The sequence below is a fragment of the Rousettus aegyptiacus genome, unplaced genomic scaffold (assembly GCF_014176215.1).
Source record: "Rousettus aegyptiacus isolate mRouAeg1 unplaced genomic scaffold, mRouAeg1.p scaffold_m13_p_16, whole genome shotgun sequence".
In the NCBI taxonomy this organism is placed as follows: domain Eukaryota; kingdom Metazoa; phylum Chordata; class Mammalia; order Chiroptera; family Pteropodidae; genus Rousettus; species Rousettus aegyptiacus.
Genome location: NW_023416291.1, coordinates 52,334,881 through 52,469,275, shown reverse-complemented (window position 1 = coordinate 52,469,275; position 134,395 = coordinate 52,334,881). Strand labels below are relative to the sequence as shown.

Below are 134,395 nucleotides of genomic sequence, written 5' to 3'. Positions count from 1 at the left end.
AGCCCCCTGGCGCCCCACGCCGCAGAGCAGAACCTGGCATGCCGGCGGCATTTTATGGTGTTTGGCTAAATGGACCAGCTCGCGGTGTCGTCATGCGCATGCAGTGAGGTCGCACCTGCGACCCGTCCGCCCCAGTGCCTGCTGCCCAGCAGGTGCTCAACAGATTTCACTTAGCCTTGTCCAGGCAGAGGGAAGCAAAGTCTGTCCTGAGCAGGGAGGGGTCGTGCCACTCTTTGAAAGGGACTTCCTTGAGAAAGGGCCGAGAGGTGGACCAGGACAGAGCATCGGCAGGAAGGAGAGCCAGGCCTGGGGGGCTCAGGCCGACCCAAGGCAGCTTCCTGGAGGCGGCATCCTGTGCTTGTGGCCACAGAGCCAGGCAGTGCCCGAGAGAGGATCCGCGTGCGGCGTGGGCCGTCGCGGGTGGGGTGCAGACGAGCAGGGCAGTGACCGCCACGCCCTCCCCGGGCCGTTGCCCCCTCGCCTGCTGGCAGCTCTGGGTGCTGAGCTGGGAGAAGGGAGGGTTTGGGCACTGTGCCTGATGATCCCCAGATCATCTCCTTGGAGCTGTCGCTGTGCGTGCCAAACAGTTGGGGAACAAAAGGGGGTGGTCCCTCGACCTCGCTCCTCTGTCCAGCTCCTCGTAAAGGTGGCAGCAGGGCTGGGTGTGCCCCTCCCGCCCTGCAGAGCTGCCACGGAGCAGCAAAGTGGAGAAAAATGACTGTGAACCCCAAGTCGAGTCTTGTCCCCGCTGTGCCCACACACAGCCAGCCCTCCAGGGCTCCCACCCCCCTTGAGGGAAAGGTGCAAGTCCTCCCAGATGCCACGACCTGCCCGGCCACCCCCCCGGCCTCCGCTCCTCCCTCTGCCCCAGCTGCACGGGCCTCCTTCCTGCTCCTCCACCAGGCCGGGCTCGGCCCTGCCCCAGGGCCTTGGCACAGGCCGCGCCTCCCACCTGGAGTGCTTTTCAGCCTTCGCTCATAGGCCACCTCCTCCGAGAGGCCTTCCTGGACCCCCTCTCCTATTTAAAAACATACACCCTTCCTTCTACCCTCGCACGCTCCCCATCATGTTTCCCTTTAATTTTTCTCATCATTTTACTAACGCTACAAAAAGTAATCTTTTCTCTTCTTCATCACCTGTCTCCCACTGTGCCCCATCAGGTCACCAAGGGCAGGATTTTTATATGATTTGCTCGCTGCCCTGTCCCCAAGGCAAGTTGCCTGGCATGCAGCAGGTGCTCTGGATTTGTTGAATGCACAAACGAACAGATGCATGCCAACCAGCAGCTGGGGGCGAGGAGCAGATCGGATGAGGCACAGCTGCCCCGCAACTTCCATACCCATTTCACAGAGGAGAGAGCGGGGTTGGAGAGGGGAGGTCTCCCGCCCATGCGCACCTACTTCCAGGCAAGGCTGGGGCGCAACCCCAGGGCGACAGGGGCTCAGGGAGGTTCCTGAGCAGGGGCAGGGAGGCGAGTCTGGCCAGCGGGAAGTGGCCGGGGCTCCCAGAGCCGCCCCTGGCTGGGTTCCAGGGAAGCCAGGGGCCACCCTGACCTCACCGCATCGGATTGGTTTCCCAACACCCCGCCTGGCCACTGGGGAGTGAGGGCCAGCCAAGAATGTGGTCAGAGGGTGAGAGGGCCCCCACGAGGCCGGGCCCGCGGCCCTTGCCCTGCTTCTGCATCTCCCATCCTGACCAGCGGAGGAGCCACAGCAAGATCAGCTCCTGCGGGTCCAGGGAGGTGGGCATAGAAGGGCTGACCCATCTGACTTCTCCATCCTCATGTTCCTGCTCCTTGCAGGTTCCAAGAAATTCATTTATACTAAAGTGTGAACCTCTACTCCGGGAAGTGTGAAGGGGCAATGCTTAACTGAGGTGGTCTGTGTACTAATGGTGGAAGTACAGACAGTATGGCAAGCTGGTTGGGGCCACCACTCCTTCTGAATCCCAAAGCCCGGCTTGTGCCGTGCAGCCAACACACCTGAGGGCCCCAGCACCCTGCAGCTGAGCCTCACCCTGGACAGAACAGGGGCCGCGGGCCTTTGAACAACGTGAAGCACCTTTATTCCGGAGTGCAGACCCCAAACGGCAAAGCAAGTGGGTCCAGCGGGCCCAGCTGGTGCAGCCTGGAGACTCTGGGGACCCCTTAGTCCAGGATGTACAAGTTGGGGGAGCAGGGGGTGCTTGTTTTCCAAAGCCCCAAATGGAAGGCACTGGGCAGAATGTGTGTTTCTCTGAGTTTTGATCAGCTTCTTGGGGTGAGGGAGCAGGAGCCCACAGACAGGTGCACCCAGCTCCGACTAGTCGAACCTGAGTTAGGTTCGTGTCCCCCTACGTTCAAGGGAAATGTTGGGGGAGGATCTGATATCAGTGAGGCTGGTCTAGATCTGCGTTCGGCCCGCAACACCCAGCTCCGTGCCTGGGCCAAGGTCAAGGCACCCGTTGTGAGGGCTTCCGCGTGGCCACTAGGGGGCAGCCGCACCTGGGGCGGCGCTGAGCCCGCGTGCGGTCAGAAGTCCAGCTCCGGCATCAGGGTGTGCTTCGGCGGGCTGGGGGGCTCAGGCTCGGGCTCCTCGGGAATGTCCTCTGGGAGGCCCGAACCGTCCCGGTGCTGCGCCTCCCAGGCTCTCTGCTGGGCCGGCCAGTCTAGGTGCGCCCAGCGGGCATCGGGGCCCCCCACCACCTCGTCCACCAGGGTCTCCAGGTCGGCCGGGGGCTCGGACCGCTCTACAAGGATGGGCGAGAAGGGCCCCACGAGCCAGGGCAGCGGCACCGCCTGCACCACCAGCTCCAGCAGCTCGTCCACGCAGGCGTGCGCCCGGGCCACGTTGCCCCGGCCCTCAGCCAGCGCCGCCGCCGGCACGTCCCCGAAGCAGCGCGCGTCGGCGAAGGCGGCCTGCAGGGCGTGCACGCTGCGCCGCACCTCCGCCACCTTCTCCTGGGCGCGGGGCGGCAGCCCCCGCACGCTGCTCTCCAGCGCGTCCACCGCGCTCTGTAGCTCCCCCATCAGGCTGCGGGACAGCACCAGCATCTCCAGCTCCGCCTGCGGGGGGCGGAGCGGCGAGGCCTCAGTACCCCGGATGGACACGTGCCTGGCTTGCCGCCTTGCCTCAGTTTCCCCATGGGCACAACGGGACTGTCTCTCTGCCTTGGTTTCCTCCATGGACGCAGCGAGACCAAGCCCTGCCTCCATTTCCCCCGTGGACACTCCAACCAGCTGACCTCAGCGATTGGTTAGAGACAGCTCAGACCTGGCCCCTGGCAACCCCGGGCAGACAGAGAACCACCTCTCCACCTCCCGCCCTCCCCCCAGCGCCCTACCTGGCTGCGGCGACGGCCGTTCTCCATGGGCCGCAGAGTCCAGTCCTCCCACAGCTCACGTACCTTCCCGGGGCGGGCTGGGGTGGTAGGGGTCACCCCACACTGCACGAGGTTGATCTGTGGGGATGAGGCCGGCGACAGGCATAGCTGGAGCATGCGGGGGAGCGGAGGAGCCAGGACCAAACCTAGCCTGGATCCGGCCCCAGGAGGCATTTAGGGAACGGGGCATCGTGCAGCCTCCCACACCTGCTGAGCTGGCCTGTCCCATTGTCTGCCCTCAGCCAGACCCTGCGACCTCAGACTCACAGCAAGGCTTTCGCTGGAGCTGGTCCCTCTGCCAGATACACGCCTCCCTCCACCCCAGCCCCCTGCCCGAGTCATTCCAGTTCAAGTATTAATATAGATGTCACCCCCTCCAGGAAGCCTTCTATCCTCCCCACCTGGCTGAGTGGCTCCCTCTTCTGGGTCCCACAGCACCTGCTGTGTTCCCTGCCATGACCCTGATCCCCCTACTGGACTGTGAGCATCCTGAAGGGGCCACTGTGACTTCATACTCAGGATAGGACAGGTATTAGAAGATGCATACAAATAAATTGTGAATATCATTTAACCCTAAAGATGAAGGGTATTCTGACACAACATGGATGAACCTTGAGGACGGCTCACTTAGGGAAATAAACCGATGTGAGTGCTCACGCGCGACCTCTGGTGGCTGCTGTGGGGAGGACAGGCTGGGGAATGGGCCAGGTGGCCAGGAGCGGGGGAGACGTGGGCGGATGCAGGATAGACCCCGGCAGAGCCAACCTTTGGCTGCCGCAGCCGATGTGGGAGGGCGGGAAAAGACGGGAAGGGGGGGGCGGGGGCGGGGTGAGCAGGTTGGGGGCGTCCGAACCTATCAGGCCCAGTCGGCAGGACCTGTCTTGTTCCCTTGGAGCAGGGACAATGAACAGTGGGGGAAGAAGCTGGGTGTGAGCTGAAACCTGAAGTTCTGGGACGGACGACAGGGGCGTGAGGGAAGGCGCCTTCTCCGTCTCTCGACCCACCTGAACTGCCTGTAAATCCTGGCTCCTACGTCCCCCCTCCACAAACCCCAGGCCGAGCCTTGGCCCCCCTGAGCTCCCCCAGCCCCAGGCCCCCCTTTGCCCCAGCCCTGAACACACATGGCCGGAGGCAGCTGAGCCCAGTTCTGCTTCCCTCTTCAGACTAGCAGGGGACCAGGGACTCAGCTGGTCCTCGGTCCATGCTTCCTGGCCTGCTTCCCGGGGCAGGGGTGGACGGAGGGCTCTCACCAGCTCCAGTGTCTCCTGCAGCTGGGCCAGCGTGTCCTGGGCGTGGTGTTTCTTCTGCCTCAGTTTCCCCAGAGAGTGCTCATATGCCCGGTGGCGGAGCCGTGCTGACAGGGAGCCCAGGCGTACAAAGTACCCCTGACGTCTCCTCTGCTCTTCCACGGAGCCCACCTCTGGGCCCTCAGCCTCGGCAGCCAGCGCCGCTGGAGGGCGGGTGGGGAGAGGGGGTCAGCGTGGACGCCCTCTCCACGGCTGCCCACCTCCCTTCTGGGCGGACGAGCCCGTGGGCTCCCAAATGTACAGTTGCCCTTTACCAATGCCAGCTCGCTCAATCTCCCCTAAACCCTATGATGCAGGTACTATTAGCCCCACTTCACAGAGGGGGAAAACTAAGGCGGAGAGAAGTGAATTCCCACAGTGTGCAAAAGGCAGGCCCAGGATTCGAACCCAGGCACTCTGGCTGTAGACCAGGGGTCCCCAACTTCCCCGGGCCGTGGACGGGTACTGGGCTGCACGGCGGGAGGTGGGTGATGGGCGAGCGGGTGAAGCCTTGGCGGCCGCTCCCCAGCCCCGGCACCGCCGCCTCAGCCCCACCTCAGGCCATCGAGCATCAGGTTCTCGTGGGAGCACCGGTCCCTGGGCCCACGAAGGTTGGTGACTGCTGCCCTAGACTATTCTGAACCACTCTGCTAAACTGCCCGTTACGTCGTGAGTGCCAGGCCCACGGCAGGCGCCCCACGGCCTGTCTGCTGAGAAGCGAGTGTCGAGCGGCCCCGGGGACGGAGCCAGGGCGTCTTCGGGGCCAGCGGACGAGATTAGAACGGGGCAGAAAGGTGCGGCGTGAGGGAACTGTGCGAAAGGGCAGTCGCCGTTCAACGCAGTGTCTCGTCCTCAAGGCAAGCCAGAAATCGGGATTTGCAGGGCAAGATCGGCTTATTAAAAGCATGTGATGAATCTAAACATTTAAAACGCATCATGCGGGCCAGATCATACCATTTGGAAGGCTACCAGTTTAAGACCAAGTCTATCGGCGGCTTATACTCTTGGGGTCCGGGTGGTGTGGTTTCTAGCAGGGCGCAAGCTGGGGGGCCCACGAAAGTGGAGCGGGCGGTCGGGGAGGGGCCCCGGCTCCTTGTTTCCTGCTGATCTGCCATGTGGCCTTGAGCGAATCCCAAAGCCCTCTGACCCGTGGCCTCTGGGGATGGGCCCTGGGCAGGAGGGGGGCCAGGGGCCGGGGGGGGGGGGGCGGCCACGGGCCTCACCGAGCTCCTCCTCCGTCATGGGCAGGAAGTGGTCCACCAGCTCCTCCGACTTGCCCAGCACGACGTCCACGGCGTGGCTCATGGAGCGCTTCAGCTCCACGCTCCAGCGCCGGCTCTGCCGAGCCAGGCCCACCACGCCTGTCACGCCACTGGCCACCGCATCCTTGGCCGAGGTCACCACCTGGTGGCGGGGCGGGGGGCCCATCCAGGCTCCGTCGGTGTCCGCCTCCCCTCCCTGACCCCTCCGTTCCCTTGAGTGGGCGGGGGGTCAGGATCCCTGGCTCCTTCCTGGCTCTGGGCCTCAATTTCCCCTCTATAAACTGGGGGAAACAAGACCTCCTCGAAGGGCGTGCCGGCGTCTGCTGGCATGCATTAAGTGCTCCGTAAATGCGGGTGCCGGCTATTTTAATCTAGTGGGTGTTTTTTGAGTTGACCAAAGCCTGATTTGGCCCCAGAGTCTGGCTGGCCAGGGGTATTGTGGGTCTGGGAAGGGGCTGGGTAGGGGCAGCCCCGCCCCCCCCACCTGCCCCCCCACCGCAGAGACACAGCCTGGTGGTGCAGGTACCATCTCCGAAGGTTTCTGCAGAAAGGGCAGCTTCTCCTCCAGCTTGTCCAGGCCCCTGCAGGCGAGGTCATTCACGGTGGCCACTGGAGGGTGAGAGAGTGTGGGGGGGTGAGAACTGGGGAAGTGACAGGGACATGGGGACAGACAGAGAGGGAGGGAGGGAGTGCTGGAGGGAGGGGCAGAGAAAGAGAGAGGAGAGAGACAGAGGTAGAGGTAGAGAGAGACCAAGGAAGTTCTCTACGGCCAGGGGCAGGGCCCGGCTGGCCCCCTGGGAGGGACCGGGGACCCTAAGGTTGTGGGTGGGCCACAAGGCTGGGCCCCGTGACCACGGCCCTCTCCGCCCCTGCCTTGCCATTGGGTTCTACCAGCACCAAGGTGACTCCACATCCATGCCCGGATCAGATGCCCCACTGAGTAGGCTCAAGGTCAACACAAGCTGGCCGAGAAGGCGGCGGAGAGGCCCTGAGCTGGGACCCTCAGGTGTCCCCCTTCCTTGGCCAGATGGGAGGCCAGAATCTTTCTGCCTCCCTTTCCCCATCAGGCTAAACTCCTGAGCTGATCTGGGAAGAGGTGGGGCTCAGGACAGGTGGCGGTAGAACCACGGATGGGGAGTTGGGCGGGCGAAGGAGACCCGAGGCACAACAGGCCAGCCGGTCGGGAGGGAGGCGTTGAGACAGACGGGATGGGGACAGAAGGAGGGGGCCAGCGGTGGCCAGCCAAGGGCGGACGGCCAGGCAGCCAGACATCGTAAGCCGCAGGACCCGCGGGCCGGGGGACTCACGCTGGGGCTGCAGGTGGCTGAGCAGTGGCTGGGCGTGGTCCAGGGCACTGGTGGTAAGGCCGCACACGCAGTGCTCGGCCAGGCGGCACGCGGAGCCCAGCAGCGGGTGCTTGTCCTTGGCCGCGCTGTAAGCATCGGAGACGGCGGTGCACGTGGCCCTGACCAGCGGCAGGGCCGCCACACGCTGCACCACGTTCTGCGGGAAGGGGCGGCGTCAGAGGGGCCCCCGGGGGAGCTGGGAGGCTCAGCATATCTCGGCCCACTTCCTCTCTAGGGCCCAGAGTGTGAGGGTGGGCGAGAGGCTTGGAGGCAACTGCACTGAGCACCTGGCGGGGGAACCCAGGTGCAGGTGCTCACAGGCTCCGTTCTCAAAAGCACACACAGCGCAAAAGGTTCTGAAAGAATCTGGCGGCCGGCCGAGGGCGCAGCCTCCGGCGACGCCAACAAAGCTGCGTGGGCTTGGGCGAGTGAGTGAGCGGCTTGGTGCCTCCGTTTCCCCGTCCGTCCAGTGGGTTTCCAGGGGATTCTAGTTGCCCATGTGTGGGAAGCCGTCGGAACGGCGACCGATGGGGAGGAGATGCTGTGATTGCGGCCGCCGTTGTCATTGTTAAGAGGCCACGATGGGTGACACAGAGGCAGAGAGGGCAGAGGCCAGGTGAGCCGGCCAGGTGTGCTGGGAGAGCCGCTCCCCTGCCCGGGCCTCACGCGCCCCGCTGGAAAATGGGTCAGAGGTGCAGAGATGTCTGCCCCCTCCGCGGTCCAGAATGCGCTCAGTGCGAGAGGCGGGAGGCGGGTCCCCGCCCGGGAAGGACCGGCCCCCCCCCTTCCATGCTCCGTGCCAGGCCTGGCCCCTCACCTGCTGGTCTTGCTCCCACGAGCTGGGTCTGGGGGCCTGAGCCGCCTCGTCTTCTGACATGCCTGCTGCAAACGGGGTCCCCCTGGGAAGCAGGACAGAGTGAGGGGGCCCTCTGCACGTCAGCCCTCCCAGCCCCCACCCAGGCCTTGGGTTCTGTCTGGCTGGGCTCTGTGACTCTGGCAAGTCGTGTTCCTTCCTGGGGCCTCAGTTTCCTCATCCTAAAAATGGGGCGATGATAATACCAACTTCGAAGCGCCGTGGGGGGCACAGGGCTCTGCGCACAGTGCGTGCGCACTGGGGAAGCTCTGGCGAGGTGGAGGTGCTGCAGTGATTCAGCGCGTGGCTTGGGGGAAGAGACCCGGGTTCGAATCCTGCTATGACTTGCTGTGTGACTTCGGGCCAGTGCCCTTACCTCTCTGGGCTATGTCCTCTTCTGCAAAGTACGGGATGCCCTTGCTCCGGACACGATGCACAAGCAGCCCCCTGCAGGAATGCAGGCGGTAAGTGCGGAATCCCAATAAACCTGCAGTCCATTTGACTGTCCGGGAAACTGAGGCATACAGCAGGTCCATGCGGGCCCCACGGTCACTCAGCTTAAGCGAACTCACAGTAGGGAGCTCGGGTTCAGACTGTCCACCTGCAGTTCACCCTCTGTCTCCACGCTCCACCCCCACCTCCGCTTTCAGAGCCGTGGCCCCAGACCAACTGGGTCCTGACCTTCAGCCAACTGGGCCAAGGGTCTCAGCCACCTGCTCGGGCCTGTCAACCCCCTCCCCTCCCCACGCCGTTGGACCCTCGCTCATCCTGACCCGATCTGGAGGGCCCTGGGCCTGCGGGCGCTCCTGGACACCACCCCGCGTGGCGCTCCCGGGTGCGTGCAGCCTCAGCTCCCTCGCGCGGTCGCGGACCCCAGATTCGGGCTCCGGTCTCCGCCTACTGCCGGCCCCGCCTGCCTTATAGCGGCTCGGGGGGCGGAGCCTCCGAGACCTACCAATGGGGAGAGGCGGTGCGGGGGCGTGCCCCGGGAGCGGGGCTCCAGGCTCCTCTCACAGGGTTTTGGGGCTCCCGAAGCGCTCCGTGGTTGCCACAGCAACGTAAGGACCGCGGATACTCAAAGATCGAGCTACTTCTGTTGGCCAGGTTTGGCTACTACCACCCTAGCTGCAGTTGCTGCGGAGACAGCGGATAGCGATCACAGCCCCCGCCCCCGCGCCGAATGACCTTGGGCCAGTCCTCAAGGTCTTTCTATTTTTTTTTTAAGTCTGTGACTTAACCAAACCAGGAGCCAGGCCAGCTCATTCGCTCTGATTCCATTTTACAGATGAGAAAATTGAGGCTCAGAATGCTTTAAACCACTTGCCCTGGGTCCCACAGCGACTGAAGGACTTGATTCAAACCCCACTCTGCCAGGCTCCAGAAGCGGGCTTTCATCATCAGGCCCGGAGTGACCACCAACCTGGGCATGGCACTCCTAAGCGGGGCCTGAAAAGCCTGAGCATGGCCCCAACACCCCGGGGTCCGCCCAGTCAGATCCTGGACCCTGCCGTGCTCTGCATTGTTCCTGCAGGTGGCCCCGGGTTCTGAGTTGTGAGAACACAGCCCTCTGGGCCTCTGCCCATCTGTTTAGCTTCATCCAGCCTGCCCACGCCTGACCCGGGTGGCTGTCCCCTGGGTTATCATGGGCCAGCGTGACAAATTGTTTGGAGACCTGAAGCAATCTGGTTTAATTTAAACCTTCCCTGGGACACAAGCTCTGGCAGGAACCCACCAGTAAAATGACACCCCGGGCAATGGTCAGGGTATTATTTTCAGTCAAGCCTCCGCATGGGGGAGTTGGAGGAGCAGCCAGGGGCTGTCAGATCCCAACTGCCATCCATTTGGGATTTCACGTCCCGCACCCGGGACCCCCGGTCATGCCTCTTCTTTCCTCCTCCTTCTTCCCGGAGACCCAGGAAGTCGACTTAGGAGATGCAGGAATGCAGCGAATGCCAATTTGTCCGATTCTGTTCGACATTTATTAAACCCCTGAGGTCTGACCCCTAACTAAGTGATGAGTAAGAGGCGGCTCGGCCCCAGGCTCTGTGCTCAGAGAGACCCCCAAACCGGAGGAGACAGAGCCAGACAGGGACAGCCCTGGTGTGACCAGGACTAGGCCAGACGGAGGACAGGGGAGCTGAGGGGGCTGGGAGGGCAAGCCATCTGGTCACTGGGGAGCCGTTCCTAGAAGGGGGTGCACTGGAGTGAAGGCAGGGTGGCCAGGGCGCCTACGGGGGCTTCGAAAAGCGTGGACAGAACAGGTCTGGCAACGAGGAAAGCCAGCCTCACCCTCCAAAAGGGGGGTTAGTTGCCTAGTGGGGTGCGGTGTTCTGCTAGGCCGCCACCCCCGCCTCCGCCCCGGCCTCAGGCTTCGCACGGGACATGGCCACAGCCAGGAGCGTGTGGCCCTTCACGGCCGCAGGCTCGGCACAGCGAGTGGCGTTGGAGAAGAACATCTTGTCTTTGTTGGCCACGAGCCACTGGTAGAGGTCGTCCAGGTTTTGGTCGCAGACCCAGGGGTTACCGGAGATGTCGAAGCCGTCCGTCATGTCCCGGGCTGCCCCGGGCTGCCCCACGGATGCCCAGAGCCCCTTGGGCACGCTGGTCAGTGAGTTGTTGGAGAGGTCCAACATGTCTAGCTGCTTCACACCCTGGAAGGCGCCTGCTGCCACCGCGGCCAGCTGGTTGTCACTTAGGAAGAGGCGGCGCAGGTTTGGCTGAGGCGCCAGCAGCCCCTTCTCAAGCGCCCTCAGTCTGTTCCCCTCCAGGTGCAGCCGCTCCAGCTTCAGGGGTCCCTTCAGAAGGTCAGGGGGCAAGGTCTCCAGCTGGTTATAGCCAAGGTCGAGGACGCGCAGGTTGGTGAAGTTGGACAGCAGCCCCGGGGGCAGCGTCCGGAGGCGGTTCCCAGACAGGTCCAGGTGTCCGAGGGCTTTCAGGCCACGCAGCCAGGAGGCCTCCAGGCCTTGCAGCTGGTTTTCCTTCAGCACCAGGGTGTGGAGGGCGGCCGAGACCTGGAAGAGGCCGGCGGGCAGCCGGCTCAGAGCGTTGCGGGTCAGATCGAGCACCTTCAGCTGAGGCACGGGTAGCAGGAACTTGTCCGCGAGGCTCTCCAGCCCGTTGCTGGAGAGGTGCAGTTCCTGGAGGTTGGACACGCCCTGGAGGAAGTGGGGTGGCAGCTGCGTGAGGTTGAAGGACTCCACGGACAGGAAGATGGTGTCGGCTGGGAGCCGCAGGGGGACTTTGGCCGGCGGGTGGCAGTTGACAGAGCTGCCGTTGTCTGACTGGAACACCTGGCAGGCTTCGGGGTTTGGGACGACCCCCTGGGCGGAGGGGGCCACAATCAGTAGCAGCAGGAAGAGGATTCTGGAAAGATGGGGATCCAGGCCTCCTGGGCTGCAGGCAATGACAGAGGTGCTTAATGAGCCAGGATGAAACATGCCCAGCTCCGTGGACGTGTGCCCGGCGTCTGCCCACCTCTTCCTCTTCCCGCCTCCGCCACCTTGGGCTGTGCCACCTCGCTGCTCCCCTCGACTAGTGCACTCACCTCCTCTCCACGCTTTGAAGCCAGAGCCAGGGAACTCCTACCATCCTGCGAAACCCCAGCTCCAATGCCCCTTTTCCCATGGAGCTCTCTCTGACCTTCCCAAGCAGAACTCTCAGTTTCCCTCTCTGAGCTCTTCCTCCTTCTGTCCAGCCCTGACCTGACCAGGTCAGGATGTCTGCATCCAGGTCTATCTCGCTGCAGGTGCTCAGATGCACCCCAGGGTTCCAGGTGGAAACGGGGCTCTGGACACGAGAAGTGCCCAAAGCGGGTGTGGGGGCGGTCCTTTGACCTTGGGATCCAGGGGGTTACAGTTGGCACCATCACCCTTGGAGGGCTGGGGCTTCGGCTCCTCCCAGCCCCCCAGCAGGCCTCTGATGTGGGGGTGGGCTCCCACTCCCCGCCTGGGGCATGCGTCGGCAGGTGGGTGTGTGGGAAGCAGCCTGTCCTGGTTCGAGCCTGAGAGCCGGTCTGCTCCAGCCTGCAGGCCCACGTCTGGCCCTGTAACTTCACCGGGCAGACGGAACGGCGGCTCGCTACCTGTTCAGGCCTGCCCGGGAATGGCGGGCTGGGGACCTACCTCTGGTTTTGCTCTGGGATGCAAGAGGACATGGTGGTCTCTCTCTTTCCTTTCCAGGTTCCCTGGGTCTGGTGGCCTTATACTTGCCTGGGCAGGGGGTGGGGTGGGGTGGAGGGGGTGAGCAGGGGCACTGACCATAGGGAAGTCCCCACCCACATCCTGTTCCCGTTAGGGCCTGAACCTGAGCCACGCAGGGGAAAAGGAGGGGTCAGGATTGCAAAATTATTTCCTGGCAGCGTCAGGACAGCAGAGAGGCTGCCCATGCCTTCTTGGCTGGGCTCTGCCCAGCTTTCCTTCCCCTGATTTGTGCTTTTCAGGAGTGGCTACCCAAGAGTCTCTGGGGCTGAATCCCCGCTCCTCGCTTGCAAGGCGCCAGTCCCGGGGGATGGGGACAGCTCTTTGAGCAAGATGTAGTATTTACGATACACTTGAGCAACCAGGAAGTGCGAGGCAAAGAACAAAAAATACTTGTCTTGGATTCATGACGTATTTGTTATTGAATATATCTTTATTGAAATAATTTTTAAAAAATAGAGTTCAGAAGCGAGTGATACCAGAAGCTTCTGCAGCCGTTGAGCGGTGGCCTGGGTGGGGGCGGCCTGGCTAGGACTGCTTTGCTCTGTGGCTGTGAACAAGTGGCTTCACTTTTCTTGGCCTCCGTTTCCCCACCTGGGAAGTAGAACTCAGTCTCCGAGGGCCCTGTCTGCTCTTTCTTTCTCGGTCCGAAGCCGACGCAGTGTTCGTTTTGGATCATTCTTGTTTTCTAATAAATGCATTCGTAGGCTACGCATTTCCATTTGAGAACAGCTTTGGCTGCATATCATGGGTTCGGCTACTCAGCGCTTCCATTCTTCTCGAGTGCGAAGCATTCAGGTGTGCTGTTGTATTTACCTGCAGCCGGGGCCTCTGCCGTGCCTCTTCTCCCCAGCCCCATGTCTGAAGGGTTTTGTCTTTATTCATCTGTGAGGATGAGTGAGTTTTGTCTTAGTGGACACACAGGCTCAGAGAAAAATGCAAAGTCTGACCCCAACAGGCACAGCTAAAGAATGACTCCACACACATAGATGCTGAGACGGAGGCAGGTGACAATACATAGACGGAACCTCACAGAGACATGGAGCAGGACGCACAGGACCGGATGGCAGACCTGCAGACACACACACGCGAAACGCACGCGCACACGAATGAGCAAAGAGACTTTTCCAAAGAAGACATACAAATGGCCAAAACGTGCATGAAAAGATGCTCAACATCACCGATCATCAGGGAAATGCAAGTCAAAACCACAACGAGATATCACTTTAATCCTGTTAGAGTGGCTTTATCAACAACACAAGAAATAACAAGTGTTGGTGAAGATGTGGAGAAAAGGGCACCCTCTGTCGGTGGGAATGTAAATTGGTGCCGCTGCCATGAAAAACGGTGTGGAGGTGCCTTAGAAAAGTAAAAATAGAGCTGTTACACAATCCAGTAATTCCACTCCTGGGTATTTATCCAAAGTAAATAAAATCACTATCTCGCGGTATCTGCATTTCCATGTTTATTGCAGCATTATTCGCACACACGTGCTCACATGCGCACCCACAGGACTATCACTCGGTCATAAAAAAGAAGCAAATCCTGCCATTTACAACAACGTGGATGATCTTTGAGGGCATTATGCTCAGTGAAGTAAGTCAGACACAGAAAAATGCTATATGATCTCACTTATATGTGGAATCTGAAAAAGCCAAACTCATAGAAACTGAGAGTCAAACGGTTTTTGCCAGGGGCTAGGGGACAAGGTGAATGGGGAGATCGTGGTCAAAGGGTACCAACTTGCATTTATAAGATGAGTAAATTCTGGGACTGTAACGTAGAGATCTGATGGTGACTATAGTTAATGATACTGTATTGTATACTTGAAAGGCGCTAAGAAAGTAGATCGTAAATGTTCTCACCACACATACAAAAAGTTAACTCTGCGAGGTAATGGGTGTATTAACCTGATTGTTGAGATTATTTTGCAATATGTACGTATATCGAGTCATCAAGTCGTGTGCCTGAAACTTACACAAGGTTCTATATGTCAGGTATATGTCACACTGGAAACACACACACAGAGGTTAAGGAGGAGCTGTTAGATGCCGTCACGGTGTTTTGTGTTTCTTTGTTTATGATCAGTTTCCCCCGTGACAAGGGGTACCAGATGTCTCTTGTTCACTGCTCCATCCCCAGAGCCCAGCACATAGTAGGTGCTCAATAAACAAGGGCTGGAGGGATTGTGAGCTGTAACAATATGCTAAAGCGATCTCTTAAAATGAAATCAGGTCATGTCCCTGGCTTAAACTCCTCCGATGGCTTCCTGTCCCACTTAAAATTCGTAAGGCTGGGGGAGTGGGGGTAGGAAGGGGAGTTGGTGTTTAATGGAAGTAGTTTGAGTTTGGGAATATGCAAGAGTTTTGGAGACAGATGGAGGGGTTGGCTGTACAACAAGGGGAATGGACTTCAGGCCACTGCACTGAACACATAAAAATGGTTCAAACGGTACATTTGAACTTATGTGTATTTATGCGTATTTTACCACAATTAAAGAAATTGTACTCCTCAACCGTGAGGCTCTGCCTGCTTGGGAACCTGCCCTCCCCTTCCTCCCATCTCGACCTGTTCCCCCCGGCCCCTCTGCTCCAGCCACACTGGCCTCCTTGCCCCTCCTCCAAGAGTTCCTCCCTTGGGCCCTTTGGATTGGCTGTTTCTTGCACCTGGATGCTCTCTCTGCACATCTCCCCAGGATCGCCCCCTTCTCACCCGTCCTGTCCTGACTCAGCTCAAAGGTCACCTCCTCCAGGCGGCCCTCCTAGACCACCACCACCCACAGTCATTCCTTCCTAGTACATTATCTTGGTTTTTCTTCATTACACATATCACTACCTCAAATCGAGTTCCTTGCTTGTATGTGATCAGTATCTGTACGAGGCCATAAGGACAGGGGTCTTTGTCCTCCCACATTGCCTGGCACCTGGTAGGTGCACGATAAATATTTGCCGGAGAACCAATCAGAAATTTCCCCCCATCCAGATGGAGACGGGGACCTCGCCTCACCTTTCCACATTTCCACACTCAGTGCCCCAGCATTCTGTCTGCTGCTGTGAGCCAGCTGTGAATCTCCAGGGTGCTCCCACCTACCTGTATGGGGACAAGCCTGGGCCCCGGCCCCGCCCCTCGGAGACAGAACAGACCCTGGCCCCGCCCCTCGGGGGGGTGTGTAGAGCAGACTTAGGCCCCGCCCCTCGGGGGCAGAGCAGGCCCAGGCCCCGCCCCTCGCAGACAGAGCAGACCCAGAGCCCTGGGGCCGGTGGTTGTAAACAGTTTTATTGATGGGGAAGGGGTTGGGGAGGCAAATTCCAGAGAGGGTCCAGGTCACAGCTGGCCACTCAGCTGGCATGCATGGTCAGCTGGAGGTCGAGGGGGAGGTCACAAGGGGACGGGTAGCGTGGGACCCTCTGACCACCCTGGGGCCATATTTACAGGAGGGCCCGCCCGCCTTCACTGCCCCCCAGCCCTTTAGACAGCTGCTGCCGGTATGACTTCTGGGCAGGCCCTCCTGGCCCCCGTGCCTGAAAACCCCTCTCCGTCTCCCCTCAAACTCCTAACCGGCACCTTGGAGGCCCCGGGCCTTCTGGAAGCCCCTGCGTCGGCTCAGCCAACGCGCAGGCCGCTGGGGCCGCCGCGCTTGACACACCACACACACGCACCCTGCACGCGTGGCCCGTCCCCACGCACACACACACACACCTCCCTCCCCTTCCCGGCCCCTCGCAAACGAACACGGCATGCACACACACACATACACTCACACACGCCAGGAGCCTGGGTCGAGGGGGACCTTGGGGGTGGGGGCTTGGGTCTGCAGCTGTGGCCCCCACCCCGTCCCGCCGCCTCCAAGCCCCCAGCCGCCACCCCGAGAACGGAGTTGTGCAATTGGGTAGAAAACTGCAAAAAAAACGCAAATTGGAAACAAACCCAAACCCACTCGCAGATCAACCTCAAATCCATAGCGCATCCTCCCGCCCCACCCCAAACCACCTCGTGTCCCGCGGCCCCGGTCGGGGCGGGGGGCCGAGCCCGTTGTGCTTCCGTGTGGCGGAGGGGGCGCCCCCGCGCTGGGGTGGGGGTCTTGAGCACCCACTCGGAGCTGGGCCGGGTCTCTCGCTCCTGGTTCCCATGGCTCGCACCGCAGAGGCGTCAGGGGCCCCGGCCTAGGGCACGGGGGGTGCAGTCCTGTCCGGGCCCCCGTAGGAGAGCAGGTGGGCCAAGTCCGTGCCGGGCCGCGCGTGGCGGCCGCGGTGGCGGTCACCGGGCCGGCCCTCGCCGCTGTTGAACGTGTGCGTGCGGCGCAGGGGGGCGGCCGCTGGGGCGTGCGGGCCTGGCCTCCGCAGGCTGCCCGTGGGCGGCGGGCTCCAAGGCCGAGGGAGGCTGTCGGAGGCTGAGGTTGGGTCCAAGGGGCCCGTGGGCGCCGACACCACCCGCCGGCGGTCCGGGCTGGCGTGGGGCGTGAGCGGGAAGTCGCTGTGCGAGGCGCGACCGGACGCGGGGGGCTGCTCGGGGGCCCGGGCAGGGGCCAGCAGCAGCAGGGAGGAGGAGGCGGAGGCCGTGAGCAGGGGGTGGCCGTGCTCCCAGGTTCGGGGGCCCAAGGCGTGGGGGTGCGGGGTGGGCAGGCGCTTCTGGGGCAGCGGCGTCTGCTCGGGGGTGGGCAGTAGCCCCGAGTCCAGGTCGTGGGGGCCACCCTGCAGCAGTGTGGCCTTGGCCCACCCGTTCTGCATGAGGGGAGCCAGCAGGGCCTCGGGGGGTCCCCCGGCTCCACTGCCGCCCCCGCCCCGGCCCCCAGGGCCTCCGGCGCGGCGCTCTCCCAGCCGGCTCACGCTCAGCACCGCCTCCCCGCCCCCGTGGGCCAGGATGGCTTCCTTGTCCTTGCGCCGGGCCAGCTCTCGGCGCTCCCGGAGGCCCACGTACCAGCCCACGCTGAAGCCGGACACCACGGCACCCACCACGAAGGCCGCCACTGACGACGTCACCAGCAGGTTCACCGACACCAGCCCGGCTCGCTCCTCCGAGAGGCTGGCCCGAAGGAGTCCTAGCGCGGAGGGCCACATGGAAAGGGCTGGCTAAGGCACAGTCCCGACCACACCTCCCGCCCTGGCGGTCTTGTCTGCCCGACCATCTGTCCACTCCAAGTCTGTCTGTCTGCCCACGATGTCGCTCTGTTCCTCCCGAGGCCTGACTGTCTGTCTCTCAGGCTCTCTGCTCCCCTGGGGTCCATCTGTCAAAGTCTGTCCAGCTGTCTCTTGGCATCTGTGCCACCATGCCTTTGTCCCTTTCGAGGCCTGTCCACACGTCCGTCTGTCCCCCGGCATGTGTTCGTCCCGCGGTTCGTCCATTAGTCTGTCCTTGGCTCTCACTCTGTCCTTCGTCTCCCCGGAACTGGCATCCTCGCCGCCCTCCCAAAGCCCTGACGGGCGCCGCCGGTCTCCCCGCCTCTCCAGACACTGGCAGCAGAGGGCACGAGAACCCCAGGGACCAGGACCGAGGGTCCCCCAGCCTTCTCCCCTGCTCCCACTTACCTGTGCAGTCCCCTAGGCCTGAGGTGCTGGCCCCGGACACATCCTGCTCAAAGGAGGCCCTAGCGGAGGGGAAGACAGACGCCATCAGCAAAAACCCCTCTCACAGAGCCCCGGTGTGGGGCGAGAGGGAGCCCCGCTCAGCAGGCAGGTCAGGCACCCCCCCCCAGCCTCTCCCCCCCCCCGCCCCGTACCTGGTGCCTGGGCTGAGGAAGATACAGGAGCCGTCGGGCGCCCACCCGCAGTAGGGGTCTTGACTGCCAATGCAGTGCCTAGAGCATACAAGGGACCCGCAGGCCCGTCAGCCACAGCCCCCCGCGCGGTGTCTCCCACCTGGCCGCGGACGGCCGTGGCGGAGGCTGGTCATTCTCCCTTTTACGGGTGGGAAAACTGAGGCTCAGGAAAGTTCACTTTCGCGCAAACAGCGGAGCTGGGGTTGGAGCCCAGCAGGCCTGGCCCCACCTGCGCCTCGGCCCCGTGCAGTGTTGTCACAACTGCCATCTTGGTGGGCCCGGGGCCGGCGTCCACCGTGGCAGGGAGGGGCTCCCATGGAGTCCAGGGGGTGCCAGTACTTTGCATCTAACCTTTCCACCCATCTTAGACGAAGGGGAACAGCCACCTCCCTGGCCCCCAGATCCTGCTGCTCTTAGGAATGTCACTCAGATCCTGCCCCTCCTGCACCCACAGCCCTTCAGGAACCCATCTCCCTCGGGGTAGAAGCCCAAGTCCTCCTGGGGCCCACAAATCCCTGCACAGCCGGCCCCGCCCCCTCCCTGACCACGCCTCCTCCCCGACTCCTCCGCAGCCCCGCGAGCCCCGCGGGCCTCCTCCCCCTACTCACTCCTCCTCCGCAGCCCCGCGGGCCTCCTCCCCGACTCACTCCTCTGCAGCCCCTGGCCTCCTCACTGTTCCGAGGCCTTTGCACACGCTGTGCTCTCTGCCCGGCTCATCTTTCCACAGGTCAGGATGCTGTTGGGCCCTCGACCGCTTTTGTCCCTTCCCATGCTCATCTCCCCGCAATGCCCCTCACCCTCTCCGCAGGGGGCCCAGGGGACACTCACTTCATGCACCCTGAGTGCTGCTGGCAGCGGGCCACGGGCACGCGGACCACGCAGCGGGGGAAGGCCACCAGCAGGCCGCCTGAGGCCGTGTCCAACTCCAGGCTCAGCAGCCGCTGCCCCGTCTCACCGCCACCTGACTGTCCACACCTGGGGGCGAGCAGATCAGTAAGAGTCCAGGGTTGTGCCCCGTCTTCTTGCCCACTGGCCCTGCCTCCGGGCCTCTGCCTGGACTTACCTGTCTGGCCGGTAGGTCTCGAACTCCTCCAGGAAGACACTGGGTCCGGTGGTGCCCGAGGTGCTGGCGTTGGGCCAGATGAGGAACTTGAGGACAGTGCCCGCCTCCGAGCCCAGGAAGACAACGGTCTGGTTGCCCCAGGGGCCGGCGCCCACGTCCACGGCCACTCGTGTCAGCTGGTGCCTGGGGCCAGGGCAGGGGGCGTCATGCCGGCCCGGCAGCTCCTGCGATCCCCCCACATCAGCCATGCTGGGCACGGCGGGCACGGGTGTGGTTACACACGTGGACATCACACGCCCCCAAACAGACCCCCAATCCGGGCTCCCACCTGGGCCTCTCTCCCCCTGAATTTCTCTGTGTGTCTCTGTCTCTGTGTCTCTGGGCAGTGCCCAGAGCCATATACTGTCTCAGAGAGACTCCTCCCTCCCCACCCTCTGCCCCGCCAGGTCCCCGGCCACGCGTGGGGACCGACCGTGTCAGCGTCCGCACTATCCAGGGCGCGTGGCCCAGCGAGGGCACCGCCTCCTCCATCAGCGGGTGGGTCTTCACGAAGTTGAGGATCTCGTCGGGGAAGGCGCTGGAGGTGTTGTACTGCATGCCGGGAGCGGCACAGCACCCGGGCCTGGGCAGGGGAGGTGGGGTGGTCAGGGCAGACGTGGGGGACCCCCTACAGGGGCTCCAGTTCTCCAGGGGACCCACTGCCCTGCCCCGAGGGCCACGGCACTCCCCGTCTGTGCAGCGGGTACAGTCGAACTCTGCAACGGCTAGATAACAGCCTGGGAGTCCTGGCCCTTGGCCGTGGGGACAGGACCCCACCCAGACACCAATCTCAGGATGGGGGGGGCTCTCACCTGGGCCTCGGCACTTGATCCTCTGGCACGGGTGTCCAGATGGACTCAGGGGACTTTTGCTCGCGGAAGCGGCCTTCAAACACCGCAGCCACCTGGGTCATGTCGAAGGCGCAGACGGCCGAGCCGGGGATGCTGGGGAGGTTAGACAGGGTGAGACGAGCCTGGTGGGAGGCCCCGCCCCGGCACGTGTGTGGAGGCCCCTTGTCCTCCGGAGCTGTCGGACGCTTGGCCCCCTGGGCCGGAGACACTGCCCGCCTGCCCCGCCTAGCCGCTCCGTCCCCTGGAGTGCTCAGACTGGACCACATGTCAGCTTCTCCGTGGCCACCCATGTCCGGCCCTACGTGGTTGCTCTCCTGGATGCCCAGTATCCCAGATGCTGTTCCCCAAGGGGCTTTCGAAAAATGCCCACAGTGTCTCCGGCCCAGGGCACCAAGAGGCCGTGCAATGAAGCCAGACACAGCCCTCCAAGGCCCTGTGGTCACAACTGGGGAGGGCCCGGGGCATGCGGCGCCTCCCCGGTTTGCTCCCGTGAGCACCCACTGACCTGTTGCTGGGGGTGGAGAAGACGGCAAGGACCACGGGCCGGCCCCCCAGGCTGACCACGCCCGTCACGGCCTGCAGCACGTTGAAGTAAAAGTGGGAGTCCCCGGGCACAGAGCAGTTCAGCCGTGCTTTCAGGAAGGACGTCCATTGCTTCTCCAGCACACGAGGGGAGCCCCCCACATCGTTCTTGCACACCCGGGCCACGCGGGACACCACCGCCTGGCGTGACAGTGGACAGACGGGCCCTGAGCCCTGTGTCCCCGAAGGCCTGCCCGCAGGCCGCACCGCCCACTACCCAGGCCAGGACGGCGGAGCCTGGCTGGTCGCTGTACCCCTCTGGGCACCAGAGTCCCCAGTGGCAACGGGGGGGGGGGGGTGACATTAGGATCACAGCGGCTGTGACAATCGTAACCACAACCACTTCCACTCACAGGTGGTTCGTTGTGGACCCAGCACCTGATTCTCCTCATCTCTTATTTTTTCCCAAAGCGCTACAAAGGAGGGCCTACTGATAACCCCACTGTACGAACGGGGGAGAGGGGACCGCGGCACAGAGGAAAGGAAGTGACTGGCCCAAGGTCACACTAGTGGGAAATCGTGGTCTGTGGACCTCACCGCTGGTTGCTGGAATGGGAGGGTAGGTAGGGGGATGGAGAAATGAATGGGCGGACAGATTAGGCGATGGATGGATGAATAAATTAACGAATTTGAAGGGGGAAATGATGGATAATGACGGAGATAATGGAGGAGATGATGCGCGTGTGGGAGAACGGTGCCTCTCAGCTCCACCGCCCACGGCCCGGGCCTCTCCGGGCGCGGAAACAGGGCCTTACCTTCTCCAGGTAGTTAAACTCCATCGCGATCTCCCGGAAGAAGAAGTAGATGTGGCTGCCCCACTCCACCGCGTGCACGAAGTAGGGCTCTGGAGGAGAGGAGGGGGCGGGGCGCTGCTTTTACGGCGTGGGCGGGACATGGGCTGAGGACCCAAGAAACCGGACTCAAGGTTCTGGGGCTTCGTGGGGGCGGGGGCGAGTGTCAGACCCTGAAATCACTGTGTCTACCGCCCACAAACAGCAACGTCTACGACTGTCGTCACTCTCCGCTCCCCTGGGTTAAAGAGCTGCGTTCCTGCGGCCCCCCTCTCGGAGCTGCGTCTCAGGCTTCTAAGCTACGCACTTCCGGCAAGTTCTACTTCCGCCCCAGCCTCAGTCTTTCTTCTAGCTTTGAGACCATGGGGTTCTGAAGATGAGATGGGAGTCCCCTGCCCGGCTCCTCTGGGACTCTTATTCTGGTGGAGGGTCGCGGATGGTCCTTCCCACCTTTGAACCACTTGGAGTCGTGCTTCACGGTGCGCAGGGTGGGCCGGTCCCCGAGGCTGCGGTAGATGACAGCGTCGATGGCTAGGAAGTCCGTGACGGTGGCGGTGAACAGCATCCCTTCTGGATGGGGGGGGGCGGCGGAGAAGAAGGTGAGGGGCTGCATCACAGAGGCGGGGGCTGCACAGGCCAATACTTGGTCTTCCAGGACTGAGCCCCGAGCCCCAGCGAGCCACCGTCTCTAGGCTGCTCCACGGCCGCGTCGAAGCCCTGAGCCCAGGCAGAGCCCCCACTTCCACTGAACCCCGACCCCAGCTGAGTCCAGACGCTGGGCTGAGATTCTGCCCGTTTCACAGCTGGACAGATGGCCTCCCACCCACCTCCAACTCCAAGAGTGGGAAAGGCCATGCCTTGCTTGGGGATGGGGCCCCAATAACTGCTCAGAGCTGGGGGACACTCACCAGAGAAAACCGCGACATTGGCGTGTTTGGGATCATACGGGCAGCGGGCCATGCCGCTGATGTTGTCCCCGAGGGGCTGTAGTGTGTCCATCTGCAGGGGGACAGGGCCTGAGTGACAGAGCTTCTGGCCCCGCCTGGCAGCCACCACCTCCCCCATGTCCCTGCTCCAAGGGGAACCAGGCTCTGCCGCGGATGCCACGTGACCTGAGTCACTTAACCTCTCTGGGCTCAGTTCGCTGATCCGTCGATGAGTCTAAGTCGGCCCTGGTTAGTCCTATGACTGGGTCACAGGTGGCAGTACGGCCTCCCTGACCCCACACGGGCCCCTTGGGAGCCTCCATTTGCGCTCTGGCTGGGGAGGCGGGGAGGGCATGTGCAGTGAGGCTTCTTGCAGAAGGCGATGTCGCCAGGGAAAGGGCACAGCCAGAGGCGGGCAGGGGACAGAGGGCCCAGGAGGGTGGACGTGGGGCAGCCAGGCCTCGAGCGGCGGAGACTCACGCTGTAGTTGGCGCAGACAGGGTTGAAGGCATTGGAACCGCACACGAAAAGCGTGGAATCGTCCCGAAGTAGCAGCACCTTTACAAAGTTTCGGCACTCGCCCTGGGGTGGGGAGGGAATAGAGAAGCCAAGGTGAGCGTGGGCTGAGTGGGCGTGGCCAGGACTGAAGGCCCAAGGATGTGGGCGTGTTCACAGCCAAAATAGGACTGCGATGGGGGCGTGGCCATGCTGAGGGCGGGGCCAAGACAGGGAAATTCGTCTGTTGTATCCACAGCCTTCGAAGGGGTGGAGCTTTAGCAAGACCAAGTCTATGGGCGTGGCAATGACTGAGGACCCTTTGGGGGCGGGTCCAGGCTCTGGCCGTAGCCATGGCAACACCAGGATCCCGGGCTGGGATGAAGGTCTGAAGAGGATTTGCCCTGGGCGAGGCCAGGCCGAATTGGGGTGTGTTTGGAGACGTGGTTGTGGCTGATTTGGGGCGTGACCAGGGTCCACTCACCTCCTGCTTGCCCTTCATCCGACACACGTTGATGTCGCTGGGTTTGGAGCGCCAGGTCAGCTTCTGGGGGCACAGGGAGCTGGTGAGGGGAGCGGGTAACCCTAGGAACACCCGCTGAGGGGCCCGAATCCACCTCGCTCCCCAGCACAGTGTCAGCAGCCCCAGGTGAGAGCCCCAAGCGCTGCCCTCGCCTCCCGCCTACACCCTCCCCTCACCCCCTCCTCACCCGCTGGTACCGAAGCTCCATGGAGGTGGGGGGCTCCAGCTCTACCCGGTACAGGTTGTCCCTGCGGAAGGGGTGTAGTGAGTGAGACTGGGGGCCTCCACCCCTCACATTCCATCCTCCTGGTGGCAGACATGTCCCACAGGTGACACGCAGCGACATGCCAACACCTCTGCCATGAGCCGCTCCAACACAGGCCCTCACATGCTTGTATATGCCCTGACGCGCCCCCTTGTGCCCAAAAAGGACCCACAGGCTCCAGCACACCCACGTACCTTAACGTGCCACCTCAGGCTTACACGGGGGCCCTGGGGGCTGCGCCCGACGTGAACTACCCAGTGCCTTTACCTCGGGCGCCCCATTCACACCGCTCAGTGTCCCCCAGGCTCTCCCCCTCCCCCACGGAAATCGCCCAGGTCAAAGTCACTGATCGCCTTGGTGTTAATTAAGTACAGCAGTCACTCTCGGCCCCCCTCCTCCCGTCTACACGGGATGGGTCCCTCCTCCTCCTGGGAACTCAGTCTTTACGAGGGCTTTTACCCCCAAACTTGCCTGGCTTCCCTTCTACCTCTCAGACTCGAGCCGGACTCTTCCCTACCCCACCGACACTCCTCCTGGGCCTCCTCGTCCACTCTAAGTCCTGTCTCCAGCCGGGGCCTCCCCTGAGCTCCCGACTCGGGGTCCAGCTGCCTCTGAACATCTCCCGTCGTTTGTTCCTCCTCCGTCCCCGGTCTCTGACCTTCCTCTGTCCAGCTCTGTCCTTCCAGGGGTGCAGGCCACTACTTGGAAATCACCCTCAGCTCCCCTCATCTGCCCACCTCCCACTTCCGACACATCCCCCAACACTGTCGGCTCTGCCTTTTGAGAATTCGCCTACTCCTCACCCCCTCCATGGCCACCATCCTATTGCAGGCGCCACCATCTCCCACCTGGACCAGCTACAAGTCTGTTCTCCCCAAAGAAGACACCAGGGGGAGCCCGCGAGCACCTGAATAAGGTTCCCTCCCTCCTCTACCCACAACCCTCCAGGGCTCCAACTTTTCTGGGGTAAAGGCAAAAGCCCTCCCCTCCGCCTTTGTGCCCTCCCTCCCCCTCACTCCGCCTGCTCCAGTCGCTCAGGCCTCGCTGTTCCTCTAATGCGCCAGGCCCGGTCCTGCCCCAGGACCCTTGCACAGGCTGCGCCCTCTGTCTGGATTTTGCCCTCTCCCCCAGATTTCCTCATGGTTGACTCTTCCTTTAGGTTTCGGTTCAAATGTTACCTCGTCAGAGAAGTCCTGGGCCCCACTTCTGCAACCCATGTAGGCGCCCAGTAAATTTTGACCAAACGGTTGTTCGCGCCTGCTCACACACCACAGCAGGCTCTAGACTCCAGGCTCCAACCACGCACAGTCTTTTAAAAGTCACACCCAGGGACACACATTCACGTCCACACTCCAGCCAAATGACAGGCCCCATCGTGCAAAACCCCCAGAAGGCTACCACCACCTGCTTCCCACACTCTGCCTGACAGTCCCCATACCTGTCCCCAATGAACAGCGTCCTGTTGACCCGGAGGACCCGCTGGATGTGGAGGTCCTCCGCGCCCTCTGCCGGGGTCAGGCGTCCTGGCCCGCTGCCCACGAACACGGGGTAGTGGTTCAGGTCTGGGGAAGGGGGTGGAGAGGGGTGTGATCCAGGGCCGGGTGAGCCTGGCCTGGTGAGGGAGGCAACAGGCTCAGCTAGGGAGCAAGACCCTCTGTCGGTCCGCCCCCTCCCCCAGGACCCCCACTCACAGTCCCTGGGGGCCACGCTGAGCGGCGGCGGCTCCTCGGGGAAGAGTCCGTGGGCGCCTCTCAGTAGCAGCAACAGGAGCAGTAGGGCCGGGCGGGTAGGGGGCACTCGCGAGGTCCGCATGGCGAGGTCGGGGTGACGGGAGGTGACGCCTGCGGGTGGGAGAGGGATGGGACGGTGAGCGGCGTGGCCTGCAGTTCCGGAATCCGCCACCAGATGGAGCACACGGGCCGCCGCGGCCTGGACCTTCAATCCCCAGAGAAATTCCCCGTTGGGATCATTTAAAATAACAGCCATCATGGCACTAACAATAATAATACCGGCACTCACTTAATCACCAGGACGACTTTCCCACCACGTTTCACTGAAAGCTCAGGAAACGGTTTCTAACAAGAAATTAACAACGGAATATTTAAATTTAAAATTAAATGGCTTTAAATAATTAAAAGCTAATAATGACAATAGGTACAATATGCCAAATCGTACTTTTAAAAATTCAATCTCAAAAGATAGATTAAGAATTCTTAGAATTAAAAAGTGAAAATCTTAAAATTAAAGGCTCAAAAGAATTTTTCAAAGGCTCTTGGAATTTTATAAACCACGCTCTGGGAACTGCAGTACTTTACAATCGCAGAACATTCCGGCTGGCTGGGGACCTCAGAGGCCCAAGTAAGTCTGACTTCCTTCCCGAGCCCAGCCTTTCTGTCCTCTGCTCCAATCCCCCGTGGCAGGAGCCTCACTGCCGCCCCAGGGGGCCCGTTTCCCACTCCCATTCAAGGGAATTTAAAGAAAGTTCCAGGCACCTGGAGCAGAGGACCCCTCCCCCCCATCCTCAAAGTGATGATCTGGGTGGTGGGAGTGTGTGTCCGACTCACCCTCTGGAACCCAGGCCTCCACGCCCCCTCCAGAAGGGGTGCAGTCCGGAGGCCCAGAGCAGAAAACCCACAGCCTTGTCCTTCTGAGACGTCCCGGGCCAGCCCCATGCCTCAGTTTCCCCGTCTCGGCAGCGGGGGCGCCCCCAAGCCCTGCCCTGGCCCCACGGCTCGGGAACTCCGAGCCCTTGGAGGTGGAGGTGACTGGGGAACTTTGGCCCTGGTGTGCCTGCCTCCCCGTCTTCAGGGCCAAAAACAGGAAGGTCCTGCGCAGACCAGCAGGGCTTCCTCTCCACGACCCTGGACTTCCAGGATTTGTGACTCAGAGGACGCCCGGGTCCCATGTGTGCACAGATACGGCGCTGCTTCCTCAAGGGTTTCCTTCCCCAGCTCCTCCCCTGCTCCGAAGCCTCCCGTGGCTCCCAGTGACCCTGGATCCAGGCCCAGCTGCTGCCTGCCATGCGAGGCCCCCAATCTGACTGCCGGCCCCGCCCTTCAAGCCTCCTCCCCCGAACGCCAGCCCAGAGCCCTGGCTTCCGAGTGCGCCACTCAGCGACAAGAAGTCCATTGGCAATGTTATGCCACCGTCCCCACCATCCGTCTCCAGAACTTTCTCTCACCTATCCAAACTGGAGCTCTGTCCCCATGAAGCACTAACTCCTCCCCTCCCCCAGCCCCTGGCTCCCACCATTCGCTTGCTGTCTCTGTGACTCTGACTCCCCTAGGGACCTCGCGTGAGTGGAATCGCACAGTGTTTGTCCTTTTGTGTCTGGCTCCTTTCTCGGAGCATCGTGTCCTCAGGGTCCATCCACGTTGTAGCGTGTGTCAGCATCTCCTTGTTAACGCTGTGGATGGACCGCATTTTGTTTATCCATCATCTGGAAAGGGACACTTGGGTCATTTCCACCTCTTGGCTACGGTGAATAGAGCTGCTGTGAGCAGGGGCTGCAAACATCTCTTTGGGATTCTGCTTCCAGTCCTTTCGGGCCTGTACCCAGAGCTGGAGTCGCTGGGTCATATCGGTAATTCTATGCTTAATTTTTCTAGGAAACACATACAGTTTTCCACAGTGGTGGCCCATTTTCCATTCCCGCCAGCAGTGCACAGGATTCCAATTCCTCCACACCCTCTCTGTTTTTTGAAAGTAGCCATCCTAATGAGCATGAAGTGGCGGCCGGCGCCTTCTAATGCCAGTTACTTTGGTGATCACACAGAACTGAAACCGAACCCTACATGCTATTTTTGGGGAGTCTGAGCCACTTTGAGGCCAACCCACTGCGCCTGGCCTCAGTTTACCCCCCTCCCGACCGGGAGTTACCGGCGGCCTCAGCACCTCCCCCATCCCCACAAGACCATCTGCTTCTCTCCGTGAAATGTGAGGCGCCTCAGCTCGCAGCCGTCCGGCGCCCGCCTGCCCGGAAGCGGCCCCACCACCTGGCCCAGCACCTGGCCACCAGGAGCTGCCTCCAAGCGGGGAAGCCTCGTGGCCGGCGTGTGTGCCCCATGGCGTGGAGGGCACCCACGCTCCCACGTGTCTGGGTGTCTGTGGAGGGGGTGTGCTTCCTGCTTGCAGCCCTGGGACATGTGTTCATGCCCATGGGGTTGGGAAGGACAGTCATAAAGCGATAAAGTGACAGCCACCACCCAGGAGGGCTCAAGCTGTGGCTGGGCCTCTCAGGTTGACCCCTCAACCGTCACTCCAACTCTCGGCGGGTGATCTCATTGTACAGGTGGGGAAACTGAGGCAGAGATGAACATCTCTCAGGGCCACCCTACTTCATCTTCTCCCATCATCCCAAGGCCCCCTGGCCAGCTTCCCAGGTGCCACACCGCTGTGGTTACCGTGAGCTTGTCACAGGCTGGGATTCCCTTCTGGAATATTCCTCCCACCCAGCACTGCTTCAGGCCAGGGTGTCCGGGCTAATCCTGGAACCTGGGGCTTGCACATCAATGTCGGGGCCTGCTAGTAACTTCCAGAACAAACGATGGGTAAACCGTAAACCTTGTGGGCTCTCACGGGAAGGCGCTGGACACACAGGGCAGGTGGGGTTGCTGGCGGGCCCTGGTGTTCCCCCGCCACGGCCACAGCAGCCTCGGTCCTGCCCGTTTCAGCCGAGGGCCCAGGCCACATCTGGGAATCACCCCCCCAACTCCCTCCAATACCCCCCGATCGCCCGAGCCTCATTCTCTCAGCCTCGTGTCCAACGCCAAAAAGTCCTCAGGCTCTGCCTTCGATTTTACCCAGAATTCTCACGCCCTCCCAGTCCGGTCCCTGGTCAGTCTCATCATCTCCCACATACCCTTCACCTGGTGGCCTGGCTCCTGCCCTTGCTACCCCTAGCCTGTCCTCCCTGGAGCAGCCACTAGAGGGCACCCGTGAGCACCTGTGTCAGCGCGCTATCCCGGCTCTGCCCACAGCCCTCCAAGGCTTCTGCCTCCTGCAGGATAGAAGCCCAAGTCCTCCCACGGCCCACAAGGCCCTGCACAACCTGCCCGACCCCTCCCCCGCCCTCCCCTCCTCCCTCTCTCTTCCTTGCTCACTCTGTTCCAGCCACATGGGCCTACACCCTGTTCCTCCGACACGCCAGGCACGGTCCTGCCCCAGGGCCTTTGCACACGCTGCTCCCCCGAAGCGTGACAGTCTCTTCTCTCAGATACCCACAGGGCTCCCTCCTTATTTTCTGTCTCCGCTGAAATGCTGCCTCCTCAGAGAGACCCCCATTCCTATCACCCTGGACCCCCGCACCCTCATGTATCCTCTGCCCGACCTGGTGTCACACTCTCGAAGGGTCCTTTAGACCAGAGATCCCCAACCTTCGTGGCACCAGGGACCGGCGCTCCTGGGAGAATCTAACGCCTGAGGACCTGAGGCGGAGCTGAGGCGGCGATGCCGGCGCTGGGAGCGGCTGCGGATGCAGATGGAGCTTCTTCACTCGCCCACTGCTCACCTCCTGCTGTGCAGCCCGGTTCCCCAGCCATCGGCCGGTACCGGTCCACGGCCCAGGGGTTGGGGACCCCAGCTTTAGACCCTTTGCTTCTCCAAATGTGGTCCCGGACCAGCAGCCTCAGCCTCGCTTGGGAGCTATTAGAATGCAGAGTCCTGTGCGACACCCCAGAACCCCCAATCGGAGCCTGCATTTTAGCAAGATCCCCAGGGACCTGTGTGCACACAATTCAGGGAAGCTTGGCTTACTCACGGATCCCCCAAATTAAAAAAGCACCCATAGCACGGCCCGCGGACTGTGAGCCCCGTGAGGTCACGCCTGGTTGTGTCCTGGCCAGTGACATGTCCCCAGAGTGTCTGGCACGTCACCAGTGCTCCGTGATGGCTTGTTGCGTGTTGATGAGCTCAGCGTCAGCACCCGGAGCTGAACCCAGATCGGACCTCCTTCCTGGTTCAGCTCTGCTCAACACCCCGACAGCGCGCATGCGCGTCCGCGGGCGGGTGGCCTCCCGCCCCCACGTCCACGGCACATCGTGGCATCCGTGTGCTCACGCGTGTTCGCACGTATCCACAGATGCAACTGCGTGCACACGTGCCCCAGCAGTGCCGGGGAGTACACAGTGTGTGCACGCTCCCGTGTGTCCCAGCGTACGCGCACACACCCCCAGGAAGCAGCCGCCTGCGGCCCTGTCCATGGCTCTCTGGCCATCAGTTAAGGGCCCAGGCCAGCAGCCCGTCTCCGGGATGTGTGGTCTAGGTTCAAATCCCGGCTCTGCCTCTTATCGGCCGCGCGACCTCTGTCGGTCACTTCCCCTGTCTGGGCCTCAGTTTCCCCGTCTATAAACTTGGCGACTACATTCAACCCTAAAATGTTGCTCCGAGGGTGAGGGGACGTCACCTAGACCAGCACAGTCCAACAGGAAGCCGCGCGTGCGCACGAGCAGTTTTGAATTTCCTGCGGCCCCTGTGGGAAAGGCTTCGACTGCGACCCGCAGCTGGTGGCCGCCGCTTTGGACAGCCCAGCTCTAGATGAAGGGCTGGGGGTAGGGGCTGGCGCAGAGCGGCCAGAACCACTGAAGGAACGGAGAGAGGGGTCCCGGTGGGTGGGGGCCGGGGCGGGGTTCTCCCCCCTCCCAGACGAGACGCGGAGCCTCAGTTTCCCCGTCTGTGAAACGAGGCACTAACACAGGGCCTTCCACGTGCTCACAGTGCCCTTGCTGGGTGACCTTGGGCCAGAAGCTCGCCCTCTCTGCGCCATGGCGGGGACTCTATGACCGCGGGCGAGGCTCCGAGGCCCCGTGTCGCAGTCCCCCACGGCAGAGATGGGGCGGGGTGCCTGCCTCCGGTTCCGCAGGAGGAGCGCCCGCCAGCCCGCCAGCCCGGCCGCCCCAGGATTCCAGCTCTGGGGCCCAGCGTCACGGGGGGGAGATCGAGTAACCTGGCTGCGCGGCCGGGCCCCTGCCCGGGGCCAGGTCTGATTACCGGCTCCGCTGACAGCTGCCGCCCCTGGCTGCCCGTGACACTCCTCACAGCCCAGCCAGGCCGCGGAGCTGTCTAGGAACTTGGCCGAGCAGCCAGAGGGTGTCCCTGGGGAGAGGCCCCCTGGTCCCCCAGTGTTCTCTCGATGTCAGTTAACTCATCCCTCCCCAGTCTGGGGGGGAGCCACTTGCATCCCTGTTACCCCAGTAAGCGCACCCAGCATGGTAACCACCACCTTTGGGTTACGACGAGGCGAAACTCAGCTACGCCTAGTAGGTGCTTCATAAACTACCTGGGCTGCTGTGCGACCCAGGGTTACGTCCTCCCCCTCTCCGGGCTGCTTCTTGCTCTGTGAATCGGGGATAAAAATGTCAGACTCACTAGGGCAGGGGTCCTGGCACATGGCACGCGCTCGACAAGTCCTGGCTGAACGAATGTCCCACGAATGTCCCTCCCTGCGAAGGGGCTGCAAGGCTGTTTATGCCAGACTCCCCAGCACCAGCCGTGCCCACGAGGCTGGGGTTTGGCCACCCGCAGGACACAGCCGGGCACACAGTCGGTGCTCAATGAATGCTGAGCGTCTGTTTGGAAGCAGATGGCGCTCAGAGTGCCCGAGCCACATCCATCCCACAGTCTCCCAGCGGAGCGGAGATTTGGGCTAAGACTTTATGAAGCTCCTACTGTGTCCGCATGTACGAACTCGCTTCCTGCCCACACCAGCCCGATGAGGCCGAGCCCACACCGGCACCACCACAGATAAAAAATCTCCATCTCAGAGAGGCTAAGCCACTCGGCCACGGTCGCCCCGCACGGGGGAGCATGGCCCGCGTTCGAGCCCAGCACGGGGTCAGACTGCCCCTCGCCTACGCTGATGCCTGCTGAGCGGCCCTGCTGCGCTGTCTGGCCGCGAGGCCACCTGGTCCGAAGGAACACTTGAGGAGGAGCGAGTGGCGACCCAGAGAGAGGCGGTCCTGTCCTCGGGCCACTCGGAACCAGGGAGGAGACCAGGTGGCAGAGGCAGGACCTTGAGTGGGGGACACGGGCAGGTCGCCGGGGCTCCCGGCCCAGATGGAAAGGGGGTGCTCCTGGGTAATTAATTTTAATCACTGTTTGGAAATTGGGCTGCCAGGAGGCAAATCGGAAGCAGTGACTCCTAATTAGGAATGGGGAGGGGTGACCATTGGGAGGAAATTAAAGTGTCATTTATACCCGGGGGGTAATTAGGGGGCCCAGAAATGGGCCACCCGAGGGGGCTGGGGGCTCCTAGGGAATGTGGGCTGGGACCGGGCACAGACAGATTCCCAAGTAGGGGGCCCTGGGCAGGCCTGGGGCAGACAGGCCCTCAGCCCCCTCAGCCCCAATTCAGGGCAAATGCAGAGTCAGGACTCAGTTTTGGGGGACAGAGAAATAAGGCTCAGCTCTCGGGGGCTCCACTTTAGGGAGGACCAAGAAGTCTGGTCTGAGAGCAGAAGATGGGAAGCCTGGCCTCTCACCTGGGATTCTGGGAGTCTTGCTGTCCCCCAGGCCGAGAAGCCCTCCGGTCACTGGCCCCCTCCAGAGGCCCTGCCCGGGAAGACACGGAGATCCCCACGTGGGACAGGCCAGAAAGACAGGTCTGCAGGGGGCAGCACCGAGGGACGCTGGGCGGAGGGCGGGCAGGGCCCTGCCAAGTGCTGCTGGGAACGGAACGGCTGGTGAGTGAACTTGAAGAAGACAAAGGCGGGAAACAGGCCCCCAGGGAAGGCCCTGGGGTCAGAGTGGACCACAAGTCCAAGTGAGTCAGGGCTCAGGAATGGCAGGGACGCTGGCAGAGTGACGTGGGCTCTGGGGGATGGGGCGTGAGAAATGTACATTGATGGAGAAACACAGCAAGGGGCAGGGCCCCTGGTCCGCTGGGGACCTCGGGGATTCGCCACCTCGATCCTCACTACTCTGCCCTGCAGCCTGGAGATCAGGCCTTCGGAGGGAAGTAGTGGCAAACACCTGTGCAGCATGGACTGGGGTTCCCCGCCCCGTGGTTTACAGGAAGTGGCGGGGGGTGGGCGGGACGGGCTCCTCGCAGCGAGGCCCAGGGAGGGTGCGTGGCGCGCCCCAGGACGCACGGCTGGGGTCTGAGGCCAGGCCGTTTGGTCCAGACATCACACTCTTAACCGAGGAACTACCTGTCCCTCCCCCCGTCCATCCATGGGCCAGTCCTGGCCGTCTCCCATCATCACTCACCGGGACCAGTGCAGGTGTTGCTGCCCCTCCCCACCCCCACGCCCAGCTCTGGCCCCTGCTGCCCACAGTCCGTCCTGCCCGCAGCAGTCAGAAGGCACCTGTGGTCACCTGAGTCAAGTCCCACCTCCTCTGCCCACAGCCCTCCGGGTCTCCCACCTCCCTCAGGGTGACAACCAAGTTCACCCCGCCCACGCCCACGGGGGCCCCGTGCAACCTGCCCAGCCCCTCCCCGCCCTCCCCTCCTCACCCCCACTCACTGCCTCTGCTCCAGCCACAGGGGCCTTCTCACCCGTCCTCCAGCATGCCGGGCCCGGGCCCGCCCCAGGGCCTTGGCACGGGCTGTGCCCTCTGCCTGCAGGGCTCTTCCTCCAGACACCTGAATGACTAGCTTCTGTTCATTTTTCAGGTCTCAGCTCCAACGCCACCTCCTCAGAGACAGCCTCCCCGGCGCCATCAGCTCCGCCCTTTTCGGTTATATCATCCATTATTATTGGAAGACAAATATCATTAAATATTTGTCAACTTATCAAACGAGAGCAAAGACTCCACAGCTCTCATTGAGATAGGGACCAGAGGCCACAAATTTCTCCTTTTCAAAGTTATTCCCTCTCCCGGAGTAAAGAAAACGACAGGACTCTGCCTGCCTCCTCCTTTTTAAATGTTCAGCCCTAAGGAAAACCGAACAGCACCTACGTTTCACTGCCGGAGAAACCGAGGCTCGGAGAAGGGGGCATGAGTGAGCACGTGAGTGAAGGCATGGATTCCAGCCTGGGTCGGTCTGACCCAGCAGTGCCTGCGATCTCTCGGGCAGTGAGTGACTCAGAGCGCTTGTCTCCACAGCCTGAGGGGCTCCGACCCCAGGGAAGGGAGAAGGTTCTTCCGGAACCATCAGAACACACGGGGTCCCCCCTCCCAGTGAACCCCTGCACATTCATCGTGGTCCCAGCTGCACTGCCTCGCTCAGAACATCGTCTCTGCTCCGCGGGCTGGAGCCCAGCTCTCCCCAGCCCTGTTTGCTCGCTCTGTGCAGGCCCTGGCCCCATGCGGCAGAGGGGGCCGGTGCCCACCTGTTTCCCCTCCCCGTTGAGGGCCTACCAGAGCGAAAGCCTTTCTCTCTGGGACCCCAGTGTCACGCAGCACAGGACATGGCACATGGGGGCCACTGGGAGCGTTTGATGAGAGATGGCTGTCCCCAGCTGCCCTGGACCTAGACCAGTTTCCCCCAGGGCCCCCCTGAGAACCCACAATGTGCACTGGGCTCCTGTAGTTGTTGGGAAGTTCTCTCCTAGGTCTGCCCTTGGAAGGCTGGCTCAGCCTGGGCCAAGATGCATCCTGGGAAGTGTAGTTCTCACTAGCCTGGCCTCCCTCCCAGCACACCCTGGGGCAGCCACCTTTGGACCCTGGGGCCAGACAGTGAAGCCTCCGCAAGCATGGCTGGGGGCAGGGTTCCCCGTATCCCTGTCTAAAGGAATGAAAGCGGGTCTCGTCCTCCCAGGCCACCTCTTTAGTGCTGTGCCAGTTTTCCTGGACATCCCTGAAGGACAGTGATAATAAAATGACCGTGATAATGAAAGCTAATTCTGTGGCCCAGGCCCAGACCTCTTAGGCTACACATTGGACCCTGGCCCTGGCAAGACAAGCCTGCACCGTTCATCACAGAAGGGGCGTCTAGGCCGGGGGTCTGCCCCCTGAGCTCCCCGACCCTCAGCCAACTCCTGGATAATTTGACAACAGGATGTGGGACAGGTGGCTGGTGCCCGCATCCTTAGGGGGGCTGCTCTGAGCCTCAGTTTCCCTACTTCTGCTAAACAAGGCTCCACCCACAGCCACTGCTGGGCGTTGAAGGAACCGGTCTGAGAATCCGCAGCTCCTTAATGACTAAGGATTTCAGAATCACGGAATCTGAACAGTCCAGTTCAGAAAACCCAGTGCACCTGGAAATTCAGAAGCAATATGAGGCTCGCCTGGGCCTGACCCACAGCAGAATTAACTTTCCAGGATTCTGGAAGGACGGATGTCCAACCCCACTTGCCTGCCTCCCAGGACGGGTGGCTCATCCAAGCGGCCAACCCGGTTTCCAGCAAACTGTCCTGGTAGCTACCCTTCCTCACCGCTGCTCAGGGTCTGACGGGTTGCCCATGCATTCCCCTACTCTAGAACCTTCCATGGCTCCCTACTGCGCCTGGGGTAAAGCCCTCTCCTTGGCTTGGCATTCACAGCCCCCGCCGTCTCTCAGACAGCATTGCTCATGGTCTCCCACCCTGAAAATAGCCCGGACACTGAGGACCGCATGACACCCGCCAGCGGCCCCCCTCTCGGCTCCTTCCGCCTGGAGTCCCGGCCCGTCTCCCTTCCTGGCTCACAACATCCTCCTGGTCCTTTGGGCCCAGTGCCAGCATCCCCTCCAGGCAGCCTTTCCTGCTTCCACGTGTCCTGACCCTGGCTGAGACTTCTCTGGGCCCCCAGCTTCACCCGGCAAAGGGCCACCCACACGAGATAGTGCCACACCCCGGGGTCGGCTAGGGACACCCTCCTTCCCAGGAGATGGGCACCGATCAGCGCGTCCTTCAGCCCCTGGGGACCCACCCAGCTCACCTGTCCTGCAGGCTGACGTCAGGGTCACCTTTGCAAGGACGGTTTGATTTTTATCTTCCACGTCCAGTCCCAGGGAGTGCCAGCAACTGCTGTCACAAGCGCTGGGAGGCCACCGCAGATGCCATGCCCTCCTACAGCACGGATCTCCAGCACCTTCTTCGTCCAGTGGACAGAGGGGAAACCGAAGCCTGGAGGAGGGACGCCCCCCCACCCCCACCCCGGGTGACTCGATTCCTCCGCTGGGAGACACCGTCTCACCTCAGAAGGAGAAGCGATGCCCAGGTGCTCAGCGCGGGCAGCGGGGAAGTGCAGAGCGGAGGGCTCGAAGCACAGTGCCCTCCTGTGACCTCTCTGCTCATCTCCCTCCGCGCAGCTCCCACACCCAAAGGATGCCTCCTGGGGAGGCTGCGGCCCAGAGAGGGCTGGAGACCTGTCCCAGGCGACACAGCCCCCTGCCTCTTCTCTACTTGGAGAGGGGTGGGGCGTTGGCGGCTCCAGGTCTGACTTCCACAGCCCAGGGGAGACAGGGGAGTGGGTTCCGGGTAACCTTTTGGAGGGCACTTGGGTGTCATGTGGGGGCGCCTATCCTCCGACTCCATCTAGCAGCTCCAGGAGTGGAGAGGTCTGGCTTCTGTCTTCGCTTACTCTGCCTGCCTTCCGGGTCCTCAGTTTCCCTACTCGCTCTTGGAAATGCGCTGGTACAGGGTGGACATGCCACAGTTTAATGAGGCTTCTGGCAGGCTGCTACCTACCCAATATCCAAGAGGGCCACGGCAGCCCCCCCCCCCCCCCCCGCCACCTTCCTGGAGAGCTCGGGACCCCTTCCCAGGCGAGTCCTGACCCCACCTACGACCCCCATCCATCTCCCCACATCCTGTACTCTCTTGAAATAGAGTCCCAGCAACTGCCCAGATACATCTGAAATGTTCATCCTTGAAAGAAAGTGTGTCTCCTAGGAGGTGGGAAACGGGGTGGGGGTGGGGAGCCTGCGGGCGAAGGGGTACCCCAGAGGTACCGAACTTTAATTTTAGAGAGGGAATTTGGGCCCCTTAAGAAGCTGAGGGAACCCAGAGGAGTACGAAGAAATGCAAATGGGGTTGTGTGGGGTCCCTTCCTCCTTCCTCCTTAAAGGGAGACTCTCAAAGCTTGAGGGCCCCCTCTCCTAACCCCAAGCCCCAGTTCCCCTGCGGTCTGGGGGTGGAAGATGACAGCCTCAGGGTGAGGATGCCCAAGACCTCAGGCGGAGAGGGCTTAACGGGGCCAGGCCGAGGGTGTGTGAATTGCCCCCGTCCTAGGACTCTTGCAAATACTTCCAGCTCCAGTGTGTCTACGCCTGGGCAGGGGCGGGGGTTCCCTAAGGCAGCGCCCCCTCTGAGATATGCCCCAAAACCGGAGGGCACCCAGAGGCGAAGAGCAGGATGGGGGGCACGTGACCCCCGCCCCGGGGACCAATCAGCGGCAGCAGGAGGGGGTCCACAGCCGTCGCCCCCCACCTTGCCCGGCGCGCTAGGAGAGGAACGCTTTCTTTGTCCCTTTGTCAGCTCTTGGGGGCCCCCGAAACCCCGGAGTCCCCACTGCAGCGGCGGGGGGTGGGGGGATCCGGACCGGGCAGCTCTCTCCCCTCACCGCGGCCCCTCCCCCGCGGCCGGGGCCCTGGACTCGAGCTGGGCCAGGCAGGAGGCTGGAGAGGGCTCAGGGGCGCCCAAGGTGCGTTGCCTGGACCGTGGAGTGGGGCGGAGGGGCCTCGCTGCGCTGGGACCACCACCCCTGCCCTGGGTGGCCCTCGGCTTAGCCCTCAGGGCCCCGCCCCCCAACACCAGCCTCCATCGCGGGCAGCAGGCCCCCAGCCTGCCGTGAGCCTCCCACCTGGGCCCAAATCCAGCTCCCCAGCGGCGCAGCCGCGAGCCCCCATTATTGTTTTTACGGCCCCCCCGGACAAAATCTCCACCCGCCGCGGTGCCGACAGAACCCCCATTATAGCTCCACATACAGGCCCCCAGTCAACGATCCAGCCCTCCCCCCAGCTGCGGTGCCGTTGGACACCCTCATTCCCGAGCCTCATTCAGCGCCCCAGGCCCAAATCCAGCCTCTTCAAAGCATTGCTACTGGACCCCATTAAAACGCTCCATACGGCGACCCCCCTCTAAGCTCCAGCCCCCTCCCCAGGTGCGTTGCTGACAGATCCTCCCGTTATCGCGCCCCACAAAACCTCTCCCAGCCCCGAATCCACCCCCCTCCCAGCGGCGGGGTCCTCGGCCCCCCCTCCCATCATAGCTCCTGACCCGGTCGCACCAGCCAACGATTCGGCCCTCGGATGCGTGCCGACAGACACCCCCCGGGCAGCGCCTCCCCAGCCCCCTCCCGCAGACGCCCTGGGGCGCTTACCTCGGAACCGCGGCCGCGGCGAGTGCGCGGGAGGGCGCGCGAGGGCGGGAGGGCGCGGGCGGGGGTGGGGGGGTCGGTGCGCGCACCTGTCCCGGCCGGGCCGGCTCAGCCGGGCATCCCGGGTGGGGAGGGGGGCTGGGTGCGCTCGCTCTCCCGCCCCCGGGCCGCGGCGCTGCGCTGCGGGAGGGGGCTCAGCCCCGGCCCCCCGCGCGCTGGCGTCCGCTCCGGGGGGCGCGCTGCTCGGCGGCCGGACCCGGGGCGCGCCGCGGCCGCATCTCCTCCGCCAGCCGCGGCCGCCGCTGCGACTCGCGGCTCCGCCACCTCCGCCCCCCCTCGGCCAACTCTCCCCCCACCGCGAGCCGGGCGGGAGCCACGCAAAACGTGGCCCAGAGTAACGGCTGCGCGGAACGGAGGCCAGAGCCGAGTGGGCGGCCGGGCGCGCTGGGGTTGGGGGTGGGGGTGGGGGACCCAAGAGGAGGCACCCTGCTTTTGTTCAGGTGGGGATCCCAACTGCTGGCCTTCCTACTTCCTGCCCCTGTCTACTCTGGCCAGACTCGCATCCCCAGGATCCGTCCCCCGTCAGACCCGCGGGCATGACGGGGCGGCGTCAGGAACCCCCTCCTCCTCCGTGGTCTACATGGCCCCCTTCATGTGAGGTCGTTTATTCAATCCACAAGCATTACGTTCACCATTCAGCAGACACGTAAGGAAACTGAGGCACCGGGAGGCATCTTGTCCAAGGTCACCCAGTAAGAAAGTGGCAGAACCTGTATTTGACCCTGAGCCAGCTGGCTGCAGAGCTCCTGGAACACACTGTCCTCCGCCCCAGCGCCCTGTGGGGCCTGCAGCTCCCCCTGGGCCCTGGGAAGCACTCCCGCCCCCCCATCCCTGCCTCTTTGTGGTTTTAGAGACCTCCCTGTAACCCCCCTGACCCTCTGTGACCTGAGGACAAGGGGAGCCCACGTGGGCATGAGCATGTATGTGTCTCCCACTGGTCCGCCTGCTGTCCCTGTCTCTCCAGCATTTCTAGTATACAGTAGACACTCAATAAACGTTTTATTATTATGTATCTAGAGACATGTCTTGCACACCTACTGTGTGCCGGGGCCACTTCTGAGTGTTTGGTGCATAAGTCACCTAATTCACTCCTCGGGGCAGGCCCATGGAGCTCCTGTAGATGGGAAACTGAGGCACAGAGGCCACAGAGCTTGTGCAAGGTCCCAGGCGGATGGAAGAGAGCATCAGTCCTCTTGCCACGGGTTATAAAACACCTTCCACGCGTGCCTTACACGCCGTATCCCATTTACGGCTTCCAGTATTCAGAAGCTCAGACAAGCCGTCTGGCTGCCCAGCGGCCACCCGCGAAGTGGACACGTGGGCTTCAGAACGTGAACGCTGCTCCTCAGGACACACTGGGTCCTGGGCAACGCGGTCCTTCCAGGGCCCGGGGCCACTGCCCAGGGGCCATATTGGAGACCGCGAACCTCCAACAGCCGCCAGGCCTTCCTGCCAGGGGTTCTGCGCTGACCTGCTTTCCGGCCGAGGCGGAGACCCAGGCAAATCAGCTGGCACCTGCCTTTTTCCGGCCCCACTCCCGTGCCCTGCTCACCTGGGGAGATGAGGCCTGCCAACCAGAGGGGCTAAGACAGGTGCCTCAGGGCGGCCGCTGGGCTCTGCCCCCTCCCCCGCCTCCGAACCATCGCCAGGAGTGTGTCCACAGCTCAGCACGCCCTCTCTCGCCTCCGATCTATTCCTTCGACAAACATTTGTCGAGAACCTACTGTGTGCTGAGTCCTGGGCTGGACAAACCAGCTCCGCCTCTTCAGTCTGGCAGAGAAGACAGAGGAACCAAGGCTGAGGCGGATGAGGGCACTGTGACCGGGCGGGGGACCAGGAGGACCATGAGGAGGCGACCTGGGGGCCATAGAAGGCCCGCAGAGGGATTCACATGCCAGTGCACAGGGCGAGGGCTGCGAAGGGTATACGGGACAGAGGGACCTGCAAGAACAAAGGCCGGAGGGAGGCCCCACCCCCGCGGCCAGCTCAGCTGCCACCCAGGCCTCGGCGGCCATGAATGGGTCTTTCATGGCCTGGACCAGGGCAAGGTCAGGCCCAGCTGCTCCCTCCTCCGCCCTGGGCTCCTGACTGTCTGAGCCCTGACCTGGAAGAGGGTGGCAGGAAGTTCACTGCGTGCCCTCCGGGTGAGCCAGGGAGGCCCGGGGAGGGGCAGGGCCTCGCTGGAGGTCACCGGAGCCAGAATCACCCTCCTACTTGTGTGAATCTGAGCAAAGCCCGGCCTCTCTGGGCCTCAGTTTCCCTGCCTGGAGGGCCGGGGTGGGCAGCACTGCACTCCCGTCCTGCTCCTGCCCGGGAGGAATCCAGTGCGGGTTTTGCGGGCGCCCGCGGCCACTGACACCTTCTGCCCAGCGCGGCGGGGCTGCGGCCCGGGGTCGGAGCCCGGGGAGACCCAGAAGGGGCCAAGCGGCCTTAGGGGACCAGGGGATGGACAGAGGCTGAGCCCGGTCCTGGCGCCTGCGGGCAAAGGAAACCCCGCCCCACTGCCTGCGAGACCCCCTCCCCCGTCTGTGCTCTGCGCCTCGCTGTCCCGCTGTGTGACTCCCGCCGCTCCCTGGCCCTCTCTGGGCAGTGCTGGCGACAGGCCCGAGGGCAACCGCTCGTCTGGGTGGGGCCTCCTCCCTGGCGGGGCCCAGCCTCGGTTTCCCCGGAAAGGCGCGCGCCCTCCTTTAAACCCAGGCTGGGGGTCGTCGCTGCCGTGTTGCGCCCTTGGTCCCGGCTTTGGCCCGGGAATCCCTTTGGGGCTCGGAAAGGGCAGCTCCGATTGGCTGATGCCGCATGTGACGTCAGGGCCTCCCCGCTGCCCCCTCCCCCAGAGGCACGTGGGGGCCGCCGCCGCAGGGGAGGGGCCCGGGGTCCAGGCGGATTCGGGGTGTCCCCCCGCCCTGAGCCGGCAGCTGGGCGGCGCAGACGCAATTCTCCTCGGACAGATTTTTCCCTCGTCCCAAATCCCCCTCCAGCCCCCCCAGAACGGCAGCTGCTCGGGTGGCAGATGCGCTGGCTAAATCCGCCCAGCTGGTCCCTCCGCAGAGCTAACCGCCTGGAACCCATGGTGTGTGTGTGGGGGGGGAATGCCAGGGAGGAGGCGCGTGTGAGCGCGTGCGCGCGCACGCGCGCGCGCCTCGGTCCTGTCCCTGCCCTGCCCCTGCCCTGCCCCTGCCCTTCGACCCTTCCCTTCGACCCTTGCCTTTTGGCACGGGGGCGGGGGGTGGGTTCTCTTGTGGACCCTTCCCCAACTTCAAATACCCTCCTGGAGCTCCTGGAGGATTTGGGGATAACCCGTGCCCAGAGAGGGTGAGAACCTTTGCAGAGACTACACAGCATACCTGAAAATACCTCCTATTGTGCACGTGTTAATCATTGCAATGATGAGCTAGCATTTATTGAGCACCCACGGTATGCGGTTCCACTATTCCAGAATAAAGATACTGTTCTCCCATGTCGGGTGTGGAAATGAAAACTGAGGCCCCAAGAGAAGTGGCGTGGCCACTCGCTTAGCCAGGAAATGGGGCTGGAACCGGAACCCCACACTTTTAATCATTGCCAGGGCCTCAGGGTCCCCCTAGCTTGGAAGGCTTTTAAGACAAGTGACTTGGGACCTGGGCTGAGTGAATAGGATCTCAGCCACCTCCTTCTTGCCCACCCCCCCCCCACCCCGCCTGGGGTCCTCCGAGCCTGGCACAGACCTCCCCTTCCTGCTTCTTCAGCCTCATCATGGGTCTGGAAGCACTAAGGATCTAGGGAGGCTTCCTGGAGGAGGAGGCGCCACACAGAAGTGTGGGAGGTACAGCCATTCCGGGCTTGACGGCGGCTCTGAATGTGTAATATCCACCAAGCCTGTCTGCCCCAGGGCCTTTGCCCTTGCTGTTCTCCCCGCCTGGAATACTCTCCCCACAGGTTCCCTATGGCCCCTCCCCTCCGCCAAGTCGCAGCTCAGATGTCACCTCTGCAGGGAGGCCACCCTGACCTGGCACCATCGGCAGCACCCTAGCCTTTTCTAGCGCCTTCTCCTGCTTTGGTTTTCTTCATTTTTTTTTTTTTTCACAACCGAACATTGTATGTTGTCTCTCACACAACACCGTTTTGTTCCCTGCTGATCCCTGTTGTCTAGAACGGCGCCTGGCACACAGTAGGTACTCGATAAGTGTCTGCCATCCGGAAATCTCAGGGACGTGAGCATGAACGAGCCACACGGAAGGTCCCGTGGTACTCCTGCCTTTGCGTGTGCATCTAGGAGCCGCGACCACGACCTCTGCCCCCTCATCCAGAAGCCCCCCCACCCCGGGGCCCACCTCTCGTGCCCCACCCCCCCGGCTCTGCTCCGCCACAGCGACGTCCGCCTCTTCGCTGTCCCTCTGAGCCAGACGCAGTCCAGCCTGAGGCCTCTGTGCTGGCCACTCCCGCTGCCTGGGGATCCCCTCGTCGTGTTCGGCCGATGTCTCTTTCTCCGAGGGGCCTCTCCTGACCACCCGAGTGCAGAGGAGGGCAGCTCTTTGTTGCCCTGGTTTTTTTCCCTCTAAGGTCATCTTATTAATTCGTCTTTGAATCAGTGATGACGAGGCTCACAGGCTGGTGTCCAAACGCCAGCTTTGCCACCTCCCAGCTGTGAGCAAGTTGTCCGACACGAGTAGGTCTCGGAAGGTGTCAGGGCCTGGCACGTAGTAGGTGTTTAATGAAGACGAGCTTCCTTCTCACTCCTTCCAGGGTTCTGAAATGCCACATCTCTTCCTCCGAACACCTTCCCCCCATGCTCATCTTCCCTTCAAAGTGGTGAGAAGGGCTTCGATGCCCTCCACGTCGTTCAGGGTGTCGTCGGCAGGGAAATCAGAACAGACGCCAGCACGGACACTTGTATGTCAGGAGGGGGTCTTTGCACGCCCGTGTTCACAGCAGCGTCGTCCACAACGGCCGACGGCAGGAACGACCCGAGCGCCCATGACGGATGCTGGATGAACACCATGTGGTCCGTCCAGACAAGGGAGTATTACTCAGCCTTAAAAAGGAAGGACATTCTGACACTTGCTATGACACTCAGTGACATGAGCCAGTCACAGAAGGACAGATACTGTGTGATCCCACTCACGTGGGGTCCCCAGAGGAGTCAGGTCCACAGAGACAGGAAGTAGATGGTGGTGCCCGGGGCTGGGGGAGGGGAGCGGAGTGAGTGTTTCAGGGGATGGAGCGTCAGTTTGAGCAGAGGAAAAAGCTGGGGAGACGGACGGTGGGGGCCGCGGCACCGCGATGTGCGTGTGCTGGATGCGGCTAAGCTGCGTGTTACAAATGGCCGAAACGATAAAGAGCATCATGTGTAGTTTTACCACGATTAAAAAATCAAATCAAATCAGTACTGTTATGGAGAAAAAAACAGACAGTGACAGTGGAGGGTGTGCGCGAATGACCTCAGCTGGTGGCAATGCCGTCATTGGCGCCAGGGTTAGCGACTCGGGTGGCGCTGACATCAGTGTGTGGAGGTGCCGTTGATGGGTGCTGAGCTCACGGTCCACACGCCTGCTCCTCGCACCTTCTCGCCCCACCCGGCTCAGCTCCGGCTGCCAAACCTCCAGCATCCTCAGGAGGCAGGGCTGGGTCAGTCGGTCTCGACGCCCAATGACCTATTTATTCAGTGAACTTTACTGAGCACCTAGTGTGCACCAGGCTCTGGGAGGTGCTGGGGACACAGCGGTGACCAAGGCAGAGCTGGGTCCCAGCCTGGCAGAGCTCAGAGCTCAAGGCAGGAGAGGATTAAGTTCTTTAATAAATATTTATTGAGCACCTACTGGATGCCTGGCTTGTTCTAGTCACTGGGGACACGGCAGTGAACGAATAAATAAAAGCCTCTGGCCTGTTGTGGAGCTGATGTTCCAGCCAGGGACCCAGACAGGAAGCAGCGCGAGTGAGCGAAATCTGTTCTGAGCAGGTGATGGTGAGGGAAAAACTTAAGAAAGAAGGAAGATAGGGAATGCCGGAAGAGATGACATCAGAGTGGAGACCTGAAGGTCACGAGGGAGACGATCTTGCAGGTGTGCGGGAGAAGAGGGCTGCAGGTGAGTGGGCGCGGCCCGTGCAAAGGCCCTGAGGCAGGACAGCGCTCGCTTGGCCGTTGGAGCAACAGCGGGAGGTCCATGTGGTTAGTGCAGAGTGACCGCAGGGGCGGGTGGGGGCGGGGGAAAGTGTGGATTTTATTTCGAGGGCACTAGGGAGCTGTGGGGGGGTTTATAGCGACCAAGTGAGATGATGCGCTTTAAGAAGGTCCCTCTGGCTGCCTCGCAGAGAACCATGCACACCAGACGGGATTGGCCGGGGGCACCAAGGGAGAGGTGACCACACTAGACTCGGGGAGCAACACAGGGTGGACCAGGGCAGGGGCTGCAGGCAGGGAGAGCAGTAGGCAGGTTTGAGAAGCACTTTGGATGCAAAGACGTGGGACTTGGGGAGTGAGGAAGAGGGAGGAACCCAGAAAAACTCTTAATTCCTTCCTGTGCCCTTCCCCTCCCCAACCTGGCTCCCCACCCCCATCTCTCCCATCCTCCTTTGGGCTCAGCTCATATCACCTCCTCCAGGAAGGCCTCCTGACTGCCTTGGGCAAGTCTGAACCGCCTGCCTTGGCCCTGCCAGCTTCCTGGAGCCCAGCACAGTGCAGAAGCCCTGCGTGTTCCCTAAGCGAAGGCAGGAGGGTTCCTGGGATTGGGGATCTGAAGATTTTGAAAAAACGGTAATCTTCACTTCTGGGCTGAAAACCTCATCCGCATCTCCCAGCGACAGGCCCAGCGATGCCCCTCTTTTTGTAGACAACTGGCAGAGACAGGGAAGAGCAGAAGTGGAGCTCGTGGCGGAGACTGAGGCTTCTTCCACTGCTCTCCAGTAGAGGCCCCTGGGGCTGGGGGCTTTGGCCCAGCACCTACCTGGGTGGGAGCCCAGCTGGGAGGGGTTCGGAGCGGGAGAGAAGCAAGGCTGGGAGGGGTTAGAAAAGTGTCTACTTTTCCTCCTGCAGCTGTATTTATAGATTCCCTTTGATGCCCCAGCGGTTGGCTGACCTGGTTCTCTGCCACTGGGAGGAAGACGGGTTCTCGGAGCTGCTTCTCAGAGCAGGGCAGGGAGGGGGGGGTGGTGCCTGCATGTGCGGGAACAGGGCTCCTGGGTGAGGGAGGGGAAGGCCGGCAGCTGGCCTCAGTTTCCCCATTTGCAAAATGGGATCATCATGGTGGAGTTCTCAGAAAATTGAAAACGGGACACCTCCCTGCAGAGTAAATACCTATCGATGATTAATTAACTCATTATTCAGGGAACCGGTTAGTGGCCAAGTGGTTCTAAGCATTCACGGAACTGGGAATTCATCAGGACTCTTCTGTTTTATTTCAGAACATTAGAGTCAAATTAGTCTAGATACAGACTTACGACATGTCCTCAACACAACAGACAGACAGGGCTTCTCCTCTGAGCCAGACAGAAATCCGCGGGGTTCCCGTGACTTCCAGGGTCCGGGCTGCAGCAGAGTCCAGCGGGAGTGTGTTCCCACGCAGAAGCCCGATCCTGCAGAACGTCCCGGGATGACGCGTGTGTCCCGAACCTGCGCTTCTCTGATACAGCGGCCACCAGCCAGGCGGCCCTGTGGCACTCACACTGCGGTTAGTGAGAGTGAGGAATTGGATTTTTAATTTCATGTCATTTTAATCGGTTTAAATTTAAATCAACACGGTCGCGGGGGGGCTGTCCCGTATTGAGCGGAGCCCTGACGATGAAATCGGCTGCGATGGCCACGTGAGGCGCCGGCCCCGTGGGGCCGCGGTCTCTCCTTCATTTCCAAGTTTCAGATCTGCTCTCGTAACAAGTAGAATAATAACCACACAGCAGCAGCGATGATAATAATTACGGCCCTGTGTGTGGTCCCCCGGCGGGTCCCGGTTATGCCACTCTGTGACGTGGGGTGGGCCGCGTAGCCTCTCTGGGCCTCAGTTTCCACGTCTATCAAAAGGGACCCCTACTACCGGTTCCCACGACCTCCACTGGTTCTGGGGAGAATCAATTGGCCTAATCCATACAAGGGCACAGTGAGCCCCAAATACCTGTCATTTCGGTCACTACCAATTGGGCTGTTTTACCCTGTGGGTCGTAGAACCTCGCTCGGTGCCTCGGTTTCCACTTCGCGTGACATGGGGTCTGCCGTAATGGAGAACTCGGAGTCCTCCTGTACGATGGGGTTCATTCATAAAAAGGCCCCGGGCACACATGACGCGGAGGGTGTGGAGGCCATCGCCGTTCCTGGCTGTGCCGGTGACCAGAGAGGTGGACTAACGTTCCCTGGGCCGCACAGCCAGGCAACGCCAGACCTAGGAGCTGAAGGGGGGTCTTTCCAGCTAAGGCTGGGGGCAGTGCCAGGGCTCTCCACCAGGTTGAGAGGGGCAGCAGGGGCCCCTGAGGACCCGGCGCCCAGGCTCCAGGGTTAAGCCCACGTGGCAGCTGAACTTCCGAGCGTCTGCTCCTCTGAAATCCGCAGGAGGCAGCGCATCAGGTGTCCGGAACAGGCGCCTGCCCTTGACAGGCCCGTGCACACATGGAGCGACAGCTGGCTGGGGCCTGCCGGGCCGGGGGGCAGGGGCTCGGGGCAAGGAGGCACCGGCCGGCAAAGAGTCCCGAGCTGCCCCCACCCGCCACCCCAGACCGGCCCGGGAGCCTTCTGTTTCATGACGATCCTCGAGAACCTCAGTCCTTTCGTAGCCCCATTCGGGGATATTTATGGAGCGCCTGCTGGGGACCAAGCGCCCCGCTCAGGCCTCGACCTGTGTGTCCAGGTCACACGGCAAATAAAGGGCACAGCTGGGGCCGAGGCCGGGGGCTCCTGCCTCAGGGCCTTGGCGCCTCAGGGCCTTGGCGCTCACCGCTCTCTCTGCTGGGAACACCCTCCCTTGGCCCCTAAAGCCTTTAGCCCTCGGTGTAGGCGACGCTTCCTGCAGGAAGCCTTCCCGGACCCACCGGCTCCCTGACTCCTATAGCCGCCTGTGAGCCCCCACCACAGACCTCTGACCCCTTGGCCCCACTGGCCTGTGAGCCCCTTCGCGGGCGCTGTGCCCGGGCCTCCGGAGCGGGCTCCCGGGCAGTAGGTGCCCATGAGATGCTTGTCGAACAACGCGAGTGAATGGGCGCGCGAGCGACGGCAGCATGTCTACCCATCCCCCACTGCAAAACGGGCTCCTGGATGGGAAGCCAGCGGGAGAGGCCAGTGCTGGGACACGCGCTGCAGGGAGCCCGAGGAGGGGAGCCCGAGGAGGGCCGCCCTCAAAAGTCACAGAGGACGAAGGTGCCGCCGCAGACAGGAGGCGCCAGGGAGGCCCACGCTCCCGTCCCGGCGGCTCGTTACGACCTGAACTGTCCTGGAAGGGGCTGTCCCAGGCCCCCTTCGCCGAAGGGGCTGAAAAACCAGAGGGCTGCTCAGAGAGGGGAGGGGACTCAGGGGGCGGGGCTGCGATGGAGGCGGGGCTCAGGGCGGGGAGGGGGCTCGGGGGAGGAAGGGGCGGGGCTAGGCAAGGTTGAGGACGCCTCGGGGCCGCCTGGGTCCCGCCCTCCCCTGGGGCCCAGGACGCCGGGTCCGGGGTGCATCACGTCACCGGCTTTCGAGTCCAGCCAGAAACCTGAGCGCATCCCCGGGTCTCAGGGTCGCCACCCCCCGCCCCTCCCCTCATCTCGGGTCCTCCAGGTTGTCGCCGACCCCCGCTCCCACCCCCGCCCCCAGCCAGCTGTGCCCGTATTTATAGCGGTGCCGCCGAAGCCACTTCACTTCCGAAAGGCATCGTCCCCCTATCCTGGCTTCGGAACCCCCCGCACCTGTTCCGGCGCGCGCCCGGGGCCAGGAGAGGGGGCGGCGTCTCTTTCTGGAGCCGCCGTGCGGGAGGAGGCTAAGGTGCCTCTCTTCGTCAACTTCCTCCCTCCTTTGGCCGCCTCTTTCCCCTCTCCGAGGCCCCGCCCCTCGCGGAGCCCCCTCTCTCTCCCCTCCCCCCAGCACCACCCCCTCTTCGAGCCTCCGTCTGACCTCTGGACCCCTGCTCCTGCACACCAACCCAAGCCGCCTCGTTCCCAGGCCCCCAAGGTCCCAGCGCCGCCTGCCCCCCCTCCTTGCCTGACCTGCTCATTGTCCTGGATCGCGGGTCCCAGGGGGCTGGGTGGGCAGGGGTCTGCCTACCGGGGGCGGAAGCCCGCCAGCTGCCCACCCGTCTCTGGGCAACGCTGGCAAACCGCGAGCCTGGACACAGAGGCAGAGCTGTTCCCTGGGAGCTTCTGGGGGCCTTGGGGGAACCTCTAAGGGGGGGGGGCTCAGGCAAGGGCACGACCAACTGCCCCAGGTTGAAGAGGGGTTAGTGGGCGGTGGCCCTGGGTGGGTGGGTGTCCCTGACTGAGGTAGGTGTGTCTGGGACTGGTCCCCCACTCCCCAACCCCATGCTCCGTCCCCTACCCCTGGGCTGTGTAGACCACCCACAGGCCCTGAAGTTGGAAGACCTCCCAACTCTGACCCTGTCTGGATAGTCTCTGGAAAGTGGGGAGCAAAGACCCCCGCTGTGCCCCGCTGTGACTGGAGGGCGGTGCCGGGGGGCTGCAGGCTGGCTCCCGAGCTGTCTCCCAACAGAGGCGGTGGCGGCCTTCCCCAGTGCCGAGAAGGGGCCCGACCGCCCCCTCCGTCTTCCCCAGAGGTCACCAGGATGGTGCTCCTGCCAGTGGTATGCTCAGAGCATGTCCTCGTGGGGAGGGGGGTGGCAAGAGAGCCACACTGGAGCAGATTCTGGAGGGGACTCAAGAGCAGTAAGTGGGGACAGTGAGTCTGGACAGAGGACTCTCAGACACACTGGGTGGTCGCTGGAGAGGAACCTGTGGTATCCGCAAAAGGATTTTAAAAACTGCCTTGAGTAGTGTAAATGCTCACGAAGCAGATGCTGCTAAATACGCTTTTATTAGATTACAATTAAAATTATTATCCTAATGACAGTGATTAACAGTTCCCCGTGCTTTGGGCAAATTTCAAAGGCTCCAAAGGTTGTCATCCCTCTGGCTCCCAGAGAAAGGGCTCAGAGCAACACCAGGCAGTGAGGCGCTCGCCCCCCAAGGTCTAGGACCGAGCTCGGCCACGTGGAGGCCTCTGTTCTGATTTTAATGCTTTGGTTTCCAAGGCCAGGAGGCTGCAGCTTCCGGCCTTTCTGGCTGTCAGGGAGCAGGAACGAGGCCTCTCCAGGGAGCAAGAAAAGCTGGAATCAGCTTCCAGAATCTTGGTGGCCAAGATGGGGACAGCCTTGATAGAGGCCGGGCAGGGGGAGGCGTCCAGCCCGGCCTCCCCCAGCCGCCAGATTGCAGGCTGCCCCGAGCCGGGCCTGAATGCTGGCGTTTTCAGCAAATACGGACTTACCACCGAGCGAATATACGAATTTATTTATTTTCCAGGCTCTGGGAACCCGGCGGCACCTGTGACAGATGCTAATGAAAGAAGCTCCCTGAGAGTTTCAAGGAATCGGAGACCGCAAGGAAATGAGTGAGCAGGAGGGCTGCCCGGGGGAAGTGACGCCTGGTCTGAGAAGAGAAGGATGAGGAGAGGGAAGGGAGCCCGGTGACGCAGCAGCAGCAGCAGCAGCAAAGGCCCTGGGGCCGCTCGCGGCAGAGCGCGCAGAAGCTGCGAGGCGGCGACGCTGTGTGGCGCCGACGCTGCGTGGCGCCGACGCTGCGTGGTGCCGACGCTGGGAGACGGTGTCAGCCCGCTTTCTTCTCCCTCAGCGCCCCATCGACCCCGCCTGTGAAGTGCGGATGATTCCCGCGCCTCGTAGAACCTCCCTCTCCAGGGGGTGTGTGCGTCTGTCTGGTACTAGGCTCACCCTGTGCCTCCCCATTCCGATGTCAGCTCCCCAGACAGGTCTCCGTGTGCACCCCGTTTACTGCTGTCACCGCTGGGGCTGGCATGCAGTAGCTGCTCAAGCAATACTTGCCAGATGCATAAATTACAAGCATTAGAGAGCACTGAGTACGCCCCAGGCCCCGTGTTTAGCGCTTTCTAACTATTAACTTATTTAACTCTCCCAGCAGCCCCATGGGCGCGGGGATGGGGGGGTTGGAGGGGTGGGGGGTGGGTACTGTTACACTCCCGTGTTGACGGGAGAAGGAGGCGGAGAGCCGTTATGTGCCTCCGAGTCCCACCCATCCTACTCCCCTCCCCCTCCGCCTGTGGGCTGTGGGTACGCCCGGGTGTTCACCTGCCTGCAGGTGGGGTGGGGCGTGGCCCGGGCCGAGGGGCGGGCAGGCGGGCAGCAGGGCGCCTTCGCCCAGGGGGAGTTGGGCCTCGGGCCTTGTTTCCCTCTCCCGTGGCAGCCCCTCCCGCCCGTGTGGCCTGGCTCAGGCCCAGCTGCCGACCTCGGAACTTGAGTCCCCCTTGGGGACGCGGACAATCAATTAGGACTGGCAGGACCCGCCTAAGTGAAAGGCCTGCTCTCCCGAGGAGCCGGAAAAAGCTGCTGCAGGCGGCAAGGGCCGGGCCGGGCTAGGGCCAGGGAACCCCAGGCCACCAGTGCCCACCAGCTGCCTCGCCGGTGAGTCCCTGTGTCTGCTGTTATTATGTTTATTATCGTGAGGCCGGAGTTATTTACAGGTCTGAGCGGCGTAGCCTTCAGTCCCCCGGGTCACAAGCATATATTGGGGGTTGAATGCGAGGACAGGCATGGACAAGACACACCTCCCGGGGCCTTGCAGTCAAATGGGGTGACAGACACGTCACCAGGTGACCCACACAGGGTGCTAAGGGTTGTGATGGGGACACACAGACAGTGGCGGAGACCAGAGGGGGCATCAGGGCAGACTTTCTGGAGGAGGTGACATACGCGCTGTGGTCGGAAAGGTACTAGAAGCCGAAGCTGGGAAGGACGGAAGGGAGGAGGGCCGGCGTGGCATGGCGACGAACTTTCCCACCTGTTCCAGGTGGCTAAAGGTTGCTAGTCAGTTGACGCTGAGATAAATTGGTTACCTTCGGTATCCAGGTGAGCCCGCCTGGTCACGGGGGGCCTGGAAGAAAGGCGCAGATTGGTCTCAGCGTGGGAGCGACGGGCCGCTGCGCTGGCTGCACGGACGCAGGAGGCGGAGGATCAGCCCTGCCCTCACCTGGCCAGGTGGGACCTATGCCGTGCTCTTGACTTCCAGAACTTTCAAATAATAAACTTGTGTTGTTTTACGCCAGATTGAGGGCGAGGGAGAAGGAGAGGGAGAAAGGCGTGAGTGTGAGAGGCTCCCAGCCACACCCCGCCTGTCCTCACAGGGCACCCGGGCCCTGTGGCTCTGGCCCGACCCCCTCCTCGGTCCCCTGGCTCGTACTGGAGACCCCTCCCTGAGGGGCCCTAAGGTCCCTGAGGTCCTGGGCTCTGGGGACCGGGATCCTGACCAGAGCCGGTCTCAGAGAGGGGGGCCCATTCCTCCTGAGATGCGGGTGCCCACACCACCCGGGCCTGAAGTGAGGGGGGGGGGCCGCGTTCGCGATGTCCCCGCTGCGTGTGGCACCCAGGGCAGTTCCCCTGCCTCCTCTCGCACGCCTCACCCCATCACGCTTCTGCGTCTGGAGTGGGGGGTTTCACCTCACTTTACGGGGGAGGGAACCGAGGCCCAAAGATGGGGAGGGGTCATCAAGGGGCATAGTTTCCTCCCCAGAAAACGAGGAGTGAGCACCCACTTGTTCCAGGCCCCACACTGCGGGTCCTGGGTTCGCCACAGTGGCCAAGGCTGGTCAGGGCCCCATCTTCCTGGGGCTCACAATCCCGTGGGAGTGACAGATTCGAAACCAGCCAGTTACAACTTAGCGTGATGGGGGGGGGTCATGATGAGGGACATCCAGGCGTTTTGTGGGTACAGACAAGGCACCTTCTCAGAGAAGGGGAACTGACGGCAAAGCCTGGAGGCTGAGCAGGAGCGGAGAGGGGGCAGAGTGTGGGCCAGGCAGGTGGCTCTGTAAGGCCCCGCCGGGCCGAGAGCCAGTGAAGAGAATCTTTATAAAGGCTGAGGAAGGCGGACGTTGCTGGTCGGGGCCGACCCGTCCCACACGGGTCGGGTTTGTTATTTAAGGGGTCATAGTCGTCTGGTAAACCTTTTATATTCTTCGACTTTTTAAGCTTATCCACATCATTTTTAACCTTTTATTATGAAAAATTCAAACATGTATAAAAGTAGAGAAAATAATAAAATGAACTCCCATGTACCCGTCATCCCTGTCAACACTTATCAATTTATGACTGATCTCATTTCATCCTTTTTGCCATTATTTTGAAGAAAATTCCAGAACCATATAATTTATTCATGTATAGATTATTTGTGTCTCTAAAGAATAAAGACTCATAATAAAAAACTTAATAATGCTTTCATAATATTATCAAATATCCCATCAAGACTTTACATTTTCTTCTTTTGTATTTTGTCTTTTTAAAAAAAAATATAGCTGGCATATGATATTGCATTAGTTATATTAGCTTCAGATGTACGATACAGTGATTTGACGTTTGCATACCTCGCAATGTGATCACCCTGCTAATTCTAGTAATCACCTGTCACGGTGCACCTTGTCGCAACCTTATTGACTATATTCTTGGTCACCTTCATCACCCATTCTCCCATCCCCCCCCCCACTGGCAAGCCTCCTTTTGGTCTGTTTCCATGAGTTAGTTTGTTTCTGTGTTGTTTGTTTGTTTGTTTTTCAGATTCTACAAATAAGTGAAATCACACAGCACTCGTCTTTCTCTGCCTTGTTTCACTTAGCATAATACCCTCCAGGTCCATCCGTGTCGTCGCAAATGGCAAGGTGCCATTCTTTTTCATTGCCGCGTAATATTCCGTCGTGTGTCTACACCGCGTCGTTTTGAGCCAGTCCCCTGTCGGTGTGCGCTCAGGTTGGCCGCATGTCTTATAAATGGTGTCAATGTTATTTGTTAATACAACTATTGTAAATAGTGCCGCAGCGAGCACAGAGGACCATATATATATATCTTTTTAAATTAGTGTATTCGTTTTCTTCGGATAAATATGGCGGAAGCGGAATTGCCGGATCGCTCAGCTGCTCTATATTCAGTTTTTTTTGCGGAACCTCCAGACCGACTTCCGTAGCGGCTGCAGCCATTTGCCGTCCCACGAGCAGTGGACGAGGGCTCCCTTTCCTCTACGTCCTCGACGGCGCTTGTTTGTTGATTTATTGGTGACGGTCATTCCGACGGTGTGAGGTGACACCTCGTTGTGGTTTTGATTTGCATTTTCCTGGTGATGTTGCGCATCTTTTCATATGTCTATGTCTTCTGTGGGAAAATGTCTATTTATGTCCTCTGCCATGTTTCGATCAGGTTGTTTATTTTTTTGTTATTGAGTTGTATGAGTTTCTTATATATTTAGGTTATCAACCCCCTGTCAGATATATCATTTGTGAATATCTTCTCCCATTCGGGGGGTTGTCTTCTTGTTCCGTGGATGGTTTCCTTCACTGTGCAGAAGCTCTTCAGGTCGATACAGTCTCTCTTGTTTATTTTTGCTTTTGTTGCCCTTGATCTAGGGGACATGTGCAAAAGATTATTCACACTAATGTCAAATAGTTTACTTCCTATGTCTTCTTCTGGGAGTTTTATGGTTCCAGATCTAATGTTTGACTCTGTCATCCATTTTGCATTTATTTGGAAAACAGTTTAGTTCCATTCCCCTCCCCCCCTCCACCACACACACACATCTGTCCAGTTTTTCCAGCACCACTTATAAAAGAGACTGTCCGGACCCCATTGCACATCCTTGCCTCCTTTCCTGTAGCTCAGCTGACCACATAGCGAGGGGCTTACGTCTGCGCTCTCTATCCCATTGCCCTCTGTGTCCGTTTCTATGCCAGTACCACGCTGTGACGAGTATTATGGCCTTGCAGTGTAGTTTGAAATCAGAGAGTGTGATACCTCCCACTTCGTTCTCTTTCTCAAGACTGCTTTGGCCATTCGTGGTCTTTTGTGGCTCCATAGTTCTGAGAAGGATGTCATTGGTATTTAGATAGGGATTGCATCGAATCTGTAGATCGCTTTGGGTAGTATGGTCATTTTAATGATATTAATTAAGTCTTCCAATCCACGAGCATGGTGTATGCTTCCATTTGTTTTTGTCCTTCAGTTTCTTTCTTCATATTACAGTTTTCTGAACAGGTCTTTCCCTTCTTGGTTAAATTTCTTTCCAGGTGTTTTATTCTTTTTGATGCAATTGTGAATGGAATTGTTTTCTGAATCTCTCCTTCTGATTATTTGTTATTATTGTATAGAAATGCAACAGATTTATGTATATTAATTTCGTATGCTGCTACTTTACTGAAATCTTTTATTAATTCTATTCATTTTTTTGGTGGATTCTTTGGGGTTTTCTGTATATAGTTTTATGTCATCTGTGAATAGCGACAGTTTTACTTCTCCCTTTCCAATTTAGATGTCTTTTATTTCTTTTTCCTGTCTCATTGCCGTGACTACTACTTCCAATACTCTATTAAATGATAGTGGTGAGAGCGGGCATGCTTGTCTTCCTGATCTTAGAGGGAAGGTTTTCAGCTTTTCATCGGGTATGATGTTAGCTATGGGCCTGTCATAGGTGGCCTTTATTACTTTGAGATAAGTTCCTTCTGGACCCACTTTGTTGAGAGTTTTTACCATAAATGGATGTTGAATTTTGTCAAATGCTTTTTCTTTATCTATCTGGATAATCATGATTTTTATCCTTGGTTTTGTTGGTGTGATGAATCACGTTAGTTCGTTTTGTGGATGTCCAGCAACCCCTGCATCCCTTCCACAGTTTAAAGCAGGATCCAAATTAGATCCACGCACGTAACTGGTCGATGTGTCTTTAAGCCTCGTTTAGTCTACAGGTTCCCATCCATCTCTCTTCCCCTTGCGGCTTATTTGTCGAGGAGGCAGTGGACCGTTTTAGGTGTGTTCCTCAGAAGAATGTAGAGGTGGGTTTGGTTTGCCGTCATTGTTCCTACGCGTCCAGTCTGAGTGTTCGTGTCTTTCGGGTGATGCGTTTAATCCGTTTATATGTATCGCATTCACGGACGTATCTGGACGTATGTCTCTCACCTTCTTTTATTGTATTTTCTGTTCGGTGTAATTTTGTCCTCATCACTTCTTTTTCGTGTCCTTTTTAACTTTCTGCTGGATTTGTCAGGTTTTCTTTTTTTTCCTTTTCATTCTCTCCAGTGATTTGGAAACTATTCCTTCTATTTCTGTCCTCCGAGTGGCCGCATTTGTACTTTTTAACATGCACACTTCGCTTATCATGGCAGAAAGTTAAGCAGTGTCTCTTCGCACCTCTTAACTAGACGAGATAATAGGATCTTCACTTCCCGGACCCCCGCCACAGTGCCTGTCACTCTCCTCTGGCATTTCGAGTCCTGCCTTGGCACACCCAAGGGTGGAGATGGGGGGCGGGTACCCAGGCAGGTCATCATCCCTCTGCAGGAATGACCGAAGAGGTGGAGATGGATTTCAGAGGCCCTCACTCTCTCTGCGGCTTCAGGCAGGCCTTGCTTTGGGCCTCAGTTTCCCCATCTGTGGGAAAGCCATAGAGAGCCCGTCCCATGCTAACATCCGAGGATTTTGAGCCCCTCACTTTCTCCTTTGTCCCCACTACTCGGACAAAAGATGTTGCCAGCGCCTGGAGTGTGGGGGCGGCGGGGGGGGGGGGGCTCCAGGAGCTGAAGGAGATCGCTAATGTCATTATTTACTCCACTGAACTAAATAATCTCCGAAATTGCTCATCGGGGACTGATAATTCGATTAGGTTTCACGCACAATTAGGCCTTCAGAGCTGAGGCATTCGCCAGGCTCCCCGTGGAGAGCCTCAAGGTGAGGGAGCAGTGAGGGGGTCCCCAGGCCCAGGGAGGGGTCAAATGTGCCTGTCAGAGGCAGGCCCGGGTGTCCCGAAGTCAGTGGGCCCAGCTGGGGCTGGAGTTGGAGGCCCATCGATCAGTTTCATCTTGTCATTGTTCAGTTATTAGTTGACTTATATTTGGAGAGTATTTTAAGGACATAAAATCTTGAGAATAATATCACATAAGCACTATCGTCAGTTAATAGATACAGTTCATGTTTTGTCACTTTTGCCTGAGATTTTTATTTTTCTTCTTATGTAAAAAAATGCAGAACGCTCTATTTAAAATCTAAGTCAGATCCATCCCTTTTCGGCCCACCTCCTCCCTCTGGGTGAAAGGCCCAGTCCTCCCCAGGCCCACAGGGCCAGACTCCACCTTTCCTGTCCCCTCCCTGCCCGCCCCTCCTCCTTCCGGTCTCCTGCTACTCCTCTCCTCCTCTTCCTCCTCCTCTTCCTCCGACATGCCAGGTGCAGTCTGGCCTCAGGACCTTGGCACAGGCGCTGCCCTCTGCCAGGAATGCCCCTCCCCCTGGAGTCACTCCTTCCCAGTGACTGGTCACCTAGTCATCCTTTAATGCCTCTGCTTCCCTCTTCTGTGCAGCATTAATTCTCCCCTCCACCCAGACCGCAGCACCCCCCTCCTCGTTCCTCTCTGGACAGTCCCCCCACCGGCTCCAGCCCCGTTCCACCCCAGCCTGACCGCGAGGGAGAGGGGTGTGGGCAACGGGGCACCTTCTGGGCTTCAGCACCCGCCAGGACTTGCCTGGGGGCCTCAAGACAACCGCTGAAGGAACGCAAGCCAGCGCGTCAGACACGGCGCAGCTCGCCTGTCACTCAGCATCTCTGGGACGGAGCGGGTCTCTCTCCTTCCTCTCCTGGTGGTCTCTCTGTCTCCTCATCCGGGCACACCCCCCTGTCCCTGTGAGTCTCCGGTCTGCACCTCTCCCTCTGAGTCCCCGTTCCCCCAGTGGGGCACCTGCTTCACTTCCTCCCCCCCCCACTTCCCCCTCCTCATCCACTCCCTCCTCCCCCCAGTTTTTTTCCCACTGCGCCTCCTTTAGGCCCCTTCCCCTCCTCTCTTCTCTCCCCTCCCCCAGCACATTTGGGACTCATGTGCCCCTCTGTGACTGGCCACAGGGCTGGGGGGATGGTCCGGCCCCCCTTTGCCACTCCCCCCTCCACCCCTCGCCACCAGCTCCCCCTCCCCGCCCCCCTCCCGCGTCAGCTCCCCATCCGCACCCCCGCCCTCTCCTCTCTCCTCTGGCTTTCTATTTCTATCTTTGTTCGCCGGGATCGCAGACGTGCTGGCTGCCTTCCCCCAGCCCTGCCCTTCTCTGAGTTCCACATCCCCCTTCTCTACTGGGGTGGGGCCCCCCTCTATTTCTGGACCCTCCATCTGCTACCTGCTTCCCCAGGTACTCTGCTTAGAGCTGGGAGGCGGGACTGAAATGCATCCTATGGCCTCACCGTCTCCCTCCCTGGCTGGGAGTGTGGGTGGAGGGGGACCAGAGAGGGCATGGTGCCTCCCTAAGGTCACACAGCACCTGGCCCGGGACCCCCTGGAACCTCAGGTGCGAGTGCCATCAGGCCCCAGCTGGTCTGGTCATGTGACCTGGGCAGTCCAGCTTCATCTGTATCGGGACAATGACAGTGCCACTTCACTGGGTGACAGTTAAGCAAATTAGCACAGGGAGGGTACTTAGAACATGGGAAAGGCAGGATCTTGGGGAGCGCTGTAGACGCGGCTGCTCCCAGGAGGCGGAGGAGGATGGGGGAGGGGCCGGCTTGCTCCCAGACTCTCATCCAGAGGCCAGGTGGGTTCAGGAAGGGTGACCAGGGAGGTACATGGTGGAGGAGGTGGGAACGGTTTATCTATTCTACCCAGGAAAGGACTGTGAATCGGGGCTGGAGGGAGTCAAGAGCGTTTGGTTGCCTAGCAACAGAGATGAAGCTGACAGACAGGATGGAGACCGCTGACTTCTCAGGGTCTGGGGTGAGCACAACTTTTAAGAAAAGGGGGCTGACGTTCAGGATTTCGCTGGGGCAGACAGACAGACACGAATCAAAGGGGCCGTGCACACGCGCGTGTGCGTGTCTGCGTGCGTGTGCGCGCGCGTGTAAATTCATTTGCTCAGTCCATCTCTAGGAGCAGGTATCAGGCGTTAGGCAATGGAAACGCAGCGGTGAGAAGTCCTGCACCGTGGAGCCGACGTCCGGGTGAGGGAGACAGAGGGTGAACGAGAGGAACGTGTGGGGTCCAGTGTTGAGCTGCGCGGGGCGGGGGCGGGGGCGGGGGCGGGGCTCCTTCGGACAGAGAGTGGTCAGGGAGGGCCTCCCGGAGGAGGCGATATTTGAACACAGACCTGAAGGAGGTGAGGGAAGGAGCCATGCAGAGATCTGTAGAAAGGGCATAAGGGCATCCCAGGAGGTGGGCACAGCACACGCGATTCCCTGAGGCAGGGCCCGCACTGGATTACGAGGGATGCTTGCACACACACACACACACACACATATATGCACACATTTTTTTCCAACAGAAACGATAATATTAAAAAGTCAAACTCCCCTATCACTTTTAATGACTATGTAGTATTCCAGGCAGGTACGCAAAGTGATATCCTTAGTGGAGCCCTGCTCCCACACCCCGTGTGACCCCCTCCCATCGGTGGGGGGGGCGTGTCCGTGTCCAACCAATGCAATACAGCAATTGATGCCCTGTCACTTCGGAGAGTAGTCAGGGTTCGAGAGACTGTGACTTCCGTTTTGCCGGCGCGCGTGCGCTCTCGCGCTCTCTCTCTCTCTACCTGCTTGCCCGGATAAAGAAGGCCGACTGGCATCCTGGCGTGGAGCAAAGGGCAGCCTGACGTTCAGAGTCATTCCTTACGCAGCCTGGGGTGACTAAGATGACATGTGTGACTTCTTCCTTTGGCTTAGTTTCTGGAAAGGGCAGGGGAGGGGCAGAGGGAACAATAAGGCGAAGGCTTACGGGAGACACAGGCCGACAGCGCTTTTCTCTGGTTGGGAACCCGGTCAGCGGAGAGTGAGCTTTGCTCGCAGGGCAGTGCGGACCCAAGGGAGGTCAGGGCGGGGTGGGGCGGGGGATGGCACCGACCTCTGCAGCTCTGGTCCTGGCTGTTTGGAGACAGAGTTGTGGGGGGCAGGACTGGAAGAGGTTGGGGCTTGGGTCTGCGACCCCAGAAGCCCCCTGGCCCTGCGGCCCCAGCTCCGTGGCTGCCCGGTGAATTGTCCACCTTCCTCCCCCAAACCGCCCCCCAACCCGGTCTCTCCTGCCCCGCCCCCTCCGCGGCCCGAGACACAGAACGGAATTATATTTTTATAACTTTTTGTTTTTCCCGAACTGAGTTCCATGTGCACTGGGCTAAATTTAAAATCAGACGGATGCAGGGTGATCGCGTTCGCTCTCACTCCCCTTGGAAGAAAGAAAAAACCGCTCTCAGGTGCCGTCTCCCTGCGGGGGGCGGGGGCGGGGGCGGGGGCGCGTTTTCGCTGAGGAGCGAGAGGGCAGAATGGGAAACTTCCTGCTTGGATCCCAGTTGCCTCCTCTTCAAAACCTGCGCTAACACCCCGCATCTGAGCCGCCTCTGGGGTCCCCTGCCGCGGCCCTGGGCCCCCTGTGCTGGGCTGCCCATCACCTCCTCAGGGCCTTCACTCTTGCTGTTCCCTCCACCTGGCACACCTTTCTAGTGCCTCAGCTCAAAGGTCACCTCCTCCACGGAGCCCTCCCTGACCTCCCCAGCTCAAAATGCTGCCTCGTGGCTTTCCATGTCATGGTCTTCTTGCATTTTCTTGATAGCACCTTCACAACCCCTGGAATTCTTGGGCTAATGATGGCGATTCGTTAAGTACGATTAAGGGACCGGTCTTGGCTGTCCAGCCGCCCCCGAGTCTAAACTGCCGGCTGGCAGAGGCCTGTCCATGTCCCTCGCCTTCTCTATGTCTTCCTGAATAAATCGCTTACAACTCAGCAAACACGATTTTAGTGGCTACCGCATAGACCTGTGTCCCCAGCCCTGCGTGCATGCGTATCAGAATCACCTGCGGAACTCCAGACTGCCGCGACCCCTCTCGCCCCACCCCCGACTCCGCCCCCGCCGAGATCCTGGGTGACCCGTCCCGAGCCGGCACTGGCGCAGGGTTCGCACACGCCACCGGGATGCAGAATGACTTCTCCGCTTTTCCTCATTTCCGAAAAAGACCATGCTCAGCGCCGCCTCCAGGCCCTGGTCACCCCCACCCCCGCCCCCACCTACCAAATCCTCCACGGCCTTCGCTCTCCGTTATAATCATTTGTTTTTAATTTCGAGAAAAAGAAAAAGGAAAGAAAAGCACAAGACTAATATAGAAAACACCTGTTGTTTCTACCCAGGCCGGACAGCTCACAGCTAACACTTGTCAGATTTTCATTTTTAAAGAAACAAACAAAACATTAGAAGTAAAGATGAAGTCTCCTTTGACTCCCCTCCCGGTTCACACATTTTTACACATTTACGGACGTCCGTACTCCCCCACACACACATCCGCGAACGGGCGTGGGATTATTAATGTGCGCGTAGAAACACACATTAATGTACTCATATGGTACATGTAATTCTGCAACTTGTTTCTTTCACTCAATATTTAATTTTCGCTGCCTGGGTTCACATTCAAGCTCTGCCACGTACAAGTCTTGTGGTTTTGGGGAAGTTACTTAACCTCTCTGTGCCTCGGTTGCCTCATCTAGCATAACAGTTACTGTTGCTGAATAACAACATACTCTGAAACGTCATCATTTCAAACCGATATTTATTATGTCACAACGTTTCTCAGGGCCAGAACTCTGAGAGGGCCCGTCTGGATGGTTCTGGCTTGGCGCCCCCATGAGGCTACCGTGGACATTGGCAGAGGCTCAGCTGGGGCTGGAGGAGCAGCTTGCAAGGTGGTCCACGCACAGCACTCTTGGCGAGAGGCCTCGGCTCCCGTCCACGTGGACTTCGCCGCAGTGAGGCTTGGGCACCCTCCCAATATGGCGACGGCCCCCCCCCACTCCCCACGGAGCGACCAAGGACGGAGCCAGAGTCCTTTACGCCCTCGTCTTAGGAGGCACACATCACCACTGCCTTCTGTGCATGGAAAGCAAGTCACTAAGTCCAGCCCACCCTCAGCGAGAGGACGATTAGGCCCCACCTCTTGAAGAAATTGTGAAGGAATTCATGGACATATTTTAAAGCTGCCGCATTTGAAAACTACAGGTTCTCTCTACTTTTTAGGGTGGGCTTCCAAGGGATGCTATGTATTATCACATAAAGTGATTAATGCAATGCCTGGCACATAGTAGGTGCTCAGTAAATGTCAGAAACTATGACCGTGTTCATCTAATTAACTCCCACATTATTCCTCCATGTAACGCGCCTTCATCTGTTCTCCTGTTGATGAATCTGGCTTTTAATGTTACGAACACTGCTGCCGCGAAAGGCCTTCGCACATCTCTTTATGCACTTGGCAAAGTATTTCTCTAAGGATTATGGCTAAAACGGACTCCCTGGGGGCACTGGAGATGTGCTCTCGGTAAGCATCTACCCTCCTCCGCCCACCCCCAATGCAACAGCTCACCAGAGTTAAGGCCTCAGGGCCTTTGCTCATGCTGTTCCCTCTGCCTGGAATGCCCTTCCTGCAGATATCCACATGGCTCCCGCCTCGGCTCCTTCAGGCCTCTGCTCAAATGTCACCTTCTCAGAGACGCCGTTATGAACATCCCTTCCCTTGGGAACCTGCTTCGGTTTTTTGGGGGGGGAATTTACAGCTGCCATTCTGTCTTTTATTCGATTGTTTACTGTGCGTCTTGCCTGCTGGAATGTCGGCTCCATGAAGACGAGGATTTCTGTCTACTTTCCCCACTGCTGCACCCCCAGAGCCCAGAACCGTGCCTGGCACACAGTAGGCATTCAGTAAGTATTAGTTGAGTGGCCGGGCAGCCTGCGTGGAGCTCTCCAGGGTCCTGACGCCTCCACACGCCCCCTCAGGTTCCATCCTGAGCTCCCCTGAGCCGAAACCAAAGTGTCAGCAGGACTCCTTTCCTCCTGCAGGCTCTGCGGGGCGGGGTGAGGGAATAACGAACGCATTTCCTTGCCTTTTCCAGCTTCTAGAGGCTTCCTGCATCCCTTGGCCCACAGTCTCTTTCTCCATTTCAAAGCCGGCGACGCTGGTCAAGTCTTTCTCAAATGACATCGCACCGGTTCTTTGCTTCTGTCGCCTGAGCCTTCTCCGACTCCAGTGCTCCTGCCCCTACCCCCTTGTGATGACTCACGTGATGACATCGAGAGCATCCAGACAATCCAGGACGCCCTCCCCACCTCAAGATCCCTAACTTAATCAGGTGTGCAAAGTTGCTTTTGCTTCACACAGGTTCTGGGGATTAGGGCGTGATGTCTTTTAGGGGATCATTGTTCTGCCAACCGCAAGGAGAATCGGACAAGGATATATTCATTCCATAAACACTTATTGAGCACCTATTGTATGCTGAGCCGTTCTAGGTGCTGGAGACAGCAGGGGGCAGGGTACACAATGGCTTTCATGGGGTATAGTGAGAGAGAGAGACAGGAAACACGATTGATGAGGCAGACACGAGGTCTGATGTGGGCTGTCAGGAAAGGTCTGTCTGGGGGCTGAAGTCTCAGCTCCGGGTCCTCGGACTGTGGCCATCGCCCACAGCGCTGCGTGCTTCCAGTTCATAAGTAACGTGACTTCTGGGGGCACTCAGCGTGGTAGGACAGGACCTCGAACTCCAGCTGCAAAGAGACTCCTCTGAGACGTCATGTCCATCTTTCTCAAGTCTCAGTTGGGTCCCGGGGCATCGGTGACACTTTTTCTGTCCACTAATCCGGCCACACGCCACAGGATCAGAGCTTCTACCGGCAGCAGATTAAATTGTATTTTCAGTTACCTAGTATCTATGTAAGAGATGCTGATTTTTTTTCACGTTTATGATTTAAAAAAAAGAGGCTTTAAAAAACTAATATAGTTATTGATGTTCCAATAAACCTGTGAGCAGGTTTAAAGGAAAACGTTAAACGATTACGGATATGGTGAAAATGGAAAATGTAAGAAACCATTGGCACAGATTTGGGAAATGTCACCTGTCCACTTTACAGATGGTGAAGAGAGGCGCAGGTAAGGGGAGGGACTTCCGGGTGACGGCAACCGGCTGAAGGTCTTTCTCCAAGAGGAGAGGGGGGAAGGGAGCTGAAGACATCTCATCATCTCCGCTCCCTCACCTGTCTGTGAGCAGGAGTCTCCTCCACCCTCCTCACCGCCTGCCCCCGCCCATGTGAGGGAGACGCTCTGTGAAGGTCTTCGAGACACAGCCTCCCAGGCAGCGGGAACAGTTCGTGCAAAGGCTCTGGGGCAGGGCCGTGCCAGGCGTGTTGGAGGAACAGCAAGAGTGCACGGGTGTCTGGAGGAGAGTGAGTGAAGAGGAGGTGAGGGCGGGGAGGTGGCCCGTGGGGGCCGCAGGGAGGACTTGGGCTTTCACCCCAGCGAGGCTGGATTGCTGTGGGCAGAGGCGGGGCCCGACCTGACTCAGGCGCTCGCGGTCGCCCTCTAGCGGCTACAGGGAGAATGCATTTAAAAAAGAGTGCCGTGGTGGAGAGAGACTAGTCCCAGCTGTCTCTCCCTCGCTGTGTGTCCCCAGGCAAGTGAATTCCCTCTCTGGGTTAAGCTTCTTTACCTGCTGAAGGGGGCTTGGAACAATGCCCCCTTGAGGTGCCAAGGCAGGGACTCTGAGAATGTGCAGAAGGTGCTTCGCGCCCCAGATTTTGGCCAGGAGTGGGGCTGCTGAGTTATTACTTTATCGGGGTCAGGTTTCTGCTCACACATCTTCCTCAAGGTGGGAGGATGAGGTCAGTGGCACTCCCAGCTCAGGCCCAGATGAAGTCACCAAGACGGATGGGCGGGCGTGAGGACAGCAGAGGAAATAGATTTCCCACTTAAGTCCTGCGCCTCCTGGAGAGGTGAGGGTGAGCAAACCAGCGAAAGCTTCACAGGCTGTCGGGTGCAATCTTCAGCACACCTTGTTGCCCGGGAGCCCCTCCTTCAGGAAGCCCTCCTGGAATGCCTTGACCCTCTGGGGGCTTGCAGGAAACTGTCTGGGGGGAAGATCTTAGGGAAACGGGGACCCCAGAGAGGTTGGCCAGACCGAGCTGACCAGGCAGAGAAGATGGCAGAATGGCTCCGAGGGTGAAGGAAAGCACCGAGCTGGACAGGAAGAGGGCAGACGTGGGTTTAATCCCAAATCAGAACGTGGATTGCTCCTGTTTTCCCACTAATGCCCCTTTTTTTCTGTTCTGGGGTCCGACCTGGGGTACCACCTTGCTCTGAGTGTCCGTTGCCTTTTAGACTTGAATGATTTTAAGTTTTAAATAATTTGCATCATTCTTGTTTCATGCTTCACTAGAAGATCAGCCCCACGAAGGTGGCGAATTTTGTCTGTTTTGCTCCCCAGTGGGTCTGCAGTGCTCGGAACAGTGCCTGGTACCAAGGAAGAGCTCACTAGATATCTGTGGGATGCATAAATGCGTGGGAGGTGCCCGCAGCAGGAGGGGGGGGGGGGACAGGCCAGGGCCCTGACATCCTCGCCTGGGTTCCCATGGATACCTGACGACTTTCAACAGGTGATAGTAAAAGCCTTTGTGGTTTGACTCCCCTAGTCCCAAGATATCCTGCAATTCAGCATGGTGGGGACAATTAGCCCCGGCTGAGAGAGAATACACTGAGGTCGGCTGAGAGAGAATACACTGAGGTCAACAGACAGGAAGTCACTCGGTCCCCGAGCTGGAAACTGTGTGATTCAGAAGCTGACTTGCTCCCTCACGGAGCAAGGAGAGTTCAGAGGGCTGAAGGAACGGCTGAGCCAGCGGGTGGCCCTGCGTCCTCCACAGTCAGGCGTGAGGGAGGCAGGGGCAGCCAGTGGGCTGAGGGTGAGGGTACGTCTGGATGGGTCTGGCAGAGCCTGTTAGAGCCACTACAGGTTTTAGAGCAGGTGTCAATCTGAGCAAAGTGTGGAGACCTTGGGAGTTTCTCAGCCTCTCCCTGAGCAGGGCCGGTCTGGGCCCTGGGGGAAGGCAGCTCCTTTGGGGAGGGGCGGTGACCCCCACAGTCCTAGAGAGAAGCAGATGGTCCGAGGAGAACCCGGAGAGGCAGGTCCGCCTGGAGAGACTGGAGGCCATGGGCTCCTGGAGCCTGGGCGAGGAAGGCGGTGGGAGGTCACTGCCCAGACAGCGGCTCAGCACCGCCTGTCCCAGCCTCTGACTTTCGCCTTCTCTTTGCGTGTCCCTTGCCCTCAACTCAGGTCACCTCCCCAGACAGCTGGATTTCACACCTTGCCAGTGGCCCCCACGATTGTCCCCACTCCAACTGCCTCCCCCAGGGAACGGCAGCCAGGCCCCCCACACTCCACTCCGGCTCTGCCTGCACCTGCCGTACTTGGGACCTCCTACGGGTTCTCCTCCACCCCCTGGGGTGCAATCGGGGTAGGGCATGGCAGGGCACCCCCTCTCCTTCCCACACCCGCCTTCTCCCTGACCTCTCGGCCCCAGTCCTGCCCACTGCCGCCCACCCCACACTGCCCCTTAGAGGGTTTCCCAACACCCCGATCTCCTCCTGGCTCTAACACACTCCACGGCTCCCCACTGCCTTCAGGATGACGCCTGGAATTTCATATCCAGGCTCTGATGTCCTGAGGGTCCCTGGGCTCTGACCAGGACACACGCTGTTCCCTGTCAGCCCCTGGAGCTTCCTAACCATGGGACCTCTGCTCCTGCCCAGAGCACCTTTCATGTCCTTAGGCCTCCTTCCCATGGCTTAGGAGCTCCTGGGGGGAGGGAACATCGACAACATAATAATAATAATAATAATAATAATAATAATAATAATAATAATACGTGGTCCTCACGCCGGGAGCTCTGGGTTAAGCACTCTCCTGCATCCGCTCAGCCAGTCCTTGCAACCGCCCCTTAAGGTGGGTATCATCCGTCTGATTTAAAGATGAGGAAACGGAAGCTCAGAGTGGGCCTATGATTTGTCCAGGGTCAGCAAGCCGAGAAGGAAAAGGGCCTTCCTTCCTCTTTCTTCCCAAGGTCAACTCTGGCTCTTCCCTGAAGTCTTAGTTCAGTGGCCACCTCCCCCTGGAAGCCTCCCGGGACCCTCAGGCTGGGTCAAGTGCCTCGCCTGGGCTCCCACACTGCCGTGCGACCCCGTCGCAGCCCTGACTCCGTGTGCGCCAGGCCTCCGCCGAGCCCCCTGCGTCCTCGGAGTTTGACACCTCTGAATCTGGTGCTGTGACTGCACCCATCTTCCTGTTGAAGCAACCAAGGCTCCAAAAAGTGAAGTTTGCTTGTGCCAGAAGGCCGGGGGCTCACTGCTCTCGGGGCAGCCCGCCCCCCACCCACCCACATGCACCACAGGCTCACGCCCAGGGTTTATCTCCGCAGACACCCGCCCCCAGGCAGGCGGCAGCGGTGTCTGCAGGGCCGATGCCTGTAAACACTTCCTCCAGCTCTGCCCTTTCACTCAGCGGGGAGGGAGGTGTGGGGGGGGGCGGTGAGGACATCGAGGCAGAGGACTGAAGTTGTTTTGGGGCCTGACTACCCCACCTTCCTACTGCCTACCTGTTAGCCAAGGTGGGGGAGTCACCCACCTGGGCCCGAGACCCTGGCCTCAGGTGGAGCGCATGACCTGAGAGATGATGACAGCCCCCACCCTCAGTGCCTGCGGTGGGGGCTCCAGCAAGGTTTGTCCCCCTCATCCTGTTCCCCTCTGGGTCCACCCACGCACTCTCTTTCTTAAAGTGGCCTTGGGAGAGGCCTGGCCTGCTTGACAAGATGGGCTACGGAGGTCCCATTACACAGGCACGAGGCAGAAGCCTAGAGAAGGGGGTCGCCTTCTCCCAGTCACACAGCCAGGCAGGGTGCAAGGCGCAGGTGACGCTGCCTGGGTCTGGGTGACTTGGACCTGGGACCCTGCACCGCACGCGGATCCCGCCCTTCCGGAGACCCGTCCGAGAAAAGAGAAGGCGCCTCCAGGCCGGCTGTGGGCCGAGCACGCCCCCTGCTGGGATCGGCTGGGATCGGCGCAGCCGCGACCCCGGGGGCTCCCGCATGGAGCCGTGATTCCTGCTGAGCCCCGCGCTCCGCACTGAGCCCGAATTCCAGGCTGACTCCAGCTAGAGGCCCTGGTCTGTTCTTCCCTAGGCTCAGGAGCCCCTCAGCCCCCTGGCCAGCTGCGGCGACCTAGAAGATGTCCCTGCTGCAACGAGTGTCCCAGGTTCTAATCCCACCTCCGTCACGACCTGGCTGAATGGCCGGGAACAGGTTCGCTTACTTCGTCTGAGCCTCCGTATCATGATCCGTGAAATGGAACACTTGTAGGCCCTGGCAGGATTGCTGTGAGGATCCGGCGAGTGAATTTATGTAAAGTGCTAGCAGCGACCCGAACGTAAAAGATGCCCAGTAAGTATTAGCTAAACTATTGTAGCTATCGTTACCAGGTGTGCTGCTGGGCTCTTAAACAAACAAACAAACAAACAAACAAAAACAACAAAAAACCCCAGCTTGATTGAACATAACTCATATACGATGCAATTCGCCCATTTAAATTATACAATTCAGTGTTTCAGTATTGTGGTAAATATATAATACAAAGTTGACCACTTTAACCGTTTCGAAGTGCACAGCTCAGTGGCATGAAGCACATTTATGTTGTTGTGCAACTGTCATCCATCCATCCCTAAAACTTCCTCATCTTCCCAAACTGACACTCTGTCCCCACTAAACACTCACTGCCCTCCCCTCCCCCAGCCCCTGGCTCCTCCATCTACTTCCTGTCTCTGTGAATCTGACTCCTCTGGGGACCTCCTGTGAGTGGGATCACACAGTATTTGGGACTGGCTTCTTTCGCTGAGAACTGTGTCCTCAAGGTTCACTCATGTTGTAGCAGGGGGCAGAATTTCCTTCCTTTTCAAGACTGAATAATATTCCATTGTCTGGACGGACCACACGGTGTTTTCCATCATCTGCTGATGGGCACGTGGGTTGCTTCTGCGTTTCGGCCGTTGTTGGTAACGCTGCTGTGAACACTGTGCCATACCTGTGTGAGGCCCTGATTTCAGCTCTGTCGGGGAGAGAGCTGGGAGTGGAATTGCTGGCTCCTGCGATAATCCCATGATTAATTTTTTGAGGAACCGCCGAACTTTTCCACGGTGGCTGCACCTTTTTACATTCCCACCATCAATGTTCAAAGGTCCTAATTTCTTCGCATCCTTGTGGGTACTTTTTATCTGCAGTCTTATTTGTGGATCTGTAGGGTTTATTATTCCCATGTCACAGAGGTGGAAAACCGAGGCTCGAAGAGATGAATAAATGCAGGCAGGAAGTGACCAAGCCGGGGTCGAACCCAGCTCGGTCACACTCCACGCCTGCCCCCGGCCACCCAGCACTCACTGAAACAATCTGCTCCGGTTTGATGAGGTGCCTCTGTGACCCCTTTAGCTACCCTGATCCAAAGAAGGGATCGCCATAATTTGGGGCTCTGGGGCATGAAGACATCGATCTACAACAGTAAATTTCAACCAGGGGTGATTCTGAACCCCAGGGAACACTTGGCAATGACTGGAAACGGTTTTGGTTGTCAATGACTTGAGGGGGGCTACTCCGGGATTGAGTGAGTGGAGGCCGGAAATGCTGCTGGACACCCCACAGTACTCAGGACTGCCCCCAGCCCCACAAGCAGGAATGACAGGCCCCAAATGTCGACAGTGCCGAGGATGAGAAAGCCTGGACTAGAGAAAGAATAGAACCTAGCTGTGTGTGAAAGGTGGGAGGAGCAGTCCTAGTTAGAATCCCAGCCCTGCCACTCGTGCCTGCAAGTCCTCAAGCAGTTCACTTGTCCTCTCTGGGCCTCAGTTTCTCCCTCCAAAATGGGACATTTATTTTTGCCGCATGATGTCTGTGCCAGGGTGTGTTTCTCCCACGTGCAGGACAGGGCTAGACACGCACCAAACATTCGTTGTCTAGCCTGCTGTGGCCTTCCCTGGCTCTAGCTATAACTAGGACCCCCAGTTGGGGCCGAGGGGCGGAAACGGAGCAGCAGGAGAGCTGGGAGCCGCTCCAGGGCCCGGTTCCCAGGACTCACAGCTGCATCCTCTGGGAGGGGGGCCCAGCTGGCCCCGCAGCCCCACCCGCTGTCGGCCAGGAGGCTCATTCCCACGGAAATTGAGGCTGAATCTGCGAGTCCCATGGTAGGGGTCTCCGGGACCTGTTCACCCAGCGACAGCGACTGCTTCAAACCTCACCCTCAGAACTTATCAGCAACCCAGAAAGAGTTGATCTTCAACTCTGGGTCAGATTCAACCGTCTGGAGGTACCAGAATCTGTATTTGTTAAAGGGCTCCCAGGTGATTCTCATGCAAAGGGTTCTCCATACTTTAAGAAACTAGTTCCTGCCTGAATTCCTATGACCCAGGAGGGTAAACTGAGTCGGAGAGGGAGGAAGGGGCCTGTCTAGAACCGCACAGGTCGGTTTATTTTTCTCTTTGGCTCTCTGTCTTCCTCTCTTTCTCCGGGACTCTGTTTTTCACTCTGCCTCCTTCCTCCCCTTTCTTCGGCCGGGCCCTCCGCCCACGGGCGCCCCCAGCATCCGGCCCCTTTCGCGATTCCGGAGGAATCCCCCGAGCCGCCAGGCCCCGCCCCAGGCCCCGCCCCTGGCCCGACCCCTCCCGCGCCGTAACTTGCTCCCATTGGCTTCTTCGTACGCCGCCCGCCCTGCCATTGGCTGAGCCTACGTCCTCCGCCCGCACCCCATCCGCCCTTGTAGCGCGGGCGGGGCCGAGCGGGGCGGGGGCGGGGCCTGCAGAGGGGCGGGGCAACTGGTGGGCGGGGCAGAGCTTCCTGCCCCTCCGCGCGAGGCTTCAGGCGCGAGTCCTGACGCCCGCGCAACTGCCGGCTGGAGTCGGAGGGACTGAGCCCCGACGGTCGGACCCACCGCGGGCCCGGAGACCAGGTGAGAGAGCGATGCTGGGCGCACCTCGGGAGCCAGCTGGTCGCCCTCCATCTCTCGCGTCCCCCGCAGCCCCGCAGAGAAGCCCCTCCCGCCCCGCCCCTGTCCGCCCGAATTCCTGCCCGCGTTTCCCTCTCCCTCGGTTTCCCCCTTGCCCGCTGTGTCTCCGGCGCTCTCTTGCTGTATGGGTTAGGGGGAGGCACAGTGGGTCCGAACTTCCCGCCCTGGCGTGGGGTGGTGCTCCGGAGCCGGCGGCCCCCGCCACCGTGGGGACTCTGATGGACTCTGCCCCTTTTGCCATGCCGTGCGCCAGGTACTAGAGCCCGATTCCAGAGTCGGGAGGGCATTCCACGGGCTGGGCAGCCGGGCCAAAGGCATGGAGGTGGAAATGAGTGTGGCTTCCGGTCGGTCCAGGCTGTTGGGAGAGCCAAGGCCAGGCCCACCCAGACTGGCCACTCCAGAGCTCCCCAGTGGCCTGAAGCCAGGGCCCCAGTTTTTCCAGCTGTGAACTGGGACTGTCACCTGCTGAGGTAATTGGCAGGTCAGCTGACCCAGAGCTGCAGGCATCACCACCTCCTCTGTGCTGGGGCCCTCCTGCAGGAGGGGCAGGCCCAGGTGCCCAGCTGGGGGAGGTGAAGGCCCTGAGGGGCCACAGCAGCGTCAGGGCGTTTGGTGAGTTCAGATCTTGGAATAAGGCAAACCAGGGTCCTGCTCTGCTGCTCACCATCGTCCTTTGAACAGGTGATTTGATTCTCCCACCTTGGTTTCTGTCTGTGTAACGGAGGGACATGACTCCCCAGGGGCTCAGGGCCGCTTCCAGGATTCACTGCGGGGAGGCGGGTCCTGGGCGCCTCCTCCTGGCCCTCACTCTGGCTCTGCCCCTCGCTTGCTCCGCTGCGGCCATACCAGCCTCCACGTCCCTGGCCGGGCATGGCCTCGCCTCAGGGCCTTTGTACAGGCCGTTCCCTCTATGCCATGCCCACGGCGCGAACTTTAAAACATAACAAGTTGCCGAGATGGGCCGGGCCAAGGGACTGCCGGGCGAGGGCTGGGCAGCTGGGAGGGGCGAAGGAGGGACGCCGTACCTATGGAAACCGGAACAAAGAGCCCGTGGCCCCAGCCACACAAACACCTGGGCTCTGCTCCTCGCACTTGGCAGGTCTGGTGGCCTGAGACGCCCGTGGTGGGTGAGTGCCCAGACTCCTGGGGGGCAGGTGTGGGGCTCGAACCCTGGGGGGGGAGGAGTGGGTGGGGCAGCGGGGTCCCCCCAACAAAGAGATCAGCCAGGCGGGTGCAGATTCGAGGCCCTGCGGTGTTCTCTCTTGCCGTGTGGCCTTGGGTTTGCCGGATGTCCCCTGAGCCTTAGTTTCCTAATCTTGCTTGGTGACTTGATTAGGTGGGTGCAGGGGGCCTCAGTGCCCCATCTGTCAAATGGGGCTGAGAGTGTGCCTAAGACAAAAACTCCAGCTGTTGTCATGGAAACAGCCTCACCTAGAGCCAGATGCTGAATAATGACTCACGCTTGTCTGGGTTCTGTCCGGTGTTACAGACAGAGAGGTGGGGGCCTAGAGCTGGCAGGACTCAGCCCAGCTGCACCGCACACACCCTCCTGGGGTCCCCCTACGCCCCTCCACCGGACGGCCTCCCCTGGAGTCTCACCCTCCTGAGCTTTCACAGGGGCACCTCCAGCCGAGTCCTTGAGGTCTTCTAAGGTGCTGTCCTGCAGGCCTCAGTTTCCCCTTCCTCCAGCGGGGTGGTGGAGATTGGGGAGTGTCCGCCTGGGGGCGCTCTCCTGCAGAGGGGCTACTATGTCATCTGGGGGCATCTCCATCTCTCTGGGCCTCAGTTTCCCTGGTTGAACAGTGGGGCCCTGGAGCAGGATCTCTGGCTGTGCCCCTCCGGGGCCGAGGAGTCATTCATTCATTCAGCAGTAGGTTCTGAGCACCTGTGAGCCAGGCGTGGGGGTTGGGAGAGACACACGTCCGTCCGGGAAATCGTCACACTTAGTTGTAACTGTGCGAAGATGATGAAGAGTCTGATGTATGGGCAAGTTGGTTTAATTGGGGGTTCCAGGAGGGCCTCCAGAGGAGGTAGCGTTTGAGCTGAGGCCTGAATGACAAGAAACAGCCATGTGGAAACCTGGGCGGTAGGGCATTCCATGCAAAGGCCTTGAGGCAGGAGGAGGCCCCTGTGGCTGGAGCAGAGTGAGCAAGGGGGAGAGAGGGATGGGGGGAGGGCAGGGAAGGGACAGGGGCAGGTCGTGCAGGGCCTTGTGGGCCACCGGGAGAACTTGGGCTTTCCCCCTGAGGGAGGCAGGGGCCCTGGAGGGCTGTGGACTCAGCAGGAGTAGGACCTGACTCGGGTGCTCACAGGCGCCCTCTCGTGGCTGCTGCAGGAAGGACGGACATGGGGCACCAGCGGACAAGGCCCAGGCAGTGGAGAGATAAGTGGGTGGAGCCAGGACTCAGGTAGGGGCTGCATGCGCGCTCCAGCCTTGCGACCCTGGCGCCCCAACTTCTGTTAAGCGTCCTTTGCTCAGCCTGAGCCCCAGCCTACCCTGGCCTTCCCTGCTCGGAGTTGGGCGGTGGTCTCTCAACATTCACGTTTGGCACTCACATTCTTCACTCAGTAGAAATCTGACCACACGTGCGAGCGTCGTGGCTCCTGCCGCAGCCTGGCCAGTACGTCCTTGGGAAGGGCTCTAGGGAACCCGGTGTGAGAACCGCTGGTGTGTCCCCCACCTCCGGCAAGCAGAGGCCCTTCTCCCTTTGCCCATATCTAAAGTGAGTGCTGACCAAGCGGTCTGAGTGATGATTTAAAGGGCTCGATGCAGGGGCCCCCCTGAAGTCAGCAGAGAGTAGTGTAGAACAAGGACTGTGGGGTCCTCTGCCATGGTGGGCAGAGGCCTGGCCCCCCCCCCCCACGCCACCCTGGGCCGCTGCAGCCGGGGCCGAGAGAGGAGAGACGGAGTGGCTGGCTTGGCCCTGCCGACTGGGTGCATTAATTATTGACACCCTTTGTGTGAGGCATGAAGAATTCATGTGTTGGGTGCCGGCTGCCCGTGGACCAGTGGCGTGCTAGAGCCGGCTCACCCCGCTCGCGGGAGCCACTTGCTGTGTTTCCAGGGATTTCGAACCTAATAATTTTGTCATTTTAAAAAGTGACAGGCTACGAACTTAGAGTGAAGGATATTTAAAACAAAGCTATGGAATATTATTCAGCCCTAAAAAGGGGTGAAGCGCTGACGCCGGCTACAACGTGGACGCGCCTTGAACACAGGACGCTCAGTGAGAGACGCCAGACACGAAAGGCCACACGGCGTGTGATTCCACTGACAGGACAGGTCCAGAACAGGCGCGTCCACGGAGACGGGGGCGGGCGGTTAGTGGGCGCCAGGGGCAGGGGGCAGAGGGGGACGGCGAGTCGCTCCCATCTAATAGTGGGAGCTGGAGTGTCTCAAAGGGGATGGGGAGGAAGTTGGAGTCCAGAAGATGAAATGCGGTCGGCGGAAGGCAAAAGGCCGAAGCGTGGACCGGGCCGTGTTCTGGGGAAGGGTGTGGGGGAGGGCCGGAGTCCACAGCCACTCGGCCTCTGGACCTCCGGTTCGCAGATGGGAAAGCTGCCCCTAGGGCGTGAGGCTTGTCTGGAGTCACTCGGCAGGGGCTGTGGACCGGCCTCGCTGCTCCTGCAGCACACCTGGTGTGGTCCTGCCCCAGGGCCTTGGCACAGGCTGCGCCCTCCGCCCGGCTCAGCCTCCGCCCACACCTCGCCCTTTCAGCCCCAGCTCCAGGGGCTCCTCTCAGAGAGGCCTTCGTGCCCACCCCCGCCCAGGTCACCTGCCTGTCCTGGCCGTCACTCCCCTCTCTGTCCCCATGGCCCTTATCGCTCCCTGAAATTGTCCTGTTTAGTTCTATGTTCCCTGGTTTCTGACACCTCCTCCTCCTGGCGTGGGTGACGGCATCTCTTAGGAGGCTGTTTTTGAAATCTGGAGGGCTTTTTTTTGCTTGTGATAATAGCAGGATGTTTTGGTGTTTGGGGGCAGGGGTCAGGGACACCAAGCATCCAGCCATGCTCGGGGCAGCCCCGGGCCCCTGTGACTTCCTAACATCTTGCCAAAAATGTAAGCCGACAAGTGGGGGTTTTGCCTGGTTTTAATATTCAGTGACCGTTCCTGGGTACATCGAGGGGAGACGGAGCCCTTTTCTGACGGGAATTTCTGGCTGTGCGTTCACTCCCCTCGCTGTCCGCATTGGGCGAACCGCGCATAGATTTGCTCCGCCCGGTGCAGTGAGCCTGAGCGTCTGGGGAGGGACATTCTTGGTACTCAGCCGCGGACTGAGCACCTCCCGAGTGCCCGGCAACACGGAAGGCGATCACGAGTCTCCTGTGGACCCTTTCATTTTCAGTTTGGGCCAAATCCTGCTTTAAACATTTTAAAATGTATTTAACATTATAAAAACGAGGTATAAAATATATAAGGGGCACAGAGGTATAAAGTATGTACACTTAATATATATAGTAAGTTTTCTGCTTGATGAGATATAAATTCAGTTTTAAAGTGTTCAAATTCCAGGACATTCCACCACCCCAAAAAGAAGCCCCGGCCCCATCAGCAGTCACGCCCCGCCCCCGCCCCGCCCCCAGCCCGGCAACCGCTGAGCCGCTTCCTGTCTCTGGACGTGCCACGTGAATGGGATCACACCCGCGTGGCCCTTCGCGCCTGGCCTCTCCCTGAGCGTGGGCGTGCGCAGGGTCCGTCCACGTCGCGGCGTGCGTCCTCGCCACGGCCGAGGGACAGCCCCCTCGTGAGCAACCGACCGCATTTTGTCTTTCCACTCGCTGGCAGCCGCTGGGGTTGCTTCAGCCTTTTGGGGGCACGCGAATCGTGCTGCTGTGAGCACATGCCGGGTTTCGTGTGGCCGTGCGTTTTCCTTTCTTTTGGGGAGGCCTCAGGGGTGCAGCTGCTGGGTCGTGCGGTGACGGTGCGCGCGCGGTTTTCCACCGCGGCTGCCGGGTTTCTCATCCCCACCAGCTGTGCTCGAGGCCCGGGTTTCCACATTCTCACCACCGCTTGCTACTGTCTGTCTTTTTGTTAGGAGCCGTCCCAGCGGGGGAGGGGCGCCATCGCATCGCCATTCTGACTCGCATTTCCCTGGCGGCCAATGATGCTGACCATCTTCAGCTGTTTATGGGCCATTTGTGTATCTTCTTTGGAGAAATGTTGGATGATGTTCCTCTGTTTACAAGACCAGCGCTCTAACCTCTGAGCCATGGAGTCGATATTCTTCTATTTAGATAAAATCGACAAGCCGTGAAATTCGTCTCTTGGCGTGTAGGCTTCCTGCTTTCCTGTATGTTCAAAAACGCACAGCCGTCCAGCTCGATGGCATTTACGTTCTGTGGACCTAGATTGAACTGAACATGGAACGTTCCAGACTGCACCTCCTCAATCCCCTCAGATGGTGGCCTTTATCACTAGTAATTTGACCTTTAAACTGGCGGGGGGAGGTAGAAGGTCGCGCCTGCGGATCCCATTTCAGGGCGGTACTGGAGTACCCAAGTTGTGTTGTAATAAGGAGGGGATGTGGGGTCTAGAGGGTAGAGACCCTGGGGAAGGCAGAGACGGGATCTCTTTTGCTCATTGCTCTATTCCCAGTGCCTGGTACACAGTTGGCGCTCCATAAATGCTCATTGAGCAATTGAAGGAATGCTCTGGCTTTAGCGGGCTTTTTTGGCTTGTCACGATAGTGGGCCACTCTTGTGTTTGGTCCTCATGCTCCAGGGCCACTGGCCCTCTGGCCCGAGCCCCTGCGCAGCTCCTGGACGGCCCCGCCCCGGAAGGGCTGGCGTGGCTCGGCCGGGCCGCCTGTTGGTGTGCGGGCCGTCGACCTGGGTGAGCGCAGCAGGAAGGAAGGCCGGGGTTTATTTCGGGCCGTGGCCTGCTCCCCTGGGAGCACAGGCATCTCTGCTGCTTGAATGGGGGCGTTTCTGGCAGAACAATGGGTCACGGAGGAGCGGGCCGTGCAGCTGTGCTGGCCCAGGTGTGGCAGGGCTGCGGGCTGGCCAGAGGCACTCGGGGCGTGGAGGCTGCGAAGGCTGCAGCAGCCTCTCCCCCTTCCTCTGGGCGGGGCGAGCGGGGTGCCGTCGGGGGGCCCAGACCCTTCCTAAAGTCGGCAGATAGGCCCAGCCCCCCTCCGGAACCAACACAGCCACCCTCAGGACCTGAGAATGAGAAGGTCAAGGCCTTTCCCCGCTGAACCTCGGTCTGTCCATCTGTAGACGGGGGAGACCGGCCCACGGCCTCGTGAGTGCCCGCGTTTCCGCCGTCTGCAGACACCCCGCCCCTCATGCGCTCAGCAGACCCTTCTGGGACCCCCTGCCGAGTGCCAGGCCCAGGGCTGGCCACTGGGGACGTGGTGGGAACGAGGGAGACGCAGACCCCGCATGTACCATCGGTCAGGGACGTGGACCTGGACATCAACGTGCCTGGGGCCGTGATGGGCGCCCACAGCACCCGACCCAGCCCGGGGCTGCCAGGAGGTGCAGAGATGCTGAGACTTACAGTGTGAGCAGGACTTTACAGGATGAGTAATGGGAGCAGGGGTCCAGGTAGAGGAACGGAATAGAATGTTCTAGAGAAACTGGCAGGGGGCACCTGGGAGGCATAGGTACATGTGCCAGGTGGCCAGCCTGGAGCTGCCGCCTCTCTGGGGTCTGCACAGGCCGCTTGCTGGATGGCTCAGAGCTTGAATGGAGGGATGTCAGGTGGTGTCCGGCCTCTTCCCCGGGGGACAGTCACAGACTGAGGGGCACTGGGGTTGGCCACGAGCCGCTGCCCCAGGACGGAGGCAGTTCCGATCTTCTCCATTTTACAGATGAGGAGACTGAGGCACGGGGCGGTTATGTTGCTTGACTGAGCGGTCAGAGCCGGGAGCAGACCCTGAGTCTCGGAGCTAGTGTGTCAGGGGGGGACGGGTCCTGGCCCTCCGAGACTGGGGCCGCCTCGCAGGAGTCAGCTGCGGAGGCGTTGGGGGCAGGAGGTCACTGTTGCTCTGTGACCTTGGGGAAGTGGCTCGGCCTCTCCGGGCCTTTATAGTTGCTTTTGCAAAATGGGCGACCGCCCAGTGCTGGGTAGAAATGACAAAATAAGCATGTGCTGCCAGCAGTGCCCAGCTCTGGCCTGGAGGTCCCTTGGCCGGTGTGGGGGCAGGGAAGGCCGGCCAGTAATCCCCGTGCAGCCTTGACCTCTGTAGGCAGGAGGGTGGGCAGCGAGGGTGCGGACTTCGCCTGAGGTCTGAGCTCGCACAAAGACGGGCTTTGTGGGGGCTCCGGGGTGTGAGTAGGCGTCCACGTGGCCTTTCTGGGCTGGCCGGCTTGGGGCCAGTGTGGGTGGATTCCGACCAGGGCCTGGGGCAGTGGGTGAGGGCTGGGGGTGGGTCTCGGGCCCCATCATTCATTTGGAAAACATTTCCGGAGTCTCCAAGGACGGGGCGGGTTCGGAGCCAGGCCCATCGTCTCTGCGGTGGCCCGAGGTGAGGCCGATCGGCGGGAGGCAAGGTCGGGGAGCAGAGCAGGGATGGGGCCGCCTCGGGTGGCCCGGAGGGGGTGCCTGTCAGTTCGGCTGTTCAGGGATGGCTTCCTGGAGGAGGTGGTGTCCAGGCCGAGCTGAGGGGGGAATCTGAGGGGAAGAGGCTGGGGCTTGGGCAGACGGTGGGAGGCACGAGTGACCCTGTGCGTGTTTGCCCCCGCAGGGCGGATGGACACCTTCAGCACCAAGAGCCTGGCCCTGCAGGCCCAGAAGAAGCTGCTGAGCAAGGTAGCCTCCAAGGCGACGGCGGCCGTGTTCATCGATGACACGAGCAGCGAGGTGCTGGACGAGCTGTACCGCGCCACCAAGGAGTTCACGCGCAGCCGCAAGGAGGCCCAGAAGGTGGTCAAGAACCTGGTCAAGGTGGCGGTGAAGCTGGGTGTGCTCCTCCGCGGCGGCCAGCTGGGCGCGGAGCAGCTGGCGCTGCTGCAGCGCTTCCGCCAGGGGGCGCGCCGCCTGGCCATGACGGCGGTCAGCTTCCACCAGGTGGACTTCACCTTCGACCGGCGCGTGCTGGCCGCCGCCCTGCTCGAGTGCCGCGACCTGCTGCACCAGGCCGTGGGCCCGCACCTGACCGCCAAGTCCCACGGCCGCATCAACCACGTCTTCGGCCACTTCGCCGACTGCGACTTCCTGGCCGCGCTCTACGGCCCCGCCGAGCCCTACCGCTCCCACCTGCGCCGGATCTGCGAGGGGCTCACCAGGATGCTGGACGAGGACAGCATATGACGCCGGCCGCGGGCTTCCTGCGGGGGCGGGGCCTGTCGGCTCTCTCCGCCTTCCCTGTGACCACTGTGTTTCCCAGTCTGATTCCGGCCAAACTCCCGGTCGGAAGCCCCTCCGCCCCTCCAGAGGGTGCTAAGCCGTTCAAAGCAGCAGTGCTAAGGCCCCATGTCGCCTCTCCCGCCCGGTCTCCCTGGGGAGAGACGTTCAGGGCGCGGCCGCAGCTCCCCAGGCACCCTGAGACCACTCCCTGCTCTGGTCCACATGCCCTGAGCCGCGATGGCCCTTGGTGTGCACCCCTCGAGTCACTCGATGTCAGCTGAATGCTGGCACCACCCACTCAGTGATGTAACCTGGGCCTGTAAGTGCCCCGGACACAGGGCTCATGCTGAACTGGGAGTGGCAAGGTGACACCTTAAGCCCTTAACCCCAGGACGGAGGAGCGGGAGTGTGGCCCAGACTGGCGGAGCCCACGGCCGGGCACGGTGGGCCGCTAAACCACATGACGCGTTCTCACGGCGGGGATCCTGGACACAGAGAAGGCCATTGGAAGGACGGTCTACAAGCCAAGGGACGCCAGCCACCCCCAGGCGCCGGAAGGGAGGCCTGGAACAGCCCACGGGAGGAACCAGCCTGGCCTCCGTCACGTCACGGAGAGCGGAGTCTGTTGCTTCAGCTGCCCGCTGGCTCCGTTCCAGCCGCCCAGGGGGCCACAGGAGGGCTGGGCAGGAGCTGGCGTGTGGGCGGGGTCGCCTCCATCAGTCCTGACTCCCACGCCTGGGTGGGGACAGAGCGTGCCCCCCAGGCGGGGCGAGAGGGGAATGCCATCTGAGAAGCATGCACGTTTTTAAAGGATTGTTTCACGTTTGGAACACACACAAACCTTTTTTATCACACAGACCTCAGAAAGCAAAGCTCGACCCAGAAGATAGTGGAACTCTCAGCGTGGACGGACACGTGGGTGTGGGAGCGGATTTGCGACGATTTTTGTCAGAAGGGGGCACGGGCTGCAGGGCACGAGTGCAGGTCTGCCCAAGTCGGGGCGGGAAGGTTATCCTGAGCGCCCCTGGGGGAGGAGGGACGATGCCTCGTGACTTCGGAGAACTGGGTCCGTCTGTTCGGGGCAAAGGTTGCAAACGGGAGGCGTGCAGGCCTCGTTAGGCAAGGCGACGGGTCTGCCTGGCCCCATCCAGCGTCCGAGACATCGGAAACCAGCCGCCAACATTTGAAACTCGGGAAATGGCACATACCAGTCTAAGTGGAATTTCTCTTGCGAGCTCCCTGAGCCTGCAGTGCCCGCAGGTCAGGCTGCATGGAGGTCCCCTCCGTTTCGCCACTGTCCCCACCGCTCCCTTTTGCCTCTCCCTGGCCCCTTGTACTAACCCCAGCTTCCGGTCAGCCCTTCTGCATTTCTGCAGCGGTTTGGTTTCGACAGCCCCGAAGAAGCCAAAGCCTTTCGCCTGAGAGCCAGCGGCTCCTGCCTCCTGCTCCACCACTGTACGGCCAACCTCCCCCGTCTTATCTTCAGTCGAGAGACGGGTCTTCAAATTCAAGAGCGAACACGGATCTCTGGCGCTCCGAGAAGCCCTAGAGGAAGTCCTGGGCCCTCGGCTCTGCTGACCGAATTCACCAATGCACACGACGCTTCGTGTTTCCTGCTGGGCTGTCCAGCCTCTCTCGACTTGATACATTTGAGATTTAACTTTGGAAAACCAAAGAGCGCTGCACAACGATTTAAATAAAGGTGCAGGTCTTCCATTGTCACGATGTGGTGTCCTCTGAGTTTCTGCCTTTACAAAAGGTGTCGGTCGCAGCTGACATTCAGTGCTGTGTTCGTTTCAGGGGCACAGCGTAGCGGCCGGTCACCCCGATGGGTCCAGTACCCACCTGACTCCGCGGTCGCTCGGCTGCCATCGACCATGTTCCCCGTGTCGTGTTTCACGTCCTGTGGCTATTCTGCAACTGCCAATTTGCAGTTTCACCCAGACCCCCAGCCCCCCTCCCATCTGGCACCCATCGGTTTGTCCTCTGAGCCTGTGAGTTAGTTTGTTCTTTAGATTCCACACACGGGGCCATGTGGTATTTGTCTCTCTCGGACTTGTTTCACTTCGCATAACACGCCCTGGGTCTCTCCATGCTGCAGCAGACGGCAAGATCTCATTCTTCTTTATGGCAGAGTGATAGTCCATTGTGTATACACACACACACACACGTACACACACACGTGCACACACACGTGCACACACACCCCCCACCACCACCATGTCTAGTCGTCGATCGATGGACACTTGGGCCACTTCCACATCCCGGTCATTGTTAATGATGCCGCAGCAAACACAGGGGTGCGTGTATCTTTCTGAATTAGTGTTTTGGATTTCTTTGGACAGACACCCAGGAACACAATCGCTGGATCACATGACTGTCTGTGATTTTTTTACAGACTCTGCACACCGTGTTCCGTGGTGGCTGCGCCGATCTGCAGCCCCACCGACGGTTCCGTCAAGACGCACATGTCACATGGGGGCAGCGGAGAGGCCTTCCCGCCCCACTGCGTTGCTCCCACCGCTCTGCCTCTCCAGAGACACCCGGGACTCAGAGGGGTGAGTGGCTCTGGGCGGACCCCTTGGGGCTCAGTGTCCCCATGCCCCGTTGGGCAGGGGGCCCTGTCGTGACCTGCAGGTGGCCGTGCTCACTGTATCGTGAAGCTGGGCCACGTGTGGACACGTGGAGCCTGGCGACCTGCTCTCTGGAGGGGGCAGAACACGCCGAATCTCCCGGCGGCTCTGGGCCCAGGAGCCTCTCCAACTGCTTGTCACGCTCACGCGCCTCGGTCCCCGCTGGTCTTACCGCAGGGCTCGCTGCGGGTGTGGACGGATCGGCACTCGCTCTGCCTCCTGCAGGCGTGCGGCCGTGGGCAGCAGCCGGTGCCCTCCGCCCTCCGCCAGCAGCGCCCAGCTCCGCGGGTCGGCACGGGGTGGGAGGCAGGGAGGCGACTAGGGCGAGCGAGGAGCCCAAGCCCCGTTCGCTCACGAAGACGTGGCCAGAGGTCAGGCTGGCGGTCAAGCTGGGGTCAGACGCCCAGGCCCCACTGCTGTGACACCAGCGCCCCACTGAGGGGTGGAGCATTTGGGGGGTTATTTTTTCCTGTGTATTTTTTTAATCACCATGCTGCAATCTGGCTTTAAAAAAGCAGAACCAGCGCCCGCTCTGCAGAGCGGCTGGGCCTTGGGGCACTCACCGCCGGCCCCGCGAGGCGCAGGGCCTAGCCCCTGGAGCGGGCTCGCGGCCGCCCGCCCTGGGACCTGCTGCTTTTGTACCTGCAGACATTCCATGTGTCCCGGGGACACAGGCCACCGCCTCCAACAGGGAAGGGAGGCGGGGCGGGCGCCCCCTGCTGCTGTTCCGGGCTCCCCCCGCCGCCAGGCAGCACCCGTGTGACGCCGTCTACGCATTTGCTTTTTTAACTTTTTTTATTTAAATATAATATTTCTTCTCAGTTAGTCTGAAAAGTGGTGGTCCCTGGGGAAGCTGTAAGAAAGCAGTCGCCTGGGGCAGGGGACGGCAGCACCGCTCTCCCCTGGGCGGCGGGGGCCCGGCCTGAGCCAGGGGGAGACGCCACGGCTCTCTCGGAAACGCTGCACCCGCCTCCTGTGCCGACGCCTCCCCCGGCGAGCAGCTGCGGGGCTCAGACCCAGTCTGCGTCCAGAGGAGCGAGGTGGGGGTGGGGCCCAGCACGCCCCCGGCCCGGCCGTCCTGCAGGCCCCTCCGAGCCGGGCAGCAGCAGCCCGGGAAGACCACAGTCCCCGCGCTGGGGACAGCCGCCGGTCACAGCTCGCTGTGGGATGCCTTGGCCACGATCACCAGCTTGGACAGCTCGGCCCTGAACGCCCCAGGCCTGTGGGACACTGTGAGAGAAGAAAGCGTGGCAAGGCCCTCGCCACCCCACGGGGCTCCGCGTCCTGGGCCAGCTGGGGCCCAGCAGGGCCTGGCAGGGCAGGCAAGCGGTCCCCCGGGGGACGGCGGGTGGAAAGGTCGGCCAGGCCGTGGGAAGTGGCGGCCCTCCCCCTTCCAGATGCGAGGACACTCACGCTCCCAGTGACCAGGTGCTGGCACCGCGTGGCCCGCCCCCGAGCGCTATGGGGGCTGTTTTTAAATAGTGGTCTTTTCTGAGGCTGGAAGTGATACGGATGTCACGTTTCCGTGTTCGTAAGGTCTGTTAGAGCGTGGCCATTCCCCTTCACTGACACGTGGTGTGGCCTGTGCCCCACGGGGCAGGTGAAGCAGTTTCGACAGAGGCCGAGCACTCCAAAAACATCTACCGTGGGGCCTTTGCAGGAGCAGCGTGCGGCCCCCGCCGGCTGCCTGGCCCTGTGTCGCCTCTCACCCCCTTCCCCAAGCAGCTGGCGCCGCGTCCACACCCCTCGCTACGCACCTGCTGTTCTGGTCACTTCGAACTCCTCGTTTTTCAGGGGAACGTCGCTCTCTCTTTCAAATGCAGCTTTGGACTATGAGGGAAAGAGCGGAGGCTGCCGGTTAGGACAGACAGCAGGACAGAGCGCACCTGCCTGCTCCCCTGGGAAGCACAAGGGCCGGGGGCACGTGGCCGAGCGCCGAGCACCCAGGAGCGCCCGCTCCGCACCCCGTGCCGGGCGGCGGGCTGCGTACAGATTTGTGCCCTCACTGCAAATCCCAGGCAGGCGGCACTCGACTCACGGCAATGAAGCAATCACGGCAGTCTCCTGAACGTAATTGCTAAAATTCAGAATTATGTGCCTCTCAAATCAGCTTAAATAGTTTTAAATTAGCAAGGGACCCTGGAGAGTAATCGGTTTGACGGTGTGACAGGCCACCTGATGGGCTTGGAGCCTGCGCCACCAGCCTCTCGCTGGGGGCTGCCATGGGGGTCAGGTGCGTGGCAGAATGCGCTGCCGGGGCGGTGAACCCCAGGGCCACGGAGCCAAGGCTGTGGGCCCCCACACACACCGGCGAGCCACTGCCGCCCTGCTGCCCCTGTGGCTGTCCCAGGGCCGAGCACCCAGGCCCCTGCCCTCTGACTTAATGCTGGCTCTCCCAGCAGGTGGCTGGCAGGCGGTTGGACAGGGACACAGGGGTGTCTGCTTCCTGCCCCTCTGTGGGCACAGCCCTGGCCCCCTGCGCTTCCGGGCCTGGGGGTCTGTGCAGTGCCCCACGTTCTTCCAAATTCTCCCTCCAGGTGCTCAGTGTCCCTGTCCCCATCCTTCCTGTCCCCCAGGGCTCTGACACCCACGCACCCGGTACTCACGTAGGCCATGCCGTACTCGATCTCGGCGCCCTGCACCTCCGCCTTGAACTGTGTGAAGTACAGGTAGGACTTGCCGTGGGGCCTGCAGAGAGACCAGCAGGGGTTGGCCTGGGGCCACATGTCCCCGGCCCCCCGACCGGGAAACCGCTGGCAGGCACGGCTGATTCCGGGACAGGAGGACAGGCCCTGAGCGACATCCCGTGTCCTCCTCGCCAGAACATCCTCCCAGCCTGTCGCCAACAGGCCGCCTTCCCTGCCCAGAAGCAAGCCGTTCTAGGACAGGGACCCTCACGTCCACTCACTGCATCCTTTACTGAGTGGCCACGACATCCTCGGCACTGCCACAGGGCCATGGCGACAGCCCGGGGGAGAGATGTGCAGGAGTTAATGGGGGCCGGGTGGGGGGGGGGGGCTCTGTCCTGGGCAGAGGGAACGGGGGCCGCAAAGGTGCCTCGGAGGGGACAAACGGGGGCATTTAAGGAGCCCAGGTCAGCATGCCAGAGCAGAGAGATGACGGGGAGCACAGTGACAGCAAGGGAACAATGCTGTCTGCATGTGAAGGGCTCCGTTTGGCCACGCGTGGGGAACGGAGCGACGGGGTGGAGGCAGAGGGAGCAGCAGGGGCCCGAGGAGGGGGGGGGGGGCGAGGATGGGCCGGGGTGTGGTAGGCACACAGAGCGGGCTCCGACTAAGCCCCCGAGCGGGTGGACGGCCAGCCCTGTCTGAGATCTGAGCCCAGGCCCGTTTCTGTGGGACCTCTCAGCTGAGCAGGTGGCCCCGGGGTCGGCAGGTGTCTGGGGCCTGCGTGCCCCGTGAGAGGCAGCCCAGTGAGGACGGTGGCCCGGGCCCCTGCTTCCGCGACGCCTCTCTCTGAGGCCACGGTGGCAGCACAGACGGGGTGCGGTCTGGGGAGCGCCCGGGCCCCCGGGACTCCAGCGAAACAGGCAGGACTCCCCCAGCGGCACCGACGAACACCTGCTGTTCGCGAGGCACTGAGCAGGAGGCTGCGGGGCGACACCTGCCCTGGGACTAGAACACGCCGCTTCCTCTGATCACTGTCAGTCGCAGCTTGATCCGCCCGCCTTGTGGCCCCAAGTCCCCTGAGGGCGGAGCCACAGCTTGTTCTTCTACATCGGGCACACAATAAATGCCCCAGAAGTCACTTCTGCTTGGGGTGGCACGAGCCAGGCCGAGAAGCCGGAACAGAAGGGACACAGTTCCCTGCTGCCCCTGCCCGCCCCGGGCTCGCCACCCCCGCCCCGGGCTGGGCTTCAGCGGCGCGGCTGTGAGAAGGGTGGACGAGGCATCAGCCCCTGGGCAGAGACTGAACCCACGAACGCGACTCTAGGGGTGGCGATGGGGGCGTAGCGTTTGGGGAGCCTGGCCCCTCTCCCGGGTGCTGTGGCCGCTGCCTGGGCTGCACTGTCCCTGGCCCCCAAGCCCCTCTTGGCCTCAGTGTCCCTGGGGAGCCGTCCCGCCCCTGGCAACCCCCAGCACAGTGTGACACGCCCCCTGTGCGCGCCTCCGGGACGCAGGACCCCCTGTTGGTCTGTCTGTCTGCCCCCTTTCCCTGTGGTGCGCTCGCCCCCGCAGTCTGGGCCAGCGTACCCCCTTCCAGGAGACCCCGCCGCCGGGACCCTGAGCTCACCTCCAGATGGTGCAGGTGAAGTGCTGCTGGTCTTCGCTGGTCCCCAGACTCATCTGCCACTTCTGGGGAGAGGGGAAGCGTGGGTCAGCCCGGGCACACGGCGGGCCGTGCACGGGGCAGCTCCGAGAGCTCGGGGAGCCTCAGGTTCTGCAGAGTGAGTGAACCGCTCCTGGGCCTCTCGGCTGGAGCCTGGCCCCCAGGTGCCCGACTCTGCTGGGGGCAGTGAAGCTACTCGCTGTGACGCGTCATGAGACGTCCGCCCAAACCCGCAGAACGCACGGTGCCGGGAGGGAGCCCTCGTGCCGGCCGGGGGCTCGCGGCGACCAGGGCGCGTCGGCCGAGGTCCTCACGGTAACAAACGTCCCGCTCCGTGGAGACGGCTGTGCGTGGGGCGGGCAGGGGGAGGTACTGAAATCTCCGTCTTCTGCTCAGTTTTGTTGTGAACTCTGGAAATTAAAATCTATTTACAAATAAAAACAATAAGAAAAGGAGGGAGAACAGCTCACGCACGTCTGCTCGCGCAGGCATAAAGAAGTCCTCGGAAAAGATGCAAGGTGTTCACGATCGTGGCCACTCGCCTGCGGGGTGTGGGTGGGACCTGGACAGTTAGAAGGTGCTGTCAACTTTTACATGCTTTTCTTTTGGGACAATGTGAGTGTGTTCACTTTTTAAAAATTAACAAAAAATGAAATTAAAATTTTAAACGGGTTCCAAAACACAGCACAGGCTAACTCACGGCCCCTGAGGAGCGACCACCGTCACCTCCCAGGCTGCTCGGATCGCCAGTCCCATGAGTTTACAGCCCGCCCCCCCGAGTGACCGTGACCTCCGATGACAGGTGCTCCCAGTTTAACGTCATGGCTTTTTCATTAATGGGAGCATTAATTACAGTGGAGTAAATGGTCACTTAGGTGCCTTTTGCCTGGAGCACGGATGTGGGAACCAATTGCTAGTTTACACGGAGTGTACAATTCACCTTTTAAAAATGTGTAATTTAGAAGGCGGGTCCACTGTGGCATAGGTGGCCCGAGCCGGCTCCCTCCCCAGAACACGGCGAAGGTACACCTATATTTAGAGCATTTCCTCTGAGACACCTGTGAGCCAACTGAACCGCTTCTGCACGACAAACTAGAGGAACCGGATGGGGAAGGCTGGGGACCCCAGACAGCCCCCCGGGAGGGAGGGGCCAGCGGACAACCTGCAGGGCCAGCAGCATCCCCGCCCACCTCTCCCAGACTTAGACCCAGCAGGAGCAGAGGGCGCCACGGCCCACATACCAGGGGCCCCTCCACCCAGAGGAGGACCCAGTGGGTATCGCGGGGTGCTGCTTCACGCGTCCGCTGGGCTGTGTGCACATGGGGCTCCCCCGTCCAGACAGTGCCGAGAAGGCGGGCGCCGCTGTGCGCGTGGGCCCGCCCGCCCGGGGAAGGTGACCGACTCGCCATGCGCACACAAGGCTGCCCACGAGGACAAGGGCGGGGCTGGGAGGCCGCCGAGCCTCGGGCACATTGAGCAGCCCCATCAGACCCTGCTCTGGCGACGCGGCTTGCCAGGCGCACGCCAAGCAGCCGCACCTGCTGCCCCTCCCAGAACCCGCTCCTCCAGGCTGCAACACACCAGGCACCGCTCGTGCCCGGCCCAACCCCCACCGATCCGCCACGTCCATCCGCTACAGAGACCACTCTCTCGATCAGTCGGAGAGGACACAGCACCTGGAGTGAAGAAGCGTCGGAAGGGCTCAACGGCACGGCAGTTAATACAGAAAAATGGACCGGTGACCCGGAAGACAGAACACTGGCAATCACAAGATCGGAACAGCAAAAGGAAAAAAGAATTAAAAAAAAAATGAGGATAAGCGATCTCTAGGATAAAATCGCGCTCTCTGACATTCGCATCACAGGGATTACAGGAGAAAGAGAGGGCGGGGCAGAAAGGGTACCTAAATAAAGGCTGAAAAGTTTCCTAACCTGGTGCAGAAAACAGACACCCAGGCCCAAGCAGCAGAGTTCCAAACGAGACGAACCCAGAGAGACCCGCGTCTAGACATGCTGTAATTAAAATTGCAAAGGACAAAGAGACCATCTCGAAGGCAGCAAGAAGGAGACAAGAAGCCACGTGCGGGGGCAACGCCATAAGGCTACGCGCCGATTTCTCAGAAGCAACCGATGGCCAGAAGGGAGTGGCAGGCAAGATCCGAGTGCGGAGGGAAAGGAGCCCGCTACCCTGAATACTGTCTCCAGCACGGTTATCCTCCCGCATTGGAGGCGAGGTGGCGTTTCCCAGACAAGCGAGAACTGAAAGAGCTCACCGTGCCCAAAGCAGCCTTCCGAGAAGTGCTAAAGGGTGCCCTTCATGCAGGAAAGGCCGTAACCGGAATAACGCAGGAAGGAAAGGTAATCTCACGTGTAAAGGCAAATATACAGTAACTACAGTCATTCAACCACTTAAAAAGCGAGTATGGAGGTTTAAAGACAAAAGCACAATTAACTGTAACTACAATAAATAGGAGATACACAAAACAAAGATGTAAAAGATGACTTCGAAAACATAAAGAGGGGAGGGGGGCGCAGAAACTAGTGCTTTCACAGCACAATTGAACTTGAATGCCTGTCAGCTTAAAATCGACGGCTGCAGATACAGGTGGATATCTATGAACCTCACGGTGCCTGCGAACCAAAAAGATACAAAGAATACACAAAAAGTAAAGAGAAAGGAATCCAATGAGAATACTAAAGAAAACCAGTAAACCCAAAGGAAACAGATCAAGAGGAGGAGCAGAAAAGAACAATCACGACCAAAAGCAATTAACAAAATGGCCATAAGCACTTATCTATCAGTAATTACTTTAGAAGTAAATTGACTAAATGCTCCAATCAAAAGACACAGGATGAAAGAATGAATAAAAACAAGATCCATCTATATGCTGCTTGCGAGAGACTCACTTTGGATGGAAAGACACATACGGACCGAAAGCGAAGGGGTGGAAAGTGATACTCTACACAAATAGAGTCAAAGAGAAAACGAGGTAGCAACACTTGTCAGACAAAATAGACATTAAAACAACGGCGGTAACAGGAAACAAAGAAGGACATTACATAATTGTAAAGGGGTCACTCCAGGAAGAAGATATAAAATACAAAACCTAACACAGGAGCACCAAAGCACAGAAACCAAACAGTAATGGACATAAAGGCAGAAACCAACAGTGACAGCTGGGGATTTCACCAACCACTGACCTCGATGCGTACATCACCCAGGCAGAAAGTTAACAGGGAAATAATGGCCTTAAATGCCACGTGAGAACAGTCTGATTTAAGATATAGAGCATTTTATCCAAAAACTGCAGGTTTCACTTTTTCCTCAAGTGCACATGGAACATTTTCCAGGAGAAATCACATACTCGGCCACAAAACAAGCCTCAATAAATTCAAGAAGACTGAAATTATATCAAACATATTCTCTGACCACAGTGACAAAAAACTAGAATCAAGAGAACTAGAAAAAAAAACAAAAAACAAATATGTGGCGATTGAACAGTACGCTTTTAAAAAACCAACGGAGCAAAGAGAAAATCGAATACTACCTCGAGACACATGAAAATCAAAACACAACTCTACAAAATGTGGGGTCGCAGCAAACGCACTCAAAAAGAACAAAGTTCAACGTAGAAGGAAGGAAATAATAATGATCAGAGTAGAAATAAAGTAAATAGAAAATAGAAAAACAAAAGGCCAAAGAAACTAAAAGCTGGTTCTTTGAAAGCATAAATGAAACTGACAAGCCTCAAGACAAGACTCATCAAGCAAATAGAGAGAACACAAGTAAAATCAGAAATGAAAGATTACAGCCGACACCACAGATATACAAAGCATTATTAAAGGATACAGTGAACGATTATATGCCAACAAATTGGACAATCTAGAAGAAATGGACAAATTTTCAGACATATACAACCTTCTAAGACTAAACCAGGAAGTCAAAGAGAATCTGAACAGACCAATTACTAGCAATAAAACTGCATCACTAACCAAAAAACGCCCATCAACAAAAGCTTAAGACCAGACAGTTTCGCAGGTGAATTCTACCATGCATTCAAAGAATTAGTGCCTATCTTTCCAAAAGTATTCCAAAAACTGAGGAAGGAACGCTTCCAAATTCATTCTACAAGGTCAGCATTATCTTGAAATCAAAAAGAGATAAGGACACTACATAAAAAGAGAAGTATTGACCAATATCCCTGATGAACACAGATGCCAAAATCCTCAAAATTCTCAACCAAATTCAACGGTACATTAAAAAGATCTTGCACCATGATCAGGTGAGATTTATACCAGGGATGCAAGGCTGTGGTTCAACATCCACAAAACAATTAATGGATTCATCGCATCGACTAAACCAAGGATAAAAACGAAATGATCATTTCAGGAGATGCATAAAAAGCATTTGACGAAATTCGACATCTATTTATGATAAAAATTCTCAACAAAGTGGGAACAGAAGGAATTTATCTCAGTAAGACACACCTGTCAATAAACTGACAAACACTACGTGTTGGCGAGGATGTGGAGACAAGGAAGCCCTCGCGTGCTAGGGTAGGGACTGCAAAGGCTGCAGCCGCTCTGGAAAACAGTATGGAGGCTCCTCAAAAAATTAAAAATAGAGCTGCTTTACAATCCAGCAATCCAATTTATAGGTATGTATCTGAAGTAAACAAAACCATTAATTCAAAACAGTACGTGCACCCGTTGTTCACTGCTGTATCATTATAACAGCCACAATATGGAAGCAACCCAGGCATCCACCCACAGAGGACTGGATAAACAAGTAGCGGTACATATATACTATGAAATATTATTCAGCCACATGGTCCCCACAAAGCAGGCGATGGTGCACTGCATCCTTCTCTGCTTCGAATCCCCCCTACTTCCTCTTCTGACACCAGCTGGAGAAAATGGTCATCAAGGAAATGGGGACCTCAGTCCCAGACCACAAGGAACTGAATTCTGCCAACAAACTAACTGAGCCTGGAAGACAATATCTTGGTCTTGGCTTATGAAGCACCTGCCTGAGCCTCCATAAATGAACGATAGTGAGTGAGTGTTGTTTTAAGCTGCTACGTTTGTGCTGATTTGTTAGGCAGCGAAGGAAACAAATATGAAGCTCCTCACAGAGGCCCCGGGAAATGGCCTCTCACGCCTCATCTTTCACCCAGACGTCTGTTCACCCTGTGGAATTACGAGTGGAATCTATCGTCACTACTTAACTTGAGCCCTTTCACTTTCATCGGTTGAGCAAGAACAGTAAATAAATGTAAGTTAACAACACACATCCTGGAAAGAAGCGCTGTATGACGACAGACATGTCGACACTAAATTACAAGGAATTTTGTAGAACTCACCTCGTTGGTCCCTCCTTGAGAAGCATAGGTGAACACACAAGTATATTTGTCCTAGAAAATGGAAAAGGAAAAAAAGGCTTGGTGGCAGGTAACCTTAGCGCTAAGGTGCAGGGTCAGGCCAGCTTTCTGCCACCCAGAATCAGGAAGATCCTGAGTCTGGGCATCTGTACTCAGGGGAAGGAGGCTGAGCCAGCCCCACAGGGCCTCCCAGGGTCTGCAGACCTGGAATTCCCCCGCCTCCCTACTAGTGAGCTCCTCGGGCAGAAAAACAATCTGGGTGGCTTCTGGGGGATGAAGAGCAGAAAGAGGGGTCGCACCCCCTATAGCACCCACCCTCCTAGGAACTTGGGCTTTGGGACACCTGGGGGCCCATCTCTGTGCTGCTGTGGGTCTTGACAGGTGCAAACCTTTCTAAGCCTGTTTCCTCATCTGCAAAATGGGCCTAACATAGAAAGCATTTGGTACGATACCCAGCAGTAAGAGAGTATCAACAAATAGTGACTGTCGATATGGTTGTTACAGGGACGGGAGAGGCAGCGACTTCTCCAGCAAGCCGGGGACAAGGCTGGACTGGACCCAGGCCTGCTGCCTCGAGCAAGGGGGCCTGGCATCACACTTCGGTGAAGATGGGGGTACCGTGCGCCATGGAAAGAAAAAGCAACGTTTGTCCACTTCCTCCCTAGTCGGAGCGACAGCGGGACCGACCTTCTGTGGAGCCGGGAGGCGTGCACCCGTCAGGATCAACGCCCCTCTCCTCTGTGCCCGCCCCCGCCCCCCTTGCCCTCCAATGGCCGGGTAGTCGCCTGGCTGTGGTGGACAAGGCTGCTTGGGCACGCTGGGCATGTGACAAGTGACAAGGACTGAAGCTAGTGGCCCAGCCCCCTCAAAGTCGCCAGGCCGGAAGTGCACCCCTCCTCAGGCCCAGTCCCCGAAGTACGAGCCCCCGCCTCGGGCCGCACCCCCTCTCCCGGCGCCTGGGCCCTTCGTCAGCAGCGGCACTCACCCCCGGGCCCACGTTCTGGGAAAAAGAGTGCACGACGCCGCCGGGCTGCACGTCAAACGCCACCGTCGTGGGCTCGGACACCGCCTCCGCGGGCCTCAGCGCCCACGCCGCCAGGAGCAGCGCAGCCCACAGACCCGCGCCGCCGGCGCCGCTCCTCCTTCCGCTGGGCGCCGCCATCTTGGGACCGGGCCGCGGGGCAGACTGGTGGACGGAGCGCAGCGAAGGACACGTCAGGCAGCCGCCGGAGGCCACGTCGGCGTCAGCGCGGCCACGTGACCCGCGCGCCCCGCCCCTGCTGCCATCTTGGGGGCGGGGCTTGGAGGTCCCGGCGCGTACGCGGGGCGCGCGGTCTCGCTTCCGTCGCCCCTCACTGGCCACGTGCCTGACCCTTCAGCTCTTCCGACTAGTGAATGTGCAAGGACGGAGGGCAGTAGAAGGTCGCCACTAAAATTCAAGTTAATAAATGTAGACGGTAGGAGCAAAATGGAAGGTGACCTTCGGCGGATACCTCAATCGTTGCAGCCAAGATCCGTGGCTGGATGCTAAAAATTGGTGGTCGAAAAAGTATGGTGAGAAACAGGATATTTGCGTAGTCTCAGACACAGAGAAAAAAAGAGTAATTTTACAATGGAAACAGCAGCCTCGCCCAATGATCAAAGTTAACGTCACCAAAAATGAGACCGTGTCAGCGTGAAGCCGCCGAGCCGCTCACCGCACGCACTGAGGACCCCTTGTCCGTGGCACCGCTGGAATTCCTGCCCCAAAAGCTCAGCCTCAATCCAACTCTAAGCAAACATGAGGCAAACACAAGTTGAGGGACGTTTCACATGATAACCGGCAGTACTCTTCAAATGTCATGAAAGGCCACCGCCGAGGGGCCATCACAGAATGAGACCAAGACGACTAAACAAACATCGGGTCCTGGATCGGATCCTCGTCTCACTTCCAAACGCTGTAACAGTGCCACTGACTGGGGGCCAAAGCGAGACGTGTGTTTCTCACGCTTCGGGAGGCCGGGGAGTACAAGGTCTGCGGTGGCAGATTCCCGGTCTGCCGAGAGCCGGCCTCTTGGTTCATAAACCGCTCTTTCCTACCTGTGTCTTCACGTGGTGGAAGGGGCGGAAGGCGCTCCCTAGGGTCTTTTTAAGGGAACAGATGCTATTCATGGAGGTTCCACCCTCATGTCCTACTCACCTCCCCAGCCCCCCTCCCCCGAGACTAGCACATTTGGGTTTAGGTTTCAACATGAATTTGAAGGGGCACAAATATTCAGTTCGTAAAAGCCCTGGACCAGAAAAATGACATTACAGGGAGAAGTCGAAATGGAAATACAGCCTGTGCATGCAGAAACTAGGATCGTGTTGACATTAACGCCGCGCTTCAAAAACCAGGCTTTTACCAGGGCTGCTCAAGACGTTAACGTTAGGAGAATCTGGACAAGGGACATCTGTAGCTTTTCTGTGAGCCTAAAATTATTTCAGAGTACAAAGCCAAAAAAGAATCCTTACCTCAGGGCTTATCAGGAGGTTAACTGAAGGGATGCAAGAAGAATCCTAAATCCTAGTTGTTGCCTGCATGAGATGCCAATGAAAAATTCCCTGGTTTGGGGGCACTTTTTGGGGAGTCATAAATTGCTTAGAATTTCAAGAAAACACCAATGGCCAGGTCTGGAGTGTCCAGAATTAAGCTACTTTTCCTAATCCTTCCTGATTTGAAAGAACAGAGAAAATGTCACAGGGAACCCCTAAGCTGGGCTGCGTCCCACTTTTTGAGGAACTCAAATTTCTCAACCCCCGACACAGAGGATGAAGGTTTCAGAGAAGTCAGGAGCACCTGCATGGCTGACTGTTCTACAGAAAACTCTAACTCCAGAATTCATGCTTTTCAGTGGCGGCAGCCTGTCCTAAGTTAGGATTCCTGCTTGTGTTAAAAAATTTCCTCCTTGCAACTGGCCGCTCTGGATCCATTAGAAATTGGTTCCATAAATTGGACGACCACTGTCCTACTTGGGTATTTCCCACAGCGTGGTTCCATCCATGTCTTTCCTGTTCTCACTGCTGTATCTGACCTTCAGTCGGTCACTATAAAGAATTCAAATCTGGCCAAGAGCTGTCACTAACAAGATCCTTTATTTCAGTTGTGAGCTGTTTGAGTCTTCTACTGAAGAGGGGTGTGTTGTGTGTGTTTTCTTTTTAGAAAGACTCCTCAAGCTTTTTTTTGTCCTTCCCCCCCCCAACTCACACTGAAGGGACGAAGAAAAAACATCATTCCAAAGATCCTGCTTTCTAATCATCATATGTCTAGTGTCCTAAAGGAAACAACCCATGACATGAACATCACAGACTTCTCTGGTCAGGACACCATAAACGCGGTGGGTGTGGGTGTAAAGGGACCGCAGGAAGGGGCTCTGTGGCGGCGAGCAAACAGTTCGCATGTGGTGATTACAGGTGACAAAGCAGAACAGAACCCCCCCCACACACACACACACACGAGTGCAGGTGAAAGCTGATAAAATGCGAGTAAGATTTGGAGTGTAGTTAACTGCATTGTACAGTCGGTTTCCTGCCTTACCTAACTGTGCTTAGGTAAGATGTAAGCCAGGTGAAGGGTACATGGGACCCCACGATTTTTGTAACTTCCTATGTGTCTATTTTTAAATAAATACCATAATGATGTTTGAAAGGCCAAACCAGGAAAATATCTGCAACAGATATGACGCAGGGTTTTATGTCAATCCCACGTGGATTCTTGCCAGTTAGGGAAGAGATGAGCACCTCCACCAGGAAAAGAATCAAGCACGTGACCAGGACACCTGATACAGCACTGGGGACCCTTCTGCTGATGGCCCTCCCCCCCACCAGTGGTGGAGAAAACACGCGGCCATGTATCAACCTGGCAGAAACAGACGCCTCTGACCAGCCACCTCCAGGAGACCAAGACCTTCTGTCGGCAGACACCTGTCCTTTTGTAGCGGCTCATCATTGATCCCCCCTTCCTGTGGGTGCCCCACTTCGCTTTCCAGACCTCACTCTCCGGGCAGAAATGCGACTCCCTGAGGCCTGGCTAGTGGAAGCTGTCTCGTGGCACTCCGGCGTTCCCCGAGTGAGGCAGCGGACCGTCCTGATAGAGCTCCTGCTTTGAGGGGATTGAGGGCTGCCAGTTGCCCAATCTCCTGGGGTGACCCTAGCACCCCCGTTCTCACCGGTTTCGACTGTTCTGTGGTTTCTGACTACTTGCTTCTCCACTTCACTTCACCGTGGATTAAGTGAAAGACGTCTTGTTCCCGAGATGATTTTAAACGTTCAGTGGCTGAGCTTCTTACTCAAACATTTTCAAACGAGCAACATAGTTTGATTTGCAACGTGTATGACAATGGACTCCTTTCCTTCTTATACAAAAAGTGTCTACAAATCAATGAGGGCAACAAATCAAAAGGTGGCCAAATGACTGCTAGTAAACAAGTGTCACCAAACATGAAAACATCCCCACACAGAAAATAAATTTAAGTTCAAATAACACTGAGAATCCACGCTTCACCTCTAAGATTGGCGAAGAGAAAAATCACACACTGGGGAAGGAGCAAAGGGCACGCTTACCCTCTCTTGGCAAAGTGGACATCGGAAGGCAATTTGGCAATATTCTTCAAAATTAAAACTAAATATGCTTTTTGAGTTTTAGAAATTTACCCCCAAACCTCAAACATATACCCAGAAGTTTGTATAAGGCATTGGTTTCAGTATCATTTATACCATGTTTTGTCCAATTATATATACAGCCTGTGGGTCAAATCTGGCCAGCTGCCTGGTTTTGTAAATAAAGTTTTATTGGCACACAGCTATGCCTGCTTATTTACATATCATTCTTGGTGGCTGCTTTTGAACTACGAGGTCAGAGTTGAATAGCTCCAACAGACTACCTGGCCCTTTACAGAAAAAGCCTGCTGACCCGATTTATACAAAAAGCCAGAATGCCCTGCGTTGTCCCTTGAAACGTGCCCAATGAAATCAGTTATGGCACATTCACCACGCCAAACAGAACGCAGACCGAGGGGGGGCTGCCTCTCAGCAGCAAAGGCCTCTGTCCGCGCTTTACCCTTCTGTCCTGAAGTTTATTTTTTTAAGCCATTACAGATAAAACTAGGGCTTCCAGAGGAGGGAGAGGCTGATCCCGCTGTTGGAAACTCCAGGACCACGAGTGCCCTCTACGCAGGCCCCTTGGTCTCTTGGCTTTCGGGACAAACATAAAGAGGTTTCCTGACCCCTAAACCAGAGCCAGGCCACTGGACGAGCATGTCAACCAGGGTGCTGCTCCTCGCGTTGGGCTGCCGCCCTGGGAAAGCCTGTGGGGCCCACCAGGCCACCCGCCACGTGCTATGCTGGGTCCCGACGTGACGCATCAGGACTGCTGGGTCCATCCTCGCTGAACCACTCTGAGGAGGGGTGGGCCACCTTCTGGCCAGGGCGCGGTGCCCCCCCTTCTGAGCCAGGGCGTTCTGGGCTGACTGCCAAGACCACCCGGCCCCCCGCCCCTCAGAAAGGCCCAGCCCCGGCCCGGGGCCGAGAAGGAGCCTCGGGAGGGCGGTGAGCATCCGTCTGGAATCTTTTAATGAGCCTGCTTCTCACACGCGTAATTATAAAAGAATAAGAATTGACAAAAATATTTTCTTTCCATAATATGTAGAGGTGTTTGTTTCTGGTGGGGATTTTTTCTTCTTTTTTTTTTCCTTTCTGCGCGCCCCTGGCAGAAGTCGGCGGGGAGGGGAAGGAAGAGGGAGGATAACCCTGAGGCGGGGACGGCTCCACTCCCAACTCCGGAACGGGCCGGCGCGGGCCAGGCAGATGCAGGTGGCTGGAGGGCCGGGGAGCGGGCGGCAGCCGCCGGCCAGCGGGGGCCAGAGCGGGCCGCGATCGGCGCCCCAGAGCCGGGCAGAGGCCAGTGCAGCGCGTGCATCGCCCTCGGACACTGGCCGCGACTCCCTGCCGCAGCTGCCGAGGAGGTGGGGCTCACCGGGTGCCGGCTGGGCCGAGCCCCACTGCCCAGTGGTACACTCCAACTCTAGATTTAGGCACCCCTTGCTTTGTCTTTTAAGTTAGGAAAAACGTCTCCAAAACAAAACGCGAGCAGGAGGTGGGCGGGTGGGGAGGAGAGGCACGCATGCTGCTGTGCTGGGTGCGGCAGCCGGTCCGGGCGAGGAGGGCCCCGCCTCTCCAGGGCCCAGCAGGGCTCGGCCCGCTCCTGAGGGCGGTGAGGAGGGGTGGCTCTGGGAAGTGCCTCGTGGGTGTCAGCCTCGTCGCCCTGTCCTGGCAACCGAGAAGCAGCAGGCGGAGAGCCAGGAGCATTTAAAAAATGATAAAAGGCGTCGGGGCCGAAGGCGGCGGCTCTCGAGCCGGGGACAGGGATGTCCAGTGGGGGCAGCAGAGATGGCACCTCAAGGGGGCCCCGCGGGGCCACTCCATCCTTCCCTCCTGGTCCCCCTGGCGGCGGCAACGAAGCCACTTGTGCTCTAAACTTGCGGCCGCAGCAGCGCGGGCCCTCAGAGGTGCTCCTGGAGAAAGTGCAGCAGCGTGACTTCATAGTGCTCACCGGACTCAGGGCAGCGGATGCTGTGTCTCTCGTTGGGGTAGATCTGGGTGGACAGAGAAGGCAGGGCTGGTGGCACCAAGCGACCTTGCCCGAGCCGTTGGCCTCCCCCTTCCTGGCCCTGTGCCGCCCCAGCCCCCGGACATCGGGACCTGGCCTCCTGCGCTCTTTCCCCACCTGGGGCACCCCCTGCCCCCACCCTTTCACGCCACCTCGGCTGCTGACCGCCTGGCTCCTTCTTCCTCCTCCTGGGCCGTGAGGGCAGAGAGAGGATCTGTGCTCCGAGCCCTCAGCCCAGTGCCTGGCATATTACAAATGTGATATATGAACAAACTGGGGCCAGTAGCCTCCCAGTCCAACCGTTTAGGGTGTGTGAACCGCAAGGCGGGCGCCACCCACTTCCTCCAAACAGAGCCCTGCCCCCACTCCCAACGGAGGTGTCTGACCTGGCAGCTTCCAGGACTTTGGGCCCGCCACGCGAGCTAAATGCCTTTCCTGAAAGAACTCGTTTGGGCCTCACGGCCCCACTGGGAGGCAGGGGTCACCATGCCCCTTTCACAGATGAGGGAGCAAAGCCCGAGGTTAACAGACCTGCCACCTACGGCCACCTAGGAGGGTGTGCCGTTCCCGGCTACCCGGCTCAGGACTTCAGGCCCAGAGGGACACTCGAGGGTCCACCCTGGTCCTGCCTGGCTTCTGCCCTGAGCTGCAGCTGCCCCCAGCCTGCGTGCGTGTGCGGCTGGGCGGGCAGCCGAGGGGCGCTCTGACAGGAAGGCGGCCTCCCTCCTGTCGCGTCTGGCGAGCGAGCACCCAGCCGCAGGTGCCTGAAGCCTGCGCCTCCTGCCCTGTGACCCTCGGTTACGATGGCCTTGAGAGGACGGCGTGCCTGGAGCACCTGGGAAGCAGACGGACGTCCCGGTGGGAGCGCGTGAAAAACTCCCTCTCGCCTCCACAATGACTCCGGAACCCACTGGGCCTCCCGCGCCCCACTGTCAACTCCTTTCTCGCCAGTGTGACTGACTATACACGTCCCACTGGCCCGTCTGTAGGGCGGCTGGTGGCATGCTGGTCACGTGGCGAGCAGAGCAGTCAGTCCTGCTCCCAGGCCTGGACATGTCTCACCCCTAGAACGAAACCCACTCAAGGCTCTGGGCCTCGCCGGAGACCCAACCCCTTAACGCAAAAGAGAAGCCCTCACCAAGGCCCTGCCCCTTACTGCTGAAGCCCCGCCCCAGCCCCGCCCCTCTCCTGAGGCCCCCGCCAGCTTCCTTCACCCAGCACCCTGGCCTCCTGTCCCGGACTGCTCCCTCCGACTAGTTTCTTGTATCTGGTGCCCACACACACACACACACACACACACACACGCCTTCCTGGCCTGCCTGACTCCTGCTCACTCTTTAGCACCCTGAAATGCCACCTCCTCCGTAAATTCGTCTCTGCTACCCTAGTCAAGGTAACATCACACCTAGATTCTTTCAGCACCCTGGACGGTTCCTCCACACGGGCTTCTTGGTTTAAAATGAAACCTGTGCGATAATTCTGGTGGTGCTGGCCTCTCTCTACCAGGCCCTGCGCTGCGGGGGGTCTGGCCACGTCCCCCCGCATTTTCCCGGTGCTCCCAGCAGCAGGGACTCGGAGCGACCAACGTGTGATTGCTGAATAAAGGACGAATAAACGTCAGGTCGCGGGGAGCCCACAGCAGGGGAGGAGGTGGGCAGCGCGGGGTGACCACAGATGCCCCGGGAGAGGTGGCAAGCACAGTGGAAGTAACGCCGCCTGACTGCCACTGCCCACCCTGCCAGTCCCGGGAGGGGTCCGGAGGCGTCCGGGAGCCACCCACCTGAAGCTGGTAAGGTTTTCCTGCTCGGATCAGCTGGGAGACGAGGAAGTTCGTATGGAAAAAGTGCACGTTCTCGTCCAGGAACCCGTGCAGGATGAGCAGGCGGTTGGGCCTGGAAGACACGGTGGGCAAGGGTCTGAGGGGGCCCCCTTCTCCCGCCCTGACGCAGTCAGTCTCCGAGTCCCTAGGCCCCAGGGCGGCGAGGATGGCAGCAACAGATGGTGGTGGCCGAGAAACTATTTTTAAAATTCTGATTTTAAAAATAACTTATTGAGGTAAAATTTACACAACCTACAACTCTCTCATTTTAAAGTGGATGGTTCGAGGGCATCTGGTGCATTCACAAGGCTGTGCAACCATCACCTGTCTAGTTCTAGAACATTCCATCACCCAAAGAAAAACCCTGTGCCCATCTGCAGTCACACCCATCCCGACAACCGCCACTCTGTGTGTCTTGATGGATTTGTTATGTCAGTGAATTTAAATTTAAGAGGCTGCTTATGGCCAGCGGCTCCTGGGCTGGATGGCACAGGTTCCAAGCTAGGCTGCACGCTGGCGTCCCCCGGACCACACTCATGGCCGAAGAGAGCAGCCTCGCTGGAAGAGGGGCCCACACTGTGAAGGGAACCCCAGCATGAAGGCGTGGGACCCAGGTTCACGTTCGGACAGAGCCGCAGCAGAAAATGGCAACAGTTTTCTTTTAATCGGGAAATCAGCTGCCGGTGCTGATGGCGTGGCGTGGGTCGCCTGGGCTGGTCTGATGGACGCAGGTATCACAACCATGTGGACCTGGGTCCTGAACCACAGTGTCAAAACCCACAAGACAGAGGCTGTTGATTTTCAAGACCAACTCATGGACCCACAGCCGGCCACATGCTAGTGGGGGTAATGGTGGCTTCGTGGGCAATGGTGCAAATCTAGAACCTTCCTTCCATCTTTCCAAGGCAGGGCCAGGGCCTCCCTCCCAGGGCACCCAGGTACCCACTTCCTATGAGGAGCAGAGAGGAGACGGGGCTGCAAGAGCGAATTCGAGGCTCAGGCAGAGAGGAGGGACGGAAGTGACAGGAGCAGGGTGGCAGAGGTGGGGGCCTCGGGGAGTCGGCACTTCGGGGGGGGGGGGGAGGGCCTTACTCGTTGGGCAGCTTCTCCACGTGCAGGGCCACGGAACCGGCCTCGTAGCCATACTGGTTGTTCTCTGGGACGTCCATGTAGCGTTCCGTGTACCCTGTGTCGTAGGCCATCCAGACTGTGACTGGGGCACCGGCAATGGCCACCTGCGGACCACGGCGCGCGGGCGGGGCAGAGAGAGAGAGAAGAGACAGGCACGCGGGTCAGGTCCCAGGAGCCTGCGCGCGCCGGCTGTCGGGGCCTCCCCCGGAGGGCACCAGGAGCGGGCATGCGCACGGGGACTGGCGGGGAGGGGCCCTCGGACCGCATGTGCCCCGTGGACCGTGCACTGTCGAGGGCGGGCGGGTGAGCTGCACGGGCGCGTTCAGGCCGGATCGGCCCCTCCCTGGGCCCACTGCCTTCCTGCCTCCTCCTCCTCATCGCCGCCCCGCGGTGCCCGGACAGTGCCGCCGGCCTGGGGGGCCCCTCCCCCGACGCTCTTCACACCATGCCCCACCTCTGCCCATCCGAGGCCGGGGTCCCGGGCTCAGCCTCCCACAGAGAGCTGCTGGTGGGGTTTTGTGCAGCCGGACGCCATCCTGGGGTCAGCAGTGGCGGGCAATGAGGAGGGGGGCTCGGCCCCGTGGGGCTGCTGCGGGGAGAAACAGCCACGTGGCAAGGCCCCTGCCAAGATGCCTCCCCTAGGGGGGGCGGGCTCCGAGGGGCACGGGCCGGCGGCGGCAGACAGGGGCGAGGGGGCGAGGCGGGACCTACCTTGAACACCTGGGGCTTGTGGATCAGCCCCATGAGCGAGAGGAAGCCGCCATAGGACCAGCCGTGGATGGCCACCCGGCTCAGGTCGATGAAGCCGTACTTCTCAGCCACAAACTGCAGGCCCTCTACCTGGTCCTCGATCTCTACTTGGCCCTGGGGGGTGAGGCCAGGCACCTCTCAGTGGCCTCCTCCCCCGGGGACACCACGCTGTCCCGCCTATGCCCCCCTGGGAGAGCCCGCTCTCTCCGGGATCAAGGCCGCTTCCTGTAGCCTTCCCCCTCTGCGCCCCGCTGCACCCTGCCTGCTCTGGGGGACGGTGGTCAGGCCGGGCACCAACCCCGCTCTGCTACCTCCTGGCTGAGTGACTCTGAGAAAGTCACATCCCCTCTCTGGGCCTGTTCTCATATCCTGAAAATGGGGATGTTAACCCGACTAGGACCCATTGTGCGGCAGGCGCGAGGCCGACACGAGATGATCAGCGTCTCAGACTCGAGGCCTGGCGCGTACTGAGGCTCGGTGACCAGCTGGTGTCGTCGTCTCCATCAGCAGCACTTCTACAATCACCAGGCCCTGTCCGGCCCAGCCCTGGCACTTCCTGCCGACTGGGCCTGCAGTGACATGTCTGGCTGAGGCTGGGCTCGGGCACCAGGTGGGATGGGTGTATACCTGTCTCTCCAAAGGGCAAAGCTCAGGCTGAGCAGCAAAACAGACATTCCCCTTGGTTCCAAAGGGCCACCCCACTGAGGCCTGGCACCCTGGCCAGGATGGTCCTTATGGAAGGTGCCCAGAGCTAATGACAAACCCTGCGCCCACACACCCCAGGTCCCCCTTCCTCACGCAGGAAGGGCCCGGAGAGACTGAGACAAGTTACCATCTGGTTCTTCAGGGCCCCTTCGAACCGAAGTCCTCGCTGACATGAGCCCCTGCCATCGATCACGACCACCGCATAACCCAGGGATGCCAGCGTGTTGAGCCGCAAATACTTGATTCCTTTGAAGGAATTATTCACCAGCTGCACCTGCGGAGGAGGACGAGCGAGGGCGTGGGGCTCTGGACGAGCGGCGAGAAACCCCACGCGGCTCCGGATGACAGGGGCAGGCCAGACAGCAGGGGGACAGGCCGGGTCTCAGCCCAGTCAGAGCTCCTGGCCTTTGTCACGAAGGCTGTGGACGCCTGGAGGTGTCCTGGGAGCAGGGCCGTGGAAGGGTAGACGGGGCCCACGGCGAACCAGGCCTCGCGCCTGGAACGCGCTACAGAAAGGAAGGCCCCGGTCACGCTCCCTCCCCGCTGGGCCCTCTCCCTGGAATTGTCCCTCACTTCTTCAGCCTCCTTCTCCCACTTTGCTACTGTGTGGTGACCTCTAAACCACAGACCCAAGAAATGGTGGGGCTGGAGGCGCCAGGCGCTCTGAGCAACTTGGCCTAGCCCAGATCCCCACTTTGGCACTGTCGGCATTCACAACCTCGTCATCCTCTGTGAGTGTGTGGGGGGGCGTGTCACAGGCACTAGGGGTGCCGACAGCATTCCTGGCTTCCACCTACTCGATGCCAGGAGCACTGCCCACCCCAGTTGTGACTAGACATCACCCAATGTCCTCTGAGGTACGGAAAGAACACCCACAAGTGAGAACCACTGTCTTAGATGGACCCACCTGCCAAGATGCCGGCCAAGTCTGCTGGCCTGTCCCTTTCTCAGAGAGCTGTGCCCAGGGCCCACAGCCAGCTTTGTCCCTACACTGGTGACCAGGAGTGGAGTGGGTCACTGCTGGGAAGGTGGTCCAGATGAACGTATTGGGATTGGGGCGGGGGGGGTCCCCAAACGGACAAGGTAGCATCGGCAGGTGAAGGAGGGGTGGGTGTCCACGGGGATCAGGTGTGCAGAGACCCAGAGGCAGAAGAGCAAAGGACCCTGGCGCCCAGCCCTGGCATGGAGGCAGGAGGCGTGGGGAGCAGGGCCAGCACCCACCTGGGGGCCGCCGTACACGAAGAGGACAGTGGGGTGCTTCTTCCCTGGCTGCACGGCGTGCGGCTTGTAGATCATGCCGTACAGGCGCACGTCCGACCGCGTGTGGAAGTGGAAGATTTCCGGGGGCACGTAATCTGGGGGACAGCCTGCAGAGACAGAGCGGCCGTGGCTACTCAGGTGGGAGCCCACGGCCGCTGACACCCACACGCCGCCGTCTGGCCCCAAGCCGCGGAGGCGCCTCGTCCTGTGCTCCACATGAGAAACCGAGGGCCGGACGTGACTCTGCCCCCTGTGGGTGCAGAGCCAGCTCCGGCTGATCCTCCGTGGAGGTGACGACAGACCTGGGACGTGCCCGACAGCCAACTTCACGGTCTGCTTCTCTCTGACTGTTATGGCTACCTCGTACTTGCAGAGCAACGCTACTGTCCCGACTGCGATGGTGAGAAGCCTTTAGGACGAGTTTATTCGGGCAAGCAGGGCGCAGACGTAAAGGGTGAACGAGGAAGTGCAACATCAGGGTCAGGGGCTGTCAAAAGCTCCCTGAAAGGGCTGGGCGTGTCTTTGGCTTTAAGTGCCCAGGAGACGTTGAGTGTCTAGGAGGGACTCAGCTCTGTGCTGGCGCAAAGGCGCCGCGGACGTGCGGGCACTGGCAGGGCGGGCTGCGGCCCAAGGGCCGGTTTGCTAAAGGCTCATGGAGGCGGCCTGCAAACACGGCAAGACCCGCAGCTGCAGGAAACGGGGCCCTAGTCCGCCCGCCCACAAACCCGGGGCTGGGTGTCCGGTCTCCCGGGTTCCCATCTCTGCCTCCCCCTCATCTGTACCACCAGGGCCCACGGCCCCGCTCCGACGAGCCCCGTGGTGACGTGGGAGGGTCAGGGACTGAACTACTGGGTGGCGAGGCCTTTAATCTGTTTAGGGTCCAGGAGGTGATGACGTAACAAGAGGCTTTCTAGCCCATGAAACACTGCAAATGCCAGGGCTTGTTTCCTAGAACATCCCCGAATCTAGTAAGAGGCAGGGCTGGCTGGGGTCGGCGGGGGTCTTCCCTCTTACGGAGAGATTCCTGCGCGCAAGACGCTGTACTGAGGTTTGATTAACCGTTCATCCCATGAACAGTCTTTGTACCATTTTGTAGATAAAGGAACATTTTAGAGAGACAGCTTTCTAAAATGCCTGTGGTTCTGAAGCCAAAATTGGAACCCAGGGTCACCCCAGCAGAGTCCTGACCATCCTGCAGGCTCTTGGGCAAACTGACAAGCTGCCTCCTGGCCCACGAGGCCCCGCTCGTGCCTGACCCCCCAGCTCCTTCTACCAAATCTCCAAAGCTTCTGCTCTGCACCCCAGGAGATGGCTGTCCCCGAGGACAAGGATGCCCCCAGCAGGGACTCTCTGTCTGCAGAGTCTGCTCTGTGCACTGCAGTCCTTAACTGCAGCAGAGGAATGGAGATCACCCCAGGTGGCGAAGCCCCCGGGACAGTCGGGGCCAGTGCTCACGTTTGATGACGAGCGCTTGCGGCTTCCAGGAGGGCCTGGATGCCGGGGAGGCCGAGCGGGCAGGGCTCTGGGCCACCGCACCAGGTCAACCCCTTCTCACCAGGGTTATTCGATGGTCCGCATCCCATTTTGCAGACAGGCGAGCTGAGACTCCCAAGGAGAGGGAGCCGGCTGAGGCGCCTGGGGGGTCTGGGGCTACTCACTGGCCGCCTCCATCATGCTGGCCCAGAAGCGGGGCTGCTTGTGCAGAGGGTCGTCGTCGGGGCCGCTCAGCTTGTAGACATGCACGCAGGGCGGCGTGCTCACGCTGCTGTAGTGGCTGATGAACATGTCGAAATTCTGCAGACGGGACGGGGCGCTGAGCACCTCTCCCCCCTCAGTCCCTCCGCCCTGGTGCCCTTTGCGCCCCCCCCCCCGCCTGCTGACCTTCTCGGAATAGCTACTGTCTTACCCCGGTGCTCACTCATTTAAACCTCGAACTCCACCCACATCAGGTGGCTGTCATTGCCACCCACCCCCGTTCTACAGATAAGCAAACTGTGGCCAGGAGGAATCTGTTCCCTGGCCAGGGTTGCTGGGTGCTCAGGCCCAGAACTTTCCGATGCCAGAGCCCGCTCATCTCGCTGGTTCTATAGTCAGAGAACTACGACCAAGTGTTTGCCCTGGACAGTGAGTGGCCCCATGGCGGGCCACTGCCTGATGTTCTGGAATGTTCTGAGAGAACAGGGGCTGGTGCGGGGACCCGGGGGAGTGCCCACCTGGCTCATGGAGCAGCTGTGGGAGAAGCCGGGCGTGGTGAGGCGCACGACCTCACCGGCCGACGCGTAGCTGACCACGTAGAGGTGGTGCTCCAGCGGCGTGTCCTTCGTGCCTTGGAAGTACACCAGCTTCGTCTCCTCGTTGACCCAGATCTGCGGGGACACAGGGCTCCTGGTGAGGCCGCCCAGGCTCTCTGTGCCTGCCTTCCCACGGCCGCCAGCTCTCCCCCTGCCGCACAGGGCGGGCCCAGTGTTCTGCAGACAGAGGAGCCCTCCTCCTCCAAGCTGGCTGGAGGAGCGTCTGGGGGAGACACACTGCTCGGACCCTGATCTCGCTGGGCCAGACACACGCCCTGGGGCAGTGTGAGATCAGCACACTGGACAGCTCCTACGGGCGTGCGGGAGCTGAGGGCCCGGTGCCTTGGACAGTGCCATCCCGGGCTAAGGCCCTGCAACCCCACGGGTCAACCTGCCCCTCTGAGCCAGAGGAGTGTGGTTAAAAGGTGGCGCTCCTGCCCCCAGACCCCATGTGGTTCTGACATAACGCCCTCGGGAGGAGAGGAAGCACCCTGCTCTGGGGATGGGGACAGGCACTGCCTCTCTGGGGCTGACCCTGCAACACGGGAAAAGAACACAGATAAAAGGTGTGTCCTCTGACCTGGCAGTTAAGCCCTGGAAATCGCTCCTGAGGACTTCACCCAGAAGGGGGTTTCAAAATGGAGGGACAAAGATGCTCAAAGTGCTCTTCAAGCTAAAGAAAGGTGACAACTTTCCTCAAAAGGTGAATTAGTCCCATAATTATTGCATGATTCACTGCGGCCACAGAAAACCATGTTCTAAAAGGCCTTTACGAAGCCCCTGAACAGTGGTGCGAACAGCAAAGTGCAGAGCTGTCCCTCTGTCGTTGTGTCCACGAGGGGGCGAGGACACAGGATGGGTCTGGTGGGGACTGAAGGGGTCTGACCCGAGTCGCATCCGGAACGGCTCAGTTATTACAGCAAACACTGATGCATTTGTTGTTACTGCACTTTTTCAATAAATGCAGGTTTTCTAGAAACAGAGGATGTCAATGAAAAACCCAAAACCACACGGAGTTGAGCCAGTTCTGTCACAAGGACAGTGTGAGCAGGGGACACTCTCCAGGCAGCGGGACTGGCCGAGCTGGGCCTTCAGGGGGCCCCAAAACAGGCCGGGAGTGCGTGCCTCAGGTGGCGTCCTCGTGGGGTTACTCTTTCCTTTCTTAAAGTTTTAAAATGCTGCCACGGCTGCTTTTGTTTTTAAGCTTCTGGGTAAGAAGATCAGGCGCGCCCACGGCAAGATGCTCACAGCCCTGGAGAGAGAGTGACATGCCTGTGCGTGTGCCGCGGCCACGCGTGCAAGGGCTGCGAGCTCCCTTACGCTGCCCTCGCCCGGGGTAATTCTGTCCCTGGGGGACACCTGGCCATGTGTCATGTGTGGGGACATCTGAGGGCATCACAGCTGGGGGCGCTCCTGGCATTGAGTGGGTGGGGCCAGGGACGCTGCTCAACACCCCGGGGTGCCCGGAATGCGCCCCCTGCGAAGGGCCCGGCCCCGCCATCAGCAGCGCCACGTGGGAGCGCAGCTGACAAACGAAGAGCGAGAGCTGCCAGATGGCCGCATCTCGCAGACGAGGACACCGAGTCTGTTTCCAGGCTACCGAGGGGCAGGGCTAGGCGACGAGCCGGGGGCACCCCCAGCGCAGCCACGGGGAGCAGGCGGCGGCCCTGCACTCCGGGCGCCCAGCCTTCCGGCCTCTCGCCTCGCTCACGACATGAACGTGAACCCGACGGAATCCGGACTGCGCTCCAGCTTTTCGCGACTCGCTTCTTTCCCAACAATTTGTAACGCCATCTCCAGAGTCGGCGGCAGGGCATCCCTCAGGGGTGGCCGCCCTGCACCCAGCACGGTCATCTACAGAGTCCAGACCGGCTGATGTCGCCGCCAGCTCGCTCGCTCAAGCGTTCATGGACCACTGCCCGCTACTGCGTGACGAGCCGGGAGGCGCCCGCGCGCCCGCACCGCTGGCGCCTGCCTTGGGTCCAGAGGTGGCTACGTGACAGAGGGAGCCCTGGAGTCTGATTAAGGGGCCCTCCGTGGACCCCGGAACTCTGCAGACCTGGATCCCGGTGAAGACACTGTCAGGGGCTGTCTCCCCACGTGTCTGTCCATGGCAGGGTGTGTGTGCGGGGGAGGGGAGGGCACGCCCCCCCTGCAGCCACCCCCTTCTGCCACGCACCTCCCGGAAGAGGGCCTGGGGGCAATCCCGCGGTAGGCATCCGAGCGACCCATAAACTGCTCTCCTGAGGACAAGTGGTTTCATGGAGCAGTAGGCTAAGAATGGGCCAGGCCCCACCCACCGGGATCCAACAACAGGTGCTCAGAACCGCCCCTGCGCCCTGGACCAGGCTGTCCCTGGTTGCGGTCCTGGGCGTACTGAACTGTGCAGGGAGCAGAGCAGGAGGGGGCAGTGGCCAGGTGGGGACAGAGGGAGCCACGACCAGGAGACTCCGGAGGGGGCCCGGAGCGCGTGTGCTCGTGTGTGTGTGCACAAGCGTGCACGGGGACTGGTACCTTGGAGCCATGCCTGGCCAAAACCTCCCACTCGCCGCTGGTCAGCGCGATCTCCTCCTTGATGGCGCACTTGAATTCATCTGGAAAGAGAGGCGGGAGGAGGGCTGAAGGGGCCCTGGGAAGCCAGAAGACTGGAAGCTCTGGGGCGACGCCCCACGGCGGCTGGGCTTCTCCTGAGCCCCCACGTTCCAGGCTGGCCGCCGGCGACTTGCCAAGGGCCGGTCTGCAGCCTCTGCACCCCAGGCCAACCCAGGGGCCCCTTCCCAGGTCTCCTGCCACCCACAAAGCCCTCGAGGCCTGGGCGATGGCTCGGCTGCCTGGCCCCCCGCCTCGCCCCAGCTCCCTGAGCCCCGCGCGCCCTGCTGCTCTCGCGTGTCCCTGGCCGTCCGGATTCAAGCCCAAGATTCTCTCGGCCCAGAGTCCCACCGACCACCCCTGTGGGGGCCTCTCTGGCAGGACCGCCCTCTGCAAAGCCACCTTGTCACAAGGCCACGCTCTCCCTGCCAGTGCCTCAGTGCCCCCGCCCCTCGCGCGCTCCCGCAGGCTCCTGGCCTCCTGTCCACTTCGCCGGCACACCTCGCGCTGCCTCTAGGCACTCGCTCCTTCTCACCCAGAGAGAGTGACGTGGGCCTTCTCATTCGTTCAACTACCATCAAACAGGCGTGAGCCACGTGACAGGAAGTGCGAGCTGGGGACAGCTGGGGACCCGTGCGCAGGGCACATGGGACACCAGGTGCGCCCACCTCAGAAGCAGGAGGTCCCGAGAGGCACCTGCTGCGAGCTCCACCCAACAACCACTGGCGAAATGCGAGCTGCCAGCCGGCCCGTTCCGGAGGCAGGAAAGAGGCCGTGCCAAGTGACGTCTCCCAAAGCTAAGTGGGGGCGGGGGTTAAGTTAACCGACGATTAAGTTAACGAACGAAAAGCAAAAACACCAGCGGGCCAAGAAAACTGTCCTTGCAGATGGCACTCCTGTGACAGCCACGTTAAACCCCAAGTGCCAATGCCCCGAGACAGCGGCCACTCCTCGGTCCCTGTCTTACTCGATACCTTGCTGCGACTGCACTTCCTGACACTGGCTCTCCCCTCAGCTCGCAGGACCCTGGACACACCCTCACCCAGGTCTCTGTCCCCTGTGCTGGTGGCCACCTTAGGCTCATTTGTGGGCTCTCCCTCTATCCTGTAGGGCGATCCTGGGGTGACTGCCCCAGCAGACAGTGAGCGATGGATGTCTGGAGGCATTTATGATTGTTACAGCTGGGTGAAGATGCTCCTGGGATCGGATGAGTGGGTGGAGCCAGGGATGCTGCTCATCACCCCACAGTGCCCACAATGGCCCCACAGAGAACCACCCGGCCCTGAGTTCAGCAGTGTCCAGGGGGGACCCTGCCCCCAGCCTGAAGAGCCCTGGCTTGGCTCTCAGACCACGCCGCTCCCCCGGCCAGACTCGCCTGGTCCTTTGATGCTCCATCCTGCCCTGAGGCTGAGATGCCATTCAAGTGTGAGTACGGCCACACTCCCATCACGGACCCATTCTGCTCCCCAGAACTCTGGGCATGGGGCCGCCCACGCGGCATTCCCACTACTGGGCGCTTCACCTCGAAGGCGCCAAAAAAACAGTTTTGTATTTTTTGCTCCTAAAATTGTCCCTCTCAGAGTCTTCCTGTCTCAGACTGGATATCCAAAAATGTTCCAAGCCTTCATGCCATCCTCTCTCTTGCCCCAAATCCAAGATCAACCAGCGCACTGTGCCGACTTGGCGGCCGAAGGGCATTTAGAATCGAATCACATGGGTCGGCCCATCCCCCACTGCCTGGCTCCAGCCCCTGTCCCCTCCCCTCGCCGCTCAGGCTCCACTCCACATGGCAACGCCAGGAACCACTTTAAACCAGTATAAGATCAGTGGTAAACGCCTAGTGCTCCCTGTGCCCACAGGCCCTGCCGGACCTGCCCGCCCACCCCCCACTCTGCTCCAGCCTCCGGCCCCCTTGCTGGTCCTGCCCCGGGGCCTTTGCACAACCCCTCCGGTGGCCTGGGGGCTCTGGGTGGCGGCCTCCGTCTCCTCTGCCACGCCCTCCAAGTCTCCCCCACGGCACACGACCAGAGACACCCGCGGGACCCCCACTCTAGAAAGCAAGCCCACTTTCAACCTCTCGCCCCGCTGCATTCTCACGCTCGTCACGCCCAGAACGGCGTCTTTCATCGTTCTGAGACTGCTGCCGAACTCTGCCATCGTGGCATGAAAACAGCCACCGAGGACAGATACTCGAATGGGCCTGATCTTGCGCCAATAAAACTTGATTTATAGAACCAGGAGGCCGGCCGGATTTGACCTGCGGCTAGTCTGCGGACCCCTGGCCCGAGAAGGGCCTGGAGGTGGCGGGTGCTCAGCAACCACCGCTGACTGGACGAACGAACGGCCGGGGAGGAGAACCCAGGCCGGGTGGCGAGCGACACGTGGGGACGGCGGCTCCCTACTCATCCGCCCCTCCCTCGCGGCGGGCTGCCGCAGCGCAGGTCGCAGAGCAGACGGTGCCCGGAGGAGCAGGGCGGCAGGGCGGCTTCGCTCACCTTCCCCGGGGCTGAAGGGCTCGCCCCAGTCGTAGCCGCTGGGCTTTAGCAAGGCGGTGACTTTGTACAAGTGGCAGAAGCCCGTCTTGCACTCGTTGGCGCGGATGAAGCAGAGCTCGTCCTCTCCCTCTGACTGCGCGAAGGGGTAGAAGATGTCGTGAACCTGCCGGGCGGCGCGGGGAGACACGTCAGGAGGCGGGGGTGCCTGCCGAGGACGGCGAGGCCCCGGGCCGCCGACCGGCTGCGGGACCTGGCGTGCATGCCTGGCACCTCCGCGCCCTTACGTTGATCCACACGTCGGTGACCTCCTCGTAGACCACGTACGGCTGGACGTCCCCGGGCACGGCTCTGGCGAAGGCCACCCGCTGCTCCTCGCTGTCGGCGGTGGGGATGAACAGGGCCGGGGGCAGGAGGACGAGCTGCAGCCGCTGCTGGGGCCGGTCCAGGAGCATGGCCCAGGCACTGAGTGGGAGATGGAGAAGCCGGGGCCTCAGGGGCCGCAGACGGAAGCCTCTGACGCCCACCTCGCCGCCACCCGAGCGCCAACCCCGTGACACACAAAGGTCTCCCGCGGGCTCAGGGACGGCAAGAGGGCTGACACAACTCTGTCACCTGACTTTCGTTTGGAAACGTCTCACATCATTAAATCTTACAGCGGCGCGGCGAAAACTCCGGGATCTCTGCCACATCCCCACCACGCACCACTCTTGATTTCATACTTCGCTATAACTTTCTACCCTGAATGTTTTCTAAGCGGGGACCTGTCAGTACCGTAAGTGGAGAGGCAGCATCTCAACATAGACAGGGAGTGACTGACACCAAACCACAGAGCCACGTCGCGGGGACGTGAGATTCCAGCGAGAGCCCAGGCCCGACAAAGCGCTGGGCCCGAGTCCGGCGATCTGTCACGAGCGGGCCTGGGGGTGCTGAGAGGGGCAGCGCACCCTCTGCCGAGGCACCAGTGAGCCGATGTTCCAGCCCTGTCCTCTGTCCACAGCGTCCTCTGCAACTACTCAGCCCTGCCGAGGTGACTCGAAGCGGCCACAGACAATCCATCAATGAGTGTGTGGGGCCTTGTGCCAATAAAACTTTATTTACACATACCAAAATGGGGATTTCATATCATTTTTGAGTATGATGAAATATTCCTATTCTTTGAGGTTTTTCCCCTCATTTAAAAACAGAAAAACCATTCTTGGTCCTGGAGGCCTCACAAAAATGAGTGGGGACAGGATTTAGCCCTCAGGCCATGTTTTGGCGCCTGGTTTAGAGATGTCTGTCCCTGATGCGAGCAGCAGAAGGGCTTGAAAGCGAGTGAAAAGAGAACCTTCTACTTGGTGACTCCATGTTTCTTATGACACTGGGTGACCCGCCCAGCATCCCGGCGACCCTCCCAGGGTCCCGCCAGACTGAGACACTCACTACTTGCCGTCCCGGGTCCAGCCGGCCCTGGCGATGTACTCCGCCCTCGGGAAGAGTGTGCTGAAGGGCTGGACCAGTTCCTTCTCTTGGGTCAAGACGATCTAAGGGGAAAACACACTCTCGCCTGACTACGTGCTGTGCAGAGCAGGTGGCACTGTTAGGGGTGCACTGTGACCCCTGAATCCATACGTTGTAGTCCTCACCCCTGGTCCCTCAGAATGGGGCCTTATTTGGAAAGTGTGGCTGCAAACATAATTAGTGGCCATAAGGTCACACTGGAGTGGAGTGGCCCAAGTCCCACAGGACTGGTGTCCTTATACGAAGGGGACATGTGGACACAGGCACCATGCAAGCAGTGTGTCTGGTGACCACGGGGGGAAGGCGGCTGCCCCCGAACTGAGGAGAGAGACCTGGAGCAGATCCTGTGGCCGCGGGAGGAACCAGTCCCGCGACACCTTGACTTCGGACTCTCGGCCTCCAGAACCCTGAGCTGATGAACTCATTATTTAAGATGCCCGGTGCTGGCCGAAAACCAAAGCCTCTGGTATGGGCCGTCACTGCCGAGCCAGGTGGCCTTGGGCAACACACAGCGTCTGGACGCCATGGCTGCCTGGAGCCTAAACGAAGCCGGCTGAGCATCGCTCCAGAAGGGGGTTGCGGGGAGAAGGCATGCGGGGCCTCGGCATGTCTCCCGCCCTGGCGGGCCCCCACCCACACCCCCCGGCCGCCCGCTCGGCTGCCATAGCCCACACCACCGCAGGACCCTGCTCGTCTGACAGGTCCAGGGACCGTTTACGACAGAGCCACTTCGGGCAGATCCACGTCACATTTGCTAGAATATTCTGGTCGAGAGTAAAGAACAGGTCTGGTTTAGGCCTAACTGTGCCCAAAATGAAAACCAACCTCTAGATTGCAAATAAGTGTACTTTATCTTACGCTTTTTTCCAAAACATCATACAAGGTGGCGTTTTGGCAAAAATACGCAAGGGCTTTCTTGGTTTGCCTGAGCTCTGACCTCTGATGTGTGGGGTGCTTCCTTCAGATGCCTGGGGTCCCTGTCCCCAGGCTCTTCTCAGCCACGGCCTCTCTGGCCCTGCCCGGCTGTGGCGGCCCGAGCGACGAGCCCCTGAGTGGTGCGGACCTCCGGTCGGCTCATGGAGGCAGGCGCAGTGGCGGGGCGCCGCCGGCCGAGGGGAGCGCCTGCCCCGGGAAGGGGCGAGCCGCCTGCCGCCGCCCAGCTGTCTACCTGCCTCTCTCACCCGGAAGCCCCGCTGGGGCGCACGGCCCCCTTACCTTGCCCTGACTGTCAGTCTGAAACTCAGCCAGCTTCAACGCGATCTTGGGGTTCTTGCTGCCTACAGAAATGAAAGTGAGGTGAGCCCGGCAGGTGTCGCCATGTGGGACAAGAGTAGATGTTGGGGTGGAAACTGCAGGGTGACACCCTCCGAAGCCAGCGTGGGAGGGGCGTGTCCAAAGGTCCCCATGGTCCGGGTGCAAAGTCCCTGGGCAGGGCTTTCCGACCTTGGGCCCAGACCCTGCTCCAGACAGCGACACGACAACTTCCTCATGGTTTGAGGGCAAGCGCAGACGCGGCGCTGATGGGGAGCTCGTGGGGATGCGCGCGAGACGCCTGCCTTCGCAGAGCTGGGGACCTGGCTGTGAAGATGGGGCCCGGCCGTAAGAAAGCCACCAGCGATACAGGGAAGTGCCGCACTCACACATGTGACACTGGGAGGCAGGGGGCTGGCAGACGTGGACACCCGAGCCATGCTTCCAGAAGTTCAGGCTCCAGGAGCCTCTACGACAAGCCTCGACCCTGGCCCTCACGGCTCCAGCGCCCCCGGCGGGGAACGCCTCTGGCGCTTTTGCGTCCGTCAAACGGGAGCAGGGGAGACTGACTTCCCGTTTGCACGGAGACTGGGAACGCCCCCGGGAAGGCTGTCCAGCACAGCACGCAGGAGGTGCTCACGGCAGGTTAGCCGCGGAGGCCACGAACCAGAGGCTGGATCTGGCCAGCATGAATATTTCGTTTGGCTCACTAAGTATTTTTAAATAATTAGAGAAACATTTAATTTGATTTCTAGGGCGAGTCTAGATTTCTACTTTCTCTAGAGACACAGGACAAACTTGAGTCTGTATTCTCACATGGCGGTGAGCGTCTGTCACATCCCAGGATGGGGTCCACACCCCCTGACTGCCTCCCCTGGCTCCTACTGTCTCCTGGGCCCCAAGGCACAAAGCCGGTCACCTCTAACTGTGCCGTTGTCCCTGAGCCTGGCCCGCATCTCTGGGTCTTCATGAGGGCCTGGCCTGGTTGGTGCCTCGCCATGCTCTAGGAGGACATAGGCCACTGCTAAGCCACCCGTCCTGGGCACTCACCTGTCCGGGGGTATCGGTACGAGTCTGTCTTCCTTTCTTCTAGTGCAGGTGAGGGAACGTGAATGACCTCCACCTCGGACTCATCGACTTCCTCATAGAGGATTCGCAGCGTCTTACGGCCTTCCGAACCTGGGAGCGGGCAAGGCCACTGTTGAGGGGGCCGGGAGTCCCCCCGCCTCCTGGACATACAGGGTGCCCTGCTCGGCCATGGCTGGGCCTAGACAAGGCTGTGAGCCTTGGGGCTGGAACCTTGGCCCTGCCCACTACCGGCCCTTCACTGAGTCAGCTATACGACAGACATGAGAACCGACCAATGCCCAGCACAAAATGGCACGGGAGGTGGCCATGTGGGGTGTTTATGACTTGAATCATGTTATGTCCCAAAATCCTAAGCTGACTATCCCCAGGATCTCTGCGTGTGACTATATTTGGACTGGGGGGCGAGGGGGAGTCTTTAAAGAGGTGATTAAGGTAAAATGAGATCACTGGGGCGAGTCCCGGTCCAACGCACGAGCAGCGTCCTCGTGAGAAGAGATCAGGACACAGACATGCGTGGAGGGACGACCACGTGAGGGCACGCGTAGGACCGGCACCCACGCGTGCGGGAGACCGCGGGGAAACCAGCCCCGCCGGGGCCTTGACGGTGGACGTCCAGCCTCCGGGACCAGAGACAACAAGTGCCTGTCGTCTGAGCCGCCCCGCCCGCGGAACTTGGACGGCAGCCCGGGCTGCTTCGCTCGTGGCTCACAGAAGATTACAATCTCTCGTTATGAGGAGTGAGTGAGTCACTGGGCGGGGACACCCCGGGAAGGAGCACGGTGGTGGCCAAGTCTGCCCTTGCCGGGAAGGAGCCCACAGCCGTGACTTCCTCAACGAGCCCTTTCCTTCTTCGGCTCCTAAGAAGGCTCCCCATCTGCTGCTTCCTGTACTGTCACCTATGAGTCACTGTGGGGGGACCAAAGACGTCTCCAGAACACCTGGCCTGCGGGGGCCACTCCACACCTGCTTTACGGGTGGAGCTCCGGAGACGCAAGGGGCTGGGTGGCTGGCATGAGGCCACTTGGTTTGAGAGTGACAGTGCTTCAGCTCAAACTCAGTTATGACAATCACAGATGTCCCTAGGCATTGCAGAATGTCCCCTGGTTGAGAACCACTGGTCCACTCCCAGCCCACCTACCAGACACGTGTACAAAGACGTTTGTCAAAGTAAAACCAAAACCCACAGCTGAAGTGTCCGTCAGCGCGGAACCAGGGCACGGTCACACCCTGGGTCGCCTGCAGTCACTAAAGAGGCCTCCGTGTGCTGACTGCAACGGGCTGAATGCCTACAGCCCCCCGAACCTCAAATGTTAAATCCACCCTTTCAGGGTGATGAGGTCATGAGGGTGGGGCCTTCATGAGCGGGATCAGCATCCTTAAGACAGAGGCCTGAGAGCGCTTCCTGCCCCTTCTGCCGTGAGGACCCGGCGAGAAGGCACTGGCCGTGGCCCAGGAGGGGCTCCCACCGGGCGTGGAGTCTGCAGCCTCCAGAACCGTGCGACGCGAACGTGTGCGGCTCGTAAGCCCCCAGTCCGCGCCGTTCGGTCACAGCGGCCCGCGTGGCCTGGGGCAGCAGCATCAATAGAAAGAGCGCTGAGGTTTTTTTAAGGGACAAGAGCAGAAAAGCACGTCGACTTTGAGGCTGTTAATAAAAGAAACGCGCACAGGAGCGCCGTCTAAAAACGGAGCGCGGCCTACCGTCCCAGGAGGCCGTGGGGCACCACCAGTAGCCTGTGAAGCGGTCAAATTCTTCCTGGATGACGAAGGTGGCCACGCCTGCAGATCTGGGGTCCTCGAGAACACTGGGTAAGCCTGGAGGAGCAGAGAGCCAGACAAGACACAGGTCTAGTTTGCAGCGGGATTCTCCCCCTCGGCACAGCTGGCGTCGGGGCTGGACCACTCTCTGGAGCCGTCGCGGGCACCGTGGGGGCCTGAGCAGCGTCCCTAGCCCCACTCACTCGATCCCAGATCCCAGGAGCACCTCGTCCAGCTGTGACAACTAAGTGTCCCTGGACATGGCCGGAGTCTGAGCGGTTCCCTGCTGAGGCTCTCAGGTTTAGAGTGAAGGCGTGGGGCTGCGGGGCAGGGTGGGGACATGGAGGTCCATGACCTGAGGCCATGCCAGGTGCAGAGGCCCGCGGACATCTGCAGAAGGGGGAGGGCACTTCTGGTGAACAAGGACGTGAGGGGAAACGGGGAGTGGGTGAGACCTGGAGTTGGACAGGAGTGCGGAGGGGGGAGGGGCCGAGTAAGCAGAGGTACAGAGTAAATGCCCGGCGGAGAAGGCCGCAGAGGGCCACACGGGACGTCAGAGTCCAGAAAGGTGCCTGGTGGTTGGGGTGAGTGGACTGGGGGCAGGGTATGTGCCAGACGCTGGCCTAGTAGCTCTGATGGCCGTCCCCAGGAAGTGCTGGCCCAGCCCAACAGACCACACCGCCGGGGGCAGGTTCCGGTCCACCCCAGCCAGAAACGATGCCCTCCACCTGGCCTCACCCCTGTGGCAGAAGGTCAGCCGTCGCTCCTCCCCAGTCTCGATGTTGGCCACCCACAGGTCACTGCTGTTGATGAAGGAGAAGAAAGCGGGGTCGGCAGGGCAGATCTTGGGGTCCATCCGGGGCCCGGAACACTGAGTCTTGATCTCCAGGGGCTTCATGGGGGACACCTGGGGACAGAGAGGGCGGGGTCAGCGGGACAGGACCCTGGCCGCCTGCCTGCCCCGCCCCCAGCCAAGGACTAGGGCTCACCATGAAGCCGTTCTTGCCCCCGTCCCGACAGTGGAAGAGGCTGTTGCTGGCCTGGAAGAGGAAGAGGCCGCTCTCGCTGTGGAAGTCGTAAGAGGTGATGCCAAAGACCCCCAGGCGCTTCCGCTCCCGCAGGAGCTCTTCCTCCCGGGAGTAGACCCCATGGTGGGGTGTGGCCTGGGGACACACAAGGGACAGGTGCCACGGTCAAGAGTCAGAGGCCCTGGGACTCTGGGCACAGACCCTCCGGCTTGGACACTCCTGGGAGGGACCTGACTGTCCGGCCTGGGTCTGTGCCAGAGAGGACGTTGTGACAAGCAGGGCAGGCAGCAGAGCCCCCGACCAGGTGGCCAGAGGGGCAGCAGCCAGGACTGCGAGGGGTAACAGGGCTGGCTGACGAGCTCCTGCCCTCGCAGCCCGCCTCTGGGTCTCCCTGTGCCCCTTTCCCCACGAAATCTCTCCAAGGTGGTCGAGGCTGTCCTCTGTCCCATGGCATGGAAGGACACTGCTGGAACGTTCTTCCCTGGTCCCCAACGCCAACCCCACAGACGACGCCCCCGCCCTCCTCACCACCTGCTCCTGCCAAGAGAATTTGATCTGAACCCAGCCAACAGCAAACGTTTGTACTTCTGCACAGGTGAGAGGTGGGGCAAATTCAAGACCACCTGACCACCAAACACCTGACCTGGGGCAGGTCAACTGTGGTGGACACCACACAGCCATCCCTAGGATTCTGATGACGCTCTGGGGATGCAGAGGGACATTAAGGATAAGGAATGCAGTTTGAAAAGCAGAACCCAAAGCAAAATCATGCCCAAGCTGCAGCAGAAGCTACGTGAGTACAAGTTCACAGCTTGGGGACTAACAGGGACACACGAAAGCCAGAGAGCTGTGTGTCGGCATGGAGAAATTCAGGGTCACCCCCCCTACATACACACACACAGCCTGGTGTGGTCATGCCACTTTCACAGTCGGAGACGACTAAACGGAGAGCAGACAAAATGGCACTCCTGTCCCTCGCCCACTGTCCCCTCCCCGGGAGAGGCGACTCTGGGGCCATTGTTAGCCAAGCCTCCATTAAGGGGCCCGGCCCGAAGTAGTTCAAGTCCGTGGTGAGGTATTTCAGAGAAGGGGATCATTGGGGAGGCGTTCTTGTCGGAAGCCTAGACTGGGGCTGAAGCAGACTTGGGGCCGGGGAGGGCGGCGTGCAGGTGTCTGGAGCCGGATGCTCTTCCCTGCAAGGTCTGTGTGATCCGCAAGGCGGGCCAGGGCCCTGGAGACTGAGGGCCCGTGGAAACGGTGTGCGGCCTGATGACGCAGCCCATGCCCACCTTCCTCACCCATGGGCAGGACCCGACAGGTGCAGCTCACCTGGAAATGGTCCAGCATCTGCTTCCAAGACAGGAGCAGCAGGGCCTCCTTCCGGACCTTCTTGGGGATCTCGGAGTAGAGGAGGGAGTTCTCTCGGCTGCCGTAAGGCATCCCTGGGGGGAAGAGGGAAAAACAAGAATGGGAGACCTGGCCCGGGACGGGAGGGGCCTCGGCGGGGGCCGGCCTCAGGCTCCCTGTGGCTGGGCCAGCTGCTCCCTCCTCTTCCACACCAGCTTGGCCGTGCTGCGCGGCCGCGCGCCTCACACAGGAGCCACGGCCCTGGTGCAGGCGGCACTGACAGGGTCTCTGCCACCGAGACGTCTGCGCGGAAAAACTCGGCCTAAACTACTAAAGAGAAACACACGGGAGGCACTCCCCCCGACCCCAGAAAAAAGGTGGCCGGGGATACCCAGCTCTCCACAGGCTAGGCTGCAGTCCCGAACGTCCTCATGGAGGCTTTTGCAAAGGCCACGGATTACTGTGCGATCAGGGCAAACCCAGAGGAACTAGGGTGGGTGTCCAGCCCAGCATCGCTCCCCCTCGGCACCGCCACCCCGGAGACAGGTCATCTCTGCGGGGGACGGTCCTGGGCGCTGCGGGGTGTGGAGCAGCATCTCTGGCCTCGCCCGCTGGATGCCAGCAGCACAGCCACTTGTGACGATCACGGATGTCCCCAGACGTCACTCAGTGGCACCTGGAGGGCAAAACTGCCCCATCCGAGAACTACTGCTGTAACCTGACTGTGAAATGACAGCGGCGGCTCGTGAGGATTCAGTGTGGATTAAATGAGGTAAGAAATACAAAGCCCTCAGCACAATGCCCAGGATATGTCACTCAGGGACATAAGCACGAGCCACAGGTGCGGTGCGGCTTTTCAGGTTGTTACGTCGCTGAAGTTGAGGCGTGTCTCACTGTCGAAGTTGCTGCCCTATTCTTAGTGGCAAATGAAATAGGCGGGTCCTCCAAGTGGTAGTTTCTTTGGATGGATGATATACAATTGCTGATGAAGTTAACAGCAGAGCAGAACAACTCTCCAGTAACCCTTGGCTCCCCTGGCTCTGTGCGACAGGGTGGGGGACCGGGGTGGCAGCCCCAGCAGCAGACAGGAACACGTCGTGAGCTAACAGTCGATCACGGAACACCAGGCCCCCGCCGACCCCCTTGCAGCGTGAACTGCTCCAGGAGGAAGATCGCGTTTGGCGCTGGCCTCCTCGGGGTGCCCGCGAGTGTCTCACTCTTAACGCGAGGTGACAGGTGGCCCCACGCTCGGTGCCTCTGGAGCGGAGCCTAACAAATCACATCCGTGCGCTCGGTTATCTGTACAGGTAGCTTCCCGATGTGGCAGGTGACAGGGATTTCCCACTTAGGACAAGGTTGGCTCGTGAAGGACAGTTAGTAAAGGAAGAGCACATTTAAAGAAAATGATTAGGTAGGTCTATGGCCATGTCACGCTGAACAAGCCGGATCCCACCTGATCTCGGAAGCTAAGCAGGGTAGGACCTGGTTAGTACTTGGATGGGAGACCGCCTGGGAATACTGGATGCTATAGGCATAAAAATATAAAAAATATATAAGGGATTGTAAGCTGACAAGGTCCTTCCAACCTATGAGGTCAACCAAGAGTTGCCTCGCCTAAAAAAATAAAAAATAAAGAAAATGATTAGATTACCCAGGGTTCCCTTGGACAGACACAAGAAAAATGCAAGGCTACCTCAGATGTGTGGGTGGGAAAGTCCCGATTCGATTTCTCAGGGTCTCAGAAGCTGCTCTGGTATGACTAGAGGCCACCGTGCTGCTCGGCCAGGCTGCCCCGGCCCGCCCGGCTGCAGGGCTCTCCAGGGGAGCTGGAGCTTCCCCAACAGGCGGTCAGCGGCGTGGCCTCCCCAAGGACGTGGGGGCTGCCTCCCTCTCTCGCTGGACAGTGAGCAACGACGCTACACGGCCTAAGCCAGCACGCTCCCCGGATGAACGGCCCTCGGCCCCTGCACCGGTGATGATCGGCGTGCACGCGGGGTCTGAGATGACCCGCACCGGCCGCAGATTCCTGCCGCCACTGCCACTCCTCCGCCTGCTCTCCCCAGCTGCACCCGCCTTCAGGACAGGGCCTCCACCACCAGCCCTCGCCGGTGTGGCAGGTGGCCAAGGCCCGCACAAGCACCATCTGCACCCGTGTGCATTGTGGCCCGGCAAGCAGCCTGGTGGAGGCGTGTGACCCTGGCTCTGGATGCAGGACGCAAGGACACAGTGGTCTCACGTCCCCGTCTGAGGGGCCCCACGCCGCCCCATCCCACACGGATGCCCTGGGCGGTGAGGAGGAGCCACAACTGGGCGGAGCGGGAGAAGGGGGTGGGCTCCCTGACGCTGCAGCGGGAGCCCTGGAACCGGAGCCACTGACGCGTCCCTCCTCTGCGCCATCCCGACTACACCGGGCTTCATCAGGTACATCCAGAAGAGCCTGCCCTGAGGACCTGGTGACCGGCTCCACGGGCCCCAAACGGCAAAGCCCAGCGCCTGCCGAGGAGGCAGGGGTCCCAGGAGAGCAGAGGAGCGGGTGGTGCTCAGAGCCGCGGGCCACGTGTCACCTCTGAGGCCAGGCTGCTGGTCGCCAGCATTCGCCAGGCGCTGAGCTAGTGCAAAGCCATACTATAAAAACTCAGGAGCTGGACACAAAGTGAGGTCGAGAGTACCCCGAGACTGATGAGTGATGCAGACTGGACCAGCTCAAAGGAGAGCAACGTCACCCCAAAAGAGGCAGCAAAGCTCTGAACTGTTCCAGGTACACTTTGGAGTCTTTGCCGGGTCCACAGCCCCAGTCTGGAGCTGCCCCGACCCACTGGGGTGGCCCTCGGAGCCTCCTGTGGACTTCAGGCACCCGCCCGCCCTAGTTGCAGACCTGCACGCAGGCCACCACCTCCTGGACAAGTGGACTCCTGACCAACGCTGAGCCAATCCGACGCCTTCTCCCAGAAACTCGGGGAAAGCTCATCTGCTCCTGCTGGTGGCCAGGGCCTGAGGCATAACCCTGGGAGCAGGAGGCAGGCGGGCAGAGAGGGTGGACCCAGGGGACGTACATGGGCCAGAAGCCTGGGCTCTCCATGGCTCGGAGTGCCACGTCATGAGGTCCAGGGCGGGGAGCGCGGCATCCCTGAGACGCCCCTGCATCCTTCGATGAGGGCCACTCGGTGGGCTCAAAGGAGCTCGGAGGAGTTCTGTCCCTTTCAGTAGCTCTGCAGGTGGCTGAACAGGGCTCCCAAAGATGTCACTGTCTTACTCTCCAGAGCTCTGATCCCCAGAGCTCACAAACACATTATGTTCTACAGCAAAAGGGACTTCGTAGGTAGGATTAAGGTAAGACTCTTGAGCTGGGGAGATTAGTGAGGGTTATCACGTCTCATGAGAGAAGGACACAGAGAGGAGGCGGCACTGTGACACAGATCGTAGGGATGCAGCTATAAGCCAGGGAATGCTGGCGGCCACCAGAAGCTACGAGGCCAGGCACGGGTTCTCCGAGAGCCTCCAGAGGGGTGTGGGGCAGCCGCCACCTTGACCTGGAGCCAGATTAACCCACTTCAGGCTTCTGATCACCGGAACTGCGAGAGAACACATTTGGTTGTTTTAAGCCATAGAGACAGAAGTGCTTTGTTACAGTAGCGGCCCCAGGAAAGCCACACGAGTACCTCGACCAGGACAGAAGCCTGAATTTGCGCAAGTGGCCAAAGAAAGTGGGAGGAAGGAGTCAGGGGGCCACATAACTGCAAGAAACAAGAGAGGCAACAGCCCGCCAAAGTCCGTGAGTCTTGGCCACTTAGGCCCCGACAGCCCAGCTCCCCCTCGTATACACAAAATGTGGAGAACGTCGGCCTAATCTCTCGAGACTCTTCAGAAAGGGCCAGGCAGTAAACGTTTCCAGCTTCGCGGGCAGCATGACCTCTACTGCGACCACGCTGGAAAGCCGCCACGGATGGAATGTAAACGACCAGGCGTGCTGGGCGCCAGTAAGGCTAGTGTCCAAAAACAGCCGGCAGTGGCTTAATGGCCCCGTCCGAGACCAGGCCCCTTTCTGACGGTGCTGCCAGCCAGCATCTGGCTTCCACGTGGGTCTCCAGGAGGAGGGCCTGCACCGACTGCGGGAAGGGGAGAGCCATCTGGTGTCCGTCTTGGCCATGGTCACGGTCATTAGCATGGAGTCCGCCTCAGGCAGCAGATGACCTTCAATCGTTTGTTCCATCGTTCACTCGTATTGACTGAGGGCCTGACCGGGCGCAGGCACGGTTCCAGGGGCTGACGACACGGACTGAGCCAGCCTGGGTTGTTAAGGGTGCTGACGCTGAAGCCTGCCTTGGACAAACACTCACGCGTCACGCTGCTTTCCTACATGCTCGGAACTGTTCCCGTCTGCCCCAGGAGGCCTTGAGGCAAAGCAGGGCGACGGCTCAGCAGGTAGTGACTGTCCCCCCAGGCCCAGGGGGGCAGGCCTAGGGGGCCGAGGCAGGAGGCCTTCTGCTTGCCTGGGGCTTCCCATGCAGCCCAGCAGGGGACCCGAGCGCACGCAGCTGCAGAGGTGTGGAAAGTGCTGCCCCCGGCACCTTGGCACGCACCAGGGGGAGGAAGTGACTAGCAATTAACAGAGGTTCATCCAGTATCTGGGGCAGGGAAGGTGGGCAGACCGCCACTGCCGTGGGCCCTCAGGGCAGCTCTCCAGGAGCCTCAGGATCCTTCTCAACGCCCCGCTCCGGCCACAGCCTACTGGAGTCACTGGCCACACTCGCCGCTGAGGGAGCACGCAGCTCAGCAGCCCAGCCGCCCCGGCCCGGCCCGGCCCAGGCGGCTGGGAAGTGACTCAGGGGTGGGTCCAGCTGACTGGTACTGGAAACAATCTTGGTGACTCAGGCCCAGTAGCAGGCCAGAACCAGAGCACCCTGCAGCGCAGATGGGGTGGGTCTGCCCCCTTCCCCGTCACCTGTCCTGTACATCTGGCCCGCCCGGAGGGCCCTCGGGCCAGCCTTCACTACAAACATGCTGCCGTGGGTGGCATGACAGTTTGCTCAGGCCAGGCCCGTCTATCTGGTCCTTCTACCTTCCGAAAAGAAGGGGATTCAGTCAGGCTGCCCCGGAAATGCAGGGGGCGCCTCGGGGCCCAAGGGAGGGCTTACCCAGGTAGTAGAGGCGGTGGGAGTGGGGGCCAGACTCATCCGTCTTCTGCACGAACTGGAAGTCGTGTGGGGCCTTGCTGACCACCAGGCCCGAGTTCCTGCGGCTGCCGTGGATGATGGCCCGCAGCCCCTCCCACGAGTGCTTCTGCACCTGGAAGCGCGTCGCCGGCTCCTCCATCTCCACCGCGTCGCCCCGGTTGGCCTGGTCGGACGCTGGCGCCCCGCTGGCCATCCTCTCCGTCCCCTCGGAATTCAGCGAGAAGCTGCGAGGAGGAAGGCATGGGCGGGAAGACTGAGAAGGGGAGCGGTACCCCACGCCCCACACACCTGCCTCCTCATCACTCTCCGACTCCCCGAGCCGGGCCCACACCGTGCCGCCTCCCCGCCCCCCGAGGACTTCTCAAACCGTTCCACGTCTCTCCAACAGCAAAACTAAACGTTAAGACCCCAGCCACCCTCGCCTCTTGGCTGAGTGACAGCCGCCATCTGCAGATCGACTTGGCAACACCCACTGCAAATCTGAGCCCATCACTGAGGATCCTTCCTTGGTTTTCCACAGTCACTAGGGTAAAATCCAGTCCTCGCCTCGGCCTTTAACGCTCTGTCCTCTGACTTCTGCCAGACTCTCAAGCCTTATCCCCGGTCAGCGCCATGGCCCAGGCGAACCGGCCTTCTCGCGGCTCCTCGAACAGGCAAGACTCCTTCCCACCCCAGGACCTTTGCTCATGCTGTCGCTTCTGCCCGGAATATTTTTTCTCTTTCTTTCCTTGACTAACTTCAGGTCAGACCTCTGTCCACACACCTGTCGAGCCCTCAGAAACCGTCTGCGCCCGTCCGCACCGAGGCGGGCCTCTCCGGTGATCCTTCACCTGCCCCCTGGTTGCCCCACCCTCACAGCATGCGTCACAACGGCTGTCTGTCGGCCGCCTGTCTCCCCCGCGTCTGTCCTGTTCATGGCTGCGTCCCCAGAACCTCGAGCGCCCCTGGCATAGTGGGCGTTCCACAGAGAGCCACGCACAGAAGCCTGAGCACAGAGCACTGCCGAACCCCGTCCCTTGTGCCGTCCGCTTGCTGCAGAGTGGGGGGACCCTCGTGCCTCCCTGGAGGAGCTCAGAGAGGCAGCAGGTACTCGCTGGGAACGGGGGACCCCCCAGGTGAGAGGACGGACGCACACACCTCCCACCCATTCCGGGAGAAGCCGCGGCAAAGCCTCCCGCCCTCGCTGCTGAGCTCACTTTTTCTACGAAGTGGGGCTGGCCCGGCAAATATTTGTTTTAGGGAAATCTAAACACAGCTGTGGTGGCCTAGTTGCAGAAGAGCAAAGGCCGTCTCGTGAGGCCAAAGTGAGTAGGCCAGCCCTGCGCTCCTCCACGGGCACCGCACGGCCAAGGGCCTTGCTGGACGCCGGACCGCGTGCTCCAGGATTAGCAGCTTTGTGAGCCCAAGTCCACGTTCACCTGTCAGAAGTAGACTTGAAGCTGGTGCTGCGGCCACACAGGCCAAGGGCTTCAGAGAAGCAGCAGGCAGAGCCGTGCCCCCTTCAGTCAGGCGCCCTCCAATCCCCAGAAGGCTTTGGCTCCTGCCAACAGGAGACCCCGCAGAGCACCCGCCAAAGGACAAAGGACCCCTGCCCACTTCAAGAGGCATGGGGAGAGATGCAGGAAGCGTGCCCGGGGCTTGTGGGTACCACAGCGGGCTGATTCTCTGAGTTCCCTTCCGCACTCAGCTCTATAACAGACCGGAAGACGAGTGCCTCCCCTCGCTCGGTCCTACGCGACCCCGCCGGAGCTTAGGGCACATCAAGCTGGCGTGTCCTGTCCCCAGTTAGGAGTCACCTCAGTTCCTCCCACAGTGGCCTTGAAGACACACCACAGGCCAGCAGTGCCTTCTGAGCCCTCGGGTCGAATAAACCAAACCCAGAGAGGGCTAGAGACTCAGTGAGGGGTGTCAAGTAGGAGCCGGGACTGGGCCAGCCGAGCACCCCAGATCCCACATGGCCCCAGCAACAAGCCCGAAGAGCCAAGCCAGGGGAACGTCTCACTACCTGATCCTCCTGAAACTCTGCCACCACAATTTAAGCCTGGCTCACAGCAGAGTGACAGATGGTGACATCCAGGGCCCACAAAGGGGACCCCAAAAGCACAGCGCCTGGCAGAAGCACTCACAAAACCACGTGGCTTACTTCCACAACAAAGAGTGATAAAATGATCTTGCCTCCGATCACTGCAGAGAGCCCAAGGATCAAAAATGCAATCCAGAAGATGAGGAATCAAACGAAACATCGTGGAAGCGCCTAGGAATCTAGACGCGGCCAGGCAGCCTGTGCTCCCAGACGGGCGACGGCTCGGGGCCGTGGCCTGGTCCTCCGCTGCCCCTCTGCTCCCCGAAGGCAAAGCAGTGAAGGGAAAGGAACAGGTGGACGCACAGGGCCCTGACGAGATGAGCCTGCGCCGGCCTCCCGTCCAGCACCAGCTTGTGCTTGGCTTCTCCAATCGAGAGTTTACACAGCTGGGAAATGAAATCGGACTGCAAGCCACTTAGGCCACATCCACCTACGCTTTCCTTCTGACAAGTGGTAGGGCACCTGCAGCCTGTGACGCCACAGCAAACAGCACAGGACCTCCCAGTGCAGCCACGTTCAAGGCCCAATAGGAGTTCTATGATTGCTGTCTCAGCTGGTGCTCCAAGACCTGGAGCCCCTGCCCCCTGGGCGTCCACCAAGGGCCCGAGCAGGGCCTGTGACCAGGGAAGCGGGCAGAAGACAAGAAGGAACCAGATTCTCAGTGCTGGCTGCAGGCCTGAGAGGCTGACCAGAGTGACGAGGCAGGAAGAGGGAGGTGAGGGGCGTCCACGCTCCAGAAGGACCGGCCCTCAGGACACTCGCTGCAGCCCAGGGGTTCCCAGGAAACGGCAGGCCGCCCTCTGCCCGGCGCTGCGCGCGGCGCCGCCAGGGCCCCCGGCTTTCACAATCCGCCCCTCGAGCCAGCTGGCAGCTCTGCCCATGTCCACGCAGCACCGAAGAGGGTAGGCGCAGGGCCCCGTCACTGCCCGAGCCCTGCCGTGTTCCGCCCTCGGGGAACGGCCCATCTTCAGAGCCCGAGTCTGGAGAAACCGAGTCGCTGAGTCACCGTGCTTAAAGGCATGCCCGTATTCTAGAACCATCTTCATTTCCCTTCCTGCCTCCAAGTTGCTTGCACTTGGCAAAAGCAGATGAGTCTGAAGGTATTAGAAAACTGATGCTGACATTGGTCAATGTGGTCGAGGAATTTCTACGATCCCTCCACCTCGTGCCAGGCCCCAGCCCTGGGACTTACCAAATGCCCGGGGTCCCGCGTGCGTAACTGCCCTTAACCCTCACCGCCACACTGCGAGGTGCGTTCCGGGGTCGGCCCTCTTTGGAGGATGGAAAAGTGGCCTCAAAGAGGTCAAAGGGCCTGATCGAAGTCACCCCACGAGGAAGGGGAGGGGAGCCCATTGTCTTTTGGACTCAAAACCCTCATCCTAACCTCAAGGCCAGCAGTTCTTAAATGGAGCTGGTCCTCTCCCCCATTGTCTGGGGCCACGTCTGGTTGTCGGGATGCGGGGTGCTCCTGGCTTTGAGTGGGTGGAGGCCAGGGATGCTGTTCAATACCCCAAAGAGACTGATATGGCCCCAAAGTCAGCCGTGCCGGGGCTGAGACACATTGCACTAGCCCACACTGCCTCCTCACACAAAAGAGCCAAAACTTCATCTTGGGGAAATGCAGAAGTGGAGGGGGAGGGGGAGAAAAGGCATCGTCCCAGACCCCAGACTCTGCAACGCCCCCGGCATTTGGGGCTCCCAAGGCCGCGCCCCTTACCTCCTCCAACTTCCTGCGTTCGAGTTGTCCAGGCGCAGCTTCTTAACCGTCCGCATTAACCACTCAGCAGACCTCAGGAGGGTGGGGGAGCCTGGGAGGGGAGAGACCACAGGGCTGCAACTCCCCACAGGCAGGCAGTCCGGGGGTGTAAGCCTTCCCCCCTCCTCTCCCCTCCCAGGCAGCCCTCCATGCCTCCAGGGAATACCCAATGCCAAGGGCGTTCTGATGAGGCAGATGGTTCAGGCCCTGCCCTGAAATGTGAGAAGGTACCTGGCATTTGCCAGATACCAACATCCTTGTGCCAGGCCGTTCTCCCAAGCTGAGAAGCCCCCGAGAAGATGGGCGTATCAAATGACTCCAAGGATGCCACCCACAGACACTTGCCAGAAGTGGAATTGACCCAGATTCCCCATCGAGGCTGCTCCCCGATGGCCTCCGCGAACCTCGCCTGCTCCCCTGCCCTGGACCATGATCCCAGCACACTGGCCTGTACACAGCACTCGTTCCCACCTCCGTCCCTCTGCCCGGGACACCCCTTCTCTGCTTTTTGCATGACTTATTCTTTGGGTCCCAGTGTCACCTCTTCAGAGGTCTTTCCTGGCACCCGAGCCACAGGCGCCACCTCGTCGCCCCCCCCACCGCACCTGGTCTTTCCGCACAGCACTCCCTCCAGGACGGTGGTTCTCAGTGGGGGGACCCTGCCCCCCAGGGGGCCCCTGGCCACGTCTGCAGACATTTTTGGCTATCACCACTGATGGGAATGGGGGAAGGTGCTGGTGGGTAGAGACCGGGGATGCTGCTCAGCACCCCGCGGTGCCCAGGACGCCCCCCAGCGGAATGTGACCTGGCCCCGAAGTCAGCAGTACTGAGGGGGAAGAAACTCTGCATTCATCACTTGGGGGAGAAAATTAAGTACCAGAATAAATCCCCGATGGGCAGACGGTATAAATCAGAAAGACCTCCAGCATCTGAGCCACCTCCTCTCCCACCCCCTGCCCACCCCCCAACTCAGTTCACATCTTTAAATATATGCACCATCCTAGGACCTCAGCAAACCAATGATTATAGAACACAGTGTCTCCTGGGGAGTCAGAGACTATCCTAACCCAGGGGGGTCCACCCAGGGCCAATTCTGCCCTCGGCCAGGGAACATTTTTGGTTGTCACGACTGGAAGGCATGTTATTGGCAATCCGATTGGTAGAGACACAACCCCACAATGCACAGGATGGCCCCATTCCATCCCCTACAAAGAATGCCCTGGCCCCAAATATCACTAGTTCAGAAGCTGAAAACCCCCGCTCTGGGCACTCCTCTCTGGGAGGCAGCTGCGCAAGGGCAGGCCCACATCTGTCCTTTTCCGGCGGTACCCCGAGTCCAGTGCCGTGCTTGGCACACAGGAGGCACTCAATACATATCCCAGGTCGAACGAGTCACTGTACTCATTTGAACGCTGTCTAAAGTCAAAAGGACCCCTGATTTGGTTAGCACTCAACCACCTTCTCAAGGAGCTAGGTCCCAGGATGACGGGCAGGTGCCCAGATGCTTAAAACTTAAAGAAAAAGAAAGCAAGACAGAGATCACACGGAAGAGGAGAAGCAACATGTCACCATAAAGAACCACCAGTTTCACTCTCGGCGCAGTGAAGAGTGGGTGCTGATGCCAGAGAGATATGGGTTCAAATCCTGACTCTACCGCTCTGGGCTGTGTGACCTTAGGGAAGTCACTTAACTTCTATGTGCCTCAATTTCTTCAGCTATAAAATGGGACTGCAGTAGGACTAACGTGAGGATTAATTTCAGCTCCTGATACAACAGAGACTACATGACAGCTAACGCCATCAACGAAACGAAACTAAAGTCACTTAAATCACAGCAAGTGGAGAATTAATTGGACGAGAACTGGAAAAAAGTCCGTTTCGGAGCCAGAACGCACACTATTTGCCGACCGAACGCCAGGCACTGTGTCCGGTGTGGGAGGCTGCAGCCATGCCTCTGCCAAATCTAGCTGGAACCAGCGCCCTCCCCATTTTCTCCCCTAGTCTTTCAACGGGTTCTTATGGGGACAGCTGGCGGGGGGTGGGGGACGCTGGATAAACAGAAAAGTCTCCAGCAAGAGCACACAGAGCTGAGGCCACTGGCCGGGGTCCCAGACAACTGTTCCAGCAGGCAGTGACCGGAGGGTTGTGGAAAACCACTTCCTGCCGACTTCTGTATCCTGGAGCAGGCAAATGAATCCCATCAGCCCACACCCGGCCTTCCTGGCCGCCCACCCCAGCACAACTGACCTTTTCCTAAAGGGTCCAGAAAGCCTCCATTCTGGCTGCAGGCATGGGACACAGACCTCGACAGAGTAAATGTGTTATGAATGAGGCAGGTTCACGGAGAGACTGGCTAACCACTCGCTCTCCTTCCACCGGGCGGTCCTGATGGTTGGGCCTGATTCTCTACCTGGACTGATTCTAGCCGCACCTCGCAGCCCTGGGCTGCTGTCTGCATGCCCCGCACCGCTGCTAAGAGAAAAGTTTTCCCGTGCAGCCCAGTTCCCCCAGGGCTCCGCTAGGGACGACAAGAGATTGGTGACCACAGTGCAAGTCTGGGCTTTAGTCTCAACTCCTCGAAAGCAGGTTCGTTCTTGTCGCTGAGGCAACTGACTTCCTCACGGTGGGGGATGGGAGGGTTGACAGGGGTAGTGGGGACCGGCCGCTTCCGATGGCTCGGCGGCATGGATGGGGAAGTGTCAAGGCCGGTCTGAAACCGTGTGGGAAGAAGGTGGGCGGTCGGGAGGGCCTGGGGACGCGTCGGGGGAACCTGAGAAAAGGGGCTGGACCGTGCGGGGATGTGGGTGGGGGGAGGCCAAGCGCAGAAGAGGAGGCAGGAAGCAGCTCACGGAGATGCATGTGTTTCTATGGCGAGGGGGAGAAAGCGGGGCCCCACGGAGCCCGCAGAGAAAGGAGGGCGTCTGGCGCGCAGGCTCGGGCGGCGACGGGATGGGAGTCGAGGTCGGTCCGGAGAGAGGCTGAGACGTGGCCCGGGCGGAGGAGGGGGCGGGCGGGGAGGAAGAGTGAGGAGGAGAAGCCGAGGAAGGAACTGGAAGGACCGGGCGTCCGGTCAATGGCGGGGCCGGGGTGCGGGGAGGCAGGGGCGGAGGGCACCGGCACGGCCTGTCAATGGCGGGTCCAGGGTCGAGGCTGAGGCGGGGCCGGCCGGGCGCGCGGGCGCTGCTCACCGGGGCTCGGGGCGGGCGCGGGGCGGCGGCCGGGCCGGGCAGGGCGTCCCGGAGCCGGAGGCGACTCAGGCTCGCAGCTCCGTGCCCGGGACCGCAGCCCGGAAGTGGCGGGCGCGGGGGACCGCGGAGGCGGCGGACACCAGGCAGCTCCGGCCCCTTTGACCCAGAAGTCGAGCGGCCCAGGCGGCGGCCTGGGATTGGCCACCATCCGGCCGGCACCAAAGCTACGTCGGCGCTGGGGGGAGAAGTGTAGGCACGGCCCTCGCGGACCGCGACGTGGAACGTCCCAAGGACGGCGTCTTCCGGTGCAAGGGGTAGACACCCCCACGGTGGGATGGGATAGTCCAACCAATTAAATGCCTCCTCTACTAAAGGCATCTGGGGGGACAACCGAGCGCCGGTGCGTTGGTGGTATAGTGGTTAGCATAGCTGCCTTCCAAGCAGTTGACCCGGGTTCGATTCCCGGCCAACGCAGTCTGGTGTTGAGATTTTTCTCCCTTCTGGGCTCCATCAAAAGAATTCTAGGAAAATCCTTAAACTAGAGTTTTTGTTACTTGGAAGCAAACTTTAAAATTCTGTTGTACGAAAAAACGGACAAGCGTGTTCTCGCGCAGGACCGAACCGGGGCCCTTTTGCGTGTAAGGCGGGCGTGATAACTTCCACCACGGACGCCGGCGAAGGTCAGCTCCTGAGACCGCCGGAGGTGGGACTGCAAAACTTGTCACTTTGTAGTTCCGGAAGTGAATATGATGTCGCTTGGCCGCGGGCGCCGGAGCTGATTTCTGCTCTCCCTAAATCCCTTTCACTCTGCTCGCCGCGGTGGAAGCTGGAAGAAGGAAAATACTCAATAAGCGTTCAAACGCACGTTTATCACTTTATCGTCAACGCATTTCCTGTCAAAACGATCGAAGACAAAAATGGCTCGCAAACCCATCCTGAAGCCAATGGTTCATTCGTCCACAGAATCGTTACTAAAAATGTCACCTAAGTGCCTACAGATATTTACAAAGGTGCTTCAGCCCAAAACCACTTTCTGCAAGAACTTTCTTTTGTTTTTTTAAGAACTTTTCATAAAGTACTTTTATTGTCTGCACGCTAGGTGCAGGAAATTTGGAAGGAAAAACAAAAAGACATAAAAAGAAAGTAAAGTGACTTTTCGCCTCATAACCCAGAGCTATATTGTTTGCATTTTTAAAGTCTTTTTTTTTTTTTTTTTTTAACTAGAGGGAGAGGGAGGTTATGGCAAGCATTTAGGGTCAAACTGCTATAATGTGTGTGTGTGTGTCCCCAACCCCTGCCATGTGCAGCTAGGATTAAGGTGAGGAGAGTCAGGCACTAGATTTAGGTGCAAAAATTAAGGGGGATCCGAAAACCTGAATAATTGAGACAATATTTTAATGCACTATTCCAAAGTATCAAATTACTTGGCAAAATAGCTCCATAATGAACAAAACATCAACATTTTAAACCAAGACAGGTTTTCAAGGTGCTTTGATAAGCCATAGTGGAGTCTGAGTGCAAAAACGTGTGTCCCTCTATACCTGTTTTAATGTATTTTTAATGGCTATTTTTCCCCAGAACAGGGCACTGTCACGTAGTAATATCTGCTAATGCTTCTGTATTAGTTTCCTACTGCTGCTGTGACAAATTCCCACAGACACTGCCTGGGAATGACAGAAGTTTATTATCTTACAGTTCTGGAGGTCAGAAGCCCAAAAATTGGTCTTAGGGAGCTAAAACCAAGGTTTGTGCAGAGCTAGTTCCTTCCGAAGGTCCCAAGGGAGAACCCGTCTGCTTTTTTCCAGCTTCTAGGGGCCACAGCCTTCCCTGGCTTGTGGTCCTGCAACACTCCAACTTCTAGTTCTGTCATCATGTCTCATTCTTTGATTTTGACTCTCTTGCCTCCCTTTTGGAAGGAATCCTGTGATCACATCGGGCCCATTCGGGTAACCAAGATCCTTCACTTAATCCCATCTGCAAAGTCTTTTTTAAAATGTAAGGATGCACAGTCACAGGTTCTGGGGATTAGGATGTGGACTTGGGGAGGGGGCATTATTCAGCTGACCACATCTTCCCTCCTCACTAAACATTCGTCTGTGACATTGTGTTTTTTGACAGCTGCATAATATTCCATCCATCCATCCATATATTCATCCAGTGAATTATTATTTACTGACTTTGTGAACTGGGGTGGGGTGGGGAAGAAATTCAAGTCGGCGATGAAGGGGTTGATCTGAGGGATATTTAGAACCTGATATTGACCAGTATTAACTGGACTTACCACTCCACACCCATCAGGATGGCTATAATCAAGAAGGCAGACAACAGCAAGTGTCGACGAGGGCGTGGAGAAATCAGAACGCCTGCGCATTGCCGGCGGGAATGGAAAATGGTGCAGCCGCTGTGGAAAACAACCTGACGGTTCCTTAAAAGGTTAAATAGAGAATGATCATCTGCCCCAAGAAGGCCACCCTTAGGTGCCTGTCCAAGAGAGCCGAAGACATACATCCATGCAAAAAACAACAACAACAACAAAAAAAAACTTGTCCACAGATATTCACAGCAGCAAGATTCACCGTGGCCAAAAGACAGAAAGAGAGTGGGGGGCTCAGGAGGTCAGGTAGATGTCCTGGGAGGCCGCACGCTCAGAGAGGTTCCCGGGGTGAGAAGGGTGATAATTCCATCTTTCCACTAGGTGTCAGCAGGAGCATGGCCGGCAGAGCATCACACAGTGTCCCCCTCATCCCCCATGGCACCCCCTTCCCATCCCACTGCCCACCCCATCCTCCCTTCCAGCTCCGCTCTGAGCCCCAGCTGTCAGCATCTCAATGTCAGACACCTCTCCCAGCACACACTCCCGTATGTGCAGAAGTGTCTCTGTCCCAAGCAGGCTGCCGCAGCAGGCGGGGTGCTGGCCCGTTCCAGCAGGTGTCCAGCCTCTCTCGGAGCCTTCAGCAAACGTTGGAGGGAGGAAGAGGAAGGAGGAAGGAAAGGTCAGTGCATAGAGATTCAGCGTTTGCAGTCCGTGAAGCATTAAGGCCAGGAATCTGAACCAGCCGTTAGAACATCGGCCTGGGGCTTCTCAGGGTCAGGCGTATAATAAGACACAGTAGCCAGACAGGTAGGTTTCTGGGCAAAAGAACATAAACAGCCCAAATGACCACCCACAGTTTAGGACGGCCGTGAAATGACCGAGGAGGCCTTCGTGTTCTGAGCTGGGCAGTTTGGGAGGTGTGTGTTCCACAGGCTTATAGAGAAACCACAGTCCAAGAAGGGTGTGTGTGTGCGCGCGTGCACGGCTAGGCACGTGCACAGACTGTCTGTGCAAGGAACCTGTGAAGTGGGCAGCAGGGGGCGGCTGGCCATGACCTGTGGGTGAGGCCCCTGGGGGCTGGCGCGTGGGGGCTCAGGCGGGGGTTGGGGCTGACTTTCCACTCATCCACTTTTATACGGGTTGAGTTTCTGTTTCCTAAAATTTCCCAAACGTATAGCTTGCAGGGCAAGAGGATCATGGCTTTCATGCAGAAACCTCCGTTCTTCTACGGTTCGTTTTGATGAAGCATGGCACCCCGAACACGGTTAGGGAGGACCCGGGGGATGTGCCGACATAGAAAGAGCCCCCTCCCCAGACATTTAGAATTTAAAAAAAAAAAATCAAACAATGGACGGAGCTGGCTGTCCTTTGCGCGGGCAGACACGTGAAAGTAGATACACTTGGGAAATTGCTGGAATTGAGTAGGAGACCTATGAAGAAGGTAAGTTCTAGCAGTAACTAGTAAACTACCTTCTCCGCAGAAGAAGGTCAAGGTAATCGAGATAACTAAAAACAAAATAAAAGGCCATGGAATCTTGTTTAACAGGTGGGAGAGAGCCTTGTCATCCACAGTACACTCTTTCGTTGTATATTTGGATGAGCCAAGCGTTTGTTTCACAATTAAAACCCATTAAAATTGGTCAGAATATAGAATATTTACTTTGAGTCTTTTACAAATAATAAATAAGGCACTTCTGATATAGTTGGTGTCCTCTGTGAGCGAGTATCAGCTTTACAATGAAAAATTAGTTAAGAAAATAATGATAGCTAGCGAGTTAGCTATTAGTTAGATGGTGGTAGTTACGATGCTGGGTCCTT

The 134,395-nt window shown here is 59.7% G+C and overlaps 7 protein-coding genes, 1 long non-coding RNA gene, 1 other non-coding gene and 1 pseudogene across 19 annotated transcripts; 5 read left to right on the top strand and 5 right to left on the bottom strand.

Annotated features, from left to right (window-relative positions):
- Positions 1 to 1,835: 1,835 nt before the first annotated feature.
- Positions 1,836 to 8,985, bottom strand: PLIN5 (perilipin 5). Its single transcript, XM_016144745.2, has 9 exons — positions 8,881 to 8,985; positions 8,484 to 8,554; positions 8,072 to 8,153; positions 7,216 to 7,411; positions 6,435 to 6,517; positions 5,870 to 6,050; positions 4,611 to 4,810; positions 3,322 to 3,438; positions 1,836 to 3,043 (listed from the first exon to the last, which is right to left on the bottom strand). The coding sequence occupies exons 3-9, from the start codon at positions 8,129 to 8,131 to the stop codon at positions 2,510 to 2,512; spliced, it is 1,371 nt and encodes a 456-aa protein (XP_016000231.1). The 5' UTR covers positions 8,132 to 8,153; positions 8,484 to 8,554; positions 8,881 to 8,985; the 3' UTR covers positions 1,836 to 2,509.
- Positions 8,986 to 9,755: 770 nt separating this feature from the next.
- LRG1 (leucine rich alpha-2-glycoprotein 1) lies at positions 9,756 to 12,325 on the bottom strand. 2 transcript variants are annotated; one of them, XM_016144709.2, is made up of 2 exons: positions 11,652 to 12,216; positions 9,756 to 11,500 (listed from the first exon to the last, which is right to left on the bottom strand). In XM_016144709.2, exons 1-2 carry the CDS (start codon positions 11,729 to 11,731, stop codon positions 10,441 to 10,443), a joined length of 1,140 nt encoding a protein of 379 aa, XP_016000195.2. In that variant the 5' UTR covers positions 11,732 to 12,216; the 3' UTR covers positions 9,756 to 10,440. The 2 variants fall into 2 exon arrangements, with proteins under 2 accessions (XP_016000195.2, XP_016000206.2); XM_016144720.2 differs by lacking the exon at positions 11,652 to 12,216 and adding an exon at positions 12,229 to 12,325 and having other exon boundaries at positions 9,829 to 11,500.
- A 3,233-nt stretch (positions 12,326 to 15,558) lies between these two features.
- SEMA6B (semaphorin 6B) lies at positions 15,559 to 38,046 on the bottom strand. 3 transcript variants are annotated; one of them, XM_036234078.1, is made up of 17 exons: positions 37,778 to 38,046; positions 25,285 to 25,434; positions 25,032 to 25,155; positions 23,516 to 23,576; positions 23,290 to 23,352; positions 22,791 to 22,892; positions 22,293 to 22,383; positions 21,835 to 21,954; positions 21,349 to 21,437; positions 20,517 to 20,734; positions 19,973 to 20,104; positions 19,594 to 19,743; positions 19,122 to 19,304; positions 18,887 to 19,033; positions 18,020 to 18,097; positions 17,829 to 17,887; positions 15,559 to 17,341 (listed from the first exon to the last, which is right to left on the bottom strand). In XM_036234078.1, exons 2-17 carry the CDS (start codon positions 25,403 to 25,405, stop codon positions 16,467 to 16,469), a joined length of 2,613 nt encoding a protein of 870 aa, XP_036089971.1. In that variant the 5' UTR covers positions 25,406 to 25,434; positions 37,778 to 38,046; the 3' UTR covers positions 15,559 to 16,466. The 3 variants fall into 3 exon arrangements, with proteins under 3 accessions (XP_036089971.1, XP_036089972.1, XP_016000103.2); XM_036234079.1 differs by lacking the exon at positions 37,778 to 38,046 and adding an exon at positions 32,071 to 32,552; XM_016144617.2 differs by lacking the exon at positions 37,778 to 38,046 and adding an exon at positions 26,158 to 26,604.
- A 31,596-nt stretch (positions 38,047 to 69,642) lies between these two features.
- Positions 69,643 to 79,070, top strand: TNFAIP8L1 (TNF alpha induced protein 8 like 1). 3 transcript variants are annotated; one of them, XM_016144777.2, is made up of 2 exons: positions 69,643 to 69,775; positions 77,524 to 79,070. In XM_016144777.2, the coding sequence occupies exon 2, from the start codon at positions 77,529 to 77,531 to the stop codon at positions 78,087 to 78,089; it is 561 nt and encodes a 186-aa protein (XP_016000263.1). In that variant the 5' UTR covers positions 69,643 to 69,775; positions 77,524 to 77,528; the 3' UTR covers positions 78,090 to 79,070. The 3 variants fall into 3 exon arrangements, with proteins under 3 accessions (XP_016000263.1, XP_016000244.2, XP_036089969.1); XM_016144758.2 differs by lacking the exon at positions 69,643 to 69,775 and adding an exon at positions 70,845 to 70,959; XM_036234076.1 differs by lacking the exon at positions 69,643 to 69,775 and adding an exon at positions 75,217 to 75,250.
- A 751-nt stretch (positions 79,071 to 79,821) lies between these two features.
- LOC107510825 lies at positions 79,822 to 81,498 on the top strand. Of its 2 annotated transcripts, none has more exons than XM_016144753.2 (2): positions 79,822 to 80,119; positions 80,524 to 81,498. In XM_016144753.2, the coding sequence occupies exons 1-2, from the start codon at positions 79,850 to 79,852 to the stop codon at positions 81,178 to 81,180; spliced, it is 927 nt and encodes a 308-aa protein (XP_016000239.2). In that variant the 5' UTR covers positions 79,822 to 79,849; the 3' UTR covers positions 81,181 to 81,498. The 2 variants fall into 2 exon arrangements, 1 of the variants encoding a protein (XP_016000239.2); XR_004954980.1 differs by lacking the exon at positions 79,822 to 80,119 and adding an exon at positions 80,126 to 80,425 and having other exon boundaries at positions 80,524 to 80,640.
- A 36-nt stretch (positions 81,499 to 81,534) lies between these two features.
- On the bottom strand, positions 81,535 to 91,642 carry MYDGF (myeloid derived growth factor). Of its 2 annotated transcripts, none has more exons than XM_036234077.1 (6): positions 91,414 to 91,642; positions 90,411 to 90,461; positions 85,013 to 85,074; positions 83,354 to 83,446; positions 82,516 to 82,588; positions 81,535 to 81,988 (listed from the first exon to the last, which is right to left on the bottom strand). In XM_036234077.1, exons 1-5 carry the CDS (start codon positions 91,588 to 91,590, stop codon positions 82,549 to 82,551), a joined length of 423 nt encoding a protein of 140 aa, XP_036089970.1. In that variant the 5' UTR covers positions 91,591 to 91,642; the 3' UTR covers positions 81,535 to 81,988; positions 82,516 to 82,548. The 2 variants fall into 2 exon arrangements, with proteins under 2 accessions (XP_036089970.1, XP_016000272.1); XM_016144786.2 differs by having other exon boundaries at positions 83,365 to 83,446; positions 91,414 to 91,632.
- A 2,484-nt stretch (positions 91,643 to 94,126) lies between these two features.
- On the bottom strand, positions 94,127 to 130,402 carry DPP9 (dipeptidyl peptidase 9). Of its 4 annotated transcripts, none has more exons than XM_036234074.1 (22): positions 130,264 to 130,284; positions 129,323 to 129,378; positions 127,038 to 127,128; positions 123,199 to 123,461; positions 118,046 to 118,158; positions 116,678 to 116,851; positions 116,427 to 116,595; positions 115,632 to 115,745; positions 113,895 to 114,023; positions 112,809 to 112,870; positions 111,516 to 111,616; positions 110,378 to 110,555; positions 110,094 to 110,256; positions 107,524 to 107,603; positions 104,932 to 105,084; positions 104,377 to 104,512; positions 102,680 to 102,825; positions 101,586 to 101,732; positions 100,715 to 100,867; positions 99,965 to 100,107; positions 98,834 to 98,945; positions 94,127 to 97,039 (listed from the first exon to the last, which is right to left on the bottom strand). In XM_036234074.1, the coding sequence occupies exons 3-22, from the start codon at positions 127,091 to 127,093 to the stop codon at positions 96,947 to 96,949; spliced, it is 2,685 nt and encodes an 894-aa protein (XP_036089967.1). In that variant the 5' UTR covers positions 127,094 to 127,128; positions 129,323 to 129,378; positions 130,264 to 130,284; the 3' UTR covers positions 94,127 to 96,946. The 4 variants fall into 4 exon arrangements, with proteins under 4 accessions (XP_036089967.1, XP_036089965.1, XP_036089968.1 ...); XM_036234075.1 differs by lacking the exon at positions 130,264 to 130,284 and adding an exon at positions 129,486 to 129,876 and having other exon boundaries at positions 94,898 to 97,039; XM_036234072.1 differs by lacking the exon at positions 129,323 to 129,378 and having other exon boundaries at positions 130,264 to 130,402.
- Positions 119,479 to 119,597, top strand: LOC118612604 (annotated as a pseudogene).
- On the top strand, positions 129,932 to 131,430 carry LOC118612476. Its single transcript, XR_004954982.1, has 2 exons — positions 129,932 to 130,036; positions 130,878 to 131,430. It is a non-coding gene; the product is annotated as an uncharacterized LOC118612476 (long non-coding RNA).
- On the top strand, positions 130,666 to 130,737 carry TRNAG-UCC. Its single transcript has one exon. It is a non-coding gene; the product is annotated as a tRNA-Gly (tRNA).
- Positions 131,431 to 134,395: the final 2,965 nt, after the last annotated feature.

What these genes read in the sequence shown, in the direction of transcription:
- PLIN5 (XM_016144745.2), bottom strand. Translation starts at nt 8,131, where the DNA reads ATGTCAGAAGACGAGGCGGCTCAGGCCCCCAGACCCAGCTCGTGGGAG. An exon ending in CAGCCACCTGCAGCCCCAGC is followed by an intron (nt 6,518 to 7,215) that starts GTGAGTCCCCCG and finishes CTCACCCTCCAG; the next exon opens with TGGCCACCGTGAATGACCTC. An exon ending in TGCAGAAACCTTCGGAGATG is followed by an intron (nt 6,051 to 6,434) that starts GTACCTGCACCA and finishes CCCCGCCACCAG; the next exon opens with GTGGTGACCTCGGCCAAGGA.
- LOC107510825 (XM_016144753.2), top strand. Translation starts at nt 79,850, where the DNA reads ATGTGGTGTCCTCTGAGTTTCTGCCTTTACAAAAGGTGTCGGTCGCAG. An exon ending in TCGGTTTGTCCTCTGAGCCT is followed by an intron (nt 80,120 to 80,523) that starts GTGAGTTAGTTT and finishes ATTTTTTTACAG; the next exon opens with ACTCTGCACACCGTGTTCCG.
- SEMA6B (XM_036234078.1), bottom strand. Translation starts at nt 25,405, where the DNA reads ATGCGGACCTCGCGAGTGCCCCCTACCCGCCCGGCCCTACTGCTCCTG. An exon ending in GGATGAAGGGCAAGCAGGAG is followed by an intron (nt 22,893 to 23,289) that starts GTGAGTGGACCC and finishes TCCCCACCCCAG; the next exon opens with GGCGAGTGCCGAAACTTTGT. An exon ending in CAATGTCGCGGTTTTCTCTG is followed by an intron (nt 21,955 to 22,292) that starts GTGAGTGTCCCC and finishes CCCCCCATCCAG; the next exon opens with AAGGGATGCTGTTCACCGCC.
- TNFAIP8L1 (XM_016144758.2), top strand. Translation starts at nt 70,860, where the DNA reads ATGGAAACCGGAACAAAGAGCCCGTGGCCCCAGCCACACAAACACCTG. An exon ending in GCCTGAGACGCCCGTGGTGG is followed by an intron (nt 70,960 to 77,523) that starts GTGAGTGCCCAG and finishes TTGCCCCCGCAG; the next exon opens with GGCGGATGGACACCTTCAGC.
- DPP9 (XM_036234072.1), bottom strand. Translation starts at nt 127,093, where the DNA reads ATGCGGACGGTTAAGAAGCTGCGCCTGGACAACTCGAACGCAGGAAGT. An exon ending in GTACCGATACCCCCGGACAG is followed by an intron (nt 112,871 to 113,894) that starts GTGAGTGCCCAG and finishes TCATTTCTGTAG; the next exon opens with GCAGCAAGAACCCCAAGATC. An exon ending in GTGGAGAAGCTGCCCAACGA is followed by an intron (nt 98,946 to 99,964) that starts GTAAGGCCCTCC and finishes CGTGTCTTCCAG; the next exon opens with GCCCAACCGCCTGCTCATCC.
- MYDGF (XM_016144786.2), bottom strand. Translation starts at nt 91,590, where the DNA reads ATGGCGGCGCCCAGCGGAAGGAGGAGCGGCGCCGGCGGCGCGGGTCTG. An exon ending in CCCAGAACGTGGGCCCGGGG is followed by an intron (nt 90,462 to 91,413) that starts GTGAGTGCCGCT and finishes TCCATTTTCTAG; the next exon opens with GACAAATATACTTGTGTGTT. An exon ending in CGAAGTGACCAGAACAGCAG is followed by an intron (nt 81,989 to 82,515) that starts GTGCGTAGCGAG and finishes CTTCTCTCACAG; the next exon opens with TGTCCCACAGGCCTGGGGCG.
- LRG1 (XM_016144709.2), bottom strand. Translation starts at nt 11,731, where the DNA reads ATGGGAAAAGGGGCATTGGAGCTGGGGTTTCGCAGGATGGTAGGAGTT. An exon ending in CTTCAAAGCGTGGAGAGGAG is followed by an intron (nt 11,501 to 11,651) that starts GTGAGTGCACTA and finishes CATTGCCTGCAG; the next exon opens with CCCAGGAGGCCTGGATCCCC.